Raw genomic sequence first — 121,896 nt, forward strand, 5'->3', positions numbered from 1 at the left:
TCTCAGATTTAGATGTGAGAACGTAGCATTTTAACAAAATCACTTTTTGATATGAAGTGCTTTTTTATTTCTGAGTGCTTCCATTTTAAATCAATTCTGAAATATAGGCACAAGTATTTCTTCAAATGTTATAATAAATGTGAAAAAGGCACAAGACTGTGTTTAGGAAAGGTAAGGTTTGTAAGGAGAAGAAACACCACCACTCCTGTCTGTGCATGAACTCCAATGGGAGGGTAAAGTGTGTGACTGTGAGAATGTTTAATGAGTCACATTTGCATACAAATAGTTACAGAGCACTCAAATGAGTCATGAAAATTCACATAGTTTCTAAAAATGAGTGGATATGTTAATGCAATGGTAAGGTTAAGATTTCAATTGAAGATAAACAAAAATATTTACTGTTCTGATTTCAAGAGGCTAACTTCTGCCCATTATTCCTACTTACTACAATAGCCTATGTAACATTCATTCAATTCAGATCTTGCCAATATTTATATAGAGAGAGCTTTGACTTTTTTTTTTTTTTTTTGAAGGAAGGATGGATTTTTTTGGTGCAATCCAATATTATTTTTCTTGCATTAATGGTGAAGTGCATTATATCTGTATCACTTTCTATTTTGTGACCACAATATCTGCTGACATTCTTATCCTCCCTTCCAGAGTCAACAGTTAAAAACAGCACTATGCAACATCTTGAAGGTTATCAGAAGAGCAGTGCTAACCCACTGACTACAGAAGGCACTGCAGAAACAAGGGCCTTCTCTTGAAGCTTTACTTCCTACCTGCAGCTGCAGGAACCACTGAGGTGATAAACCTCTCAATTGTAAGCACAGAGAATCATAGAATGGTTTGGGTTGGAAGGCACCTGAAAGATCATTTAGTCCCAACCCCCCTGCCATGGGCAGGGACACCTTCCACCAGCCCAGGTTGCTCAAAGCCCCGTCCAACCTGGCCTTGAACCCTTCCAGGGAGGGGGCAGCCACAGCTTCTCTGGGCACCCTGTGCCCAGTGCCTCACCATCCTCACAGTAAACAATTTCTTCCTTATATCTAATATAAATCTACCCTCTTTCAGTTTAAAACCATTATCCCTCATCCTATCCCCACACTCCCTGATAAAGAGTCCCTCCCCATCTTTCCTGTAGCCCCCTTTAAGCACTGGAAGGCTGCTGTAAGGTTTCCCCGGAGCCTTCTCTTCTTCAGGCTGAACAACCCCAACTCTCTCAGCCTGTCCTCATAGGGGAGGTGCTCCAGTCCCCTGAGCATCTCCATAGGCAGTCTGAAACTAGCATTCGGAGTGGGTAACAGTGTCAGATGAAGGAGTAGCTGGACAGGATTTCTGGAATTAAAAAATTGGATGAGCAAAGAGAAAGCTGGGGAAGTCTGGAGCCTGGAGTACACAGGATATATATTTATGAAGAACATCCAGCAAAGGGGTAATAGCAATACCTTATCAATGAGTCATAAATAAACTTAAATTCTGTGTCCTGGTAAAAACAGACACTTGGACTAGGATGGTGTAATGTGCTGTTCAGAAAAGTAAGGAAAATGTCAGAGAGCTGGGTTTTGTGCAAAGAGAAAGATGGGACAGGGAAACAGCTACAGTTTTTTGGAAGAAGGCTTGGGAGCTTACCTGCAGAGCAGTGTCAGACAGTATTAGAGGATGACTAAAAATGAGTTAGGATGAGTACAGTCTTTTGTTGCTATAAGGACAAAAATAAAAACCAAAGTAAAGAAACTTGAGTGTTGTTCATGTCCAGGACCCAAGAGACAAAGCAGCAAGCTTGCCACAGCTTGAAGAGCTCACTCTCCATTACAGTGGTTTATAAAAGCTAAGGTAATGTAACAAACAGCAGAAAGAACAAAGGATTTTTCTTTCTCCAGTACTAAGTGCACCAGCTAAACACCTCAGAAAGACAACTTTCATTGATAACTCTGCTCCCGTACCAGCTATCATAAGCACCTATCCATGCCATGAGTAACACTTTTATTGCTCTAGGAGAAGACATCACGTGAGGACTACAGGAACTAAGTACTGCCTGACTTTTGCATCTGTCATCCTCACAAGCTGCCTGATTTTAAAACATTAGCAAAAATGGCAAGGTAACAGCTTGTGTTTGTTCTGTCATCCCCCCACTTCAAGACCCCTGACGCATTGAGAGACAGACTGTGGGTCAGGTTCTGCTCTGCCCCGTTCTTTCTGTAGTTATTTACACCTGTACAAACTGAGTGGAAAACATGCAAAATGGTACCATTTTGTTTTGATAGTGTTTTACCCTCACTTCACAGGGGTGAGAATGAATAGACAGGGTGCAAGGCAGTGGAGAATCAGGGATTCTGTATATTAAAAAACAGTGCAGACAGCCGCAGAAAGTGTCAAACACCATACAAAAGGACTGTTCATGCATTCATGCTCAGCATCTGTGATCCGGACAGTATAAACAGCAGTCAGTATCTTCGTGCTATGTGGGGCTTATAGGGTTTTGTTTATATAATTTAAAAATCAGCAGACCTGCAAGGCTGAATGTTGCAGGGTGCTTTGCAAACAGCAATCTCACCCGTTCACAGCATTTCAGGAGCCTCCAGAGCATACACTGAGGAATTCCCTTATTGTTGGTAGATGGTGAAGGCTATTGTCAGATGACTGATACTGGCTCTCTGCCATATGATGCTGGAGCCTACAGTTTTAATTAAAAGCCCTAAAACAATTTGAAGAATTGCCTGTCTGAAGCTCTGATTAGCCGGGATGCCTGCCCCTTCCATATGCAGTTAGGCAAGCAACAGCAACTAGGAAGGAAGCCTTTCTGCCACTCTGAAGGGTTAAGATGAGTGGCTCCACATGCAAGAAAGCCAACCCTCCACAACAGACCTTTGCTGCTTGAAGCACAAACGTGTTAACATATTTTGAAAGGGTGGACTCTGCATCAGCCTCTCAGAGAGGCAAGGCAGCTAAATTCACAGATGTGCAAGAGCCATGGAGAATGAAAGAAGCATAGTGGCTGAAAGAAAACTGGTAGAGATGTGACTGAAGGAGAGTGAAGGCAACAACCAGCGGAGCCGAGAGCTGCTCTTATCTACGTCAGCTTCCAATGACAGCTGGTGATTACTAAAACAGCATTATGGACTTGTCCTCTGCAGCAGGAAAGGGGCTGATAGTAAAACCACAGTAGAAATAATGCGAGCACATTTTCATATAGGCTGCCCAGAAAACAATTTAACTTCCACTCTGCCTAGCTATTATCAGCAATGCCCCATAGGCATCAGGGTCGAAGTGCATCTTAAGGAGTGATTTGAAGGAGAATGGCTGGAGAGAATTTTCCAGACCTTTGTTCCACACATGGAGGATAGGATGCAGGAAAACATGCAGATATCCGGGTGTGAAAAAGACGAACGCATGGTAAAGGCCGGCACCGCTAGCAGAGCAAAGGTCATGTTCAGCAAAGTGCTAAGTTAATAGAGCTGGAAAGAATGAATAGAGTCCGAAAAAAGAGCAAGGTTCTTTTTCGCCTAGAGCACAGAGGATGTAATGTGAGGTTAGTGGCTGTGAGTGCAGGTTTTGCTCTTTAACTATCTAGTTTGTGAACTGCTGGCATTTTTTGTTGTCTGGAAGAAAATCTCATGCATCCTGGGATTTTGTTTTGGTCTCACTCATACTGTAAGCATGCTTTAGAGCTATTAAGTCGAACAGCCACCAGTTAAGCAGTTAAAGCTGGGCTCTGACAGGTTTCCCAAGCTGCTTCTGAATGTATTTGGCAAATAAATTCCTCCTCATCTGCTAATTTCAGACTTTTAAAATAATTTAGCTCTCAAGTACATAACATAAAGTGATTATCTTGTTCTTTACAGTCTGAGGGCAGAATCTATTTAGAACCTAAGCAGGCTGGCTATGTGCAAGTGGAAAGCTTTACATAAAATTCACTTGCCAACCCAGAGCAATGAAACAAATTCCCTCCCTGCTCTCATGGACAACTGATATACTAGCCAGATACCAGCCACATCCCTCATATACATTCACAAACACACCTGAAGCTGGATCCAAAGCTGTGAACTGACAGAGAGAGTCTTCCTGTGTTTCACTGGATTTGCACCGGGCCCCATGTGCATAAAGCATGAAGACTACTGAGTCTCCACCAAAGGAGTTTCCACAGCCTGTTTCATATCTTACCCACAGCCACCCCCATAACAGCTGATCCACGCAGACAGCCTGCTTATTCTATGAAGGAATGTACATTTGCAGCTTATACACATGCTCTTAACTCCACAAAACACTACCAAAATAGCAGAAAAGAGAGCAACTGGCACATTGCAGATTATTCCCTAAAACAATTCTGCAAGGTGTGTTGCTGCTCTCAGTAGAGAGCAGAGAGTATCATCTCCCCAAATGGCAATGCCTTCACCAGGTTTAAAAAAGGAACATCTGCATTACAGCAAAAAACACCCAGACAACCAAAAAAATTACCTAAAACTTTCCCATGACATTTGTTTTTCCTTGATAGAATCTATACAAACACTACCGAAAACAAAGCAGAAGATCACATAAAAAAAAAAAGACAAAACCATTGAAGCAGAACATGGCCACTCCATACTACATAATTTCTGCAAACAGAGTCAAGTACCCCCAAATATTCATCAGAATTTTGACATCAGATATGTCTTCAAAGTGATGCTGGCTCCTATGGAAAGGACCTTTTCCCAAAATGATACTAAATGGATACAGGAAGAAGGACTTTTCCCATCTTGTGAAACATTTCAGGATTTCAGCAGTCTTACTATTATGCTTCAGAAGAAAACCAAGAGTATTACCCTGAGTATTTGAGAATTTCCTGAGCAAATAAGTTGTCTGGTGTTTAAAAGGCCAGTTGAAAACGAAGACTTCATATCCCGTTCCTCCCAGTTCAGACTGCAACTCAGAATTTCCATTGCAACAGACGAATGTCCCAAATGACCACTTCCAGATTGTCTCTTATGTGAGGCTCATAAGGAACCTCACTGGATCAGTCTTGAACCTGTATCTCCCATCAACTAGGAAATTTATCTAGCTAGGGCTAAAATCACTGCAGTTTACTTCACAAGTTGTCCTAACAGGAGACAGAAATACAGGAAACTTCTTCAGAAGCATTCACTTTCTGGACAGTTTTGCTTATTTTAGCTTCTCATTTCAAATGAAAGAAACCTAAAGCAATGAATACAGATCTGAAACTTGAATTCTCCCTCTCCTCTGTTCCCTTTTAATCCTTAGACTTCCTTGTTCTGGCTCCAAGCCCTCATCCAGTTGTGACTGATACTTTCCCTGGTCCTCCAGCCCTATCCTGCTCAAGCCAACCAACCCATCATCATTTTTCTTTTCCTGCTCTCCGTCAGTGTCACCCAGTCCCCTGACGGTCACTTTACTGGCTCTGCACCACCTGGAGAGCAGGAGCTAGAAGCAATCTATGGGCCCTGAAAAGCTTACTGGAAAGAAGACTGGAACATCCCTTATTGCAATGAACTTCTGCCACTCCAAAATAACTTCCCACACTTACTAGAATATACTCTGTCCTACCCTCAAAAGGGATATTCCCTTTTCAAGGAAAAAAAAAAAAAAATTATAAGCTGTTAACTTTAAATCAATGGTCATTTGTGAAGCTGCTGAGCAGGAAATGTACTGGTTAATAACTCTAGTTCTGGCTGCCAAGCCTGTGATAGATGGGACCTGTTACTTCAGAGTGCTTGGCATTTTCATTACACTTTAGATATTTAAGAAAAACTCCCATTGACTTCCCATGTGGTAAACAGTCTCCTGACAAAAGTCTGCTTTAAATGACTTGTCCATCATCTCACAAAAAACTTTGTGGCAGAGGCATGGATTGAATTAAGTCCTCCACAGCAGAATTCAGCTGTTCTATGGAAGCATCTTGCCTCTTTCACAATGCCTCGCGTACCTTCTACAATAACGGAGGCAAGGCTCCCACAGAAAGCAACCTCCCTCCCCTATGTAAGTCAGATCTATGCCACAAACGACTAAGCAGTTCTGCAATCGAAGATTACCACAGCTAACAACAGGCCAAACTATGGTGCAGAAAAGCACAAAGCTTACAACTACGAGCATCTAGCCTAGAGATTACGCACTGTGGCCTGTAAATCCCCAGTACTCCACAAGACCACAGCCAGAACAACTTCTTGGTGAAAGTATATTAGTCACTGCTCATTTTCTTGCTGCTGTCAAATGTTTTAATTAAAATGTGTCAAGTCACACAAAAAAAAAAAAAAAAAAATTGGATAATTGAGAAAGTCTGAGAACCAACCCCGGCATAGAATATCAACATCAAGACCAGGGTGTCTAGTTAAACCATATGCTGGCTGGGCTAAGGACAGCTGGACTCTGAAGTCAAGGGGGTATCAGGGTAGAGTTAGAGTCTTTTAGACTTCCGTTAGGAAGAAATAACTCACCACAGAAGCAACGATTTTCTCAACTGTCTGTAAACTGAGTCTTGAAAGACAGGCTTAGATGTAGACATCAACCAGACGCATGCCTTAAGTCAAGTGAGGTAAATCCCATCTCCAGAGTCGAGAGACCTGTAGAGCTGTGAAAGAGAGTAAGGAGTACAAAACTATCACTACTGAAGTGAAAACAAAGCAGAGTGAGAAGGCAGGAAATTAAGAAGCTGCAAAAAGTACAAATTCTGACTTTTCAACAGAGAACAACTGAGATCCTCAGCTAGGTGTAAACCAGCTGTTTTGTTCTGGCCCAAAATATTCTAAGAAGTTTGCACATCCTCTCAATGTTTTCAGACCTCTTGTCTCTGCTGGAAACAATAGCTTGAGGCCTTAAGTAATTTAATTTTGAGTTCATTCCCAATTACTTTTACATTGCCAAATTTAAACATCTTGGGTGCACATATAGTTTCAGTATTTTGATAAAAGAAGTAGAAGGGTTTCTCAAGCATGTGTTTTGTAATAGTTGAAGGCATTCAGTCTTATGGAGAGATTGACATGAGCAATGTGGTGGAAACATCTCCAACTGTATTTGTAGCTAAAAACCCATCAGGAGAACATATGACTTTAATTTCTCCAATCTGGACACTTATTGTCCACCACTGTCTCTACAATCTAAATTCTGCAAAATGACTGGACATAACCCTTTAATGACCTTTGGCCAATATTAAATGATAAAAAAACATAGCTTGTCTTTCCCTGCAGTCATCCATTTGTAAAGAATATATGTGCACCAAACTCAGACAAGCACAAAAACCCATTTGCACTCCTGTAATCTGATAAGAAGTCTGGGTGACCTTTTGCTGATCTCTGCTGAAACTATGAGGTACATATTTGGGATTTATCCTGTAGTACACCTCCACGTTATACAAAATGAAAAACTATAGCTTTTTGAAACTGAAAATTACATGCTCATCTCTTCAGGGCTAGGATTAAAGGTAACATTTTTAAAGGCATCCAACCTCCAGTTTTAGAAGTTAGAGGTAGATTTTTCTGGGTATGAGAGTGCATAAAATGCAATATACACTTAGTGATATTTTCCATAGTACTTAACTTCTTTTGATTTAAATAAGGAGCCTTTCAGCTTTCTGAAAATCCCAGTTGTAGCCTCTTTATATCTTCAGACATTTGTTATGCATACTGTTAGTCATCTGGGTCTTCTCTTAAAAAGAGTATGTAGTGCCTGTAGTCACTTAGACCATCCAAAAAAGAAATTTGCACAATGACATTTAATAGTTCCACACTTAACTTTCAGACACCCAGCGCCAGGATTCACGAGCGCAAACTAGGGGCACACACGACCTTTAGGCTCTACAGACTCAGAGAAAGATACACATCACCCCAGGACATTTCACCCCAGCTACCTATCTTCAGCCTCCCTACAGAAGGAATGACCATTGTATGGAAACAGAAGTCAGATGACTAATTTTGATTACATACCCAATTTTTAAAGGCTAAAATCGGGTATGATGAATGAGAAAAATTAGTCATCTATAGTGGAATTCACCTCACTTGGCACCTATAAGTCAGGCTTCTGGTCAAAACTGGTTGTCTAGCTTCTGCAGAGAGCTAATGGGAAGCAACAGCCCCAGTGAGGAAATTCGTTCCATCCCAAGAGAGAGAGAGAGAGAGAGAGAGAGGTGTCGAACAGGCACTGAATGAATCACTCTCTGCAGGTGTCTCTTGTTCTCTCTTGCCACTGACACCAAACCTCTAAATAGCTAAAATAAGGTGAGATCAACCTCACCCTCAAGAATGGGTGAGTCTGCCAGGCCAGGCCCAGCATTCAGGCTTCTTGCCATCCAGGAGCTGCCTTTACCCCTGAGCTACAGTGTCAGGCTCCCTCTTGTTTATAATCCCTCTGGCCATTTGAAATTTGCATCTGTTTCTTTACCATGGCAAGCTTCAACAGGATGGGTGGGTGTCCTCCACCTTAGCCTTATCTCTACTCTGGTCGTTAGGGGTGCTTTGCAAGCAGGAGGGAGTTTATATCACCTCTGATGAGGAGAACATTGAATCTGAGCCTCTTGCTTCCAGGGCAAGTGCTCTCACGAGAAAAATTGCTTATAAAAAAGCAGCAGTTCTTTTCCTTCTCTCCCCTTGAACTTTCTGGCAGCTACAGCTGCTGCTCTTTGTGCTAAGCTCCATGCTGTCAGTGTGCATTTAAGCATGATCTGAGCATACCTCCTGGACCAGGCCTCTCAAGAGATTTAGACACATACCTATTTTGTGATTCCCAGGTGGGTTCATGCAGGAGACAGTCACAAAGACAGTCAGCTTAACCTAGATAACGCTCATTCTGGGCCTATAAAGAAGCAAAGTTTTAACAGCCTAGGAAACTTCACTGGAACTCACATGGTTCAACAGGACTCCTGAGGTTGCACTTGCATCTGGGATGTGGTGCACGTATTTTGCTAAATTGCACTTCCAGTATCCAAATCCTGAATGGAATTAGGTTCTCCCAACCACAGAAAATTTTGCTCTATACTTTAGTTAAAAAGAACTGAGAATGATGTGGGTCCTGTCCTAACATAACCAACAACAACAGCTTTGGTAAAGCACTAAATTAGCACTGCCTGTTGATACTACAAGGCTTTCCATCACGTAACTGAGGCATTCTGCCTGAAGTGGACAGGAAGGCAAGATTATAGATTCACCAACAATTAGATGACAGTTGCAGTACAGACTCCATTTCTCCTCTATGTTTATGAAACATTATTACTGATCAAGAACAAGCACACCGAGCATACTATACAAACACATCTATAGTTGAAATTATCATCATTTTACAATTTGAAGGGAGTATGTTTAAAACCATACCTGGAACAGATTTTCAAAATCTTCTCCCACCAATGCAATTCCCAATCGTTCATTTTTCCAGTGGAATTAAGTCAAGGATTTTGTGATCTTTTTCCGACAGGCCTGTAACTAAAAATCAAAGTTAGGCCAAAGTGGGAGGCCAAGGGGAGCTGGTCCAGCCAGCCAGATAATTAACAAAAAAAAAAGAATAAACCCATTTTTTATTCCTCAGTTTATTCCTTACTGCATACGAGGTACTGTCAGTAACCTCCTGCCTGGCCGCTCTCCCTTTGCTATTCTAAATGGATTTTCCAGAGAATTGTTGGGGAGTGCAAAATTTGCAACATTTTCAACCTATACTAATTTAAAGGTATCACTAGAAAAGCTATGGTAGATGAAAACCATCTGCTATGTGAGCCATGCGCTAAGAAGTGAACTTGTTTGATCCCAGATTTTAGCACAACCACGTTGAGTTAGAGAGCCACCTAACTGGTTTGCTATAAGCACTTCTAGAAGACATGCTATGTAACTTAATTAAAACATACGTACTGCACTAATAAAATATATAAAGATTTTAGGGAAGAAATGTATTTAAGTAAAAATGTAAGAGTTAATACATGGATTTAATACACCTCACACCAGTGACACTTACTATGCCAGAGAGATGCTGCTTTCAGAAAGATTTCATGGCAGCATTCTTCAAGTAGCATTAGGTAAGGAACAGCCCTTTGCAAGTGGCAGTTTACGTAGATATGCCTTCAGGGCACTGGTCCTACTTACGGAAATTATAAATCCTACAAAACAGAAAAAGACATTAGAATGGACGTGTCTGAATTTGGACTTGATAAAAATGTCCCAGCAATACCACACAATTCACGTAGAAACACCCCTCTCTGCAGGGTGGTGCTAGAAAATATAGTTTGAGCTAAAGGCACTCCTTCAGAACAATAGTTTGGGAGTGTGATCGTCAAATGATATGCTTGTCAAAACTGAATCAGAACAAAGGCCTGTCCATCCTATAGTCCAACACTTCTGGCCAAAAAGCAGAAGTCTAGGAAAAATGAGAAAGAGTGTATGTTTCAACACAGTACTTCCCAAGCCTCCAGCACCACGTAACTTTGGGAATATAGCAGCAGCAGATGAGGGGTGTTTAAAAGTGGGGATGAAGGAAATGATACTGTACAAAAGCAACATTATTCAAAAGTGGGGGGGGGGGGGGGGGAGGAAAAGAGATCTTACAGTTGGCAGACCTGTGGCATTTGCAAGTAAGGCCCAGAAAAGGATGGAGTTTGGAAATGCCACTCGGAGAAGGTGCATCCATACGTTCCTTGAAGAACAGAGAAGGGGATCAGAGTGGGGTGGGTGGAAGCGATGCACTGCGCATCCCCAGGGCCGAGTGGGGTAGCTGGAAGCGCGGGGGAGCAGTGATGCCGGCGGGGCGTGGAGCCGGGGTGGGAAGCCGGACTCGTGCTCCCAGCAGCAGGGTTGTTCACCAGCAGCCCCGGGAGCGGGGGAGACGTCACCCCGCTGCTGCTCCAGGGCTGCCCATGCAAGATGGGGAGCACCAGGGCCCCGCTCGCCAGCCGGTGGTGCACGGCAGAGGTGTCCCACGGGCAAATCCGCGCCAGCGGGGCCGAGGCCGGGGTGAGCCACCGCAGCGTTCGCACACGGCTGCACGCGACGGGCGCGTGGCCCGGGGCTTGTGGCTGCGGCCAGGGGGGAACATGGAGGGATGGAGGGCCTGCTGCTTGCATGGCACGGAGCTGAGCAGCGAAGCACAGGAAAGTCGAAATAAAATTTAAAAAAATAAAAATAAAAAAAATAAAAATAAAAAAAATCCCTTCCCCCAAGGCAGCTGCAGAGTGCGATGAAACCCCCCTGTAGGCACAATCTGGCCTGAGCATCTGGGCAAGGATGAGGTGGGTGCAAAGTGCATGGGGAGGAAATGTGTCAGCTGCAGCATCTGAGAGCAGCAGAGCAAACTCAGACGGGAAATGAGCTTGCAAAGTGCACCCAACAAGATGATCGCGGGGATAAGTTGCTTCTATGGAAACTGCAGCCCGATGAACCAAAAAACAGTTTGATGGCAAAGTTTTAGCAGGAGCCGGCTCATGCCTGGTTTCAGCTACATTCCCCACCCCCTAAAGACAAAAAAAAAAAAAAAAAAAAAAAAAAAAAAAGGAAAAAAAAGCTGCACAATGTGTTTCTTGTTATGGACCGAAAAAAAAAAAAAAAAAAAAAAAAAGGGGACACAGGTTTTTTCCTGTATGGGCTACATCATATTAAGCTGTAAGTTTAGTTCTGGACAAACAATCTCTTGTTGCATCTCTGGGATGGAGGTTAATGAATTCCCACAGATGATGTTGGCCAAACAGTGGTCGGCTTGTGACTTGATTTCCAGCATCATGATGTGAGGGGATCAGTATAGAAAAGCACTTTGAAGGGAAGAGGCTGCCTACAGCAGGATTGTTTCTACAAGCTAATTGTACTGAGTGCAGCTGCACAAAGCTGGATCAACAGTAATAGAAGGCGGCGCAGACTTCCTGACGCCAGCCCCGCAGAGCTCCCACCAACAGCCTGGCAATTCCAGATTGTTTTCCAGACCTTATCTCTCCCCCAAGTTTTTTTTTTTTCTTTCGCCTTTTTTTTTTTTTTTTTTTAATTTTGTGACCGGAACAAAAGTAACAGGAAAATCCTTTGTGAAAGTAGAAAATGCTGTTACAGATCGGTGCCTTTCGCAGAAGTTGTAACTAAATATTTTGCATGCATTACTCTCTCCCTCCCGCTCGAAAGAAAGAGAAAGAAAGAGAGAGAGAAAGAGAGAAAAGAAAGAGAGAGAAAAAAAAAAAAGAGAGAAAAGAGAGAAAAAGAAAGAAGAAAGAAAGAAAGAAAGAAAGAAAGAAAGAAAGAAAGAAAGAAAGAAAGAAAGAAAGAAAGAAAGAAAGAAAGAAAGAAAGAAAGAAAGAAAGAAAGAAAGAAAGAAAGAAAGAAAGAAAGAAAGAAAGAAAGAAAGAAAGAAAGAAAGAAAGAAAGAAAGAAAGAAAGAAAGAAAGAAAGAAAGACAGAAAGAAAGACAGAAAGAAAGAAAGAAAGAAAGAAAGAAAGAAAGAAGAAAGAAAGAAAGAAAGAAAGAAAGAAAGAAAGAAAGAAAGAAAGAAAGAAAGAAAGAAAGAAAGAAAGAAAGAAAGAAAGAAAGAAAGAAAGAAAGAAAGAAAGAAAGAAAGAAAAGAGAAAGAAAAGAGAAAGAAAGAAAAAGAAAAAGAAAGAAAAAGAAAGAAAAAAAAAAAGAAAAAGAAAGAAAAAAGCCAACGCCCCAAACTTCTAAAACTTCTTTCTTTGAATGAATTGGAAACGTGAGGCAAACAAAAGGGAGCGGGTAGCTAAAAGCAGCCGGGTTTAGCGAGATATTTCACCTGGTACGTTGAAAACTCCTGTATCAAAACATATTCGGACACCCCGCTTGGATAGGTTGGATGGTGTCAATGACTTGGAAACGGGCCAATTTTAACAGATTTTTTTTTTTTTTTCAGTCTGGTTTGATGGCTTAAATTCGTGGCAATTAAAACCATTTACATTATTACTAGATGTTTTAGCTGAATTTCATTAGAGGGCTGGGGCGGGGCGCGCGCGGGACCCCGCCGGCCCCTGAGGGCTTCGCCCGCCCCCCCGCGCCCGCGGTAGTTGCGCGCACCGGGAGCCGCGGCCCGAGGGGTCCCTGCCTGAGCGGGGGCTGCTCCGACGCGACCTCCAAGAGCGGGAGGACAGGCAACCTTTATAAAAACAGTGATTTTTCCTCACAGAAAGTATTTTGGGGCGGGGGGACGGGACGGGGACCGGACAGAAATTCCGCCCCCCCCCCCCCCGCACCGCAGCCGGGGCTGCCCGCCGCGTTCCTTTCCGCCCGCTCCGCGGTCCGTCCCCCCCCCCATTACATTCCACACCCCCCCCTCCGCGGCACGGCGGGGCGTCCGGCGGCGGCCCCCGCTGCAGGTGCGCCCGGGAGGGGGAAGCGGGGCCGGGCCGCCGCCTGCCGCCGCCGCGGGCGCAGCCCCGGTCGCCATGGCAGCCGCCTGAGCGGCGCCGCCGGGCCCGGGCGGCGCGGGCGGGGGGGGCGGCGGCGAGGGGCTGATGTCACGGGGCTGGCGCCGCGCAGTCCGGGCCGGCCCCGGGCGCGGGGCGGGGCGGGGCGCCCGGAGGTTTTGGAGGGGGGGGGGGGGGGGGGGGGCAGCACCCGCAGCCGCCACCGCGCACCCCGGCGCCGGGGGCCCCCCCACGGCGGGGCGGCCCGCACCCCCCACCCCCGGTGCGGGTTTGTGCCTCCCGGCGGCGGCAGCAGGACGGGGGGCGCGGAGGAGAAAGCGGCGCTTTGTGCGCGGCGGGTTCCTACCAGATGTTTGCAGCGGCGCTTTCGGGGGGGAGGCGGCGGGGGGGGGGGGGCTGTAAAAATCCCGGCTGAAAACAAGAAGCGGGCGCCGGTCCCCCCCCCTCCCCCCCCACCCTCCCAGCACCCGCCGCCGCACCGGGGGCCCGTCCCCGCCCTGAGGTGGTGGTGAAAAGCCCCCCCCCCCCCCCCCCCCCCCCCCCCCCCCCCCCCGAGGTCGCAGCAGCGGTGGTTTCGGTGAGTCCCGTCCCCTGTGCGTCCCCCCCCTCCCTGGGCAGCGTCCGGGCGACGTGTGCGAGAGGGCAGGGAGCCCCGGGAGCGGGCGGGCCGGTGCCCAGGCCGCCGGGGGGAGGGAGCGGCACCGGCGGCACGAAACGCTCCGGGAAAGTCGCTGCGGCCGCTCAGGCCGGGGACGCGGGGCTCGCCCCGCCGCCCCTGCGGAAAGCGCTCACGGCAGCCCTCGGATGACACAGACATTAACCGGGTTAGCTTCCCTCCGCACAGCTTCGCTCGCTGTATTTTTTTTTTTTAAAAAAAAAAAAAAAAATCAGCGTGCTGAGCCCTTACTACGGAAAACCGAAACCTTTTGCAGAGGGGTGCTCTGCAGAGCGCGGGCGGGCAGCACTGTGACAGTGCTGCGCCGTCCCAGAATGACAACGGTGGGAGAAGCATGAACATGCTTGTTTACGTTAGCTATTATCATACCAAAAAGAGTGTCAAAATTTCCTCCACCGGTGCGTTCATGAGGCGGAGGCATGAGCGCGTTGAAAGGCTCAAACCTATGGCCATAGATACGCTTGAAATTGAGATTTTAGTGATGTAAAGGATTGAAGATCCTCTAAGTGGTGATTTTAATCGAGTCGTTAATTGACAGGGTGTTTCTTTATTATTATTTACCCTCTTTAACGGCACTTGAACAATGTATTTGTCTTCCTATCAGACTGAACGTCGAGATTCACTTTCACCCTTCCAATTTCCCAACGCGTTGAATTGTGTTCCTGTCAGCCTCGGCACCGCCTCCAGTCCACCCCCAGAGAAAAGCCCCGGGGCCAACACCCTGCTGTGACAGTCACCAAAATGTCCTGCTAGGGAAAAGCCAACCGCCGCCTCAGGAACGCCACGTTAATTGGAAAAAATATTGATCCAGCTCTCCCCAGCTTCGTCTCCAAGTGTCCGTAACGTTCCTACCCCACAGCCCCAACTCCTTGAGTGTAACTATGCAACAACAGCGCAGATAAATCCAATATTTGTCTGCTTTTAATAGTTATGACTGACAGCACAACCTGCCCTGGTGTTAGGGACAGATGCCGTTACTACGTTTCTGTTTGGAATGAACACTAACGTACTTCAAGCATCCGGGTGGTTATTACAGAATTGCTGCGTTTTGTGTGGAATTTATTAATTGTTTATACATGTCCATGCTTCTGTAAGTTTAACTTTCCTCAGGTAGTGTGTGAAAAGATGGGTGGAAGCTATGTCGGTATGTTATACAGCCGCTAGTGTAAGCAAAACAGAGAAAATACAATGGACCAAACTTTAAAAAAAAAAAGTCTCCAACTAAACAAAAAAACCCAACTTCTTCCTCTGGAATGTTTCTGGAAGATGTTTCATTGGCTGCAACCAAAAGCTGCAAAAAGTACAGCGTGTAGTAAGTATTTGCATTTGTCACCAGAGACAATCTATGCATAATTAATGACAGCACTGTGTCACGAGCACGGATAGGGTGCAGATGAGCAGCCTTTCAAGGGCAATACATGTAAATGCACTTCCAATATGCACATTTGCTTAATGATCTCCAATTAATTGCACCGTCTAGAGCAGCCCCGTCCTCCCGAGGCGGGGAAGGAGCAGTGACGCCCCGCTCTGAGGGCTTTCGGCGCCCCGTTCCCACCGGGGCAGAAAGTTGCAGCCGGTTTTATCGGCTTTATTCATCTTTCCGCCTGACGCTGACACCCGCGCTCCGCCGCTGACCCCACCGTTTTAAATCGCTACGTGCACAACCCGCTCGGCGCTGTAAAGCCCCGGGCGCTTTTTTTTTTTGTGTGTGTGTGTGTGTGTGTGTGTGTGTGTGTGTAAGCCCAGTCGGGGAATCGGGGGGAGGGGGATGTGCACCCTGAGGGTGCCCGGGGGGAAAACTGGGGGACGGGCGGGCGCGCGCGGCCCCTCGCTATTTACTCCCTCAGCTGTGCGGCGCGGCCACGCCCCCTCGCGCGATTGGCTCAGCGGGCGGAAGGCCCGCGCGGCCCCCGCGCTGCCCGCCCCCCACCAGTGAGGGGGGCGCCCCGGGGTGATGGACGTGCCGGCGGCCGCCAATGGCAGCGAGCGCGGGCTGGGCTCGGCGGCGGCGGTATAAAAAGGGGCCGCGCAACCCCGCGCCTCAGTGCGAGCTGCGGCAGTGATCAGAGGGGGAGCGCAGCGCTAGCGCACCGCAGGCTGTCCGTCTGTCCCTCCGTCCGCGGGAACCGCGCTCTCCGCCCGCCTTCCAGCATGAAAGCCTTTAGCCCGGTGCGGTCCGTCAGGAAAAACGGCCTCTCGGAGCACAACCTGGGCATCTCCCGGAGCAAAACCCCCGTGGATGACCCCATGAGCCTGCTGTACAACATGAACGACTGCTACTCCAAGCTGAAGGAGCTGGTGCCCAGCATCCCGCAGAACAAGAAAGTGAGCAAGATGGAAATCTTGCAGCACGTTATCGATTACATCCTGGACCTGCAGATCGCCTTGGACTCGCACCCCAGCATCGTCAGCCTCCACCACCAGAGACCCGGGCAAAACCCTTCCTCCAGAACTCCTCTGACCACCCTCAACACAGACATCAGCATCCTCTCGCTACAGGTAAGTGCCTTCGCCCCGAGCCCCCCCCGGCTCTCCGCCGACGGAGGGAGGGGAGTTTAAGCCGTTATTGGGCAGAGGACTTGAAGGCGGTGGTCGCTGAGGGAGCAGCGGGAGGTGCCACGGCCGCCTCCCCCGCGGGCGGGTCCGCAGCCCGGCGCGCCGCGGGTGAAGCGCTCCGTGACCCGGGACAGCTTTCCCCGAGGGCTCCGGCGCCTCACCCTTACCCCCCTTGTGCTGTTCTCTCCTCGCAGGCGTCCGAGTTCCCCTCAGAGCTCATGTCAAGCGACAGCAAAGCACTTTGTGGCTGAATCAAACGGTGAGTGCAGCGGGTCTTACTCCTAAACATCAGATAAAAAGTGCCTCCCTGGGGAGCGGGCGGCGTGATGGCCATCTCTAAAAATCGGTTCTAAAAGTTGGCTAGGAGATGCCTTTGTAATCAGTAAGAAAGTAGACTAGCAACTGACTCCTGGAGTCCAAAGTATATTTTGTTGCTAAGGTTCATTAAGCAGTACAGGCTGCTCTGATACTCCTTGCTGCTTAATGCAAATTCTCTCGTTATCTGTTCTTGGAGTCTTAACTTCCTGGGCCAAAGTGACTGATAAAGTTGGGAATCTTGGCACAATTCCTTAAATTCTGTGATGTGGGATTGTCTTTGCTATCAGTTAAATAAATGACTGCTTTTAATCAAATAATTGCTGTAAGAGGCAGACTGGCGCCTCTGAGCATTGCGTTTACAGAGATCTAAATAGAGATTGGACTGAGAATCCTCTTTCTACCCCTTTCCCTTGAGTGTATGTTATTTTAATGTTCAATTTGCGCTCTTGAGAGCGAGTGTGTGAGCGTGTATGTGTTGCATCTGGACGCCAGGGTTTGCCCAATCTCTGAGTGTTTGGTTAAATGTTCAAACTGTGGCTTCCTCTCTGGCGCCAGTCTGTCCGGATCTCTGCCCTGTTAGCATTCTCCTAAATATGTCTCTTTTCAATCTCTTGCAGGTGTTCCACTGATGAAATTTTTTTTTTTTGCACAAGAAAATGTCTACAGGATTTTTTTTTTTTTGAGGTGCTGAACTTATTTTTCAGCTGTATCTGGAGGGGAAAATCCACATCTAACTGAAAGGACCTTTTAAAATTAATAAAGAAGAAAAAAAAAACCCAAGATTGATCTTTATCCCCACCCCGTTCTTCAACGTGGACTGAACCTAGTTATTTATGAAGAGACTCTTAAATAACCCTTTCCCTAGTTGGAAGGCTTCCTTTATATACTATTCCCAACGTGGGGAGCGAAACAAAAATCTCACAAGGAATTGCCCATTTTAAAGCAGACTTTGCCTTTTTTTTCCAAAGGTGGAGCGTGAGTACCAGAAGGATCCAGTGTTCAGTTTTTTAGGAAAGTCTGTGGTCAGAAATTACCTTTTTGACACAAACCTAGGACTGAATGCTGTGTATATATTTATATATAAATATATATATATGAGTGAAACCTTGTGAACTCTTTAATTAGAGTTTTCTTGTATAGTGGCAGAAATTTACGTTTCTGCAAAAAGTGTAATGATGTACTTAATCATGCTAAACTTTTTATAAAAGTTTAGTTGTAAACTTAACCCTTTTTATACAAAATAAATCAAGTGTGTTTATTGAACTGATTGCTTGCTTTGTTCTTTGGGGACCAACTGTTTGCTGGCTTTGTGTTGTGTTTCTGTTTTGTTTTGTGTTTTTTTTTTTTTTTTTTTTTTAATACTTATACATTCTGTTATGACTTTACCAAGTAAAAATTCAAATATGTAGAGAATATAAAGAATAAAATTACCTGAAGTGAATAATAATGCTTGTAACTCGGAAAATCTTATTTGAGTGTATATTCTAAACTTCAAGTGATCTGCCTGTAAACAGTGTGAAAGAAACTTGAAAAGGAATTTATTACAGAGGGGATGCTATTGGCAGTGTTTGGAAACCTACAGAAGCAGTTTAAGCCTCAGACATTCCCATGGAGTTTTGCACCTTTTTTTTTTCCTCCCATCCCTATGGATGAGTCAGTTCAGTAGTATTGGCCCAGTGGATCTGTTAATTTGTGTTTCAGAATAATCACTCGGAATTAAGGGTTGTGGGTGGGTGTGTGTTAGTGCCCCAACTACTACATTTCTCTAAAAAGACTTTGAATGTGAGAGTTGGTGATGCGTTAACATGGGATCTAGAATGATGAAGTGACTGTTGCCTTTCCACACTGGAATTTTTGTGCTTCCATGCAATATTTCAATGAAATGGGGTTTCTAATCAGTTGCAGCAGATTCTCTGTATGACTAAGATACTGAGAATTGAGCTAAATCGCTCTTGTGTTACTGATTAAACTTTGGCTGCTCCTAAAGGGACTCTTTCTCCATAAGAATTAAATTAAGTTTGAAATAGGAATCTAAATTCCTGAAAGCCAGTAACAGTTTGTTTCTTCTTTTGCTCTCAGAAGCTATGCACTATCCCTTATTTATTCAAGGGACACTTACTCTGCTCTCTGGATCCGCTGTAACTACCACGGCTCATTAGCTCTGTTCAGTTGTCATAAGACAGTGCATGTGGGAACTGTGTCTTGTCAGATGACGTTCCAATGTAAGCTCACTGATAAACTTGCCTGAAATGGCAAGTTCTGAGTCCTACATCTGAGCCGAAGAGAATCACTTGCCCTAGGAACGAAGGAAAACTTCCCTATGTGTAGGGTAAGTACAGCACCCTGGCTCTGGCCCTGAGGGAGCACCTTCAGGGTTTCTGGGGACTCTCGGAGCGAAAGGCTGGAGCCTCACCTGGGCCCACTAACACCCTCAGCCCCAAACAGGTCGGGGAGGGGGGGCTCTGGGAGGGGGGCAGAAGCTGCCTTGCCTTGCCCTTGACACCAAATCCACGCACGCAGGGCTCTGGTCTCTTAACACAGAAGCTGCCCCAGCAGAAGTGCCCTCAGAGGACCGGTGCCATCAGAGGGCAAGCAGGGTGAGCAAAAGCTGGGACGGGGCTGACCTGCGGCTTCTCCCCGTGCCCCCCAGCCCTCCGGAGAGGGGAGGGAAATCTCTCCAAGCAGCACATGCCGGCTGTGCCTCCCGTGGCCAAAGCTCGCTACTGTCTCAGCACCCAGAGCCCAGGGCTCCTTCTGACTTCGCGCAATCAACGTTTAACCCTGACAGCCCAGCAGTAAAATATTTCATCGTCGCAAATCAGCACGCCTCAGTCAATACTCCTCACCGTGTATATCTTACCTGACTCTCAACACTAGCAGATTCGGGGGGTTTAAGAACAATATTGAGATCTTCGTCATTCCAAACCAGTAACCATCGAGCATAATTGCCACCCCACTTCTACCTCAACACTAACTTTTCACCCCATTGTTCAGGTTAGGGTGAGACCACAGTAAGCGTCACTTTAAACCCATAGCTCGGTTTATGAAGTTAAAGAGCTGCACCGGTCAGCTATTGTAACTGTTTTAAAATCAATTCCTTCAGAAACTAAAGCATTGGCACTTTGGTATTTTTAAGCTGCAGGATGATTAACACACTTGTAGAATGAAACCAATTTCCTTATCGTGCATAGCCAAAAGAGAAATTCACAATTTACAAGGCGTGGGGAGCTGATCAGGAAAACAAACAAACATGTTTCAAAAAATGTAAATTAAGAGAGAAAAAATTCTTTCCTCTTTCAGGATTAACTAATTCATTGTCTCAACAATGCATTCCTATGGTCAGAACTAGGGGCTTAAGCTAGGTGCTCTACTTAAAGATTCACCCTTTGGTTTTGTTCTTAAGATTTTGACATTCAAGGAGAAGCAGCAAGGACAAAGCTGGGTGCCCAAAGCTTTAACATTAATTCTTAAAGTTTCCTTGCAGATGTGGGATTTCTTTATTCTATAGCACTGTCACTGTCTCTCCAGAATACATTAGAAAAATCTGTGAATTTTTCAGCATTTTCCCTGGCCCATTTACCCTGGTTCTGAACACAGTTGTCGGTAACTGACTTGCTGAACACAGTAGATCGAGGGGACCTGTATTCAACTACATGATAGCAAAAGAGTTTTGGCAGCAATCCTACTTAAACAGTGTAAAATCTTTTTGAGTAGGCCATGCATGAAAGTTGCAAATGCACCTACAGACCCTTCCCCATGGCGGGGGGAGGGGAAGGAGGGGGAAAATAAAAATAGAAAAGGATCCAACAAGAGGTTGAGGAGGACTCTCCCCTCTAGAAGAGAGGTTTCCAGACCTGGCTTTGCTTGCGTATCGCCCTTAACAACGGGCAGAGCAGCCCGAGCCACAAACGTGCACTGATATGTCTCATTTGGATTTTCAGGGAGCATCTTTGTATTACAAAGCACGTAACGTGCTGTTGGTGACAGGTATTACAGCCCTCCAGAAATCAGCCGTGTCACACACACGGGTGGCAGCAGTGAGTCTCTCCAGTCCGTCACTGCTAAGGGAACCGGCCGGCGTTTCTTTACTCTCCGCTGGGAAAACAGCGTTGTACCTATTGCACCCACAATATTCCTAAGCCATTCCAGAACCAGGGCCAGTATTCTGACCAAAGCAGGCCCGGGACCGGGCGGTGAGGGGCTGGCGTGTGCGCCGGCGGAGTCCCCGGGCGGTGCGTGGAGGCCCACTGCCACCCGCCGGCGTGGGCGCAGAAGGCAGCAGCGGCGCTCGCCTCGCCCCCGTCCCCGAGTGGCGCCGGGTCTGCCGCGGGTGGTTTCAAATCACATTTTAGAGCTGCACCTGGGAAATGGGGTTTTAGCTAGTTCAGCTCTGCTAGCCGGCAATTTCACTCCTAAGAGGTAAAGCGGTTGGTAAAAATCTGAACAAGAAGCTGCACCGAAGTAACAAAGCTGTTGCTTGTACTGTTACGGGGAAAATGCCACTTGGTTTGCACTAGTTTATATTTAACTCTGGAAAGGAAAACAAATTCTCTAAACAATCCTGTATGCATTAAGGTTTCTCCTACACAACAGTTTGCCGCCTGGATCAATGAATGCAATGTGGAAAAGATATAAACTGATCTACTAATGAGATTTATCATATTTGTGAGTAAGCATCTCTTCCTGTTTACCGCTGTCCTTGCTTACTTACACGCAGCAAGAAGTAATCTGCATCGCTTTTGGTGGAAGCTGTAAGGAAAAGAGATAACAGGACACAACTATCATGTGACAAAAGACTGAGTAAACTACATAAACACCGCTACTGAATTTTATTCAGAGAAAGATTTTCACAAATGTACTCTTTACAACTACTGTTTTGCAAAAGGATCAGTATTTTCTGATTCTACAAAGAAATGAAAATGTTTAATCTTTGAAATCCAATTTGGTTCACTCACATTACCATTTCCCTCTCCAGAACTGCCACCTAAGTTGTTGTAATTCTAAAGTGCAAGAGCCAAATGCAAACACTATTTCAATAAAACAAAGTTTATATTGCACAGCGATAGTCCTTGGTTGTGTGAGCCACTTGCGAAAGTAAATCAAAGGAGGCAACAAAAGAGGAAACAAACAAATGCAATTACTTTTGGAGTCAATCATAGTAACTGAGAGGAATTCATATTTCAGTTGGTTGCTTACCTTGAAAAAACATTAAAAATGAGAGGACATAGGGCAAAGACTGTAAATGGGACAAACTGAGAAAAATGAATTGCACAGAAAATGCTGCAGTGGACTTACTGCTGCCAGCTGCCCTAGAAGACAACCCTTTACTTGATGAATGAATAGCTAATACAACGTTATCTGAAGTTACAGGACCTATCCAGATTTGAAACAATTAAACTAACTACATTACGTGCCAAAAAGAATACGTCGTTATAATTTCCGGTAAATATCCCCACAAATTACACCATGTCTGTGGCGAACAGTTTTATGAATAGATCAGGTATTTCTACTTAAAACTAAGAGCTTGAGCCAGCTCTTAAGTTTTACTACTGATGGCAGAACTTCAAAAGCTCACACAAAGCTCTTTTTTTTATTATTAAAAAAAAAAAAAAAAACCCAACCCAAACTGGACTGTAAATCTGCTGAATGTCTCTTTCATTTGGAAGAGAACAAATTATTTTGCTACTTACCGTCTCGCATCTGAGCAGACACAGGCCCAGCAGCGCGGCCTCGCGGCAGCCCACCTCATGCAGCCCTCGCCGACAGCGCGGCGGCCGAGGCCTAGGGGAAAGCGTCAGGCCAGCGTCAGGTGGTGCCTCCTCCGTGTACTCCCGGCATCTCGTGTTCTCTGAGAACAGCCTCCCTGATTATTTTTGGCACGTAGATTCACTTTGTTGTACTGTTTGTCAATATAGAACTTGAATATCCTACCTGATCTATCCTGGCATTTTTTTCTCCCCCTGACATGTAGTGCTCTGAAGGGAGACAGAGGGCAAGGAGGGGAGGACAGAGATAATGTAAGACTAAGTATCTCTGGCATATTAGGACAAGATTAAAGCAGCGGGTCTTGCCTTAAAAAAGCAATGAGGTTGAAACTTGAGTTGTCAGTCTTGTACAAGTTTCTTTCACCTGGAGCAGAGAGCACAGCCTCCTGCCCAGACCGACCATCTCACTCAAGCAGAAAGTTTCTTATGCTCCACAGAACTGAGTTGGTTTTGCTACGTCTAACACCAGCACCTCAGGGAAATGCACTGCACTAGACAACCTCTGGAAGAGTCCGTCAGCCAGATTTTCTGTAACCCTCATTCACAGGCTCTATGTGATCTCTTAGAATTTTGTGCAGTACTTGAAGAGAAGGAATGTTGATTACAGCCTATTGGAAACCAATGCAGACAGCAGAGAATACAGGAGAGTTTGTGCTCACAACAGATGCTGGTGCTGAGGCTTCTCCCATGTTCAGACCAGTAGCTTCATACCCAGCTGTAACATATAATGCACTCTAAAAAAGACATAAATTTGTACAGCAGCAGCACAGCACAGAGACTTACCGCACTGAAAATGGGAGAAAATGTTATTCATGGACATTGTTATGCAGGAGATTAACTACAAAAGATGTGGAAGATGACAGAAGATACTTATCCTCGATTTGTTAAGGGTATGAGGAATCTGCTCCCAGAGCAAGAGCATGCAAAAAAAAGATCAAGAATATGAACAGGTAAATACTTTTTTAAGTTCAAATTCAGTGTCGACATGAGTTAATATAGAGGAATAAAGTGACGGGAAGGCTACTTCACAAAAACTGGTTAAGCTACATTTCACAACTTCTTGGAAAAGTATCTCACTTGAGCTTTCATATTTTTGCTCACAAGTATATGAAAAAACTGTGCCACTGCTAGGGTTTTGCTTTTTTTAGTTAAAAAGTTTGTGTAAAACACATTAAGTAAACCTTCCATTAGTACTTTTCAAAAGATGTAACAGTTAGAAGACTGAGTAAATTACATACCAGATCTGTAAATTCAGTTTAGCTCTCGTTACAAAGCTGTTTTACTGCACATGGATGTTTCCACCCAGCAGATAGGAAGTAAGGTGCTACACATGCGGACACATGTTTACTGTTTACTAATCCTTACTGATTCCTATTTTGCTCAGATTATCTCATTGTTGCTCTTACCACTCTTATAGAAAAAGCTGGAAGTGTTGGTTGGACCTCATCCTGTAAGTATTAAAACTTCACAGTACCTATAAAATAAAATTTCTAAATTCCACTGTAAATCTGCTTCTTCAGCCATTCAACAATTTAAGAGTTCCTTGGAGATTGAACTTTTTGACTGAACGAGTTCGATTTATATAAGGATTTTTATTCTTCCAATCTAAGTCCAATTTAGAAAAAAAGCCATGCCTAGAGGAAAAAAAGGTGTAACACTTCAGAAGTTTGGACCTTTGTAAATATATACATGAAAACTGTGTATGTTATGTACACACCACATCCAACATGCAAGCATGACGAAAATTCTCGTAATCTAAAAATCTGAAACAGATTGTCACTAATACTGAATGGTATGTTATTTTTTGGCAGCTTTAAGTACTTACTATTATTTTTATTACTATTTTAGGGGGCTCTGAGGTCAGCAATATTGTCCAAAAAGATAAAAGGAAGGTGGATGAACAAGACTTGCCAGGGGAAAGGAAGAACTTGTGGAGAGACATACAAATGCAGAAACATTTACCTGGACTGTGACAGACCTGGAAGAAAGCAGATTTGTGAGTTATGATCCTAAAAAAACCTGAGGTTTTCAAATGGAAAAAGAAACTCAGAAGCCAGGCATCAAAGTGCGAAAATGAAGCAGCAGGTACTTTAGGATTTATTGGAGTTCCGTTGGAAAATGTGAAGTGGCAACAACCTATCACAAAACAATGGAAATGTGGCTAAAATTGGAAGAACAAGACAAGAGGGATACACGGGACAGAGATATCATATCATCTTCCCTCTCCCCCCAAAGAAAACCATCATGATTCTGCCAGGGGAAGAGAAGAAAAGCAGGTTTTATGCAAAGAATCACAGGTAATGAAAAAGTGGAAAATACAGTGAATGAGACAAAGAAAAACTATCCAGGTAAGAAAGAGGCAGAACAGAAGAAAGCATTTTTACAATGTCAAAAGTGGGTGCAGTTGCAAATTCTACAAGAAAAAAATCAGACATATTAGAACAAAGGTACAGAAAACTTACTTGTCTTGTGAAATAAGGAAGATGATGGACAGGTTAATCCTCCAGCCTCACTGAAAAGTTCTACCAAAGAGCTAAAACATCTATTGTAATTCCACAGTATTTACAAATCTAAAACATTAGTTCCAGCTGGCCTTGCACCTCAATCAGAATGCATTTTTTTTATTTTCCATTTTGCAGATTATTCATACTGAATAACCTATGCAAGATAAACTGGGATTTTAGCCCTTGATTCTCATGCCTGCCATAACTAATAAAATTTAACTTTAAGGAAAAATAAGATAACAACCTGTAAAAGTATTTCTTAAAAACTTTCTTTTGCAAGTTCATTTGCTATGAAAATTATGAATGAATCATCTTCAGTAACTCAATTCCTGCCAAGCATACTGTGTCAACAAAATATTATCATAGGAAGCATGTCATTCACTTAAAACAGGGAGAGAAAAAATAGATCAACCTTGACAACTTTTTTTAGATTCCACACTCAGATTAATCGAATACTGTTATTTCTGATGAACTCCTACATATTTGTAATATCCACGATCTCACATACGATCTCAGGGGTTTGCCAACAGATGTGTAAATAAATAAGTAATCACAATTTTTTAAAAATACTGTTTACATGTGGAATAAAAAGTGGGTTTTGTTTGCTTCAGATCTATATGCAGCAAAGGATAAAAAGGACTACTATTGTATCAAAAATAATAAACACGATGAGGAGAGTACAGTAAATGGCGGAGAGGAAAGGAGGACTGACACCAAAACCAAGAGTTCAGTGATCTAAATTTCTCTATCAATCAGATTTGGCAACGGAACTCGTTCACTAAGAAATGATAACAGCAGATTCCGCTGAGATACAATTTTCAGGTTTGCAAAGGAAAAACAATTCTACAAATGCTCTTTCTGGGGGCATTAATTAATTAATGAAGCAACCCAAAGGTTAGGGAGGGAGTAGATGTGAAGATGCAGAGTTTTTCCAAACCTGAAAAAGGATACATCTGTAGTACAACTGGGAAGCATGACTGAGGTATGTGAAGATGAGCCTAAGCAAGCTTTCATTCTGTTAGGTTGGGTACCAACACCAGAAAAGTTTGTCCAGTACAGACTTCAGTGTAGGAAACAGCCTTGGAAAATATACAAGACTGTACTGACATCTAAATCTTCACAACCTGACTGCCCTCGATGCTTCCAACAGCTGGTTCAGTCATACTCATCATCGGCGTGAGCTGACCTAACACCATCAGACTACAGTAGAGACGCACCCAAAAGCAAATGCCGGAGGGCTTCAGTGGAAGTATACTTGGAACTATTACTTCACCAAATCAATTGCTGGATATATGTCCTTATCTTTAAGACACAGTCATATTGAAACAGGTAAATGAACCTTACAGGTAAATGTAAGGTAACCGTGTGGCAATTTAGTGTGAGTCATAACAGAAAAAGGTCTCAAAAAAGAACACTTGCAAAGAGACCTTCAGATAGAGACGCCTCTTTAAGTAACTGAGTATTTCACCGAGCAGGCATTTATAGACATTCTTCAGTTTCCTGGAGAGGAAAAAAAAAAGCTTTATAAATGTAATCAATTCCAAGTTTAAAAAGTATGAGTTTACTATCTCTTAGTCTCTGAACTATTGCTGAAATGTATTAAGTTTTTTGATCAACTGATGGCTTCCACACATTTCTTAAGCACTTAATTACAAGTCAGGAAAGAAAGTCCATTTCATTTGATGCCTATAAAGTTGGTGAATGATTTAAGGTGCCCATGAAAACACTTAAAAGCTACAAACACTTCTTACCTTTGCCTTCAAAGTTCTGGTGTTTAAGCAGCTCAAACAAGTAATTTATCAGCTGTTGAAGGTGATGAAACAGGGCTTCACTGATGTGGGGAAAATAACGATCTTGTGGTTAAGACTTTGAACTGGAAGTTATGAGACATAGCTCTTAGCCTCAGTTTCCCACAGACTTTGTATGTGACCTCTCCAAGTCACTTCATTCCATGTTTCTATGCATCTGTAAAAATGGAAAATTTCTCTCTCTCGGGAATTCTTATGGACCAGCATGTCTGAAATGGTTAGATGCTGGGCTACCTTCGTAATGCTGAACAACGGCAGCAACATTCTTAGGCATTAAAATTGGTTCCTGCCACATGCTCAAACAATTTCCAGTCATGACTCGGGAGTTACATAGCCTAGAAGCCCTCCCAGAGTAGCCACTGCTTTTAGTATTATGTTTTAAAGAGAGAATAACACTATCTATAGGAGAGATTCCATCTCAATAGGCCAAAGAATGGTCCTTATCCTGTTGGAAGTGTTAGTGTAGATTCACGCCCCAATTTTGCTTACGTTACTAAGTAAAAAAGAATCAGGGAGAAAGCATAAGCACTGGGCACCCACGCACCTTTGTGTAAGGAAAAAGCTGTTCTTTGGGCCTGAATGTAGATCAGGTAACATGATTTTATGTAGATTGCATTCTGCTTAAGCAAGAACATTAGATACACATTCCTTCTACTTTCTTACCATCCTGTAATAGTGTAAAGATGACTTAAGTTTAGCAGACCCTTAAGGAATTGAACAACAATGTAAACAGTGAAGAGAGAATTCAAACAAGAGTCTGAATGATACTGTGACAAAGGAGAGACCGAGCACTGAGGTGCAAAATTCCTTAAGAAGTTAAAAAGTAAACAGCAAACCATTTTACATGGATTCTTCCAAAATGCATACATTTAAATATTGACGTTAATAACATTGTAACATGAAAGCAAGAACGTACCATGAAGATAGGCTGGGTGGAGGGTCACTTTGCAAAATAGAGGAATCACACTTGTGACTGGAAGCCTGGCCCTCGAGAGCATGAATAAGAAGTTATTAATCCGATATGCAAAATATACTGGTTTGCTCCTCTGTTTGAGCCAGCAACCACTGTATCCCATACAATGGGAAGAGTCTGGGGTTCCCCCTGATATTGGTGCCACTGCCTCTTTGCCTCCAACCAGCTTTGTGTCCCCTGGCAGTTTCTATTTCACAGTATAGATTTAAAGTGTCACCTTTTTCATTTGAACTTCTATTTCTGCTCTTCTGAAGAAGAATTTTGAAAGTCTTGCTCTTTGATGGGTATTTACACCCAGGCCTACTCCATCAATGAACTTTCCAGAAAAACAAATGCTTTGGTACATGCTGGTTTTCCTTTGGGAGTCCCATCGGTGGTAAACACATTGTCAGCTGCTGCCTGAAACAAATTTCTGTGAATTTTGCTATGTGAAATGAAAAAGTACAAAACGGAGTGGTGGGAGATCATCATACAATTCTTCTCGTTCACTTAAATTACTCTCAAGCTCTCCCAGTAAATGAAATTGCACAACTTCCCTAGGTAACACTGATATTGCTTTATTAGAAAGCTTTTATTTTCAGAATATTGCTTTCCACCACGAATTAGAAGCTGATCACTTTGTGCTCCACTGTTGGAGCTTCTTATAATCCTTCTGTAACAACATTTTACATGTCAAGAAATCATGTCCATTCAGCCTTCCCCCTTTTAAACTCAAGAAATCCAACTCTCTCAATATTACATATTATTAAGTCATGTTTTCTTAAGTGTTTTTGCCATTCTCCTCCAGTTGTTTATTAAAGGTGCTCAGGACACAGTACACCTTCAGGCGTACCTCTCCTGGGTTGTGTGATAGTCCTGTTAATACACCCCTCAGAGATTTCCTTTTTTTTCCTCTACCTTCAACAATATCACTTGTCTTGTTAGCTTAGTACTGGTTTACCAGCCACAATAAAACCCCATTGTCTTCTGCAATATTTCCATGGGTTATACTCCATTTTATATGTGTGGATTTCATTTCAATTTCATAAGTGTAATACTTTATACTTGCCTGTACTAAATGACATCATGTTAATTTACAGTCCTCTATGTATCAATTCATTCTGTCCTTTGGGATATAGCAGGTTCAGACAAGAGTAAACTTTCAAATCCCACCAATAAGGTTGCTAATAAAAGTACTGAATAAAAATGGACCAGACCCCCATGTGACCCTACTCCGACACGCGATAATTGATAATCACTCCATGTCTACCTTTCCAAGCAGTCTGCTTTCACTTCATTGCATGATTTGCTTAAGCTTTGATGATGCAAGTCTTCCTGAAGTCAAACTTACAGCTGCTGTATCCATTTTCTGCAGGACAGTTACACAGGCAAAGGAAGAAATTAGAGCAATTTGATAAGAGTCATTCCTGAAAACTCTATATTGACTTTCATACTTGGAAGTTTAAACACCTGATGAATAATAAAAGCTTGGTGAGTAAAGTTCTTGCAGATATCAAAGTAAAGATGGCTTGCAATTCCCCAAGTGCTCCCCTTTTCCCTTAAATATGGTTCCAGGCAGTACTCTCCTATCTTCCAATAGCTATATCTCCATCATACAGCTGTCTCTTTTTCTCCAAGAAAACTGATCATGGCTTATAGATTGTTTTGACTGGATCCTTAGCTTCAACAGAAAGCAGAGGTAGGCCATACTGACTTGAGCCAGTCATTGAAGGAAAAACAAATACATTTACATTACTATCTGGTCAAAAAACTGTTGGTATGCTGGACAGTTATAAATGTTCAGAACTTCCTGTTTATGATCTCAGGGTTTTTTTTTTTTTAAATAGTTATTAATTTTTTAGGATTACACAATTCCCCTGCATAATTTAGCTTTATAAGATAATCGGAAAGAAAAAAAATACGAAGGTAATCCCCTGGCACTGTCCTTAAACAAAACAAACAGTTAAGTGGAGTCAACTTACCTTGAACTATTTATCTGTTTCTGCCTGGTTTTCTTCAGAGAGCATTAAAAAGAAAACTTACAATAGTTTTCTAATGCATTTTGATGATCTTGAAGAGTATTTTCAAATCCAAATAATTCTAAGATATCTGAATCAAATAAATTTCAGTGCCACATGCCATCAGTTTGGAAGATTTTAATGACCTTCAGTATTTTTTTTTTTCTGAAATCTCTTTCTTTAGCAGTGTTTTACTTTCTTAGAGGTGTTAATTTACGTATTTATACTGTAATTGCACATGTTCCTGGGCAGTTAAGAATTTTCAACCTTTGCACTATCCATGGCATGTGTTCACAACACATCTTCGGCTCATACCTGAGACACAGGTGCTGTGTCATCTGTCCTGGCTTCACTACAGAATTCCAGAATTCTCAGAAAGACTTACCTTTCAGGGTGACCTATGAATAATTTTTTTTCTCTATTTCAAAATGTGTATTTAAACATCTCCATGCACCACACTCCGTGACCTGGAAAGGGGTGTCCAAGTTCTCATAATAAGACAGATTACTCTTACAAGCTTAGTATTAACTCCTACGTACCTGTGTGATGGCATAATTTGTTGCATGTTGGCTCAGAGGCTGTCAGCTCTGCTCTAAGCAGAGAAGAGCTTGACAACTATCTATAGTGGAGACTCTCCTCAAGGGTTGCCAGACCTCTGATGAAGTGTGCCACTATGACTGAGTAGGTTTCACCATAGACATGTCATATACCATTATCCTGTTTAGCAGCTTTTTCAGATAGTTTTTCTCAGCAATTAACATGATCCTGACCTCATCCTGTGAAGACAAAAACAATCCTTCTTCATCCTGGTCATGGAATAATGGCCTAGGTATGGGAGACTACATGAAAATTACATTCCCTAGCTAAAACAGAATCACTTGGGAAGAGGGAAAGCTATAGGACTTCACAGACGCTTTATCCCAAAAAAGTGGAAGGGGCAGAGAGAGTCCTCAGTGTGGATTTCACCTGCTTTCCTGAACAATGTTACAACCTGAAAAGAAATGTGGTCATGAATGGCAATGATGTAAACTCCACTGAGGTTCTGTCCTGCAGTCCTAGTCCTGATCATTACCTGGTTTGTTCCCGTTGGTCTTCCACACTGCAAACAATTTAACTAAACCTAGAGAACCTTTGAGAACACTGAATGAACATGTGCAGCTGGTGCACTTTGCCAAGTGAACGTGGAGCAAACTATGGGATGGCTGAGCTTCTCTAGCTCCAGCAGAAAGTCCAAAGACTGGACCTTCAGCCAGAGAGAGAATAGACAGAAGTCTTTGCAGATAACTCTCTCACAGAGTCCTTTATGGTCTTGATGAGGATCTCTCCCATAGCATAGGAACATCAGTACTCTAACACTGACAGACATCCAGTATTCACTGAAGAAGGTTGAGTGGACTTAGAATAGGTAAAGTAAAGAATTTTTCATCAGATCAGTAGGACGCATTATTTTGAGAATTGTTACCAACAGAGAAAAAAATTCTGACAGTGTGATGTAAAAAATCCCAGAAATGTGCATACTGATTTTCTGGTAATAGACCTGGGAACATACTGAACACGTATTAAGGTTAAGAACACCTCAGGAACAGAAAGCTCTGCTTCTTACATTAAAGACAAAAAATACGTACTGAAATACATTAGGATATATACACACACACACACACTTAATCAGGACAGAGAAATTAGGATTCTGTTCCCAATCATGACTCAAGTCATCCACCACATATTTAAAGCACTCAGGAGAGGAATGGGCAGATGAATATGGTGCTTAACTTATCAAAACCAAGGACTTCTGGACTGTGAGGAGCAGACTTTGTGCCACACTATACACTGACATAATACATCACTTTGGTGTTGTCAGTTGTCACATGAACATGCCATCTCTGATCATGAAAGATAAATGCCCAGCACGTGTTTCAGACATAAGTTTTGAGATACTGATGAGCAGAATTACCTCCTCTTCAGTCTGAGCATGTCTCTGAGAAGTAATATGTTACGCTTTTGCAATGAAAATATGTAGAAAGGGACATCTTTTTCCATGAGGTGGCTGAGTTTCATTACCCTAGTCAGGGATTTCTCAACTTCTAGAAGTATGCCATGGGATTAGACAGTTCACAGCTAGACCTCAAAATAGGTACTGATAGATATTAAAACAAAACGCCCTAAGGTTGTTTTTCCAGGTACTACAAAAAGACTAGAAAGGAGCTCATCATAATAGGAGGATGAGTGCCCAACTACTTTTTCACAGCCTAAAATGAATCCTGAGGAGAAAAAACCCCAGAAGCTATTTAAATACAGGTGATTTTTTTGTTGTTGTTGTCTACTGACGCTTAAATTAAAAAAGAAAAAACTGAAGGATGATGAAGTACTTCATAGAACCTGAGCAAACTGGTCTTATGATTTTAGAAGCCAGTCATTCAGGCAAAGGAGTCCTGGTCCATCTGAGATGAGCTATCATCACTCTCAAGTCTTTGCTAGAAGACAACTAGTCCAAACACAAGTAATTTGCATTTTTTTCTGAAAGTCCAAATATTTTCAAGGATGAGGAAAAAAATAACAGTCCCATTCCTATACTGGAAAATATCATAAGTGGGACTACTCTCCCAAATTTTGATTTTAAGCATATATGTCTTCTCTTGCAAATCCAGGATGAATCACCATTGTACTTTCTGCTTGGGAGTAAAGTGTATGTGCACTGTAAATGCAGAAAAATTAGTTCTATGGGTCCCAGCATTGCAAAGAATCTATCAGCTGCTTAAAGAAATGACTGTACAGGGAAGCTTGAAAATTGATGTGAAGACTGTAGGACAAAAAAAGAAAAAAAAGAACATATAATTATTGAACACTGTAGCCATGGACTACAAAATTAAAGACTGGTTCATATTAGCATATAAGAAGATCTGATAAAGCTGAGATAGTCTGTCATCAGATGGAAGAGAGGCAGAAGGTAGCACAGATGGTAAAAACAGAGGAAATTATTCATGGTTCTTCATCACACCTTGAAAGTAGCTACTGAAAAGACGATGTTGAAAATTAAGACCAGAAGGCATCTAGGAACAACAAAACCTCTAAAGCCCCCTTTATATTCCAAAGGTGTAAATATGTCCTCAGGTTAAGTAGGCTTGTGGTTTGAGGATTTGTCTTTTATAGAAAATGAAAAAGAAATCAGTATTTCTTTTTATCTTTCAGAGTAAAAAATACCTGAACTCCAAAGGCTGGCTGTTGAGTCTTAAAGAAACGCAGAACATCATAAATCCTGGAATACCAGATCAACACTTATGAACATAAGTCTTCAAAGTTTGTCTGTCTTCAGATTACTTCAAAGAAAGAGCTAAAATGTCCTGTGCATTACATTATTTGCAGTGCCACTCAGACCTGCATCATCAAGCATAATTTAGAGGTCCATGAGGAAAATTAACCCTTCCTGAGTGCAGCCCTAAACTCTAGAATCTTAACAGACTACTTACAAAGCAGATGAGCCAACAACTGTGCTTATCTTATGAGCAAGCATTGCCTCGTTATTCATTAGGAATACTTGTAAGGAAACGAAGAAGCAGTTTTTCCCCCCACTAAATAAAGTTTGAAGGTTCTTTCCACTGGCAGATATAAACTAGTGCACTTTCATTAGATGTGTCCATTACTGTCCACAACAAAGATATCAGACAAATTGTATTTTAAAAACAGTTTTGTGGACTGTGGAAATGTATATCCTGTGAATTTTCCAGGACATGAGGAAGTGAATGGAGAAAAGAAAGGAAAAAAAATTATTGTAGAACCTATACCCTACTTAGGTTGTAAAACTTTCCTAAGGTAGAAAAACCCCATCAAACAAAAATCCCCCATCCAAGCATGATGGACATCTTTAATTAAAAAGTTATTTGGATGTTAATTAGCTAAAATAGTATTTTTAACATAGTTTGAAAGGTCTCCATGTGCCAATTAGTCTTTAAAAAATTCTAGCTCTGTTGAAAACATGGTGTGATACTATTTATGCTTTATATTATTACAAATTTTGAGCATCTATTTCCCTATTTTTTCTCATTTTTGTTGAAATTCAGAAACCTGTGAGTACATGTCAAATGCATGCAACTGTTCTGTATTGCCACGGAGAAAGATTCTAAGTAAAATTATTCCCACCCTGCCCTTATACTGACGAAATGGGCCTTAATAAAGATAACCAAAATCTATAAAATATAATGCACATGGCTAAGAGAAAACAGTGTGTAAGGGTAGCACAGTCTTTCCAGTCTTCTCTGATTAACTGCAATTTGAATTTTGCTGCAAGTTCTCTCCACTACAGCTATTATTTGGCACAGAAAAGACCCAAATCCTAACAGCAGGCTTTATCTTACACTAATTAGAATGCTGTATTTCTCACACGTGTCTGAAAATTCACTATTAGGTATTACCACTTCTATTTTACCACAACTGTGGCTTTTAGTTTAGTTAAAAGACTTCCAATACCCAAGTATTATTTTCTTTGGTGATTTCTTAGTAATGTATTTAGAAACTTAAATAAACCTGTTGCAGATGATAAAGCTATCAAGGATATGGGGTGCAACAGGCTGGACTATGGATAACAGGTACTATTGGGATCTTCTGCCTGTGTGTTTTGTGGCCAAAGAACTTCCCATATTCTTACCGTGAGGTCCAGAAAGCTGCCCACAGGAGTTGCAAAGGTAGAGAACAGGCTTCGAGGATTCTGTGGACAGAAGTGAACAGCTGAACCTCAGACCACAAGAGAAACCACCTATTTTCAGCATACCGTATAAAGCCATGTTAAATGTGTCCTTGAAAAGCTTCCTGAAGATTATATAAAGAAAAGAGAAGAAACAAGAAAATTAACAGTATTTGGAAAGAAAAATTCAGAAAGCTAAGGACTGAAAACTTATTAATAGCACATATATATATTCTGCTGCATGGGCAAAGTCATACAGGGTGATCAGATACCTCAGACTGACCAGGACAGGCACAAAATGGAAACCTTTTTTCCAGAATCTCCAAGAATTTTACTAGATCATTATTTTGTTGCAGGGTTTACACGCAGGATGTAAGAATTTCTCTCTTCCCCTTCCTCATAAACTGTAACCCTGGAAAAAGCTGGCAAATAGCCATATGAGTCTCACATAAATCCTGGAATGTTACTTGCATCCAATTTTTCCTTTCAAAACCGATTTATTTTCATCCTACCATACAAACATCCAGGCATCAGAACAAGAGGACAAGCCAAACTGTGCTCTTCAGCTTCAGTAAGGCAAAAAAGTAATGGTTTCAAGTTCCCGCAGTGTTCAGTCATCCAAAATTAGAGTGGATACATAAACTATCATTACAAGAGTTCTGGAAAGTGGTGAGTACCAGAAATAAGTTTGCAGTTGTCTTATTGTTTTATACTCTTCATTCATTTCCATTCTCCATGGAATTATTGGGATCCATGATTCCCACAAGTCACAGAGCTAACATTTAATATTTCAACACTGGAAATTGTTTATGGTTTCTTAACTCCAAGAATTGTGCAACAAACTAAGCAAGCTAGTAACCATAGCAACTGTGGTAGAGAAAAAACAAGTTTCAGCTATGAAACGGCAATGTATTTTTAATACTTGCAAATGCTATTCTTTCATACTCTGCATGTGAAAAAATTAAACATCTACAGTAACTAACATATATATTCATTATGTACTAAAAGGCACTTCTTACTTCTGTGCTGTATTAAGTACTCCATTTCTGCCTTCTCTCTTTTTCTCTCCCTTTATCAGAGTACTACACTTTCTTCTGTTTGCTTATGAACACCTGTATAAAAAAATTAAAAAGATGCTTCAATGAAGAAAAAAATGCACTCTGTCTAGCTATTTTTATGTAAGTAGATTCTAAGGTTCAGTTATATTTACTGTCCTATTAGCAAACAGCTTTTGTAGCATACTGTCCTTGAATTGGCTATGAAGCACTTGCGTTTTGCTGATTCTAGGAACTTTGCTAGGAAGGCATTAAATAACAAGCCTGTGAACACATCTGATTATATAAACTACAGAACACATTACCATGTAATGCATTTAAAGGAAGCAGGACTGAACCACTGTTTGAAACTGAAATGATTTTAGGTATCCATATCCCATGCAGGGCATGGACCTACATACTCAAAGAGAGCATTACATTAAGCCCCGTACAATCTTACACAGACAATTTGCCTTTAACTTTGTTTCTTAGTGATGGTAAGCAATTACACTGATATTAATGAATGCAAGATAGAAACAGTGGAAAGTTTTCCACTAACCTACCCAATTTTGGTACTTTATGAAGAACTCGAGGATAAAACTTTCAGGAAGAAAAAGATCTCAAAACCCTATGAAAATTTAAAATTCAACCATTTGGATTACTGGAGGACTTTAACAGACAAAATGATTCGAGATAATTGATGTCTTTCATCAATACTAGGAATATGTCTAAATGAAGAAGGCTACACTTCTTGTCCCCTCTTACAAAACAATGCTTGAAAGTATCTTTCTATAAAGCTTTTACAGTCCAAAAATTTCAGAGAGCAGTGATGTGCTTTTTTTTTTTTTTTAAATAGGAAAAACCTAAATCAAAAAACTGTTCCCAAAGATTCAGAAAAACATCATGAAACTACACATGCTTTGGGGGCTTATTTTGTTTTGGGAGGGTTTTTGGTTAAACTAATAACCTTTCTAATAGATAAAAATGTGCGCATACAGGTTTCCAGTACTTCTGTAACATTCTGATGAGTAAATTTTATTTCAGTCAAATAATGCACCAATTTAACAGAATCCAAAAACATACAGATCACGTCTGTAGTCCCGTAAATACAAGACATCGATGGATTGAAAAAACAAAGAGCCTAGAAAAAGCCAGTTTCTCTCTGTTGACTCTGGCACAGAAAAGCATCCTCTTGATTTGGAAAACAAAGGCCACGACCACATGGTCCCGCTGGAGGCATCTGGTTGGAGATGCACTAGGGCTGAAACAAAGCTGCGCAGAACCACCAGCACATGGTAACTGCTGCACACAGCAGGATTACTGCTTCGGACTAGCGGGAGGCAGCCACATCTCTGCAGCTCACAGCACTTCCTTTAGAAAGGTCTGCTTTGGCAATTCCATTTATCAAATGTATTTTTATACTTGATGCTTCTTTAGTACCGTATTAATAACAATGTTGCTTTAATGCATTCTTTTTAATTAAATCTGAAAAGTACTTTAACCAAAACAACATGAATGTAACATTTTTATCCAGTGAAGAAACAAAATACCACAATAAATAGAAATTTGGACACAAATCCAACATGCCAATTTATTTTTTTATTCTCTTTGTACTACCAGAGTCTAATTTGAACAGTTAATTCTTAAAAACATGCAGATTCACTGGACAGTACAAGTATTTGCTACAATAACATTCAGGTACATTACTTCGATGACATAAAAATCTTCAAACACTGTATTTCAGAAATAAAGAAGCTAGCATACAGCTCTGACAAGATTCCAAAAAGTATACATTTATTTTAAAATGGAAAACACTGCTTAGTTTTCTTTCCATAACCAAATGATAAACACTGTACCAAGGAAAATCACACACAGCAACAGATACTGTTAGTTCAGACATCACATTCATACCTTATCCTTACAATATTTTAATGTAGCTCAGGTAGTTACATCTATTTAGACCAGTGACTGTAAAATTATGTACCTATAATAAATAATGGCTCCACTAAACCACTGATAAGGTATTACCTTATAAATAACTGCCAATTCCAATGACACATCAAGACAATGTCCCTTACAAACCTTATCACCCTACCCAAAGTCCACAAAGTCAATAGCAATTACTGAACATACAGAGTAAAAGTGTACATATAGCCAAACAGGTATCTTAACAGTCAAATTTCAACATATGTAATATATGTTGCACACGTTAATCCACTAATTAACACAAAGTTTAATAAGGGTGTCACAGGTTGCGGTATTTAATCTTCTAGCATCTCTTAGGTCATATGGTAGAGATACAGAGTCTTAACTTTACTTGCAAGCACTCAAACTTAACTGGAATGTTTAGAAGGGATAAGTAATACATATCCCAACAGAAAAGTAAAATCACATCATAATTTCAATAATTAAACCATACTTTTGAAACATCTGTCCCTGACCAAACCTTTGCACAGTTATTTAAAAAAGAGCTAGTTTTCCATGCTGACATGTACTACTTTTATTAGTGGGGAAGGTCTGAAGTAATTTCCTTCTTGTAAAAATTATTTCTCTCCAAGTAATTGACTGAAAATAATCTAGACCTTCTATTACAATATTAAAAGCTTAAACTACAGAGCTTAATGTAACCACACACTGACAAAGAATTCCAAGCAAGCTACAGTTCATGGGCATACTCTGTTTTAACCTGGCTGCTTATTACAGGATACTCTCTCTTTCCTCTCCAAAACCAGCCCCTTCTGAGGCCGTAACAGTGTGGAGCTCTGATGAATCTTTTGAAAGCCTGGTATAACTTGAACGCTGGCTCCGCTTGTGAGCAGCACTCTTCAGGTTCTCATTCTGAACTGCAGTTGAATTGGAACCTGAGCCAGGGTGCAGGATAATTTGAGGTGAATCTCTGATACCCTGTATTTCTTCAAAATTTTGATTAGCGCGACTGTTTGGAGCACTGTTATTATTTAAGGTCACTGTACTAGGGGTTCTATTTAAATTATAGACCTTCGGGCAAGCTGGCCAGTTCTCTTCTGGGCTACTTGCTATCAAGCTGCTTTCAGAAGGGCTTTTTTTATCTTCTGAGCAAATAGACATGCGAACCACTGCTGGATCTTGAAGGCCACTAAGGCTGTGTGGAATTCCTCTCTTTCCACTGTGAGTATCATCTTCAAGCTCAATGAGATTTGCCTTTTCAAGCTGTGAGTCATCTGCTCCTTCATTATGGAGGGAATGATTTGGAGAACTTTCATTGGATCTTACACCAGAATCAGACGAATCTTTTTTATCCAAAAGGGCATCTGTCAAATATTCCTTTGCTTTGATGAAGGTTCTAATAGGTTCAGATCCATGTTCTGGAGATTTGGGCTGTTTGTCTATTTTGCCATCTGTTTTCTTATCTTTACCTTCTTTAAGAAGTGGCGTATTATCTGATTCCTCGGTTCCTGACTCATCTTCATCACTTGGAAGCTTCTGATACCGGAGAGTAACGCCCTTAAGCTTTAAATCTGCAGCCTGGAAAATACTTGTTCTTTCCGAAGACTTCTTTCCTGGGAGAAGCTTAGAACCAGATTGATCAGATTTTTCATCTTCTTCAGTAATGGGATCCAAAGGAGATGCATCATTAGTAGAAACACCTGAAGTACTGTAATCAACATCATTCCTCTTCAGCAAGAAGGATTTTCTTCCATCATCTTGTTTCTGTTCACCATCTTTTCCTTTTTCCTGTTCTGCACTGGAATGCAAGGAACCCCCTGATGTACTCTGCCCCATATAGAAAGCACTTGAGCTATGAGGGGAGGACCTACCACTTACTGTAGTAGAGTTGGCACCTCCTTCTAACTGTGACATTTGAGCAATATACTCTCTGTATGCATCTCTGTATTCTGCCTGTACCTTATCAGTAAGCTTTGATATTTCAATACTAGAATCTTGAGAGTTAAGACTTGAAAGACTTGGAGTTCTACGAGTTTGTGACTGCAAAAAAAAAAAAAAAAAAAGAAAAGAAAATGAAAAAGAGAGAGAACAGGTTAAATGAACTATTTATTTTGACTTTTACTAATCTTTAAAAATTAAATAACTCAAAGCATCAAGTATGTGTTTAAATGTATTTTTGTTGCAAATACATTATGCAAGAGAATCTGTCAATGCTATAATTAAAATATGCTTACTATAATCACATATATGCAATCACACACATTCACTAAACTCATTAAGTATTACTACTGTTGGTCCCCATAGCATAAGTTTTCCACAAAACAAGGATTTTATCCAGTGCATTGGAGGCTAACTCTTTTTGTGCATACAATTATAACAAATCTGTGTGTCGAGACAGGCTTTTCTAATACATTTTTGTACATTTACAAAACTAGCATTTTATATTAAAAAGACAGCAAGAGTTCACCTAAACGATAAACACCTTTCAAGAGCATTTTTAAAAGATCCCCATCTGACATACTTCAAATGTACCCTGGAAAAATTCCATTGCATATAGCCGATTTCAGAAAAATCAGTTCTCAGACAAACACATCCTTTTTTGCCCCCACCTCTGCTCTCTTTTAGTGTTCACATGGAGAACTCCATAGGCACAGAATAGTAAGCCATCTGACAAATGCTAGAAACAAGGTGCAGCACAGAGCTGAACAAGGCAAGGGATGGATTGTGGCTGAACATACAGCTTGGTGTCATGCATGTAGCAGGCTTCTCACTACCACCAAGCAAAAGATGCATGGGGCCCAGTGCATTGGAGCTCAGGTACTGACTTAACTTAAGCATTACATATTTCAGGAAACTTACTCAACTTTGCAGTTCACAAGAGATCAGATTTTGAAGACTGTTAAGGTATTGTGTTGTATTTGAGAAAACACTGAAAATGAACCATGTGTCAAAAAACTACCTTCTATTAGAAACACTACTAAAAAAACAAACTAAAAGGGCTTGGGTAATTTTAGCAAGCAGGAAAATCAATGTACGGATTCAAACACCATAAATGAATTTAAGATTTAGAACAGAATTGCTTAATCATATAGATATACCCTCTTGGTTCACCCTTCTCTTTTCCACCCTCTATCTTTTCTCCCTTCCCTCCACCTTTTTCCTGCTCTTATATGCATCCTTCTTATCTTTCTTGTTTCTGTCCATCACCTTTTCCTTTTTCTTGTTTTGCACTGGAATGCAATGAAAACTAGCAGGTTTCTTTCCTTCTCAGAAGATGCCCATAATCTCCCCAGCAAGCAACATACACAAGGTCTGCAGGTTACCATTCCGTTATTCCCTCTATGTTACTAAACAAGTATTACTGACAGCTTTTCATAAGATCAATAATGTTGTATATACACTAGAATATTGGGGAACGGTTAAACCAGATTAACTAAAGGAGTCGTCACTTAAACACCAACCTCACATGACACATAAACAATTCAATACCCAAAACAAAATCCAAGGATCTCCAAAATATTAACACTTGCTTATTTATGCATATTCACTACTATTTATCCATACTCACAGCAGCTATGATTACTTGCCAAAAAGAGAACTATTTGATTTCATCGTGCATTTCTACGAGAACTCCTCATTTTTACAGAGAAGCAGCAATATTCTTTTTTAATCAATATCAACTTTAAAAATTCCAACAGGCGAATTCTAATGTTTTCTTAAGGACAAACTACCTTTCTCATTCTTCTGATTTAACTTCAGATAACTATATGGGCGTCAAAAGCACTATTTATTTGAGCTTCTATTTTAAAGTGTGTTTTAAAATATTTTCTTGTATTTCTTTCTGTGCTTCTGACACAAAAACAACATAACAATTTTGAGTCATGCCACTTTGGTTTTGAAAAACATACACTGATACTCCGTTGCTGGACATAAGCAGTAAGGGTAACTGGTATCCTACAAACACACAGAAGTGTGCACACACAAACGCACACACAGAGGTATCTGGGACAGAAATCTATCTCTGAGATATGCAACCCAAGCCTCTTTTCAACAACAATTTTGAATATTAAAAAGATCAGCTATAGCTACTAATTAGGGGTGTCCTCCTATTTTGAGGCATCTTCAAGATTTCCTAATTTAGACTTCTAAATCCAGAGATGAAAAGGAAAATGACCATAACCTAAGGCAGAAACTGTAGTTAGAGAAGGAAGTCAGCTCTGGAGTCTCTGACTAGATTATGCATTGTCAGGACAAGGCTCTGATGTCATGGAGCACTGTAGTTGTCTGTTTAAAAGAAACCTAATAAATGTATCTGTAAATCCTTTGCATGGCATAACATCTGGCTAGCACATAGCTAAACTATTTCATACACAAAGTCTGAATAGTACGATAAACAGAAATCTTGCAGGATGTCACCCTAAGCAAGGTGAGAAAAGCATGATAGCTTTGATTTTCTTCTCCTGAAGAGCGATTACTTAAACAGATGAAAAGTTTTCAGATGGCAAAGACAAAGCCTTTGACTCAGAGAGTGTGGTTAGAGTTTACATCTCTGCAAAACTGGTCTTTGACAAGACTGAGAACTGAATGTACCTGAACTGTCACAGTAGACTTATTTTTTGACCTCTCTGTATCCAAGAATGGAAAAAACCCCTTTACTATAGAAGTAAGCAATCAGAATACATTTCTCTATTAAATACCTGCCAACTTAAGTTACTATGGCGTGGAGGAGCTTCATCAAGACCAATTGTGTTGAGTTCTTCAAAGCTGAAGTTAAGTGTGTAGGGAGCTTGACCAGAAAGACCTGTAAGCTCAGTGTGAGGCAACTCAGTGCTATGCCCAGGACGACGAGTAAGCTCACTATGAGGAATCGCAGTGGTAACATGCTCAGTCGTCCCACGAGGATCCTCCTGAACAGCCTGATTTTCTGAATTTCTCATTTCAAGTATCTTAACATACAAAAAGAGACAGTATAAGTGTAATTATATAAATAGAAAAAGTTCTCAAAATTGTTAAAGAATAATTCTATTAAAAATAGGAACAAGGAATTCACAGCTGTAAAAGTACACTTGCATATGTGCTTGTGATCATAGAAAAGTATGAATAAAAATCTGTTCACAGACCTAGTGCATTCATTGTCTCTACTGTAAATCACATTTTAATATTTAAGACGTTTTTTGTATTGACAAATTAATCTTATTATGGCTCAGACCCTTAAAAGAACTCATACGCCACAAAACATTTAAATTACTGTAAAACTAGGTAAGTGATAAATTGTAAATTTAAGATCAAAAACAACACTTCCATTTTATAGTTTAAGCAAATTGAATCTAACAATAAATCTCATATTGTAATTTTTGGTGTTTTCAAGACTGATTTCACAGTTCAGAGTCATACTGTAATTCTCAGAAAGAAAACTGGCAATATGCTAGAAATACTTGAAAGAAAACACAGTTCTCTGTGCTGCCTAACCCTCACTGTAAAACTGTCATTTACTCTCAAATCAGGAGGAAGGAAATGGGGGAAACCAAAAATCTGTATGTATGCTTCAATAATATTATTCAATGCAGCATTTTCACATTATACAAGTATGTGTCGATCAAATATTGTACATTTATCTCATTGGCTTGATTTTTAGCTTATGTTTCTTTAAAAATCACGCTTATGCAATTGTGTGCCACGCATCTCTAACAGCTTGGCTGTCCACTTCCTCACACTAATATACTTTGAACTCCCTAACTTTTAACAGTAGTACAGAGGCTTCAAAGAGAATTAAGTTCTGATAATTTAATTAAAATAGGCAAATTTAAAAAGGGAAGAGAAACCATACAGGAAAGACAGATCTTACAAAAAGAGAAGGCAAAATTTCAGAGTTCACAATCAATTAAGATGTAAATCCATAGTCAATCCGTTCTTCATTAAAGTGCTCAAGACAAAAAGACAAAGCAGCAAAATAATAAATGCATGCATGTTTTAAGACGGTATTTATCATCTTAAAGATGATGATAACAAGGGAGCAACAGGAAAGAAAAAAAGGTAAGGTTTATAATGAAAAAGACTAATTTATGATGACCTGACTACTGAAAAGAAAGTCTTACCATGCTCCTGAACAGGTGCCAGTCACCAAAATTCATACTCATTTCTTTTTTCAGTTCATCAATGTTGCACTGAGCCAAGACACGGCCATTTATATTTGCCTGAAACGATAAAACTAAATAATGTAAATCATCTATACAAGACTTATGGCATGGCAGTACTAGACTAAAAAGACAATTAAAATTGGATATGCTGATGGGGACTACTGGTAAAATTCTCCAATGTCACTCTTAAATCCAATCCAATATAATAAACACATGCTTTTGTAAAAGAATACTTATTGATGATTACTGATGGACAAGAAGAAACTATGTGTCATGAAAAAAATTAAAATACTAAACTCATCAAAAATGTGTACATGAAAGGCAATATGATTGTGTTCTATAAACAGACATAAGGAAACAACACATCAGTGGTAGAAAATTTCACAGACAATAAACCACATTCAGCTGCCTATATTTCTCAGACTCGAACACAAACAGACTGCAAACAGCCAAATATCTGAAGATAATCAAATGGTTAAGTCCCAGGCATCATCTGACCCCTAGTGTGAGACATTTAAGATCAAGTACTATCTCCATTAAGCTCCCTCCCTGCATAAATACAGGCTTACGTTCCTCCTACCATCAGAAATACCCTGGGATAGACGACTAGACTTCTAATTTTCATCCTCATTCAGAGATCAACACGGAAGTGCCTAAGCACCATCTATACTCCAGGAAGGTAATTCCTTACATTAGGCATGTTTATATAGTACTTAGCTTCCAATGGCACCAAGTTCAATACAGAACCAATTTCATTACATAAGAAGGAAAAGTATTTCTCTTTATACCATGTATCAGTGGATGGACAGAACATAAGAGAGGAACCATGTCTTAGGAGAGGAGCCACAGAATGGAAGACCCAAGCTGAAAGCTCTGCTCAGCCTGAGGAATCTCCATGGTTTGGTTCCCATATGCCAGCAGATAGTCTTAACCAAACCATAAAAATGACCAGGCTGAGCCATTGTCATTCTTCCTTTTCACATGATATCACTTCTAGTAAGAAATGCAAGAATATAAGAGGAATCTCATTAGAGATAACTGATGAGCACATTCTTTTAGCACTCTAGAACCACTGAAGGAACTGGAATTTTTTGCAGCTGCACTTAATGAGCTACCATCTGACATCCTACTTCTTGCTTTAAGCAACACTGGATTCCTGTGATAAACCTGTCTCTTAATCCCCAAATCAACATCCTCCCTGTATTTTTAAGATATGGTAGGTACTGGGACAAAGCAAGATCAGCAAAAACATTCAGTAATGACAGCCTTCATATTTTTCCCTTCTTTCTTTGTAGAAGGAGCATGCAGAAGGATGAAAAAAAGTAATAAAGACAAAAATGATTCTTTGCTAATGTCTGAGAGAAAAAAGAAGTAACAGAAAAATGTACAGTGGCCTTTTTCTGAAGCAAATAGATGTCGTATGTGGTAAGAGCGAAATGGAACCATCTTCACTGCTCACTTACAACAGATGTGCCACTTTCTCAGGGCAGGTAAAAAAAAAGGATGTTGCTACCTGGATATAGAACACATTTGCAACCCTATTATCTACATACGGCAATTTTAAAAACATTTTATTGTGGTTGATTTTTTTTTTTGCTTATTTTCTCAAAATAACTAGTCTCATCAGCATTTATATTTCCGAGTTTTTTTCCTTTCTGAGACAGAATTTTCTCTGAAAAATGTATGCTTGTATTAAAGTGTCCTCCAAACTTAGCACATAGAGAAGATAGGATGCTGTTTTGACTTTTGATGTGTTTCAATAAACACTTTCCAAAAAAGAGACATCCGAATATTTCCTTTTCCTTGCGTATCTCCATGTTCAGGTACTAAAAACATTAACAAAATTCAGCTGGTACCTTTCTTATAGTTGAAGAATACTGAGGTAGCATGTTCTGGTCCAGACCATCTATCTGCTTTAGCTTCTCACACACAGCTTCCACACTCATTGTGCTCAAAGACACATGTGATACTCCTGCGGTCGATCCTGTGCCTGCTCCTGCTCCCTGTAAGAAGTGAGAAAACGTGCACGTAAGATTTGTTCAAATACTTAGTACACCCGGAATTTCACAGTATGCACTAACACAAATCAAGCTGTGTTCAACTACATTTTAAAATTAAGAGATGAGAATAAGAATGCACAGGCATTTTTAATTACTATCAGAGTATCTATGTAATGGGAAATATTTATATGAGAAAAACCACAGCATCTTGAGTCCTGCCTATGTGAGAAAATAACTCTCTTAAATAATGTTATTTAAAAAAAGTAACATAAAAATCAGAAATACTAAGAAAGGGTTAATCAATTTAAAATTTAAAATTTTACTCAGAGTTTCCCCCTGATTTTAGCAGTTAGCTTGGGTTTGGGTTTTTTTGTTGTTTTGTTTTGCCTTTTGAATAATGCAGACACATCTTAGACTTTCCTGTCTTAAAACTCCTGGTTTAGTATCAGACAAAGCTGATCTAAAACATAACTCCTCAATTACTTGGAATCACTGGGTAATTTTAGCAACATCTGTCCATTTTCTGGAGGTTCCTTCAGCTCCATTTACACAAGATCAGCCAAGGCACTGTGTATCACAGCACCGAAACACAGAGCAGCACTGCCACTGCCCTTCAAGATACTATGAGGATGCTTCATGTATCTCAAATTTTGGCAAGATTTAGGTAGAAACTATTCACAACTCAGATCTGTAACACAGAAGTTGTCCAGTTAATATTGCCAGATTTTGGGAATTTCAAAGAAAGCGTGGAAACACAAAACAAATGCATCTGCAGACAGTCAGTATACTAAGACAGTATGTTCTCAGAAAAACTCACAGTCTCCCTGGATGGGGACCTATGCATTAAGTAGAAGCAAAGTGCAAAGCTCTCAACAGTTGTGCTAGTGATTCTAAATTTCTAAAAGCAAAATCATAACTAGTTCTATCACCTATGAAATAGTTGCATGCCATCCTTCTGGGGGGGAGGTTGCACCCTCCCCTTTTTCTGAATGTGTGGTTTTGATTTCAGCACTGTAGACCACAGAGTAAACGAAGCTCATCTCAGGAGAGTGCAAAAGAGCTTACAAAGCTTCAGAGCTCATCATCCCATGCATATAAACTCCGGCATGTAAAAGTGCATTTTGACTGTCCAGAGTTCAGTTAATCAAATTTGACTATATTCCTCAAATCACCGATGAAGACTGCTTTTATAGTTGCAATATATTTTTTTTTTCTAATTTTTATTTAATTACCTCAGGGTTACTTCATCTTTCAGAATTAATATAAATGAATAGATCCAAATATATTATGAAAGCCAAGGATTATCACACAGAATGGTATTAACCATATCTGAATTATCTAAACCAGGCTATTTAAGAAGAATTTATTCAACTATTAATTCCAAGGCAGCAAGCCAAACCCACATTATCTACTACCATTTAACCTCAGAGTTACTTTCAACTTATTGTTATCAGAGATACCCCGATCTGGGGAGATAGGCACGCTCCCCACCTAAAGTACTCAGAGTTTCAAAGTTCAGATGCTATTACCTGTAATTCCTCTGAAATTCTCTGCCAGATGTACTTGAAATGGCCTTAAAACTGGCAAACTATCAACTTCACTTAAGAACACTACAGGAGGCTGTGGGGAATCTAATCCTAGCAGGTTGCACACATGCCTGAAAACAGAGCTGGGGCACTAACCTTTCTTCCTTTGACCATTTATATTTTTTTAACGTGATGTCAACTGGACACGAAACAAACAAAAGATGTACCCCATTTTCTGGGTAGGTAGTCTACCTAAATTATTGCATAAAAATTAAGCATTATAATATCACTACAGTCCAGGCACATAATTTAGGGGTTTGGTATTCCTTTTGAGGACAAGGCATTTACTTTGCAGATTCTGCAATGTCTCCCTAATTAGGTGCCTACAATACCTAATTAGTTATCATATTATGCATCTAATGGAGGAAATTTAGGTCTTAATCTAGTCTGATTTTTAGCACAGCTAAAATCTTTATCGAGTTAAGGATATAAGCCAACCATCAAACTGATGAAGATGACAGGAAGAAGCTTCATCCATAAACTATTTAACATATACTTTTATGTGTATTTCTAATTTTCTACTTTATAAAAAGAGTTGTTCTTCAGAATACCAGTTTTGACTATTATTTCCTCATAAGAACACTATTTACTATTGGTAAGGGTTAGATAATACATCAATAAAGAAAAGGTATTAAATTAACTCAAGTCTTAATTATTTTTTGAAAGAAAGCTTATCAATTAAAATAAAAGAAATTGTTATAGCCCAAATTATATTGTGGCACTACTAAAATAAATGAACCCTAAGCAATATGTGTATGCAACTGCCTTTGCTCTCTGAATCTATTAGATACATTGTCTGTCATATATCTAAAAATAAATGAAAAAAAGTTTTAAACGCTTCTAATTTAACAGTTCTTCAGATCAAAATATTTTTTTAACAATCAAGAACAAGTCATTCTTTCTGCATGCATTAAGAGTTAGTTTAGAAACTCTTCTGTGTATAAAAAAAACACAGAAAAGCTCTAAAATATTTAGACTATGTTTGTTAAAGTGTGAACTGTTTGAAATAGATGCACATTAATCCAAATCATTCTTTATAAAAAGCACTCTCCAAAGAATAAGTAATGTAATAGCTTTAGGGATATTGTCATCATGTAAGTGAATTAAAACTGTACTTAAACTGACACATTTTTCAGCCTTAGTGGTTTTGTTAGAGATGCTTATAGAACATTACTCTGAAAAGTATTTGCCATGCAAAAGCTAAAAGCAGCTTGTCAAAACAAACCTCAAGGCTAGTAATGAGCATTAGTTTACAGACAGCCCAGCATGAAGCGCCAGTATGATAGCTTCTGAAATGACTCTGAAAGAAGTGAATGATAATTCACAGAAAGTGGCTGTACCTGTCTGTTTTTGTTTAACCCAGACTTACACTGCTTCAAGAAAACAACAGAACAGAATTAAAAGAAACAACAGCTTAAAGTGACATCAGAAAGGTTGAACATTCAGATGACATGCTTTGAAGTAAACAGAGGAAATCAGTGTTAGGACATAAGTAGGATATTTCCATAATGTGATGAAACTTTTAAGATAGATCTTCAGAATACACATTTAGTATATGCTATACAAATACTATTTTCCTATGAGCAGACTACTCAGTTTTGCACTTGTAAAAAAGTGACACTTGCTGTATTTTGTTTGCATAAAAGTTTTACATTATGTTTCTGATGGAAAACCCTGTTTTTAAACAAACATTCTCCTGCCATTTCAAGATCACATTATACCACCAATGTATCTCAAATAACTTTGGAAACTTCTATCTAAGCACACAGCCCCCCCAAAATGCAAACCACCACCCACAGAACTGAAAAGGTACTACTTTTAAGAACAAATATTCAAAGCACAAAAATGCTACATAAAAGCACGTGGAAAATCCATATAGGAAAACTCCCATGCCACACATTTTCATTCATGCTCAAACTTCTGAAGAGCATTTCCAGTTTCTCAAAGAGTATTGTATGTTTATCTACACCACATGCTCCAGGCCATGTTAGCTCTCACTCAAAGCACACATACTACATCTAAAGTTATTATATATTCAATGCAATGCAAAAAATGCATCTAAACAAAGTAATTACATTGCAACAAGCTGCATCCTAACAAGTCATAATTAACAATGCAAACTAAAAGCACACCATTAAGTTTCTGACAGATAACCACTGCTAATGCTAGTTTGATTTCTAACATAATAGGGGATAGATACTATGAACAGATATTGGCAACACTACAGTCCAATGATAAATTCAGAAGAGCACTTGAAGTTTTTGCCGTTCCACTCAGAAATAACCATTTGCATAGTAAAATCACCAGAAATTCATGTTTGCCTCCATCATAGATGTGCAAATGCTGAAATCCTAAGTCAAGACTATTTTCATTAGTGATTTAAGCTGATACCTAAAATTTGCAATGCACCTTCATGTTGATACTACAGAAATGGTATCTGTAAAGCATAGGTTTGAGACCTATGTTTTGGTCCATTCAGTAAAGAACAATAAACTACAGTCTGAGATAGACAAGTTTTATCATCAGCAACAGAATCCAAATATAGAAGGTGGCAGAAGTCAAATTCTTGATACAGGATGGCTGCTCTCAAAATATTTCTGATTTCTACTAATCCTAGACTTACACAGATTTTACAAGACTAATGATCAGGATCTGAAATTTCAGAACTCAGTCAACTCCAATGTCAGACTGACAACAACAGCAGGGCCTTAACCACATCATGCAACATCCTCAACACAGCTCCGTCAATTCATGCAATGAGTAGCAATGTTGATCAGTATAAACAAAAATTGATACTCCTGATGAAACTTTTTTTATGCCCTGTAAGACTTAAACATTCAAAATAATGTTTATTCTTTTACACAGAAGTGGAATTGCAACGTTTCTGGGTCCTTGCCAGTTTTGCATGAAAGACAATTTTGATTCTGCATGCTCCTCTTGTTTTCAATCACCGAGCCAATTACACGTCTTGGTGTTCAGTAACTATTTTGTTCAGTCTGTCAGTTTATTTCATGACTTTGCATGCACCAAGCCATTTAATAAGTAAAAGCTGTATCATGTATATAGTAACAATGACCCATCAATTAACAGCTACCTAAACAGCTGGATGAAATTATTGTACACATCACCTATGGATAATTGCAGTAACGATTATACTAAAACAAGTATGTTTCCTTTCACAGAAATTTCAATAAGGTCTACAAAAGAAGCGTTTTTAGAATAAATGAAACCCTGATGAGGCATCCTGTCAGGCACACAAAATACCATAGCCTGACTAACAACATTCTTGTCAGCTACACAAGAGATTTTCAAAAATTCAAACTTTTAGATTTACACTGTACATTAAATATTGCTAAGTCTTAGAAAAGCATATGATCTGATGTGCTGTACTACACAGATTCACAGTAGTATAAATTCAACTCAAAAATAGATCTAATAGAATCCTCCATTATTATTATTTCAAAGTTTCTTTTTAATGCTCTACCCTCCTGTATTTTCTTATCTACTGCCAACAGACTACATAACTTCCATGAGTCTTTTAAATTGCTGTTTGAAACTGCAGCCTATGTGTGCTTAAGATACACACTCAGAGCAGCAAGCAGGAGAGCAACTGAGTCCAGGTCTTCTGCTGGAGCTCATTCACTGCTTTGCCCCGAGACCAAATCCCACTTTTCCAGGTCTGTGGCCCTTCTCACACTGACAGATACACACACACTTCAGCCATCACTCCACTACTTTCTCAGAAGTCCTTACTTTTTCTCCTTGCACTGATAAGCTGCAAAGGACCGGGAAGACAATGGGATACTGAGATAGGGAATCGAACACAGGGAAGGCATCAGCATCTCCAAAAATATACTACAAGAAAAACTTACTCCAAAGTCATCCCTTCATACAAGGTAACTAATGACCTGTGGCAGAGAACTTTAGGGTACATTTTCCATTGCACTGCCGATACGTGGGTGCTCAGTGAAGGTTATGTGCAGTTAAATACAGTTCTGGAATTTGTGTGTGGTTTTTTTTCCATGGTACAAAGAAGATAAATACTTAGGATAAAACAAAAACAGGTCATGGCAAAGGTAGATGTTAGCATTCTGACTCAAGAACAAGCTTATGACTGGTGTTTTTTTTTGTTTTTTTGTTTTTGTTTTTTTTTTTAATTTCTATCGAAAGTTTCCTTATACCATGTTAACTGCAATAGCTTTATGTCACCAACTAAAGAAGTAGGGATCAGGTGAGAGTGCTGACTAAAGCAGAAAACCCACAATTACTTCATCCTAAAATTTAAGTGCTGAATGACCAGCTGTCATTCTTCACTTAGCTACCACAACATTTTCTTTACTGAAAACTCACCACACCTACTGAGAAAGGTAAGGGGAGAACTACAGGGAAAAATATAATACATCTTATAAGTGAAATATTAGCTCTTAGGTTCATTCACGAACTACATTAGTTTTCAACTACTCTATTTGCCCACCAAAGCCACTGATGCAGTGTTAGTGAACTGCAGTTATGATTAATGCAGACTCATTACTGCTGAAAAAGCAGAGATGCTAAAATTTCCACACCACATGACTACTCATTTACCATTGAGGGGTCTGTGGGTGAAGGAAGCCCCTCATCAGCATCCTCCTTGATAACATCCTAACAACAACAAAATATTATGGTTTGGGTAAAATGATCAAGGGCTCAACAGAAAAATATGACGTTAACAGTGAATGAGAATGATCTCGTAATAATACATAATTCAACAGAAAAACATTTGTTTTCTTTAAGCGATTAAAGATTTTACCACCTTTGAATAGCTTTGCTCATTGTATCAATATCCTAGAATTAAAGTGATTGACAAGTGAGGCTTTTACTTTTTTAGCTTTCCTTAGTTCTTAATTCCATTTGAACAGCCATCTGTCAGTAAATACTGTTAAACAGGAATTTTATTATTTTATAGGAAGCTAGAAAAGTCTGCTCATTCTTTCTTTCCAGTGGGTAAAGTTTAAGTATATGTACTTGCAAAACCAAGCTGCAACTGATGCACACTTAAAATAAAATGTATTTTGTTTTACTTAAATACTTAAAACATTCCTTTTAACTTCTTACTTTGGCCTTCCAATTTCTAGTACTCTTTACAACATTAAAGAATATCATTTTATCTTCTCCAGGTATGTCACAGAATTTATATTATTAAAAAAAATTAAACATGAATTTACAAGTAACGCTTTTTTTTACAATATTGCACTATATCAATTTCTTTACTATAGTACAGTTGGCATTTTCATGCCAGTATTACAGGTCATACTCCTCTAATCTTGATACCTGGATGTTAGAATTGGTTTTCCTCTGTAAGGAATTTCTAAAGTTAAAACAAAATACATTCTACATTACATGTTAATAACACTTTTGCTTAAAATATTTATAATATAGAGTTTGTACTTGTCTAATAGTGAATCATCATTAATAACCTCCATTTTCATTACTCACTATATTTACTGTCAAGGTTAGTATTTGAATTATCCTTCAAAATACTTACTAGGCCATTGTTCTGATCTCTGGACAAACTCGTTTTTAGTGGTGGACGTGAGATGAGATGAGAACTGCCAGGGTAATACCTTGGCATGTAAAGATATGGGGCAAAGAATGGCTATGGAAAAAAAAAATGTAACAAAAAAGGGACAAACAATTACACAAATCAAAATGTAATAATAAAATAAAAATTATTTCAACAAAACACATCCTCTAGTTGAGTTTAATAAAGTGAAAATAGCAATTACTAGTAGCTTGCTTTACTTTTTGCATTGAACAGAATTCAATCAAAAGCTCTGCAATGAGTTCTCCAAATCCCTCACCAACTGATCCCCTTCAACTCTCCTCAGAGCCAAGGGGTGCTCTGGCATAGTTTTCTGGAGGAACAGAGTTGGAGTGGTTTTGGTAGCTACACTCTAACGTCTGTTCTGAATACGGAAAAATAATAATTTAAGGATAATTGTGATAATTTCACTCTCTCTGGTCGACTAAGCTCAGTAAAACTTTGAATGATCTGTAATACTCAAGACAATTGTATCAAAAAAAAAAAAAATGTGATACATAACAGCATCACTAGAATTTCCCATATTTGTGGTAACCAATCTGAAGGCTTCCACAAATACTATACTTTATAAATCTCTGGATTTCTATAGCAGACAGTATTTGAGCTTTGTTTTGCTGGGAATATGTTAATGCATGTTGTTCAATACAAATACCATTTAAAGGATCTTAATTATTATAAGACAAAAATCAAAAACATTTTTAAAAACAGAAATGCATTTTCTTCCACAAATAAGTTAGCTCTAATCACGATTTTTATAACCAGGTTCATTTTTATCCCTTTTTACTAACAAATTTCAAGACAACAATCACTATCCAAATTTCCAAAAGTCTTATCAGCACATCTGTGTAAAGGGTCCAAATGAGAATTCAGGTTTTTAATAAAGTCACTCTTAGAAGATCTAGAGATCTCAATCACATACACTTCCATTTGAACAGATGACTCCACATGCTCCAATCTTTCAAGTGCTAAAATCAAGTGTATAAACACGTTTCCTAAAATTCACGTGCTACCCACTGGTAAGCAACAAAACGTGTGTGTGTGTGTGTACGCATGAGCATGCATTTGAGAATCATGAATCTTACAAGTGGTAATGCAGTTAAGAAGTACAAACTGTTTTTCCAATATTACGAAATTTTATTTTGACCTATTTGTGAATTAGGTTTTGAAACAAAGATTTTAATTTCCTTATCAATTATCTTTTAAGGCAATGTACAGGAAAGCAATAGAGTCTTCAGACTTTAGGAAAAGCAGAATTATAGCACTCATTGCTTTCAACTCATTACTCAGTTCTTAAAAAAAACAAAACTACAAATCTCCTAACAATGGCTGTATTAGAGATTTCTGATGTTTCTATACACAGCATTTTCAAAATTGTATTATCCAGCTACTTCACAAAACAGAACGTATTATATGGTTTGTGTTTCTGCACATGACAAGATTGTGATTAGTCTACTGCGCCAAATTCACTATAGAGTAAATAATTTTATGACTCAAGGGCCAATCTATGAGGGAGGAGTAAAATTTGTTGAAATATTACACTTTGGATTTGTCAATAGGACTAAAAAAAAAATAAATCTGCATTCAGAAGCAGCTGTAAATGAACTGAGAAATTCAAGTTTAATTCCTGCATACATCAATTACTTAGCTGGCATATGCTACAACTTTGAGGGATTTATGTAAAACACAAGTGGTTCTATACTCTTAGCTGCTAAAGGTAGTGTCTGCACACTCTTTCACACAATTACCACAAAAATTTGATATGCTCTTTCAACATATATTGTAACCATTAGTCTAATTGGGGAAGTTTGGTTTGCTTTGTTTTAAATAGGTAGGAGAACCAATACCTAGTCTTTGCCTTACATTCACTGATTAGTATAGGAAAATTAATTGATTGTAAATTATTTCACTGTCATAAGGCACAGATTCTAGGCATTTTCTGAAAATTAAACTCTGTTAAAAAAAAGTTCATGTTATTTCTAGAATAATTAAATGCTTCAGTTTTCCACTAACAGCTTAAACCACGTGGAAAATCCACAAGCATGAAATATTTAATGATCATACCACATTCAAGGGCCTAGCTCTCACTGCAAAGACTATCCTCTGAAATACGTACTGAGCACCTATTTGTTGGTAGCGAGTCATCAAATTACAAAGCAATTAAAAAAATTTGTCCAATAAGGCAATTATCTCACAATTCTTTCATAATTTCTAATTACACTTTGAGCCCACTTCAGCTGCTCCACTGCTTCCCAACCGTGGGATTAGTTCTCCATTATAGGCTTGAACTCTACACTCAATATTCATTTGAAGTATGTAATGCAGATACCATGAAAACATGAGAACAGTATAAATACATGTTGGGCATAAAGCAATGTAGAGCTGTTCTCAAAGTTTGCAGATAGCCTATAAAGCATAAGTGTGGTGTTCACTATTTTTCCAAGATATCAAAGAATTTGCTCCTCTTTTGCAAAAAAAAAAAAAAAAAAAGTCTTCATGTACCATAATTTCTAGTTCCCACCCAGGAAATCCCCATTAGTCTTGCCTACTGCTCTGACCTTCCCCATAAGAAACATGGTCTCCACAATGATCCATGATAGCAGCAATTTTGAGAAGCTGAACCTGAATCCAACTTATAGACAGGCCATTAGACAGTGGTAAAATGTACACATCCAGCATAGTCCTGTAGGAAAAAAGCCAAATTGAAGAGCTGCTGAATGGGACTATTATCTTTCCCTTATAGGGAGGGACAATGGGGCTTTAAATAAAAAATTAATAGATTGTGTCACTAGAAGTTCAAGTTCCACAACACAGGAGCACCTAAAGAACAAAGCAGAAACATACATAATAAAATAATTGTATTTCCTAAAAAACAAACCATTTTTTCCCCAACAGGCTCAAAGGCTTTTTTCTTAAGCAAAAATGATTGCTTAAAGACAACAGGACAGGAACCATTTACTGGTCAGAATAAGGCATCTATCCTCAGAACTTAGGACTTTTTGCATAAAATTCAGGTATTTCCACAGAAGTATTTGAATCCATTGTGTTGTGTCATACAGGTATCCAAGACGTCTCAAACTTCTACTGGGGAGAGCCTATTCTTCAGCTGCTGTTCTTTTTTTAAACACCATTCTTACAAAAGCCTGAGAAGTGAAACATGATTGAAAATGTTGAAGGAAACAGCCTTTCAGTCTAAACTTTCTACTATTATAAGGTTCTCATCACTTATCTTAATATGTGCTGTTCATGACAGCACCTTTATGAGTCCAAAGTAATGAATATAGCGCTTTGTCAATATTTGAAAGTGTGAAACACTAAAATCAATTATACCTTAGAAGGGCAGTAAAAAATTCTAGAGAGAAAAGCCAAAACAGAAGTATTTCAGTCTTCAGCAGGCAAAAAAGTATGCCTGTAAGTCTGTGTATACACTTAATACAAATGAACAAATAAACCGATTATAAGAACATCTTATGACTCACCAATAATTGCTTTTGTAAAGCTTAGTAGACCCAAAAACCCATACAAGTTTCCCCTGTATATCACCCCATACTTTAAACCTTGTCATGTACAGTAACACAGACACAAACCCAGGGTTTTCAATTAAGCATCTACTTGAACAAAGCTGAGCTAGTATCAGCACAAAGATTCATGTGACAAGCATGCTCAACTACTTCAAAGTATATGCCGTTTTAAGTTATTTTAAACAAAATAGTATATTGTCAATGTAATAATGGTACATAAGAATAAATTTAGAACAGATAACTTAAAAAGTTCTCTGCTACACGTACTCTTTTGTGCCTTGGTTAACAAACACTGATTTAGCAATAACTTAATTTTCTTTCCAGCTTATTAACTTAAACATTTACCTATGGTCAAATCTACTTAAAGTTGAGGCCATTTCCTGTATATAGAAGGAAGCTATGACGTACATCAGCTTTCTACTTTTTTTTTTCCTGATAGTACTGCAGAAAAAAAAAAGTAAAAATAAAGTTTAAAAATACTGAATACATCTCCCCAAAATAGAATGTTTAGACTTGATCTGACTATAAAGTATTTCATACAATTTTCAAGTGAGTCATGCTCAGGACTACATTTTCTGAGGCCCACGAATAGCTCAAAAATTTATGTTTTATGCAATTTAAACTAGTATTTTTTAGTGCAATTTAAACAGTTTAGGGAAAAGATCCCAGAATAACTTTTTAAAAAGAGACAAAAGGGAAGACAGACATACATTCTTGTGATGTAGCTCCCCCCTTGAGTTTCTGTATGCTTTAACCAAAGTCACCAGGAAAAAGCTGGGATCCCTTCCAATGTCTGTGAGCAAGTATATGAACGACTGAGCACAGTTCACCCCACAAAAATAAAAAAATCCCTGCAATATCCTATAATCGAGGAGTGTCTCAAAATTATTTGACATTTTTCTCCTGGTGTAATTTGTTTTTCTGATGTAATTTATCACATTTTTCCCCCAGACTACAGTGACTGAACATTACTGTGAAATTTGCCAACTTTTGGACTTTTCTCCATTCCTAAATAAAACTTGCATGGGTCTTCTAATATTTTATAGATGACATCTGCAATATTACCAGATTAAATCAGAAGAATGTTAATTGGTTCTCGATTATTTACCCGATTGTAAAATGGATGCTGAGGTCCTGTCATACCACTATAGTAACTGCTGTGAGGTTGTGGTGATAAAACTCCACTATTGAAAGGTCCGTTGAAAGAGGTTGTAGAAGAGCAAGCTGATGAAGGCTGACTGAACAGGGATGTTGCTCTAGCAGGTGCCTCATGTAAAGGCAACGTGGGATAAGGAAGTCCTCCAATATTCATTTGATCTCTCGCAGCACGAACATCTGAAAAGAAAAAGTTTAAAAAGAATGAGATTTTGCTTGAAATATTTGAAAAAGTTTTAATTTGTTTGACAATTCATTACACAGTACATTTTTGTGTATCATGTTCTCCAAGCAGAACTCAAGTGAAACATCAAATGTCACTTTCAGCTGCATTCAGTTGATTTCTCTTGAGGATCACATATACACAGGAGTCGTTAGGAAAGTTAGGACAATTTATTGCATAAATTTACACAGCATATTAAATGCCTCTAAACATTCTCTCTCAGAGAGAAAAAGTTACAAATCCCAACCCAAATGGGAAGAAATGCAGCAAAACATCACACGAGGTATGTCTGATGTGGTAGTCAGACCTGTACTCCTTCTGAAGAGATTAATGAGACAGAGCCTGTGAACAAAGTTAGGCCATCCCACTGCAGCCATCCAGTGCAGAGAAGGAAGTTGAAAAAAAAATAAGAACAAAAAGGATTCCAGTTAAGGACTGAAGAAAAACATCACAACAGAAAAGACAGGCAAAGAGAACTATTAATACCTGAATTCAGTTCCCACCTAGAATATTGAGCGTTATACTAAAGACTCATAAGGATCCTTTTCTAAATTTAAATTTCTGATTTTCTTCAAAGCTTTAGCACCTCTTAACAGTTTGAAATGTTAGGATGCCTTAGCCTTACTCCAGAGGCAATAGGAATCCCTGAGACTGGACAAGAAGTGCCATACCACGTGCCACAGCCAACCACAGCAACAATGAGAGGTCAGAACATAGAATGCTGAGCAGAGTGTTTTTGCAGAACAGAACATACCTGAACCTAACTGCATTTTTTGAGACTACAAGCAAGCAAAGGTAACTGCTTAACAACCACTGCACAATAAAAAATACTTGTACTATAAACAACACTTGGCCTAGGATGAATTGAAGTATCATACTATAGCAGACTAAAAAGTAACTCACAGGTACCCACCACACAGGTGTCTAGCTGGGTAGACATCAGATGGAGAAATTCCACTTTGTTTCACTGGCTTCAGTTCTACAGGATCTTACTGATGCTATTCAAAATTGTTAACAAAGATCTAGAATGCAACTTGCATCTCTACTACTAAAATTTTACTGTGTGTATTGGTTCCTTCAATCTGCTAAAGCAGTCTTCAAATCAAGAACAGTGCATTCTCCCCCCTCCAAAAGAGGAGCTTTAGTCTAGCATGATCTGGTCTTTACATCAAAGCTACTAAGAAAAACTGAAAGTCAAATCAGACAATCTGAGGGTCTGATTTGATGAACAAATCACAATTCTGCATAACATGCAAAGCACCTCTACCTAAAATTAAAATAATAATACAATTGTCATTTTCCATTTATACAAAAGCATACTCACCTGCAATGATTTCTCGTAGCTTGGGATCTAAGTTTACTGTACATGGCAAAAAGGTTCTTACATCACGTGCAACAAGAACAGGTGTTCGTGAAGATAAAAATACTTCAAAGTTCCGTATATCTCCATCAATTTCAAGTAGAGGTTCAACATCTTTAGTTGTAGGAATATTCTTTGAAATTCTGGAGGTGGGGGGAAAAAAATCAGATAAATCATAAACCATGTTCATTACAGTATGACTTCCACTTGCAATAGCAATATTCTAGGGAGAAATACCAGTACACTTGCATCCATTCTCCCTGTTCTCCAGAAAATGAAGAGAACCCGTAGGAGCTACACTGTCTGCAGAAAGAACAATTTAACACTTTCTAATATGCAAAAAAATCTCAAACTGTTAAGTAATATGATCTAGCTGTATGCTTCAGAGAAATCTCAAAAAATCCATACAGAAGGCTAAAATCAGATCAGGAATTTATAGATTAGCAACATCAAATCCAAAGTAAGCAAAAATAACGTTTATCAACATTAACCTCAAACACTCACTGAAATTCTGATACCCTAGTCACAAATTCCATGGTTAAAAAAAATCTCATTTTTAAACTAACATTCCTTGTAACAGGAACACTCAGGCATTTTAGACATCGTTCAAAACCCAACTGTATGTGATTTCATGATACAAAGTGGAAGAACAACTGCCTGCTTTCAAGTAATTCACCTTCTATGAAGCCATAAACAGAAGGTAACAAAAGAATGAGACATGATCAATATAAGGGATTATTGATGCATTATGACTACTGGCAAGAAATGGTGGGGTTTTTTTGTAAACACTAGTATAAAGGACAATTTTAGGAAGGAATGAGGAGAAGGATTAAATGCTACCCCTGTGGAAGTTTATGAAAAGCTCCTACCAAATGCAAGCAAGGGATGGAGGCTGACATGACGCATCAGATGGATCTATCTTATTTGACCTCTCATCTCATAGTATTAAGACTGGTATCTCATCTGATACCAAATGAGAAATTATAATCTCAATTAAAGACTACTGAAACTAAAAAAAATGCTTCTCACACCCAGTATAATAAAAATGAAAACAGTGAAAGAATGCACTGAGAACGGTCGATACGGTTATAGTAATGAGTATAAAGTGACTGACAGCACTCTGTATGGATACCAGTGAAATAACGGTGCTATATTTAAAGTAAGAATATTAAAAAGTTCTGAGGAAAAAACCACAACAAAACAAACAACACTTTATATAAATATAAAATGAATGATGCACCTCACTAGTTAATGGCTTTTCCCAAAGACATATTATGATCACAGTTCCATGAAAAGGGATGAAAGCATAGACACGATGACTGCTCTGTGAGCTGCTCTAACTTTCTAAAACGAAGAAGTTAGCATAGCACAAAGAAAGCCTAAGAGTTTTCTCTGATTATTGGACAATTAAAGCAGCTAAGGCAACCACCAGAGCTGTCACAGGGGAAAGGAGTGTCCTGATGCATGGATGGAAAGGAACAAATGAGCCTTCATGTACGCTCAGTAACCTACCAAACTGCAACCAAGAATATCTTACAATAAATAAATACACATTCATGTGCCTATGAAAAGAACGTAACAGTTTAAAAAAAAACCCAAGCAACTGTAATTGAATTGTATTTTTAATACAGCCAATGAACTAAATCTATCATTAGCTGAACGATCTTACCTTGTTTCACAATTTGTTAGCTTTTTTAAAGCAATGGTCTTTTATTTTTATTTTTAGATTCTCCATAACAAGTAGAATTTTTAATCCCATGGAACACTTCCAGAGACAACAGTGGCAGATTTACACAGAATATTTAGCATTTAAAATTAAGATAAATAGAAGAATTGAGGATCATTGACAGATATTTGAAGTAAGTGCAATTCTTTTACATTAAAAATGTATTTTAATCTTTCAGCCTGATCTTTCAGGACAGTCTTGTCCTATACTAAAAGTAGAATTAACAAATTCTGATAAATTTTACCAGAAAACATCTGAATGGACCATGTACCTAACAGATGGAGGATACTGCCATACCATGCTGTCATAAGCAGAATATAGGAATAACTTTATTCACAGTCAGTCGTTACTTCTACAGCACAGAAAAATGTAACAAATATAAAGCATAAAAGCAAGTGTAGCCAATTCTAACAAAGGTTCTGATCTTGTAAATCATTATGAGCAGTTGTCCAGATGGCAGTGGGATTATTCACTTTAGGGAAGTTCAATGCATGTAAGGCTTCACAGGCTCCAGCCTTAACAGAATAAAAGGTGGTACTTCTGTAAGAAGAGAAACTTCACACGCAGAAGTAGGTTACTGTTTCAAAGAATGGAAACGGTTCCTTCTCCAACAGCATTTCAAGAATTCTAACAGGAGCTAAAAGCTGTCCTCACCAAAACGAGTCAATGGTCAAAGGAAAACACCGGCAGTATCAAAGTAAAACTTGTATACGCAACAGAATCTGAGAAGTGGATATTATACACTAATATTTAGATACTGCCTTTGGTTCTTCTATTTTGCCTTGTATAAAATTATGACTAAGCTGACTATAAACATGTACGTTCTTATTCATACATCAGAAATGTAAAAAACCCCAAATCACTAATGCACACTTCAATATACATACATATATTTACTGTAGTATTCTAGACAAGTGTTCAACACTGGAGAAATGAAAATTAAGTCACTTTTTAAGTCAGGGACTGAAGAGTTAAAAAGTGGCCTACTTCAACACTTAAATCTACAAAATAAAAAGCCAAAAGAGAATGTGACATAGATTTAAATAAAACACACAGCTGATGAATCACATGAAAGAAATTAGCTGAATTTTAATGCCAGCTCTACTTAAGTCTGAATGCGAACAGTGTTCTGAATACGATGAACAAAGCTACTGTTCAGAAGCCAATAGCCCACTGCTGGTGTGCAGATTGAAGTCTCTATTCTAACCTCCTGAGCTCAATGTCTTAAACTACGCCTCTGAAAGAAATATTTATGTAAATGATAATCTTTTGGCAAAGAGCCACAAAAATCGCATGTGCCTGTACTTCTCAGATAAAAAAATAAAAGGTTAGCATGTAAAGCACTTTAGGAGTTACTTTTTCTAAAATACAAGCACACACATCTAAAAATAAAGCACTGTGAACACCCTATTCTTATTTTGGGGCTAGATTCTCCTGAGGCAGAAGAATTATTCTTTAAATCAGAAACATCAAAAACTGTCAGTGTTACAGAGTGTCTGTTTCCACAAGAAACTACTTGAATTTAAAAGGAATAAGCCCAAAACAGAACACTACATTGACAGAAAAGAACCGTAAACATTCATTACATTATTCTGCATGTGTCCTTTCCATGCACAGCTAAAATTAAAAACTGCTGTCAGTGTGGATTAAGTTATATTCCAACAATGATGGATTATTTCTATTTTTTTCCTCAAATAAAAATAATTTATTATAAGTACATACAGGTACCTCACCTTATCTTCCATTCAAGAGACTGAATTTCCTCCGAATTTTTTCTAGTTTATGTTCACCTTCCGCAACTGACTTGGAAAATAACCACCATGGTCCAACAGCGGGTCCTGCACTGAATGCTGCCAGCACAGCTTAGATGCCGGGCTGTTGGGCTATACATGACACAGCCCACCTATTTCACTACCTACTGCAGGAGGTGGTTGCCACCACAGGTCGTGCTCCTTCACCACCCAACTAAGTGGTGGTAAAATGACAGTAGCTTCAACTACCTTCACCCACGCTGAAGGCTGTGCTGTGCCCACGTTCCCTGTTTGGTTGGTTATGTCAGGTCCTGGAGGACGCCAACAGGCTCTATCATCTCTTCCCCTGGCCCCCAGCCAGGAGTTCCGCTGCCCATGCTCAAGGCCAGCTCTGATACAGTGCAACTGAGTAAAACCTGGGATGGGACTGCTGTGGAAAGAGCTGCTAGAAGCCTCACTGGAGGCCTCTCTTGCTTGATTCAAGAACTGCCTTCAAGCTCAGGCCTTTGCCCTTGGTCCTTGCCTGAGCTACATCTACATACCTTACTGGTCATGACCTTGACTCACTGACCTGACTTCCTGGCTTGACCTAAAACATGATTCATGGTTACAGGCCACTGAGCTGTTTGCTGTCCCTGCTTACTGTCACTGAACCTGCTCTGATCTTCCTCTTTGGCTACCATGGTACTGCAGCCCCTGCTCACGAGGACAACTCCCTGCCTGTCTTGCCGTCCTCCTCAGCTCCCATCTTGCCTTCTCTCATGGAGCAGCCTGCCCTGCTGCTCCCAGACAGGTGGAAGGGTGACTTCTCTGCAAGTCCTTGTACCCAGAAGGGCCACTCTCCCTGCTCTCTCCAAACCTCTCTCCCTGAAGATGAAAACAAAGAAGTTCTACAAGGTATTCCTTGCACACCTACATTTTTTTTCCTCATGTGTTTTACAGGAGCAAGTAACTATGGGGACAAGAGTCATTTAACTTTTGCATTCCATAAAAAGCAACAGACCTAACTAAATGTTATTAAATAATAAATAGAGCAAGAAAAGGCATGAGCATGAAGGCATGCCATGTTTTATCTTTCACGTGCCTTTTAAATTTTTCTCTCAATGCATTTTAAGACAAAATTGTTGCTTAAAACAATGTAACGACTTCTCACGAAAAATTACACAAAAATATTTTTTTATAAAGGTCTGATACCGTGAAACAGAAAACTAGAAAATCTGAGCCACTTTGGAATGCAATATGAATTTTTTATGCCTAACAGTCTGCTAATGAGACATCTGATCACTAATACCTAATAATCAAATACTAATAATACAATCCTTTGCTCTGATGTTATTCATCCTATTCTTCTCATGTGTGGTCAAGTATAGTGACAGTTTATCTTCTATGCCTAAAGGCGCATTTTTTCTGGATTAAAAGCTCTCACACAAAATGCTCCAGAAAAATCTGCAGTACTATCAAGATCTCAGGATTAGTGCAACAGGTTATTTGAACACTGAAAACCAGCATTTGCTTATAGATACACTTGTATTAAGGCAGGAATAAAAACTCATCACACACTCCGTACTAAAACATAAGGGAATCAGTGTTTTATCTTAATAAAGACCAAAAAAAACTAAAGCTATAGTTTGATATATCTATCTAGACAAAAATTATAAACCCCTCAGTGCATATTAAGCAGTACAAAGACTTCACTGAACAGATGCAATAGCTATTTAAAACTCCTATTACCGTAGGTATTCAGGAAAGCTTGCTTTGCAAAACTGACTAAATATCCAATTCAAGTAACAGTAGATAAAGCACCTCTTCTGAGTGTTCCTGCTTTTGATCATTTCAGAAAGAAAAACCATTTTGATCCTTAAAAGATTGATATTTATTAAACTAATCTCCCAGAGACAGTATCATGCACTGTCACTGAGTCATATTCAAAAGGTCTACTTTTAATACAACTTTTCAGAATACACCCTACACCAGCATTATTTATAATTAAAAAAAAAAAAAGTGTTAATACAGTTACAAATGCCTGGATTCATTCACAGCTTTGCAGTGCTATTTGAATTACAGACAGCAAAGGAATTTTTTAAAAATATATTTATTACACAGATGGAAAAGCAGCAAAACAGAGTAGCACAGAAAAACCTAAGACTGCTCAAAGCTGCTCTGCAAACAAAAAAGTAATCATGTCTCACTAACTGACAAGTCCAACACGCTCACTCACACAAGTAAAATACAAGTATACTGTATTAATCTGGTTTTGGTATTTTCATTACTGAATTTCAGTTACAAAGCTACTTTATGGTTTTATGCAGAGATTCTTTTATTCAATACCTCCACCTGTAGGACTTTAGAAATTCAGCAAGTATTTGCAGGTCCTCTAGCATTAGAAATGGCCATGGTGCATCCTACTCTCCAGCACAAGATTCTTTTCTGAGGCTACATTATAGCATACGCTTAAATCTCAGGACCAGGCAAAAGGACACTGCTCCTCTGAAAGTCCACGGCAAACACTCACAGAAGCATAAATTCCACTTCTCAGAGTAAGTCAAAGACTAATCCACCCATCGGTTGCAACTGCTACCTAGAAACAGAAGGCAAAAAGGTACAATTGCTATGCTACATTAATAGGTTAATAGTCAAAATTCAAGTCAGCCGGGACCAAAGGCATATTACTTCCTTTATACAGCATTTAGATTACCTGATCTGTTCCTTATCTTGCCTTTCTGAAGCAGCTTCTTATGACAGAGCTGATCTAATGAGGCAAATTTATTGTATGGGCATATGAGCAAGTTGTTGCAAGGAATACTAGAGCATCAGCTTCCACAGAACTTGATATTGCATGCTACTGCTCAGTGGTAGGCTTTTACAGCAACGTGAGACACAGGTCTTTTCTGAGTATGAAGCAAGTATTTTATCTCCCCTTTTTTCCTGAGAGATAGATTACATCACATTTATTGTGGGGTAAGAGCCAGGACATGGGCCACTAGCAGTATGTAGCTAAGAGGTGCATTTCCAGCTTATCATCTTACCTCACAATGTTTTCCCATGTTCTCAGGTTTTGAATAAATATTCTACTTTTGACAAAAATGTTCAGCAGACACAAAAAGACATAATCTCCATTTTTATTTCCCAACTTTATCAATTCCCGTAAAAGTACAGAAGTCTCATGAATTGACTTACACAGGTTAAAAGATTTCTTGCCTGAAATTGTTTTGTGTTGCTAAAACTAAGGCTTCTGTGTTCTACGCTAAACTAGTACTAATCAGTGGTGCCTGAAGGGATCTGAAATACACACAGGAGCATTTTTGAGAGATGTCATTAATGCACATTAACTATACTGTAAGCGTTTAAAATTGTCTGGGAAGTATTTTAGAAATATGACTTATTACTCTGTATTACAAAGGTAACCAAAAAAAAGCTAAAAATACTCCCCTGTCTTGTTCTGATTAGCTTTTGCTCCAATTCTTTTTCTCTCCCAATTACCTTTTCATCTAAACCTCCTTCTTACTTGTCATGTCCTCTGGTAGTCTCTTTACTTCTCTTTTATGCCTTGCCTCACGTAAGTCTATTTAGTAGACAGGCTGGGCAACAACCACCTACTACTCAACTGGTATGTTGCCTTTTAACATTGAGACCACATTATTAGCACAGTAAGAAACATAATAACTTTATGTGCCCTGCATTTTAAGCAGGAAGCAATAAAAGGAAACTGAAAAACCAAAAGCAGGTTAAATATTTAGAAGTAATGCCTCACTGTGAGGTCTACAAGAATATTAAATTGTCTACTTAAAGGAAGTGATTTATTTAAACCTGGCCTGGGCAAAAGATGATTGCAGAGAACATTATAACCAGAGTGATGAATGTGGCACCTTCCATAGCTTTTTAATTTTTAATTTCTATAATCACTAAAAAGCTACACTTCTTAAATTAATACATCAATAGATTTTATAAAACTCACAAATCCCTCAAAAGTTAATTTCACCCTTTCTATTAAAAAGTATTTAAACAGTGTCAAAACTGGAATTAACATAATAACCTTCCAGAAAAGTTACATTTCAAATGTTCTTGCTCAATTTTTAGCATTGCTAGAGATTTGCTGAAAACATGTAACACACTTTTCTAAAAAGCACAATTTGATACTTGTCTAGAGCACTGTAATGAAAAAGTAGACAGAAAACGCTTATCTTCAGTTTCTATTTTACTTTTCTTCTTACTTATGTATATTAACAAAAAACCCTCAAATGATTTAGACAAAAGCTTTTAGCTCAACACATAATTGCAACAAAATTACAATAATTGTACCAATTAAAATAATCCTGAATGAACAGTTTGTCATCTTAATGTTCCAATGGTTTATAGAAGGATCTACTTAATTAGCTGAAATTGCTTTCCAATGTTAGTATCAAATGTCATTTGTTAAAAGTTGAACGATTTCGAAAATAATTTAACAAAGCAATTTTACAAAACACCAAGAACCAACATTTTCTTTTCAGCTGAATAAAGCAAGCAGATGTGTCATCAAATTGCTATAAAAATAAATGAGCCTTTATATGGGGAAAAATAAATTTTACTACTAGTGCTACAGAATACTATTTTCTGATTTTTTATGAAATCAATTTCTTTAATAAAATAATTTCATATCATTTATATATTGGTGGTATTTTTAGTATGCTGTAAATACACTTTCTTAAATTGAAGCAGTAAACAATGAAGTAGAAATATTCAACTGTATGTGAAACAGAACGATGTTTTAACCTGCTGAAGTGACTTCCTAATTTGATTCACATGGGCATATCACACAAAACATCTGAAGTTATCAGTAAAACACAGCACCAATGAAATCACGCTACAGAACTCCAAATCTACAGTAATCAACTTCTCTTCCATTTATAACTAAATTAGTTTTTACCAGTTTAATAAAAAGGGAAAAAAAAAAAAAATAAGAGCAACAGAGGATGAGTCCTCTAGTAACCTGAAATTAAGTTTTTCTCTGGCTAACATTACTAGATATAGCTATTTCCGTAGTTGCTTCTAAAAAAGGGGTAACATCAGTAAAAAGACTGGAAAAAAAAGCAAGCAAAAATCATATACCAGTGCTGAAACTGGAAAGACAAGATCTAGAACTGAAGAAATTAAGAACCACCGATACTTTCCATTACCAATAAATCAGATAGAGCAGATGTCTTCCACAAATTATTCCTTAGAATGGTGTAAGAGTTGCAAAAGCATTCAAAAAAGTAATAAATAAACTATGGCTGGCTTAGATCCTTTAGTCACACACACATACCCCAAAAAATCCTGAATAAAAGAAAGCTATTATGTTTTTCTTCTAAATTTGGTGTGTTTTGCCTTGTCACATCATTTTGCCATCCAATTTGACATCCATCATAGGTAGGCATGCATACATATGTGCACAAATACTTTATTGCAGAGGTTAAATTAAGCCCAAGTGACAGATGAATTATATGTTGCTAAATTTTAAACAATGGTTATTTACAACTCTGAGGAAAGCACTACCATTTTCTAATCCTGGAAAATATATATATTTTTTCAAAAATCAAAGATTTAAGATTCTTGATTTCCATAGTTTCCTACAGCTTCCCAAAATGCATGTTTTCAAGGAGATTAAGTAAGGCTGGAGATCCTAATCTGAGCAGACGGCTCATGAAGAGTTTCTTCTATCCTGAGCCAAACTCTCATGTTCTAATACTCTGAATGTGTGAGAACAGTCATGTCACAGAAATTCAGGGACCAGCAACTATCTGCTGATACCCTCACAAAGAACTGGTAAGTCCTGTCTTCATACCCCAGTTTGAGCAAAGCCTGGTCAAAGAATGACAGGTAAAACTGTCCCTCATAATCAAGCATGACAAGCAGAGTAACGTCAAAACCAGCCACTAGGAAGCACATGATTAGAAGCTTGTGTGAATACTTGAATTCTGTACCATTAAACAAATTGTAAATTCAGTTCTGGTGACAAGCACTCTCCTCTCCCCAGTGAGTATCTTTAAGCACTGAGACAGCGAGTAAGTCATGGTCTCTCTTAGGACTATCTCCCTAGACACACCAGCCTTACATTTTTCACAGTTTTACCAGGTAATGGCTAGAATGATATTCAGAAAGCTATGGAATCTAGATCCTAATCCCATGGAAGAGAGAACTATACTTACCATGGCTCTACCAAATTCCTGGGTGAATGTTCTACCCTGATGGTATCCACACAAGACCATGAGGAAATCAACTTTATGCTGTGTTTTTTTTTTTCCTCATGGGGCCCTCTAGAACAGGTAGGTCACTAAATAGTCTTGGTAGTCTGCAGCGTGTTCCTTGCCGTTTTCATTTCAAAGGCCAACTGGAACTTTACTACAGTGCCCACGTCTGCCTGGACAACTCATGCTCACCAGGACCAGAAAGTTCTTGTAACTTGTCATACAGCCTGCCTCAGCAGAACTAATTTAAACACATCTGCAAACTAAAGTAGCCCTTCCTGCTGTGTTGTGTGTTAAACCTAATCTCCTGCTGCAAACAAGTGTTTACAAGTTTAGTCAGTCATTTTCTGAGCATTCTTGAATGCAAAGGTCATATATGTGCCTGAAGTTTCACTTTCAACTGTATAAACTTTAAACACATGAAACAGGCTTTGTCAGTGAAGACAGTCCAGCTACTAACAGCTTTAAGAAGTGCCAGGCTGGTAAATCTACAAGAGAACTGGTTAACTCATAGATACAGAAACTCTACCTAACACCTTCAGATTTCAGGAGGACAAAGGCCTGCAGGCAGGAGGGTTACAAAATTACTTTAGTGGCTCTAGGAACATCTTCCAAAAGACAAAGTACTGCAGACTTCGGTTTCTGCTGTGATAAGGATATAAACAGATAAAATGTGTTCAGCAAATTATCTCATTTAGTGAGTAAACTTAACGAGGAAAGGGACTGAGAAGACATTCCCTCCCATACAATCAGCTTTAATAGCATGATTTTTAATCAACAAGGTGGCAATATCAAATCACTGCCATCTACAGCCTTAAGCAGTAGAAAGTATCAAGAAATAAAGTAAGATGACTAAAACTCAGAGCCTCAAACTGAAATGAAAAACTGAGGCCTTGGGGGAAAAGAAATAAATGGCTCAAATATCTTAGACTGAGGAAGACTTGAGAATCCAAAAAAGAGAGGAGAAAGTATTCAAGTAAAACTGGCACTCCTCACTGCATGGGGAACCAGACAGTGAGGATATTCACAGCAAAATCTTAAATGAGACCAGGGCTCTCCTCATCCTCTTTAATATCTTCTCCACTTTGATACAACCTTTTTGAAATGTGATGACTAGAATCTCAGTGTTTAGAATTTAGATACATTACAGATTTGTATAATGCAAGACCTTCCTTCTACTGCTTTGCTGATAACTCCTAAAGACGCTGTTTCATTTTCTGACTGTTGCTGAGCACTGAAAATATTTTTTCAAAGAAATCAGCAATGATCTTTGAAGTTCTTTCCTCAACGCAGATTTACAGTCTGCTACTATGCTAGCAGGGTTACAGATGAGATTATTTTCTCCAGTATGATACCTGTATCCACCATGACTTTGATCTGCAATTTACTCATAGCTACTTCCACAACCCTCTGTGAAACAGCTGTCCTGGTTACATCCCCACACTGCATCTTCTCCCTCGGCCAGACCATTTACAGGTATGTCAAAGAGCACAAGCATTGGAAACTTTATCTCCATGTTTCTCAGGAGACTCTTATTCCCATTTTTCACTTCCTTCTTTTTTTTTTCTTAAGGCAATCTTGCCTGTTATTAACATAAATTTTAATACATTTACATGTTCTTAGATCAAGACCTTGCTTAAAAGTTCTTAAATTTCAAAATATTATGTTGCCTTCCTCACATGTTCATTGACTGTTGAGAATTCAGTTTCTTGAAAGATACCTTCTCTCTACAAAACCCATAGTGGCTTTTCCCAGTATATCATTTATTTAGATCTGGCACTGACATTTATTCTGGTATATGGATGTTTCATTTAGTCTTCACAAGACAGCACATTCCCATGACTGGCTAATTTACAAGTCTGAGAAGTATCAGTTGCAAACATTCAACAGAAACTTGCTTTAATCTGACAACTTAATTCTCTTATAACTTCGTTTACAGAAAGCCCACGTATTTTATTCCACTTCAGGGCTTTAAAAATTTGCTTTTTGCAACTTCTGCAAACCATTTTGGCATTACACAAAACTGACACTAGGAAGACTCTTTACAGCAACACAGAGAGCACAGCACAACATAAATCTAGAGGAATATTAACTGTATGTCACAATTATAAATAAAATGGTAAAAATAATTCAAGTAGACCAGGATGGAGAGGTAGGTAACAACAATAGCGGGCTTGACCACAGAACAACCTAAACATGAAAGGGCAAGGAGAAGGACAAGAAATCAGAATTAGGAGCTTAACCTGGGAAGGAGAGATGAAAATCCTGATGGTGAGAGATGACTTGAAAAGGCAACACAAACCCAAAGGAGTAAATACTGGTACTAATAAGTATACCAGTTGAAAGCTAAACCAAGAAAAGGTCCAGACCAGTAAAGAAAAAGGCTGGAAGTGAGAGAATATAAGTGAGATGATAGAGCAAGTCAGTTTACGGATGTAAAAAAAGAGCGAAGACATTTTTTTTCAGAATCTGGAACAAAAGCCAGCAATGCAGAGTCAGCATTTTAAATTTTTCAAAATTAGACATAATTACAAAGCATGGGCTTGTTCCCCTCTACAAAAGAATTACAATATAGTATCTCTACCTGTTACTAAGAGAGAAACCTAAGTGACTGCAACCCATAAAAACTCTTCACATAGGGATGCCTGTGCCATGAATTAAAGCCTAATTTCGGTGGGGGGTTTTTTTAAGGCTCTGAGAAAATGTTGCAAATGTAACATTCAGTAGGTTTTCCCATCTCTGCATAGTATGATACAGTAAAGATACACTTCTCCTGACAGAACTGGTTTCATGCTCATCAATAGTCTTCCACATCCATCATAGTATCTATAGAAAAGCTGGAATTTCACACTCCCCAACAATCCTTCACAATAAAATATACTAGTTAGCTTTTTTTTTTAACAACACATTGAAGCACAGAGATATAGGTATATTTATTTAGTAACCAAATTGAGATATCCAGGTTTTTTTCCACCTACTGAAAGCAGAGCTCCCACTAGCTTCAGATATAGCTTTGAACACTGAGCACTTACTAATATCAGCCTACATAACCATAAGCTGTATACCACCTCCCAACAGAGGCACAAACACCATCCAAGTGAAACGTATGACAGTCCAGCATCACACAAACTCTGATGAACAGTTCTAGAGCAGCTTTCAGTTGCCTTAGTTTAGTTTTGGTATTGTATTCTTTTCAACTACAACAGACAGCATTGAGATGTGACAGAAAATAGCTCTCCCCTTTACTACACAGTCAATGCATCTTGCAAAAATAAATTCTGGAAATTACAAAACAGGAGTCTTATGGAGGCAAAACAGCATATAATCAACTAAATCATATATCATAATGCATGCACAGAGAGGAATTAACTTCAGACTAATTTTATTCTTTCATTTCTTAATGCTTGACTACTTGATTCTTTCCATTTTACTATCCTTCTTATATGTTGTGGAAGCATCGCTCATTCTTGGAAATACCAAAAACCAAAGCATCTAGTGAAAAAGATCACTAACATTACAGATGAATACAGAGTATGCCCAGAGTAAGGAGCGAGCGGAGGCTGTGGGTGCTGTGCTGGCCAGCCAGCCATTCTGCGAGTGCCACCTGCCGGCACAGCACCACCCAGCATGGTATCGCGCCCGCGCCCAACCCCGCTTCCGACAGCATCAGCAGCATCGGGAGGAAAGAGCTGGATATAATCTGCCTCCAAAGATACAGCACTGAAACAACTTAGGTTTTATTACCACTCGTCATACCCTCAGTGCGCACACTAATTACCTACCGTAGCTCTTCGGTTGAAGGTCCCTGTAACAGATCGATTTGTTGGGTTAACCCTCCGCCCCGCACAGTCAGCAGTGAAGAGAAAGGCAATGGAGGGTTCTCACTAGTGATTCACAACCTTTTTAACACATGATATTTTAAAAGCTGGAAAAGTAACTATGATTTCAAAGCATTCTCCTTACATGGAGAATGAGATCACACTCCTATACTTAACAGAACCCACAAGATTCCTTTCATCCAAGGGACATTTCCAAGCAGACCCCTCTCCCCACACACTGAAGAGTTCAAAAATGCAACAAAACCAAAGAAGAACTTGCACTGTCACAGTAAAAAGTAGTTTGACACAAACTACTTAATACTAGGAAAATTATATTCTTGCTCCTGTTCTAAAGTACCAAAATATTTAAAAAAACAATCCTTGCAGAATAAAAGGCACGGAAGAAGTAACACAAACTCAGTACAGGAACAGAAGCTACAGTAGTATCAAAATCTGGCATCTATTAATGAAACTCCAAATAGGAAAGCTGCTTTATAAACTATAAAACCTTAGAAAACAGAAACTGCAGTTTTAGATGAGGAACTAAAGTACTCTACTTTGAACTGATACAGAAACAGATATTCAAGCCAAATGACTTCAAACAGTTGTAGATAAAAAGAATAACAATAACACAGAAAGGATTATTCTGGATAAAACAGAATTTTTAGAGCATTAGATAATACCAGAGAAGAGTTCACAGACCTTTTCATATTCAGCATATGGTAAAGATTATCACCCAAATCACCAGAAAGATAGAGATCTCAGCTTTGTTACTACATCAGTAGTTATATATTTAGTTCCTTACAGAAGTAGCTAAGAGAGACATCAACTCTCTGAGTGCGCAGCAGTTATTATTGTGAACTTTTTTTTTTTTTATGGTTAAGTAGTTAAAGAAACTCAGTCTTGTAGCTTTATCATTTTCACATCAAATAATCCTGTTCATATTTTTTGATAAAGAGAGAATCCTCAATGTTGTTCCTCTTTTTCTGTTCCTTGTTTTCCTGATATTGCAGGTAGAATACAAACAGCTTTACTTTAAAGATCACCTTTCCTTTTCCAATATATGGTACAGTGTTCTTTACCATTTCTTCATATTACAGGTCCTAGTTTTATACACTATAAATTTATTTATACTTTTGTAACTGTCAATTGTGAATTGGCACTCTACTCAAGTGGCTATATTACTTCCAAACACAACCTGCACAGTAAGAAGCAAACCGGCATTGTAGGACTCATGAATCTTCTCCACACCAGCCACACTCCAGTTGGCACTGAATAGGAATAGCTCAAGTGTCTGTACTAACAACAAATAATCCAGAACCCAAATAAGTCATTTGCATTCAATTGTGACTATCCTTTCCTTCTCCTCATGTTGGTTCACTACAGATTTAACATTGGTTTATAGTGGAATTACTAGTACCCATTTATGAGAACAATTCAGGTCTCTAATACCTCTGGTTTATCAGAGAACATGAATGTTGTTATGTCTTGAAGATAGCTTTGGACTCTGATAACTCCAGAGTGATTTATTACTGTTGATGATAATAATCAAGACTGTAATGAGTTTGTTGGATAAATACTGAAAACATAAAATTATGAAACATGTCATATGGCAAATCTAAATAAGGGTAAGTTAGAAGTATCTACAGCAAGAGTACTGGAAAACATGACAGGAGAGGGAATCCCTGATGATTCTGAATTATTCCACTTACCTGATCACATAAACATTTGTGACAATAACCATGTGAAACCACAGTGGAAAGGTGGGTTCCCATTACTTTATCCCTAATTTCACTGGTATCCTACACTCACAGAAGAAATGCAAAACCCAGAAACGATCCATTCTCCAGAAAAAAGTGGTTTTTAATCACACACTTCTCTACCTCTGAAGTTTGATATTTCAGCAACAACCCCCTAACTTGAAGCTACTTCAGTCTACTACTTACCCTCTTTGTCTCTCTTCAATCCTCAACCTCATCATGCCCAGTCCACCCTTGTCCCTCTAACTCCTGGGTTGTGTTCAGAACTTAACCCCACGTTGACTTCCCTTTCCTAGTACAACCCACTCCAGTAGTCTTTCCCAACCAATCCTAATTCCATTCTCAACACTTCAACCACTTCCAGTCCACCCCAGATCCTCATTCAGTTCATCTTCTATCATTCCTTGACTCTCAGTGCAGGGCACCATCCCAAAATTTTCTGTCCAAGTTCATTCTCCTCTCAATTCTTCCCCTGGACCCTGCAAAGTCTCTAGATTTTTTGGGAACTTCCTCAATCGGTCCGAGTCCTCCCTCTTCACCTCAGATGTTCTTTTAATCCGATGTCAGTTATTTCCTACACAAGTCAAACCCTTCTTTCACTGACTCATTCTCAGATTCTGCTTTTTTACTATAGGCCCAACTCTCAGTCACATTCTTTCTCTTCATTCCTCCCACTGCCATCAAGTCAGTTGTCACAATCCACAAGTCCTTTCTTACAAGCAGCCAGGTTCTGGAGAGGTATCTTCACTGGCAACATGGGGACCATTTGCTCTCAGTTACAATATCTAGACAGCTCTGTTGGACAACAACTTGTACCAGCAACAGAGAAAGTCACACTTCACTTTCGTATTCCTTAACTGCAGCACAAGGCACTGCCATAGCCTCAAGCACACTTGCTAAGCACCAAACATTCAGAGATCTTTACGATTAAAGGCAGTTTTTGCAGAGCTTAGTTCATATTTCTAACTGGGGGGGGGGGGGGGGGGAACAAACCAAACCAAACAATTTCTAGCTTGGCCAAGGTGGACATGAAAATTGTATTATGAGACAGAAGCACAGCTAGCTATCTGTGAAAGCATGCCAGTATAGTTCTCTTCATTTTTAATACAAAGCGCACATTCGTACATGGTGCATTAAATAGCAATAAAAGTAATTTAAAAGTTTCAAAAAGTTAACAAAAGAAAGTAAGATTGTGGGAATTTTAGATTGTAACTTGGTAGCTGTTTGAAACCCATTTTATTCTAATAATCATTAATAGTGATCACCACTGTAATCATTTAAAAGTGCATACCATTACCAGAATAACACCTACCTCTCATAGATGGTTTTTAAAGTCAGCTGATCCGGAACACCTTCAGTCTCTTCGAGATGCAGTATAAGCCAGGATGTTCTATATGGCCACTGCTCTGTGAGATTTATCCAACTAGCCAGTCTGTCCCAATTGAATGTGATCTGATTAGCTCTCAATAAGCGACCTAATATAACAGTGAAGAAGGGAAGAAACACAGGGGAATTTTTTCCCTTCTGAAGGATATCTTTTTTTTCCCCTCAAAGTAACAGCTATGTAAAGCCCTTTAACCTGATCTGTGAGCTTTCTGGTATTATATTTGTAGCTTAGTAAGTTCAAAATCATCTCAAGTCACATCTAAAAATATCGTTTGAGAAACTAATAAAAAAATTCTTGCCAATACTGGTCAGAACATGAGACTCTCCAAAACTGTCAACTTCAGCTCCAGGCTAAACACTAATTACAATCATCCTGTTACAGGTGAATCTTGAGTTACCTGAACAAAACTCAATAGAGAATTTCACACAGCATTAATTTCTCAATCTAAACACAAAAATCACGCTAATACTGTGGAAGATCATGTGTGCACTGGCATATGAAATATGGCTTAAGTAAGATAAGGGTACAACTGCCATCTTCAATAGCCAATGACGTAAAATTCAAAACTATAAACAAGATTATTTTACGTTAACTAGGCAAGGTATGAATTACAAGTAAAAGTAATCTTAAAAACCAGAAAAAGTTAATGCTACATTTTATGCATTTCAAGTTTTAGCAAATTTTCTAGAACTGTATTACTAGTATCCTCAATGACGTATAACTTACAGTCTGAAGGCTCTGCTCATGAAATCATCGTATATAATCACAGATATAGTACACTAGAAGTGTTCTTGCAGGGGTTTTTTTGCTTGTTTGTTTTTACAACTAACAGTTTGTGATTCTGTTATACTTCCATGTCTGTACTATAATTTGCCCAAACCAGACATTTCATGCTACAAATTGTAATGACAATGTTAAGAGACTGTTCATTTATTTAAAGGATTAGCTCAGAATTTTAGATGTGTTGTCACATATGCATGATCCCTAAAAAAAAAAGGGAAGAAGCAGGGGAAAATGGGGAAGATTACATATTAACACTTGTATATTGATTATACTAGCACTAAATAAACGGAATAGAAAATAAACCATGGGTTATTTTACTTAATTTTGAACAGCATTTACATTTAATTTTTCATAATCTTAGTGAGGGTAAATTAGGACAATCCAAACTGTGCAAGCACTGGGAATGGATCTGCAAAGACAGCCAACACCCCTGTGTTACCCAGGTTGGTTCCAGAGCTAGGCCTCCGCTCAGAGCCATACAACTGTCTCCTTGTATCATACTTCCTACTGAGATGATCACCTCAGCACTGTGCCAGATCTGAACCAGTTCCACCTACTTGTGACATGCTGGAAATAAGTTCTCCCAAATGCAATGTTAAGTTCGGCAGTGGATGCAGCACTGATGCTGCTGTAGCAGGTTTCTGAAACCAAATGGATCAGCAGGAATCAGTTCAGTTCTAGCCTGTATTATTATGCTGGGCATCTACTGGTAAAGCAAACACCTTAAGTGAGACCTGAGATGGTTGCAGCAGGTTTCTTAGCTCCAGCTACGTGCTGTGCAATAGACACAGGCTGTTTCTGAACTGCACCCAGTGTAGGCAATATGGCTACAATCACCTGACGCAGAACTTAATGCCACATTTGTTGAACCCATCCTTTATATGCCTGCAGGCAACTGGTATTTCTGTATCTGTGAAAGTTTTCCTCCTAAAATTGTCTCTCTCAAATGATTCAGCTCTCATTAGAAAATCGAGATTTTTTACTTAAGCATTAAATGTTATTGCAGATGGACATACGTCATATTTCTAAAAACTACAGAGTCATTAAACATAATCTTTTATTGCTAGTATTATTGGCAGAATTGTACTGCAGTCTTCCTAGCAATCAAATTTTATTAGACTTACTGAAACCAGAAATTTTAAAGATTTTATTTTCATTAACATAAGCCAGAGCTTGTGATAAATTGATTAATGTTGAAAAACCTAAAAGAACCCCAAGAGCATAACTCTTTTCCTTCAAAACACAGTAATGTTCACTTTGTTCTCCATTTCTACAGTGTAGTACCACTCTCCATTTACTAAGATCCTTTATCATAAAACCAGAAACCCAGATGAAAAAGAGTTAAGTGGTATAAACCCAAGTAATTCATTTAATTCAGGGGAAGAATTCTACAACACAGAAGCTGTAGAGAATATGATGTACCTAGGATCAATTTGTTAGGGAAGAGCTCAAAGGTATACCATTTCTTAGACACACCACTGATATCTAATGGGTCAATGGGAGAGCTACGGTTGCATGCAAGACTAGATATTAAGAAAAGAAACATAACAAAACCAGAAAGATCTGTATAGTAAATGCAACATTTTTTCAACTAGCTATTTCAAATTTTAAAAGCACTACTTATCCTTTCCATAGGTAGAGGAAAAACTGTTTACTGTCTCTTCAATCATTACACTACTCATTATTTTATGACCCAATAACTTTGTTTACCAGTGGCAAGTTCTCCTGAATTAACCTTCCTAATTTCATCCTCTTATCTAATGAAACTAACTTAATAAGCATGCTAAAGAGTACTAAATATTTTTAAGTATTAAAGACAATACATTTGACACATCTGTGAATCCCTTACATTTTCCAGTTAGTCCTAGAAACTGTTAATATTATTTATTTCATGGAATCACAGAATGGTTGAAGTTGGGAGGGACCTCTGGAGGTCGCCTGGTCCAACCCCCCTGCTCAAGCAGGGCCACCCAAAGCCAGCTGTCCAGGACCGCGTCCAGACAGCTTCTGAATATCTCCAAGGATGAAGACTCCATAACCTCCCTGGACAACCTCTTTCAGTGCTTAGTCACCCTCAGAGTAAAAAAGTGTTTCACTAGCACCTGGTGAATAATAGCAGCTTTCTAAAAGGGTCCACATCCTAATCATAAACATTCAGAATACAAAGCCTAAAACACAGAAACCACGAAATTCAATCCTTTTGAAAAGGCTGCTATTGACTTACACATAAATGAAAAAATGAGTTAAACATACTGAAATTAAGCTCAAGCTGTTACCAAGATATTTTTTTTCTGGTTAAAAATCAAGCCAATTCTGAGTAAAACTCCAAGTTGCCCAGAAGCCTCATACTGTACAATAGTAAATGCTTATGTAAAAGCTTCAGAACCAGGGAGAAAAATAATATTCTCTTTTTATTCCAGCTCCTGGCAACTTGTGGTTCATTGCTTGCTTTCTATTAGTATTTAATTTTACTTTTCAGATATTTAATTGTTTCTGAATCCATGTAAGCTTCCTACATCCATGATACTGTTGCGGAGTTATGCACTTAACTATATACGGTGTGAAAAGTAACTCCACTTGTTTGTTCTGAACCAGTTAGCTGTAAGGTTATTCAGTGCCCTTTAGTGTAATAGAAAAGAGACAGCAAATAATCATTCCCCATTCACTTACTACATGAAGCATGATCTTATTAGACTTCCATAAGTCCTCCAGTTGTTTCCAGCTTTTAAGCCTCAAAAGATACCAATGCCCTGATTGCGTTTCGTTGAAGGAAAACAGGTCATAAAATGCTTTCACCATTCCCAGACTGACCTTTAGGGAAAAAGGACTCCAAATATCCATAGCAAGAATGTAAAGGATATATACCTGGTTTAGACTCACAGTTTACTTTTTAAGGTACCAGCACTATGAGCTTTGTTCACATTAGAGTATTACAAACTTTAAAAGTGTATTTTATTATCACACTTCAAAATTAAAAAATATAAAACTTCCCAGAAGTATAGACTAGAATCATTTGCCTCTCAACAGAAGTCAATGAAACAACAAACTAATATTATTTCATTCTCTACGTAGAATAGTCTATAATCTTTGCTTGCACTCTGGGAATTCCTTCAAAGGGATTTTCAAAATCAATATATGGATTGACTTGTTAAATTTAGTTTACACACTAAAAAGTCTGAGTGTAACTACAAGCAACCAACACACAATACTGTTTACTGTACACAAACATGCCATACTTACCTGTCACTGAAACAATATTTAGCAATCTTCTCATGGTCTGAGGACTGATATCACTGAACCAGTCTTCTGTAACCAACAGCTTTGTCAAATCAAAAGACATTTGGCGAGTAATGGTACGTTGCATCTGGCGTCTTCGGTAAGTATCCTGATAATGATACAAAAAAGCAAGGAATACTGATTAGTAACAAAACCTTTTATGTATTTGAAATACTTAAGTTTTACTTGATTATAAAGTTAGAACCCTTGTGAATTATGTGTCTGTGAGGCTGACATTAAAATACTATAAAAATATTTACTAGAATTTAATTCTGATTTATCTGTGTAACAGTTGAACATTATTTCCCTACTAGGTAAGAACTGATAAGAGTTACACATTTTACTTCCATGCCAATTCCAAGAGGACAAAACAGAGTGACACAGTAACGTATTTTGTAAAAAGGTTACTGATTTCAGCATTGCCATCATCGTTTCCTACTGTCTCTACAGAAAGATCATGACATCCGTTTACTAATAACATTTTAAAATTAAAGCAAACATTGGGTTCCTCTGCTACAAAACTCCCCAAATCTCTACCTATGACAACTCCAATACCTCAGAATCCTCAGAGTCTGCATTGCTTTTCACTATTTCCTACATACTTTTTATTCAAACAGTTTTGGATTTTACATAAAGATGGCAAAACAGAAAAGAAAGTGTGGTGGACATGTTGCAGTAAAAGCCTAATACTATAATATTCTAAATTCCTTCATTTGTTCAATTACCATCCCTTGTTGCAACATCCTGGGATCAAGTGATAACAGGCCTATACACAAAAATCAAAAATATACAACCATACATAGATTATAGCTACTACCAGTATGCTGTATCATCTCAGCATTCACATGGAGCCAAATTTAAGTATTTGTGGAAAAGAACACTTCCGTGAGCAAGCAAACTTTTCCTTGTTTCATAGTGTCATTCTGCTGATTTAAAAATGTACTTTTGCTACGCGGCTCATTTATATTAATTTCATAAGAAATCTGACAAATCTTCCAGGTTGACATAATTGAAAATGTAAATGGAAAAAAACAAAGGAAAAGAAGGAAAAAAAAAAAAAAAAAAAAAAAAAATATCTTTCTCACCCGTCGATTGAGAGCAGTTTTGCTACCAAGCTTGGTCACATCGCCAAGACTGTTCTGAGAAACTCTCCTGTCAACCTCTTCATGCAACCCTATGGAAAGGAAAACCAAAGGCAGGCATTTTAACCAGTCATATGCATTCGATTCATGTATAAAATAATAAAAATGATCTGCCAAATCTTTAAATAGCTTGTTCCAAAACCCAGACTTTTGGAACATTGTTATTGTAACTTTCTAACATCCTCTTGTATAACCTTACCTGTATTATCTGTGTAAGGAATATCTCCATTGGTTGTCGAAGCCACCATCAGTTTTTTTGCATTACTAAGTCCTCGGCTATTCAGAAAAACAGGCAAATGGACTATGTTTCGCATGTAATCATGTCCATTTATGTTTGAATCACGTAGAACACTGTTGAGATTCTGGTTAATAGCCTTTATAATAATGTGTGGGTCACTTGCAAAAATAGCAATAAATGGGCCTTTTGAAAATAAGACTCGCACCTGTAAAAAAGTAGACAGTACACGGTAATTAATAGTAACTGTGGATCATTTGTAGGTCTGACTCAACATTTTATATTCATTCTATTTGAGTTATAAACTTGAGAGGACAAAAGATGTATAGAGATGTCAGTTACTTCAATATGAGATACCTAATGTTAGGAACTTATCCACAATAAGAAATCAGAATATTTGACAAATTAGCAGTAGTAGCTATGGTGGAAGTCATCACCAAGACAGTATCATGCAGTAATGTTCCCAAAATATTTAGCACTTAAGTATTTTTATCTACAGTACTTCAAAGTAAATACGAAAAAGTCTCCAAACATTCTCAGTTTGTTTCAACAGGATATTAATTTTCAATAATTTACACCTGTTTATTTCAAAACTTTTCACAAGTATTAACACGTACAGTTCTACCAGGATTTAATTTTCAACTTTTAAAAGCCATCACTCTTACTATTACACTTAGAGCAATGTACACAAATGTTAAAAGACCACAACAGACTCTATATACATGCCTTCTTCCTACAGAAAATACACAATAACTCTATGTATCTGAACTCATCTATGGAATGATCATCCAGATGATCCAGAGATCATCTTTATAACATGATCCAACTCACAGTATCAAGCATCTGTAAAACTTTGTCCTGTTCACAAGCATCCAATCCATCAATAATTACAACAAGCCTTGTCTGGTTCTGCGTGAAGCTGTCAATAGTCTTTGCCATTTTGGCCATCAGTTCCACTTCACATTTCAAAACCTATAAACATGAAAAACAAAGAAGTAAAATATTTAAAACTCACAAAAATGCATATAATTCCTTTTGCAGATTGCTACAAAAAATTTAGGACGTAAAGTCCTAAAATGTCACTTCCAAAATTTTGATTTCCTACTTGCACAAAAATGTACAGAAGAACTGCATATCCAACATTAATGTAACAAACTATCTTTACCTAAATTACATTACAATTTTATTTAAAAAGGTAATATTTATGCACTGTAAATCAGTATTTCAAGAGTAAACAAAAGAGTATTTGTAGTTTCATCTAATCATCAAAAACTGCCTTGCATAAAATGTACCCTAAAATTTTCTATCTGCCTTCCAATCGAGCAAATTATGCTGTTACTCTAATGCTCAGTCATTCCTTTTCAGAATACACAATCTGAAGATTTTTTAAGTTATTCAACATTAAGTTACACATTTAACAACTACCCCTAATATAGAAACAAAGGCGAAATTCACCTGCCCTAATTTCAGCAACTAACGGGTAGACATCAGAATCTGATCTAATCACCACTAGATTAATTTTGAATGTGCACATTAACGTGACATAAGTTATATGAATAACTCTGGAAATACCCATTTCTCTCCTCTGATTGCAAAGGGTGAACCTAACTCCAAAATGGCTGAAGATATTCCAGATAAATACCACTCAAAAAACAACTGTCAAGAAAGTAGCAAGACACAGATAAGGCCTTCTGTGCTACAAAAATATTTGCACAACATGTTGTTATCCAATGTATTATCTGTAATCTACGCAGGTAACCATCATGATGCTAAAGTTTATTTCCAAATAGGAGCATACAGGATATTTGATGATGGGTACCTTCAGCCTGATGGGTACATTTTTTTATCAGTTTAGATACAACCTGGCAAAACAGAAGTATTTTCTATCATTTTCATGAAGTACGTGGACTGTTTTGGAATGTTCTTTCAGTGCTGTCATTCCTTTATTAGTAGAGAGGTCTTGCAACAGTCAAAGTTAGGCTTGGTTTTCCACCCTTAGAATATTTTAAAACTTATGCTCTAAAGTAAGCTTTTACTAAAACCTGATCATTTAGAACAACTGTTTTGCTAGTACCTTCCTCGCAGCAAAAATAAAATTAGAAACTGAAAACTTAATCCAAATTTAACATTCCTCTCTGCTTATGCAGACAGTTCTCGTACACTAAGCATAATTACCAGTGAAACAGAAGTGTTCCCTTCACTAAAAACTCACCAAGTCTCTTTTTAATGTTGTGAGACTTGGCCTGATTACATAAATGGTGCCCCATCTTAAGAAGGCTACAGGTTCGGGGGTTTGTTTCAATTCTTTTAATGGCCAATTCATACAAATGCTTACCTTCATGAACCCCTCGCTTTTCAACTTGTGAAGCTTGGAGGCAGCATTGTGAAGACGCTTTCTTTGAGAATTCAAAACTGAATCCATCACTTGCCACCACGTGCGACAATTCAAGAAAAAGGCCAAGCCAACAACGCAGGTAACCGATATAAGAATAACATTCACTGTCATGTTGGCTGGTTCTACATTAAAAATCGCCAGCAGTGCAATTGCAGAAACAACACAAGACAATATGAACAAGAAAATCACAAAGGATGGGAGACAGCAAGTTTTCTTCCATTTCTTTTTACCTAGGAAACAAGTATTTGCTGTTATAATGAATGTAAAATGTAATAACAGGTGAGTACAAAATCTGGCATACTTCTCATAAAACACTAACTTGCACAAAAGGTTACTGCAGTGTTACCATCCAGTCACAAACCTGAATAAAACAGTCAAAATTTGCCAAGTCTTGGAAATTATGAAGTGCAAGTGTTCCTTTAATCTTCAGTTTACTTCCATTGTTTTAAGAAATCCTCACTGGATGGAAATCATCTTTATTAAACAGATTTCATATCAATGGTATTATCCCTTTTGTGGCATCTCTCAGTAAATTGTATTTACACAATTAAATGCCAGGAAAACAGTGTTGTAACTACTCAGTTTTAAACAGAAAAATTATACTTACATAATCTAACAGTAATGGCACCATTGGAGAACTACATCAAAATTGTAAGCTACAACCTGAGACTATCCTTTCTTGCATGCTAAAACAAACACAAACAAGGGAAGACTGCAGCATGTAAGGTCACAAGGGCCTCAGAAGAGAAGAGAGACCTCCTGACTTCAACTGGATTGATAAGGAAGAGGCAAAGAAATATTGCAGTTGGGACATTAGCACGGCTAAATCACTGATCAAAGAAATAGCTTTTTTCCACAGTAGCAGCCTCTGCCTTTAGGCTCTGTACATATCTAGTGGCGTACGCATCTGGAAGATTCAGACCTTCTGTACACATTTGTTGATAACAAAGAACAGATCATAGCAATGATCTGATGCAAAATGATGACACAGCTAAAAATCAGTATTTGAGCTAGAATGGAAAAACTAAATTTTTAATATGCAACGTGGAAAGAATATCCAAGGTTTATACATGGCCCATGTATGATATTCTAGATCAGGGTATAAGCTGCAAAGGTCTTTCAAATTACTGACATATGTGATAGGATTGTGATGCAGGACAGAGCAACAGAAATGCATAATGACAGGAGTGAAGGCAAGGAAGAGAAGAATGACAGCTCAGTTATAATTCCAGTCAGTTCTAGGCATTCTAAAGTAGGGACGTAAGCTTCCTCTAGCTAGAAAGAGACAGAACTGGATTAGGGAGAGACCTAGGAATCATCAACAATGAAATGGCAATTATGAGTTTAGAAATGTAACAAAAATTAAAGATACAGGAGACTGAAAAGAAACCTATATGGAATTTCTATGAACATCTAGAGACAAGGAGATAATGTGCAAGATCATCAAACAGATAAAATGTTGTAAAATAATCAATTATAATTAGGAAGAGCACAGGAAGGCAGAGCCAAGGAATACAAGAGAAATGCAAGATTACAAATGAAAGGGAAAATATGATTATTGCAATAATCACAAGAAGCCAGCACTACACTGCCATTCTCAAGTCCATTTCTGGAGAAATTACAGCATCATGAAAGTTGTTTCACTGATGTTAAGGAGAGAACTTCAGAATGTCTAATATGGAAATAAGGGTGAAAACCACCACATATCACTTTCATAAAGAATGCTCACAGTGCATTTGAGAAAGAACAATGAAGAGTCAGTTGTGTTCAGCACAGTATGGGTTTTTTCCACCCTCTAAGACAGGAGAGTCTAAACATTTTGCTTTGTGAGAGGAGACAGCATCTAACAGATTCCTCAATTTGTGGTCAAAGCCAAAATGGAATGAGAAGTAACTGACAAACTGAACTCGAAGTTGAAGTCAGTCCTCTATGAACTGAAAGTTACCCTCAAGTATTGCCCTTCTTCATAATATCATACTCTGTCCTGCTATCTTTTTCAGAAATCTACAGATGGGACAGAAGAAAAAAGTTTGTTTCATTTGGATCAAACGGGAATATTTCATCCCATCTTACCAGCACTGATCACGGCAATTTATGGCTTTGAACGAACATGTTCTTTATATTTATTATTTCCAAGCATAAGTAGTGGTCACTCATAAAAGCTCTGAATAATAATCTAATAAAATAAACAGAAACTTCTCTTAGCAACACTCAAAAGTATAATCTTCCCTTTATCTGACTCAGACACAGTAACTTAACAGCTATGGAAAAATACCATGCTGCATCTAATAGGATATAGCATCAATACAAATTTCCATTAATGCTTCTGAGAACTATACTTCACAGAAGATATTCCTTTGTGATATTAATCAAGATGATAAGATACAATCAAGGTGAGAAAAGAAACCAGGGCATTTTTCTCTCCAAAACAATACAAAGAGTTTCACCTTCTGTATGAGTTTCTGCATGGCTACAATGATTTCTAAAACCAACTTATGATGTGAAAACAGAACCCCTGATAACAGCACACTGAAATAGAATAACTGGAAATGTTATTCAGGTAATAAAAACCTTGTGTGTCTTCTGTCTTGAAAACTCGAAATAGTCTTGTTGCTAAGAAACCAAATTCTCTTTCACATGCATCAGAGAGGGTAGCAATCATCTCAGCCAGTGAAGTTTCTCCACCTACACTGGACAGTCTATTGTAGTCTGTAAACAAAAATCTGAAAGAGAAAAAACACGTATTTTGTATACTTCAGAAAGCTTTAAATATTTTTTGGCAACCACAACAAAAATCATGCTGCATTTCTGCAGCTGAAAGTTTTTTCAACTGGCACAAAATGCAAAATACATTTTCTTTTTTTAAAACTCTACATGGAATTTAAGTATTTATTTCTTTATTTGTTCAGAGGTTATCAACCTCTTCTTTGCCCCACTTCCTAGTCGAAAGCTTGATTTCTTAAAAAGATAAAACCAATCACATCACTAATGGCATCTCAGATAGCAGTAAAAACCTAAAAATATCTTTATGATGCCAAAACATAATATTGACAAGTATTTTAAAAACTGCATTCTGAGCTCTTTGCAAATATTTATGGAGGATTACAAAAATACAGAAGAACAAGATCATATAAAAGCACTACAAGGCTAAAATACAAGTCTCTAAAGAACAGAACTAAAAAAACCTGTGAAACACATGGCATAAATTTTCTTTCTTTCAGATAAACTAGAAGCTTTGAGCAGTCTGATGCTCTACTTATGGGGAGGAGGGGGTGAGAGTGTGGCAGGAGGAAAAGACATGGATGGGACAGGGGAACAGACAGGGGAAGCTGACAAAAAAAAGACAGACCTTAAGAGAATTAATCAGTGAAACAAGCACTAAACGTAATACACAGTAAGCTATACCAGAAAAGTAAATTCTTACTTTGTCTGTTACAAATTTTTATTAGTATGATAGTCAAAACCCCTAATACTAAAAAGCAGTAACTTTTACCAACTTTGGCACAGGGTTTTTCTTGAAAACACTATTTCTTCATACTGAAAAATTTAACTGCATGACCTTCTAGGGCTACGGTTTTCCAAACAGTAATCTCAACAGCTTTTCATAGGAAGATAAAAACATGCACATTAATATGCACAGCTTGAAACGTATCAGAGTGAACCTGAATTACTCATTCAAGAGTAAATAAATGATGTAACTAACCTGACAGGTAAAGCTTTAGTGGTTTGCTCTGGTAATTCTGGTGGGTTCACAAACATGAGTTTGAGAAGCAACTCTAAGTATCCAATATGTCTTGCCAACCTTGCACTTAATACCCAGGCCCAGTTCCAGCTCTCACCTTCTCTCCGGCCACCAAAGTAAATCACAGCTAAAAAAGTAAAAACGAAAATAGGTGTTACGGCTATATTTCAGTCAATGCTCACATCTGAAAGAACCATGATGTTTGAACAGATGAGGCCTGGAGTTGCATAAAATTATTTGAATGAGAATTTTTAACAGTTATGGCTAAAAATGAGAATGGCAAGAGTAACATAATAAAGTTAATATACAAAATTTTTCTTTGTTTTCAAGAATGCCCTCTCACAAATTACATGCAAAACACAAGGCAAGGGTCCGAAGGGGTCCTATTTTCTACAAAAGCATTTAGTATTTCTTCTGAATCACAAAACACATCTACAAAACAATACTTAATTCCAAAAATAGATAAAAAATCTTCACAAACTTAATATAAAGTAAGACTTACTAAAGAAAATGTAGAGAACTGCTAATAGGCTGAGTGACACCGCTATTCCAAGCTTTGCATCCACGGTGAAAGCAAGCAATAAACCCAAACCTCCGCACAGCAGAAGTGTGAGGAATACAATAAGCCAGGAGAATTGAAACAGAGGTTCAATCTGCTGTCCTGCAAAAGTCTTCATTTCATCTAAATCAAGAAGACAAAACCAGTCAACATGTTAAATCATTCTAGAACAGAAAGAAAAAAAAAATTATAATGAATCTCATCTTTGAAAATAAACTTTTTCACTAGACTGTATAACTTTTCCCTATTACTGATTCAAAAAAGACAATGATTCTTGAATTCTTCTTCAAACTTTACTGCAAAACCCCAAGTTTTCATCCATGCAATGAATGAAACCATTTAAATACATAACACTTGCACTGTCTACTGCAGACTTTCTACTTTTAAAGGCCTACTAAAAGCTATGACATTGCCTATCCTCCTTCAAAAGTTTAAAACATATTTTATGACACCAAGAAAAATAAATCTACCGTATCTGCCAAAAAAAATCCCAACACCCAAAACCTCCATCATTGAAATCTGGACCATGTTCCTCAAATAGTCAGATATAACAATACAATGTAAAGGCTTCAGTATTTATTTCTGTTTGTTGCTTATTTACTAAAATCAGAAGTGTTGAAGAAACTTATTTAGGATCTATAGAGTAAGAAACATTAAGTACACAATCCAGAATAAAAAGATGAATGAGGAACAGGAAGAAAACACTGAAAAATTATTTTAAAAACATAAGAGTTCATCAACAATAAATATCACAGTTAAAAATGCACACCCCTTTTTACCACTTTATGACATGGGGCATGAGGTGAACAAAATGAATCTAGAGATCCCTTTTTGACTAATATAGCTTTTAAAAACATAGAAATCACAGAAAGTAAGAAACAAAGATTGGTAAATGTATTTTGAATTACACTGAAGCATCTCAGAAAAACAATCTTTGTTAGAAAAAGCTATAACTGTAAATAAGCTGCCTATCTCCACTGCGAAAAATATTGACACTCTTCATGTACTGCACTTGCCTTCCTATGTCATTTCAGAAAGTTCACAAAGGCCAAAGTAAGTAAGGGGAAAAGGGAGGAAAACTAGGTGCAGAGAAAAAAATAAATAGCCTTAAATTTGTTCTTACACTTAAAGTTAAAATTAAGATGACACATAGGAGGCAGAATTATACTGCAGCAAAAGAGGGCTGAACCTGACTTGACACACAAACAACCCCAGCAAGGCGTATGTCAGCAGTCATATCTTCAGCTGTACCTAAAGAGTAGATTCACTGTTGCAGGAGACCCACAGGACAGCAACATTTAAAGATTGTCTTGACATTGTATAAATGAACAAAGCAACCTATGGATGAACTGACCAGGTTAAAGTTGAAATCCTTTCATTACAGAAACAGACATAGGATACACTGTATGGACCAACGGATGTTGCAGAAAGTAGTAATTCCTATGCAAGGCCTTTTATAGGTGGATTTGAGCCTACAAGAAAAGATTAAATCAAATTTTACCTTCCAGTTTCTTGAGCAGGAAGGATTTTCCACTTCCCCACTGTGCGTATAAGCCTACACAGATGGGTGGCTGCATGGTTGGTTCACTCAGAATATCAGCCAGAGCACTGCTGTACAGGTCGTAACCCAGCATGTCACCATCAGATTCCGTGGGAGACAAGTGTCCTGTAATATGAATACTGTGTTACAGAACTTTCCCCTATGAAATCTTTTCAACGTGACAATTTTCGTACATAAAATCATGACCGGTTCACCTGTATTTGTATACACATTCCTCCCATGTAACAGTTGTCACTACTGGTACATTTTTGTTCGAAGGTAAATCATCCACATAAATGTCAGGTAATTATTAAAACTATCAGAGCTTACACAGAAGACTCAAAATCCAAAATCACAGCAAGTCAGAGAAAATAATTCCTACATAAGCAAGATCTAAGTAAAAGCAAATGCTCAACACATGTTGCATAGCATCCAATGTCGAAGGGTAAGCATCAAAAATAAAATGTTTGACCTTTGCGAGCATTTTAGAATTATTAATTTTTTTGCCAACTTACATTGTTTTTTTTAAAGCTTTCCCGCTAGTCGCAACATTAAAAAAACCTACACAGTTAACACTTTTCACTACAGAATAGAATAAACTGGATTCTCAACACAAAAGTGATCAAAAAACAATATAGGAGATTTTTTTAATGAGATGAACGATTAATTGAATAAAGCTCAGTTATCATCAGTCTAAGTTTAGATCTGAGAAAAACATAATTATCTATACTTACTGGCTCCAAATATCTGTGTTAAAATACTCTTCTGGTGGCTACAGTCAATATTGTAAGGTGTTTCTCCTGTTTTGTTGGGTCTATAAAGCAATCTACCATCTTTTGGATTTCTTAAGAGTAATTCAGCAAGTTTACGGCTTCTTCCACGGATAGCAATATGAAGAGGAGTATCTCCTTTCTGCAAGTAAGTGAAAAAAACAGTAATATCTAATATGAATTCTGAAGATTATGAACAGACCATACGTTTCACATCACTTCAAATGCACCATTTACCTGAAATATATCTTAAGGTATACTCAACAGAATTAACGCCCTACAGCAAGTGGGTTTCTTCCCCCCAAAAAAAGCATTACAAAAGTTTCAGAAAAGACATGTGAAAAGACAGTTCTTATAATGTTAAATCTAAGGCACTATCTTTTTTCTTAAATGCTTACTCTCAGATTTCTGAAAACTGTAGTCTCTACTTAGAAACAACTGTCTACTAGAAAATTCAGGGACTTGTTTGGAACAAGAGATACTCCTTGTTAGAATTATTTCAGTGTCTGCTCAAACTTCTCCAAAAAGCTTTCTGGTAAGTTTCCTTATTAGGTCAATTTAACATTATTACTTATTTGCCCTAAATATGAGACTAAAAGTATCAAATAAATATTCCCATATTTAAAGGATTTACTATCAAAGTAGGTAATGCACAAGAGAACAGCAACAAATCATTGTGTTTGTCCGTTGCATCACTTAGTTTAATGGCTATTAATCAAAACCAAACTTCTGTGGCAAATAACAACCATTCTCTATATTCTTTTTCAAGTGTATTAACACTCAGTATTCTTATCTGTGAAATTCTTACTCCTGATATGGAATTTTTTCTTTTTGTATTACTGAAAGCACTCCAATACAAACACAAAATCAAAATATTAATGGTGGGAATTAGCTTGCATTTAAGTATTCTGATCTATTTAATTATTAAGCATGTAAAAATTTCTCTTTCTGCTTTAGCCTTGATAGCTCAATACAAAATTCTGCTGCAAAACTAAAATGATCAAATACACTAAAGAAAACAAAGACTCTTTACCTTGTCTACTGCAGAGACCTTAGCTCCTTTGTCCAGAAGCAGCTCTACTATTTCAATATTTCTCATCTTGGTTGCCTTTATAAGTGGTGTTTCTCCATCCTAAAAGGGAGAAGTAGACACAATAAAATAAGCTCTTCTCAGTATATTCAAAAACAAGCAAAAACTAGTGATAGCCTAACTAATTAAAAATCACAACTTTTAAGGGAGTTTTCATTTTTGTGCAAGTAACAATACTTCAGTGCACAGGTTCTTGAAAAAGTATCACAGATCCTTTAATTCTAGACTGATTAGAAACACAAAGCAAAATGCAAGTGCAAAATACATTCCTGTTAATAACAATGTCAAGCAGAGGAAGAGAAGATTCAGATACAACACAAGGTATTTGAAAAGAGAACCAGAAAAGAGGTAATTCACTGCTGTACATACTACTTCCTCTATCTTGTTTTTATTCCTGCATATGCAATAAATGGAGGTCTGAACTTTCAAGGTTTGCAGTATCAGAAGCCTCTTCCCTCACTTTCCAGTAGCATCTGCTCTCTACTCCTCATTGCTGGTTATGGCAATGTTGCTGAGGTGAAGTATACATGCATTCCCTGATACTAAGTTTTAGTACTAGGTGATGCTTATGCACAAAGGGGACATTACCATTTCTGAAAATAAATTCTGTATTTCAGAAAAAAATAAACCGATTTTTTTTTTTTAACAGCACGCAAGTTATCCACACTTCAGAAAGCTAAATTTGGTATTCTGATCTTAACATCACATACAGATCTTAAACTAAGCAAATTATGTCCTCGACTAAAATTCTAGTAGTTACCTTTGTACACGTTTCAGTATCAGGGTTGCATTGCAAGATATCCCTCACCATTGTAGCGTTTCCTTTCTCAACTGCCCAATATAAAGCAGTTTTATTATCCTGAAAAAAAGAGAGTATGAAATGTTAACAGTACTTTCATTCATCTGGACTAATTTCAAAAACTGTACATAAAATACGACCACTATATTGAAAACAGCACATAATACAGCAAATTTTAGCACTACTCAGGGCAAAGGGAAATGCTCCCAAATTTAATTTGTACATCAGTAGAGCTTGGGAGGGGTGGAAATATGGCTATAGAATACAAATCTATTTTAAAAACCTGTGCAAAATATATTAATAGCTGTAACAATCCAAGCTGATTTAACCTGTCTTGAAACAGTTTCCAAAACTATACAGGGGTATTCGGTTGTAACACAAATATATTTTTTTTCTAATGAAATAAAACAACTGTTGCCTTTTTTACCCCTATTATGTAGTAATTATGTTTCCCTGCTGCTTAAAAAAAATATATATATATTCTCTCCTATTAGAACATGGAAGTACTAACCACTTCCAGGCCTTTAAAAAAAAGTTCCATTTTCTTCTCAACTTTACAGCATAGCGTGATAAAAAAGTTGTACTAGGGAACTGCTTGGCTGCCCAAAAAGCAGGCCATACAAGCTGGAAAGTTGTAAAAGTAGATGGACATGAAAGTCAACACAAAGTACCAGAATGCAGATCAGCCATACATTGTATCACTGAACCAGAATGAACTGTGGATAGCTGCAAATCTGCTTGTGTCAGCTTTCATTTTTTCAAGCAATGTGTGCTACCGCAGGAAGTCTCCATGCCTGAAATCTTTTCCTAACCTAGTGACTGTACCACAACTCTTTCTGTTTGATGCTTACCTATGTAGGGACTTTTAAGAAAAGCCTCTGAACACAAACCTGCTTCTAAGCAGGAATGTCAAAGTCCCCCTTGCAACCTTCTCCCTTGCTTGCTTCTTTCATTTGCAGCTCTTTCTTTGTCCCTCCTGGGCTTCATAGCTAACTGAGTTTAAAGCCTTTCTTGACAGTTTAACCAGCCTGGTCACTAAGATTCCTTTCCTCTCTGGTCACCTGGTTTTCATGGCCTCGGTCCCTCAGGTGGCTTCCAACAAGACACCAGCCTGAGGAAGCTGACTCCTCACTAGCAACATCAGCTGTGCAGACAGGCACTGCTCTGCCAGATGCTCCCAGCTGGGCCCTTCCCCTTTACCAGAAGGGCTGAAGGAAAACACCACCTGAGCCTCTCTGACTGCCCCAACACTTGCTCTCAAAGTCCTACAGTCGCCTTTTATCTGCTCAAGGTCTCCCCTGACTAGTGGCCATATGATTGAATGAGCAGCAAGGAACACTGGAAGGCTGGACAAGACACACCAGTCTTTCTGGAACATCACAGATCTGGGCAGGCAGCAAATCTCCCCAGAACAGGCCTGAACAGCAGCAGAGTTGCTAAATACTAGTGCTCATCTCTGATTCTGATACTGGGGGTCCTAATGTGAAGCTCTGAATCGCACATTCAGAATCTTCCTCTGATGGTCTCGCTCCTCTTGTGTCAACAAGGCCACAAATGTATCCTCTAGATTAACCACTGCAAATGGCTATACAGACACCCTCACACTGTCAGAAGTCACAAGCTTCCCCGTTCCCAAGGAGGTTGGGTCCTCTTGCTGTTTCTGTATTACCTTAGTCATATCAAGATGTTAAAAAGCTCCAGATTTTCAGACTCACATCAGCAAGAAGCTGAGACACACAGTTCCAGGCTTCCAGTGGCAGGTTAGACAAAGAGATCCAAACACTACTTTTTCTCCAAACTAAAAGCTTCCTGGCTTCTCAGAGAGGCTCTGCACCAACAGCAGGCACTGAATCTTTGCAGCTCTCAGTGACTAGTTAGTTTTGTGTTCAAACTTAGCAGTACATACATGCCTGTAAGCAGCGCGATTTGAACAGCTTTGCGCAAAAGAAAGTTGAATATAACAATAAAAACAAGTACCATGCTGAGTAAGAGAGCTTTCGGTAAAAGAATAAAAACAATACCTTAATCAAAGGACAAAAATAGAAAGAAGGGGTAGGTAGAAAACATGAAAATCTCTGACAACACTGCTTAATGCAAGACAGGAAGTTTGTGAAGGAGACAAGGACCAACCAAAAGCATAGTGACAGAACTGCACTGACAAGAGATACAATCTAAAGTATATTGTATTTAAATATATTGCTATTAAATTTTAAATATTGAATATTAAAATAATATTAAGGTGTTTTTCAAAGTATTTCATTATTTTAAATCTGTTCAGTAGTGCAGATGAAATAAGTTCAATTTACATCTTTTATTTTTCAACCATCATACAAATTAACTGAAAAAAAAATGCTGCTTAACAAGTCATTACAATGACATGTCTTTAACTCAAAAACTGCACAGCAACATGATGTTTTAACATCTGATGGGAATCTGAGTTTCCTACAGAGTAAACTGAGCAAGTTTTTAAAGCCCTGTTTTTAGAAACACTGCATAATTGATAGTCAAATTCACATCCTCTTTAAGAACTACTCTAACATTTCCACTGCTGTACTTACCTGGCCTCTGATATCTATATCAGCGTATTTATGGAGCAGGGCCCTCACAATTTCAACATGACCTCCTCTAACAGCCCCAATCAGCACTGTATCTCCACTCTAGAAAAATTGTGAAAGAATATTGAAGATGAATTAATAATATTTAGTAAAAAGAAATGCAACATGGAATAAACTATAGCCTCAAAATACACATTATGCCTATTTACATTAAGAAATCTGCACTCATTTTAAAGAAAGATACAAAAAATAGTTTGATGTGTGAAAAATGGGTATATGTCCTGGGTTGAGTGAGTGATGGAGTTTTTTGGTGGCAGGGGAGGGGGCTATAGGGGCGGCCCCCTGCGAGAAGCTTCTCGAAGCTCCTCCAGCTCCAAGTCAGCTCCACTTCTGTTTGGGAAATTGAGCCAATAAGCTGCGCCTCTGCGATAACGTATTTAAGAAGGGACGTGGTGACGGGCAGTTGGACTTGTGAGGAGGAGTTGCTGCAGCTGCATGAACACCAAGGTCAGTGGAGGAACGGAGGAAGAAAGGAGGGGGGAGGTGTGCCAGAGCAGAGAGCCCCCTGTATCCTGTGGTGAGACGGCAGGGCGGCCCCCCCCGCCACCCATGAAGATCTACGGTGGAGCAGACATTGATTTACGGCCTGTTGTTCCTGCTCGGCTGATCAAGGTTCTGTGCCCGAAGAAGGCCGGGGTCTCATGGAAAAAGGCAGCCCTGCTGCTGTAATTCAGTGCTGGGAGGATTGCAGCATGCGGGGGAGTCCCACACCGGAGCAGCTCGGGAAGGGCTGCAGCCGTGGGAGGGAATCCAGTCGGAGGAAGTTAGTGACCCATGACGGAGCAGTGTGGGGAACGCTGCGGCCCATGGGAGGAATTCATGTCAGAGAAAGTTTGTGGAGGACTGTCTCCTGTGAGAGGGGGACCACGATGGAGCAGGAGGAACAAGTTTTGGACACTCCCCTCACCGAACATGAAGGAAGTGGCAGCACTGACTGCACCCCCCATTCCCTGCCCCTGTGCCACTGGGGGAGGAGGTAGAGATATCGGGAGCAGAGCTGAGCCCGGGAAGAAGGGAGGTATGGGGGGAAGGGAAGGTGTTCTCAAGATGTGGCAATGCTTCTCACTGTCTTACTCTGTTATGTGTTGTTAGTGTCTGTAATAAATGTATGTTCTTTTTTTCTTCCCCTAACGAGTCTGCCTTTTGCTCGTGATCATAAAAGGGGGATTTTTCCCCATCCCAGTCCTATCTTGAACCCCAAGCCTGGCTCTCTGTCCCTTCTCATTGCCGGAGGGGAAGGGAGAGAGAGCTGCTGCATTGTGGTTGGCTGCCATTCAGGCCTAAACCACGACAGTATATAGAAGAAAAAAACTATGGACTCCAATTTCTCATATTTTTTTTCAGAGATGAAATCTTATATATTTATGGCAAAACAAACACCCCCAAAATTAAGTCCGGCTTAAGCCACTATCCTGAAAAATAACAGCACAAATTAATAATCAATATGAAAAAATCCAGCTGTTCTCTGTGTTCATAGGAAGACCAACCACTCACAGTAACAACCTCTTTACAATCAGAGAAGAACGCTGGCTTTCTCCTTTAGATATTTCACAGTTGGCAAAAGATCTTCAAGAATTTTAAAGACTTTTATCCCTTTTTTTTTTTTGTGAAGATTTGACTGCTATCCTGTTTACATACAGTATGCTGTTATAAAGAAAATAAGTAAAAGGCTGCTTTTACCTCAAATTGATCAAAATAAAAAAATTTTGCTGTGGTAAACGGAGTTGTATATATGTAAAACAAAATTGCAATTCTGAGTGATTTATCTGGTTGCTTCTATCACTGCATAGGACTGTCTGCAGTGACCTCTTGATGGTCAGGTTTTGATGAAGTGTCGGAAGCAGGCCAAGCACTGCACCTTTGGGGCTCTTAGGTGGTTAGATACCTAAACTTAAGCACCTCTGTCAAGATCAGTGTTTTAGTTCAGAGAAGTAATATGGTTTTGAGGCTGAATTCCCAACCCCTAAACGGAATTGCTTGGGGTTGCAGAGAAGAGAGGAAAACCTCCTAATATTTGCCTCGTAATTTAGAAAGGATTTTTGGATGCATTTTCCTACATGTCAGGAATCAGCTTAGTGCACTTCTTAGATAGTTATGTACTGAGCTGCAGTGTTGCATGTGACAACGAATTTGATATCAACCACATATCAAAGCAAAACTTTGAATATTTAAGAAAATACATTGCAATCTCCCTTCCTACCTCTTCTGTCACAAAATTCTGCAACTGTCTGCATTCCTGTGCTTTTAGGAAGGACAAATTACAGCTTTCAGTACTGACTGTATTGCAAAAATACATCAAACAACGAGTAGTCTTAGTTTCAGATGCTAGAGTAGGTTCTGATAAGGAAAATTTCTTGGTTTTCAGCCAGGTACGTAATGAATGTGATTGATAAACGATCTACTACTACTGAGCTTTCTATTTAATTCCACACCTGTGATTTAGCTATACTTTTATTATTTATACTTTTAGCTACATTTATTTTTCCTGTTTCATCATAAAAGATTCACACTCTGGGCACTGCCCATACTGCATGTCTCGATTGAATAATGCAATCACAGCTCAGGTACACAGTGCACCTTTCAACAGTTACATTCATATGTCTTAACCCAGAGCTGGTCCTCATTTAATATGCATGTTTCCTAGTAAAAAGTTTCATTGTGAAAGATAAAGGTAGATGCTGAACAAACTATACTTTTTTTTTGTAATATCCATTGTTATATAATGTTAACAGCATTACCAAGTGTTTTAATACACAAAAACCTCACCCCAAACCTCGAAGTTAGTTCAGTATTAGTCTTATGTTACAGATATGACAAATACACAACCATAAATCATTTCCATGCCCCATGAAAACTCACAATTCAAGAATCTCAAAGAAAAAGAGTAGTTTCTGCAGTTTATCCTTTGCATTCACAAAGCAACATTTGCCACAACACACTTGTAAAATAGCAATACATAAAAATACCCCTAGGTGGCAGAAAAATTCAAGCCAAAAAAATCACCTACCCCAGATTTGCATACACTGGTTTTTAAATAAATATATATATATATATATATATATATATATATATATATATATATATATATATAATTATTATTACATATATCTAAAACCACAATTATGATGAAAATTTACTCACTCTATCAGGAATGTTCACATAAGTTCCAGCATCAAGAAGATCCTGCACAATTTCAGTATGTCCCTCCTTTGATGCAATCATCAAAGCCGTATTTCCATCTTTATCTGTTAAGTTTACATTTGGGTTCCTTTTCAGTATCTCTTTTACTGAATCAGTATAGCCACCCTTCACTGCTACAATAAGCGCAGTCATAGAATTCTTTAAACAAAAACAATAGATTTTATTGCACAGTGGATATAGAAAACTTCATTATATCAGCAGTTTAAGTAACAAAAGAACATTCACTGACATTACTTTCTTAACTATTCAAATGTTACTTCAGTTTTATGTTTTAAAGTGAACTTACTATGCTTTTTTAAAAAAGAAATAAACCAAGTACTATAGCAGAGAAGACTTCTGAGCTTTATTATTTGCATTTGATCAGTTTATTTTAACTCTTGAATGTCACACGATGGTAAAATAATTTCCTTGACATATGGGAACACAGCATTATCAGAGCACCCAGACCTGCCAATACCACTCAAAGTTTTTTCTGAAGAACTTCAGAAAAAAATCATACGAATACCAAAGCCGTCCTGATTTTCCACTTAATTTTTACTGATTCCTTTTTATTTTGATAAGCATTTTAAGTGTCCTATACAATAAAAAATTAAAATCTGTTTTATTTATAACCATTATGCAGCTGAAGACCACTAAAAAATTTCCAACTTCTGAAAAGGCACAACAGCCATTATTATTTTCAAAAGATGCTTTGTGTTTGATTTACTTTTCAAATAGTGCCAAGGAACAAGTTGTTTGACATATCAGGCTTGGGTAGAGAACAAATTGCGACAGTGTTAACCTTCAGAGAAGAATAACCCAAATTTACGTTCATTAAAATTTACACTTTACATAGCAGCATGTCAGCTGTCAATACAGGCACAAAGAAGTTTAAATAATCCTCACATGTAGTTTGCAAGTAGCTGAAAAGTACTATGTTCCAACATTAATATTTCATCTTGGTTTTATGTATTTCTTGGTATTTGTATTATAAAGTAAAGCAGAACACACAGATGTATGTACCCACATCCTATCACCAGAAAACGAACAGTTACTTACAGCTCCTTCTTGATCAACATCAGCTCCCATCTGCAGCAAGTATTTCACACACTCCAAATGACCTTTCCTTGCTGCCCAAACCAGTGGGGTGGTTCCATACTGAAAAAACATTTGTAACACTTTATCATATTGCTCTTTGGTTTTAGTATCCCCGGACAATATAGTATTCATCCTATACTTTACTGCTTTAGTTTTTACAAATACATAATTTGGTCTTGTGAATTTGACACAGCATTTGAAAAGCCATTTTAATTTTTCCTTTGCAGATGATAGCTGTAAAAATTATTTTTCTATGTAACCTAGGATAGCAGGTTTCCAATATCTTAGAAATATGCTCCACTGAAATAAATGTTCACAACCATCTTCAGCATATTATATAACCTCCTGCAAATATAAAGACCTACTCTAGCACACTAATTCTAATCTCATGGATGAAATAAAAAAGTGTTTTTCCAATAAAAAACTCATAGATTTGGGGTTTTTTTAAATAAAGCTTTCTTTTACAAAGAATGTATCAACCATTAAAGAAATTAAATATTATATAAATGTAACTTACCTTGTCAGAACAGTTCACTTTAGCTCCATGTTGCAATAAGAGATGTACTATATCTGAGTGGCCTCGTCCTGCGGCCCAAATAATTGGATAAACACTGTATTGCTTAGAATTAAAAAAAAAAAAACAAAACAAAACCAAAAACATAGTCTTAATTAGCTTTCATGAACAATATTGATCACAATGATCCAAAAGAAATAAACCCATAGAAAAAGGAATATACAGAAATAAATCTAACTACATATCAGTAACTGTTGCCTAGTACCATGTCTAGATATTTAGGAAGAGGTCTACTGTTTTGCATCAATTTTGTTTTATAACTCCTTGACCAGGGTTTGAAAATTCACATCTTCATCTTAATACAAACATTTGTAATGTAAGAGAAAAGCAACAGACAGCTACATAATATCCCCACGTAATCAGGACTGCAGCTCAGTCGTGTCATGCATGCAGAAGCTGCATATGCAAACCAGATGAATTGACACTGGGAAAGGTAAGTCATTAATGTTCTTCCCTGATGGTTCACTGTCGTGTCAAACACCAGAGAGCTGACAGTATAAACAAATTGTTCATTCAAGTTTCAACATGCTCACACTTCTATACAAAATGCTTATAAAATTAAATAAATCTCAAAAATTTTAGTTTCTTTTATTCTCTCACACATGTATGGTACATATTTATATAATTTAGCCCATTTGGTAGCTATTACGAAAAAAACCAAAACACATTATTGTTTCTAAATTGCACATATTAGTTATTCCATTAACTTCTACAGACCCAGAAAAATTAGTTGTTCTACAAGTAGCTTTAGATTCATTACTTACCTTTTCTGTTACTTCCTCTCCTGCTAATTTGAATATTAAGAGCTAAACACTCATACGCTTTAATGAAAACAATTTTAAATGAATCCAGAAACCAGTGGCTGTCATATAGATTATTAAAGCAATCTCTTTATAAATAAAGCATAGTGATTAATGTTATATTGCAAAAAATGCAAAATATTTAATCAAGATAGTAAGAAGAATGTACAGTTCAGGATTTCAAACATTTTGGGGGGTGGGTTAAGATTAAAACTTACCATTCCTGTGATGTTTGGATTTGCTCCTTTCTCAAGCAGCAGTTTAGCTACTTCAGTACGGCCTTTATATGATGCCCACATTAGAGCAGTCCATCCTCCCTGAGAGCAGAATTCAAAGAAAAGTAAAACCTGAAAAAATACTCTTTAGAAACATAATTAGTGACTTTTATTTCATGTTGTATTTGTTTTAAGGCTGTTTTGCAAGTCCAAAATACAGTAAGGATTGACTACACAGCTTTGTAATCCTACTTATGTAGGATAAATAATAAGCACACATATGAAAGTACTAACTTGCTGCTGTATGCAAAATGGGAGAATATATAGTGTACTAAATGTTGCTGAATTTGCTGTAAACACTCGGTTCAGACTTCAAGTGCATACAAAGCTGATCACTGGATAAACAAACCAAAAAGAGAGCACTATCTTAAAACAAAAATCTAGAATCCAAATAAACTAACATGAAGCATTTACTTTTGATTTGTGTAATAGACAGCTGGCCTTCATAGAGTAACTATGTAATAAAGTAACTATGTAAACTTTTTCATGAAGAAGCAAATCATATATCCTCTTAAGGGAGTAAGAAGAGCAATTAATTTCAAACTGCATTGGTGTGTTTATTCAAGTTTATAAACTAGGAGACAATAAGTTTTCACTGCCTAAGGCATTTGACAGGTCAGGTAATCAAAATCAATTTAAAAATAACAAGCCTCTGATAACTGTAATCAAAATTTTTGTTTATTTATTTACAATACACTTTTGGAGAGGTAAAAGATCCCTCTCAGACTGACACAGGCCTAGAAATCAAACACAGCCCATGTGGATGTGCTTAACATTACACTTATTAAAAACCTAGATTAACAGGACATGGTAAGATGCCTCAGCCTTCATAGTGGAACTTCAATTAAAGGAAGCACTTGAACACTCCCCTAGTGGTTTTCCATACTCTAACTTAAGCAGAACAAAATTAATCCTTGCAGGTACCCAGTTCCCTCTTCAGTCAACAGAGACAGGTCTATAGCTCTTCAGAGGCATCTAACCTTCTAATCATGTGAGCAGCTTCTGTGTTTCTTTAGGTGGACTGGACCATAGCACCCACTTTCCAACAGAAAAAATTTGGCAAGATGCCTGAAAACAAATTCCAAGATATCGAGAACAAGGACTGCTATATGAATAATCACAGTTGTCCAGAGAAAAAGGAAATATGGACAGGTATCTTTTGGAAAAAGTTAACATTTAAAATTTAAATTTCATATTAAAAAAAAAAGACACCAACAGCAAAAAACCCCCCAACAAACCAACCGTACTCCCCCAAAACCCTGCCCACACAAAACACACCCATAAATCAAAGTATTCTTCAGTTTAGCTTTTTTCCAAAGCAAATTATAAGAAAAAAAAAACAACCTATAAAACAAATTGTCTTTATTAACGTTAAAGCAACTACTTTACAGCTGTAAAAACAATATTTAAATATATGCTCTTTTCCATTTTAACAGTACTGAGTGCATAATTTAAGAATAAATGATCTTTCTTTTACAGATCTGAAAATCTCCAACTTCATAATTATTGTTCTTACTAAAAACTATTTTATTTTTACACTAGGACAATACATACCAAATCCCGATGCTCCAAACTGACATTATAATTGAGTAGCTCTGCTACAATAGCTGCATGTCCTTCTTTGGCTGCTGAAATAAGAGCTGTCCAGTTATCCTAGAAAAAAAAAAAAACAAACTAAAATTTTTAAGTGGTATTTGATATTTCAATTCAATTACCTTGTTTTTCAAGCATTTAAGCTACAACAGGAAATTCACAATCCCTTAAAAAAGCTGTCCTTTAAAAAGAAAAAAAGTAAACAGGTAATAAACTCACAGACTGTCAGTTATACACATATAAACATAAAAATATAGAACAACAACTACTCCAAATTGCCCCTCCAGTTATCTCCTTTCCTACCCAACATCCATCACTCTCCACTCCTCAGTTCACTGCACGTTAACTTCTTAAACATTTTATGGAGGAAGCAACACCTACAAAGGATTAGAGAATGAGGTTAAAACATTGAGAATTGATGGGTGGGGACAAGATGGCAACCAACACTACAGAAAATGGTGGTGATCTGTCTCCACACACAGTGGGTGACAGCACCCAAGGGTCTAATATGCAGAAGACTTTGGACCACAGCTTCTTAGACTTATGGTCTATTCAGAAGATACATTTCCTCTTGCCTTACACTTATCCTTCCATTCACTGCTCAAATCATGTCCTGGTATGGAGTACTGTTTTATGTGCTATTCATGTATCAACATAGCAACAGTTTATATGGTAACTGTTCTTCCTATAAGCATAGGAACAGTAACAATTACAGCAAATATAATAAAATGTCTCCAGAGAAAGGCACTTTTCTTTTTTTTTTATATGATAGGTTTCATAACAGACATTTCCTAGATGTCTACATTGCTACAATTAAACTAAATGCAGAAGACCCACAAGTAACAACCTTTTCCTGTTTATCACTCTTCATTGGAATATTACAGAATCACAGAATGGTTTGGGTTGGAAGGGACCTTAGAGATCATCTAATTCCAACCCCCCTGCCATGGGCAGGGACACCTTCCACCAGACCAGGTTGCTCAAAGCCCCGTCCAACCTGGCCTTGAACCCTTCCAGGGAGGGGGCAGCCACAGCTTCTCTGGGCAACCTGTGCCAGTGTCTCACCACCCTCACAGAGAAGAATTTATTCCTTGTATCTGACCTAAATCTAACCTCTTTCAGTTTAAAGCCATTATCCCTCATCCTATCCCTACACTCCCTGATTAAGAGTCCCTCCCCATCTTTCCTGTAGCCCCCTTTAAGTACTGGAAGGTCGCTATAATGCCTCCCTAGACACTTCTCCAGGCTGAACAACCCCAACTCTTTCAGACTCTTCTCACAGTGGAGGTGCTCCAGCCCCCTGATCATCTCTGTGACCCTCCTCTATACCCACTTGAGCAGGTCCATGTCCTTCTTGTGATGGGAGCCCCAGAGTTGAACAGAGTACTCTACATGGGGTCTCACAAGAGTTGAGTAGATGGACAAAACAGCCTCCCTTGACCTGCTGCCCATGCTTCTTTGGATGCAGCCCAGGATATGGTTGGCTTTCTTGGCTACAAGCACACATTGCTGGCTCATAGTCAGTTTTCCATCCACTAATACCCCCAGGTCCTTCTCTGCAGGGCAGTCCTCAATCCACTCATTGCACAGCCTGTATTTGTGTTTGGGATTGCCCTAACCTATTATCAGGACCTTGCACTTGGCCTTGTTGAACTCCAAGAGGTTTGCATGGGCCCACCTCTAATGCCTGTCCAGGTCCCTCTGGACAACATCCCTTCCCTCCAACATGTTGACCGCAGCACACAGCTCGGTGGTGTTGGCAAACTTGCTGAGGGTGCACTGAATCCCAATGTCCATGTCACCAACAAAGACGTTAAACAGCACCAGTCCCAATACCGACCCCTGAGAAATGCCACTTGTCACTGCTCTCCACCTGGACATGGAGCCGTTGACCACAACTCTTTGAGTGAGACCATCCAGCCAATTCCTTATCCACTGTGTGGTCCACCCACCAAATCCACGTATCTCCAATTTAGAGACAAGGATGTCATGAGGGACAGTGTCAAATGCTTTGCCTGAGTCCAGGTAGATGACATCGGTTGCTCTTCCCTTACCCACCAACGCTGTAACCCCATCGCAGAAGGTCACCAAATTTGCCAGGTACGATTTGCCCTTAGTGAAGCCATGTTGGCCGTCACCAATCCCCTCCTTATTTTCCATGTGCCCTAGCATAGCTCCTGGAGGATCTGCTCCATGATCTTGCTGGGCACAGAGATGAGACTGACTGACCCGTAGTTCCCTGGTTGTTCCTATTTTCCCCTTTTAAAAATGGGGCTTATGTTTCTCATTTTCCAGTCAGTGGGAACTTCACCGGACTGTCACAACTTCTCAAATATGATGGGTAGTGGCGTAGCAACTTCATCCACCAGTTCCCTCGGGACCCACAGATGCATCTCATCAGGTTCCACGGACTTGTGCACCTTCAGGTTCCTTAGGTCTTGAACCTGATCTTCTCCTACAGTGGGCGGTTCTTCATTCTCCCAGCCCCTGCCTTTGACTTCTGCAACCTGGGCGGTGTGGATGGAGCCCTTGCCAGTGAAGACTGAGGCAAAAAAGTCACTGAATACCTCAACCTTCTCCATATCCCAGGTAACCAGGTCTCCTATTTCCTTCCAGAGGGGTCCTACATTTTCACTACTCTTTCTTTTATCACCATTATAGAAGCTTTTCTTGCCTCCCTTGATGCCCCTGGGCAGATTTAATTCTATCAGGGCTTTGACTGTTCTAACCTGATCCCTGGCTGCTTGGACAATTTGTCTGTATTCCTCCCAGGCTACCTGTCCTTGCTTCCACCCTCTGTAGGCTTCCCTTCTGTGTTTGAGCTTGTCCAGGAGCAGTTTGTTCATTCACACAGTCCTCCTGGTGTTTCTGCCTGACTTCCTCTTTATCAGCATACATCACTTCTGAGCTTGGAGGAGGTTTTCCTTGAATATTAACCAGCTTTCTTGGGCCCCTCTTCCCTCCAGGGCTTTATCCCATGGTGCTCTATCAAGCAGATCCCTGAATAAACCAGAATCTGCTCTCCTGATGTCCAGGGTAGTGAGATTGCTGCATGCTCTCCTTGCTGCCCTAAGGATCTTGAACGCCACCACTTCATGGTCATTGCAGCCCAGGCTGCCCTTGAGCTTTACATTCCCCACCAGCCTCTCCCTGCTGGTGAGATCAAAGTTCAGCATAGCACCTCTCCTCCTTGTTTCCTCTATCACTAGGAGAAGGAAGTTAGCATCAATGCATTTCATGAATCTCCTGGATTGCTTATGCCTTGTTGTGTTGTCCCTCCAAGAGATATCGGGGTGGCTGAAGACTCCCATAAGGACCAGGGCTTGTGACTGTGAAGCTGCTCCTATCTGCCTATGGAGAGCTTCATCCACTCAGTCTTCCAGGTCAGGTGGCCTGTAGCAGACCCCCACTATACCATCACCTATCTCTGCCCTCCCTTTAATCCTGACCCATAAGCTCTCGGTCAGCTCCTCACCCATCCCCAGGCAGAGCTCCATGCACTCCAGCTGGTCACTGACACAGAAGGAGACACTCCATCCTCATCTCCCATGCCTGTCCTTCCTAAAGGGCCTGTATCCTTCCATTCCAACACTCCAGCCATAGGAGCCATCCTACCACATGTCCATGATGCCAATAAGATCGTAGGCCTGCAGGTATGTGCACATCTCTAGCTCCTCTTGTTTATTCCCCATGCTGGGTGTGTTTGCATAGAGGTGTTTTAAATGGAGCCCCTGATGAAGCTGAGTGGCTGGGATTCATTTGTGCTCTTCAGGTGTTCTTCTGCTGACCTGTGACCCCTCTCCAGGCTCTGGGCATCCACTGCTAACACTGTCATCAAACTGGCAGAAGTGGGATGGATTGAGATTTCCATCCCACAACAACGTACAGACCTTTCAAAACTTTTTAACATTACCTCTGTTCCACTCACCCTTTCTGGGCATCTTTCACCCAGAGTCAACCTCTCCTGCAAAGGCAGGAAGACAATTCACACATTTGAAACGCTCCTGTGCCACTCTTCTGGCTTTCATCTGAAATAATCCTTTAACCTATACTCTCCATCAGTATTTACTGAAAAACACCAAAACCAAGCAAAAAAAAAAAAATTAAAAAAATTTAAAAAATCTTCACATACCACAACATAACCAAGACAAGCAAAATTACTTGGACCTCATTTCTGATGCTGTATTTCTCTATTCTACCTAACTTTTTATGTCAACAACTGCCAATCCTATTACTACTGCTTCTTAGCACTAGCTTCCCAGAAGAAACAGCACCAGGATTCAGCAGAGACTCTCAGACATTTAAAACATGTTAAATATCCCTATTCTTTACGAGGTATTGAATCAGAGGAACACAGAGTCAAACAATTTCAGATAAAATTTCTCTTATATGTTATAATTTTCCACCTTCATTTTTTTGTCTCCTCCCCTCAACATTAACAAATTCCTTTTCTCTGACTGCCTCTTGAAATTTCTTCTGCCTCTATTGCTAGGTACCATCAAATAAAGCACTAATACTTACTGCATCTTCCAAATTGCAATTAGCTCCCTTCTTGAGAAGCTCCTGGACAATTTCTAAATTGCCTTGCTCAGCAGCCAACATGAGTGGAGTCTGGCCATTCTGAAATCAAAATGATAGGAAAAGTGATGCATTGGGAACTGATGAAAATGATGCACATATATCAACAATTAAAGGCAAAAAACTACAGGGGAACATGAAGTTGTTTCCAGTTTTTAATTGTCAGCAAGCAGCAGTAAGAAGGACTGGTTTTCAAACCATGCAGTAAACTTGCAATAAAAATGGAGAACATGATATTAAACCCTGTCCCATAAGAGATAAAAAACCCAAATGAAACAAAAAAATAAGTATCAGACAATAAAAATGGCTACCAAAAAAAAAAAAGTTACATTGTTAAACTTCTTTCTAAATAATTTGCCCACTGAAGACATTTCTAATACAGCCTGTTACATCTTTACATCTTGAAGTAACTCAGTCACATTGTTTAGAAATAAATAAATAAATCTAGCTTAGGAACCACAACAGCCATTAAAACATGCACACAGATTCAGAGTAGCAGTAAGATTTCTTGCTGAAGTCTTGGAAAAAAAAAAAAAAGTCAAGTTATATACCACACTTTCATCTGACAGTATACCAAATCCAGACAGCATTCTTGCCCCGTGCAATATAGGTTCTTAACAGACAGCCTCATCTCAGGGAAGATGAAAGATGGAAAAGCTGGTTTGTTTGCCTTCAAGGATGTTTTAGAAGTCAGTTACAATCTGTCACCTTTCTATCAGCCTATTTCTGTCAACAAACTTCTGAGATACAACTGCTCTGCATGATGAAAAGTATAACTTCCTAATTTGACAGTAAATTTGTTAATTTCAACAAGCTTAATAGATGAAGAGAATTTTTCCTGACCTCACTTCTTGTCTTTTGTCTGTACCATATAGAAAACTCAAATTATCTAGTCTCTAAGTAACGCAAATGCTACATGTTAGGGGTTATATACCAGAAATTTCCCTGAAAAGAATAAAAATCAATGCAGAATCAGAATATAGTAAGATCATTAATCTGCATTAGTAAAACAGTTAACAGTAATACTAATAAAGATATTTGATGAGTTCTTTCTGCTCTTTATGTATTAAAAAAAAGTAATAAATGAAAAAATACAAATCACAGAAATACACTTATTCTTTCAAAAAAAGCCTTCTAGTTCACCAACTAGTTCCTAACTAGTCTTCACAGAATCCTCTCATGACATTATGGATATCCAGCAGTATTACTCATGACAGGATACAACAGGGTATCTAACAGTGCAATTTTTAGCAGGGAGAAATTATGCACTCATATAGTTATAACAACATAAACTTAGACATTGTATGCATTCAAATTTATACCTTTGTTTTTAGATCATGAAGTATCTTTTGTATCAACATGCAGTAGTATTTAGGTCTGGTCATAAAAAAATCAAAAAAATCAAGAGGAAGGAAAATACTACTTTCTAGAAGAGAACAGCTCTCTTCAGAGGAGAGAGCAGCTGATGCTTTTGCTCTTTAAGACGAGTTCTTTTTATGCAAGCTAGTATTTTGGGAATGCACATGCCAAGAGATCTGGGAAATCATGCCTGACCAATATGACTGCCTTCTGCAATGACATCGTTGGCTCAGTGGATGAAGAGCTGAGACACTCTTTATCCCATCCCTAGCAAGGATTTAGACAGTCTCCTACAACATCCACACAGACAAAATGGACAGTGAGGTGGACTGAAACTGGCTGAACGGGGCTCAGATAGTTGTGATCAGCAGCACAGTGTCTAGCTGCAGATCAGTCACTACTGCAGAACCACAGGGGTCAATACTGATGTTCTCTTTAACCCCTTCATTAAGGACCTGGGCAACGGGTCAGAGTGCACCCTCAGCACCTTTGCAGCCAATAGAAAGTTGGGAAGAGAGACTGATGAACCAGATACCTGTGCTGCCATCCCAAAGGACCCTGACAGGCTGGAGAAATGGGCAGACAGAAACCTCACCATACTGCACGTAGGTGTCCAGGTTTTGGTATCAATGGAGCTATACGGGGTGTCCACGGAAAAGAGGCTGGGACTGCCCTGTGCTGGATTCCAGCTGACACCAACCAACCCACCTCACGACACAGGACTAGACAGTCTCTAGAGGTCCCTTCCAAGCAGTGATTTAGCAACACATACAAAAATCCCTATTTAAACATGAGATTTCTTCTCACCTCCTTCTGAACATTTACTATGGTTATCACTGTGATCGTCTTCCACAAGCAGGTAACACAAAAGGGTAACACAAACTGAACAAAAGTATCTCTGGGCAAGAGGAGGTTGTGGATGGGAAAATGATCCCCTCTTGTAACAAGTGTCATACAGTTGTAGGCTGGCTCTGGTATTCTTAGACAGATGTAAAACTTTTCTATTGGGGTACCGAAAACATTCTTCCCTTTTTGCTAGAAGATTCTCAAATACAGGTTCAACATTTCAGCAAATCATGAAGATTTCACCAACACAGAAACAAAAGATAATTACTACACCTGTGACATCCAGATTAATTCTCAAAAGTTGTCCAAGAGTTTAGACATTCCACAACAACTAAATGCTCATATTTCTTATGAGCACATCAAGTACTGTGGATCTGTACATCACAGCTAAATGAGTACTGGAATATCCAAATTAAAGGGGCACACTTGCATCTTTTTAGTGAAATCATTCAGTGGTGTTACTTTACAAATTGGCTCTCTCTAGTCTGTAAGACAACAGATGATTCACAATTCAAGATGCCGAAAGTACTTCAGTATCAAGAGCAGAAGAGCAGAAAGAAAAGCACGTCAAAGGAAACCGGAGGCTGTCAAGATCAAAGTGCATCACACAAGGGAAGCATCTATCACTAACTGCTAAGTAATCAATGTATCTGGTATGAGAGAGGAGAAAGTGCACAGGAGAAAGGACGCACAGGGAAAAGGCAGAGAGACTGACCCTTGCTCCACTTAACTGAAACTGCTGGTGTAAATCCAACAAAACCATCCATACATAAACGGACTGGAACATCCTAGTTTTTCTGGCAACTGATCACAGTCATGATATAAAGGGTTGGTAACAATGTGGGTGATCCTACCATTGGACAAGTCACTGCAACCTTTGAGGTCCTGGCACCAGCAAACCTTGGCTTGTCAGCAATCTTTTTATACCTACTCCACTGGTACTCCTGTTTTGGTATTTTTTACCCAAGAAGAAAAGATGTCTCGGCAGGTCCAAAACTAGAAACAGAATTGTACTCGATGCTACTGAATTCCAATTAAGAGCTAAGACTTAAATAAAACTCCTATCATTGGTATGCACAGACAGCCCTCCGCCATGGGTTTAACACTGATGCAAACCATGCTTGTCTCTAGAAACTACCTTCTCCAGTGCAATATATCAGAAGTCTGAAAAAAATCAGTATCAGAAACAATCTCTGCAAAAAAGGCAGTTACTGAAACCCAGGAGTGCACTTAGTCCCATCAAGAGGAGAAGAAAAATTCAGAAAAGAAAGTGAAGGCAGTGACACTGTCGATAAGGTCAACACAGACTATGTGTCTGATTTTGGCCATGCTGCTGAGAGGAATTACCAGCAGAGGGAAGTGACTATTCCTCTTCTCATATACACAGCCTGTCAGGTGGTGAGGTTCATGTGTATGCTCTGAAACTTAAAAATTCCCCCATCTCAAATACCTCAGCATATGCACACACACAGCACAAAATGAATGTGCTAACAATGAAAGAAAACTGTCTTAAATCAAAACCATATTTAATAACTACGGTAAGGCTAAATTCCATACATTGTTTTCACATTTTCATGATGCTTTTTGGTTTTGACATAATATACACCATTTAACTTCTTTCCAAAAACATTCTTTCCATCTTATGCAGGTTTAAAATAATAATGCAACAGAACATGCACTTCTCAAGACTGACTTAACAAAAAAAAAAAAAAAAAGGAAAATAAAAAATAAAATAAGAGAGATATGAATTCCAAAGCTAGTCTTCCATACACTACAAGATGAGTAAACAAACTGCCTGGGTAATGGTCAGCTTCTTCACAGTAACTGGTGCCCAGTTGGGAGGGTTTGATTTGGGGCTAACATTGTAGCATCTTCATCAACATCCAGAACCATTAAACAGAAAGCACTCCCAGGAAGTTTACAGACTGCCCCAATCTGTGGAGAGTAGCTGATGCTGGAGGGCAGGGATGCCATTTAGTGGAAATTCAACAGGCTGGAGAAATGGGCTGACAACCCCCCTGCAGTTCAAAAAAGGCAAATGCAGAGACTGGAACAGATGGACCCCATGCAACAGTACTGGCTAGGGACTGCCTCCCGGGGGAGTCACCCCAATCTGAGAAAAGAGGCAGATTCTTCTCAGAGACACAACAAGAAGCCAAGAAGCTACAGTCACAAGATGCAGCAAAGAATATCCCAATAAAACATAAGGAAAACGTTTTTAAACAGAGTGGTTTAGCACTGGAGAACTGCCCAGAGAGACTGCAGGTTCTCCATCCTTTTGAGGACTTTCAAATTTTGCTTGAGTCCCTGACCAACATGATGTGATAATGAACTCAGTCCTGCAATTAGGAGACTGAATCCAATGACTTCCAGAGGTCCCTTCTATCGTGAATTTTTCTATTATTCTAATCAATTAATACACTACATAAGTCGGCAAGGTTCCAGTTCCACGACTCTATTTAGAAAATCAGAACTAAAATAAGAATTGATGATACAAGCTGTACATCCAGATGAAAGAAAAGTCCAGATGCTTACAAACCAGAAAATATGACAGAAGATGAAATAAATTAGTCAAATCATCTAAACTTATTTGTAAAATATACAGAAGACTTAATAGTGCATCAAGATAACCTGACTTTTAAACATCGTGCAAAACAATGGTAACAGTCACTAGCAACAGACATTTGCATGAATCAAACCTCCCAGGAAACTCTCAGGAATCTTTAGTGCAGTATAACAAAACTGCAGCATGTTCACTTAAACTGCTGGTGGTGATATGCTCAAATCAGACTAAATCACATGACAAAGCAGAAGCTAACAATTATTGCAATATCCCAGGATTCCGAATAATCCACATTTAAACTACCGACTGTGCATCAAGACTTCATGTGTAATCCTGGCAAAGTCATTTAATCCTCCCGGTTACATCTAGACTTACTTTTTGGATACACCTTTTCATCCGGATGAGCATCCACTAGGAGTAAATTGCAAAATATGTTCCTATTTGGATCATATAACAAAATTTCTCTTGCCTGGAAACCAGGATGGGGGGGAAGACTTGTTACCATCCCAGTTTTCACCCCCAAATGGACAGGGCAAGAATGCATATGCAGCTGGATCTGTGAACTAAGAAACAATCCCTAGCTGCAGAAATACAGGTAGAATCTCCATTCACAAAGTAAATGGAGCTGCATTTTCCAGCTCAGAAGAACATTCTGAAAATAAATACAATGAAAAACGCTGAGGTCCTGACAGAGATTGAATACTGTGTGTTCAGTCTGTGCAAAGGTAAGCAATCACTTGAAAATAAAAGTGAAATTTGTGTATTAAATAACCACTGTGATATCACTAATTGTTCATTCTGTAACTAATAATCTGCAATATGAAACTGTCCTTTCAAAAAATCATCTTACCTCATTTCTCTCATCTACATCCCTGCATTTCTCAAGAAGTGCTTTCAGAGCAGGAACATTTCCTTCTTCTACGTAGGTCAACAGACTCTGACTCATCAGACTTGCCATCTTCATACAGTATTTAAAATCCGTCTATAACAAAGCTTATCTGTATTTCAGGAAAGGAAAAAAAAAAAGGCAAAGCATAAATAAAGGTTATGAGAGTTAATTGACATTAGAAAGCATGAATTGTATATGCCAATAAATTATTGGTTGGGTACAAATACCTGCCATTCTCCTCAACAAAATGCTGTGGAGACATGTGCACTGAAATGCAGTACATTTCAATGAAAAGTCAAATGCTTAATCTTTTTAGTTCTCAGAAACTTACAGACATTATTCTAATTTTTAGGTATTGTCTAAGTATATATTTTGAATAGAATACATAGTAGTCTTCTATCTGCATACATTTTTCTTCATATGTAACATTATAAGAATACCCATATACATTTACATACTTTACATATGCTAGTTATTTACAATATAACCCTCATCCTTTATATACATAAGCAGAACACGGAGACTATTCAATCTTATGAAATACAGTGATATCTAAATGGCAGCCATACAGAACTCTGAGAAACACCATTTCTTAAATCAGTTATCACCACCTTTATCCAGACGTGCCTGCATGTCACGGCACGTTGTTAACTCGCTACTCCAACTTAACATAACTTCTGTTGACTGATTATATGTGTTTAACCTCTAATATGTAAGACAGAAAAGGTGCTTCTTGGTTAAGGCAGGCCATTAAGAACCATTTCAGACTTCCTAAAAAGCTGTGGACTACTAAATTCAGAGAATCAGTAGTATCACTGCACCAAATTTATACGCATATGGCTCCAGAAGCTGAATTATTATTCATTGCACCTAAATTAAGTTTCACTGGATGCAGAACAAGTCATGGGCTAAACACAAGACTTCATCCGCCTCCAATCACCCTTCTCCTCACCAGCAGATGACATGATGGCATTCTCTGGCTTTTTCTTACATGACTGCTGTGTAACAGCAGAGGAAAAACTCCAGTTTAGCATTAGCTAAAGCCTACTGGTTAGGCTACTCTCTACCAGGCAGAAACCAAAGACCAGTGGCTTCCCCAGGCAAATGTTCTAACTTTTCTTCTCACATAGAAGCAGCCAGTGAAATTTTTCTGCACTCCCAACTAAGTGGAACATTAGCCAAAAAGAGACAAGAAGAAGCTGGCAGGAACTTCACTACACTTAGCACTGAGAAGTTAGTTTAGATTTAGAGATTTAAATCAAACAATCTAGCTCCACTTTAAATTGCTTACATAGACTGTAGAAGTATTGCATCATCCTTTCTCCTTTAGCAAGTAAGCATATATAGATAAACACACTGCTGTCAGGATATTTTAGACACAACCTGAGCCTACAGCACCACAACCATCAGATAACCAACATATACAAATGCCTTGTTCATAAAAACACTGGCAAAGAAGCCAAAACACCCAGTTCAGTTAAGATGACAGCAGCTCTGGGAATATGAAGAACTGCAGGCACACATGAATGTCTAGTGACAAAAGAAACCATAAACTATGTACATTTTAGATATGCAAGAAGAGGAACAAGAGAAAGAAAAGAGAGGAAAAGGAGGAAGGACTGTGACTCCCACTGTTAAATTTAGGGTTAAAATCCAGGTTGCAGTTTAAGGGACAATTCCAAAGAAGATTTAGGCATCCAAACTCCCCATATTCCAAATGTCCACAAACCATGTAAACATACACAACTGAAATTGCAACATTCGGATATTATTTAAAACCCAACCCTAAAATCAGTTAAAAAATAAATTTTAAATCTACATTTGACATACAAAGCCCAGCAACAATTTTACCAGGCACTGCACAAACAGGCTATCTCTCCCACAAAAAAGTTATAAATAAACTAAGAAAACAAAAGGTCTGTCACATTTACTGTACAGTTAAAGTATCATCATGCAAAGGGGGTGAGCAGTACAACAGTTCTGTCATATAATTATCTTTATTTTTTCAGTAGGAGGAAGAGCTAATCAAGAGGTTGCAGGCTTAAAAAAACCTAAACCACACCAAAAATTAAAGATTAAAAAGAAACAGTGATTGTAGTGACTCAGTGCCCACACACAGGCTTCTACTGCCATTTCAGACACAAAAATATCAGAAAAGTCAGCATCTAGCCTGACATCCAGCTCCCAGTTCAGAACAGTCCACCTCCCTTACAGCCTGCTCCAGTATCTTACGGCCCTAAACAGATGTCTCTGACATTCCCAGGCACCTAAAATGACTTTAGATATTCACATACAGGCACCTGAATTCCTCCCATCACTTTTTATATATTAACACAAGTTCCCAAAATGTGACTCACCATTAGCTCCACTGCTACCACTGACATTTTCTGATTTCCCTGTGCAGTGTCCCAGCTTCTCTCCTGCAGCTGTACCTTAAACCCCCTTGCTATTTTCCATATCAAATACTAAATTGAAAACGATAAAAAAATCATCAGCAAAACATGACTACAATGTCTCACCAAGTGAAATATACTCTGCAGTTGCTATCAAAATTTCACCAATTAATTCTTAGCTAGTATGACAAGGAAAAGAAGTATTCAGCCTTGCTTCCTCCTCAAAGTACGATTCTTCCCTTGATGTTCCCTACTGTCACATTTCAAACAGGCAATGGCAGCCCTGCTGCACTGTAGATAAGTATCCTGATGCAGAAGTCACTACTTGAACTCCCAATTATCAAGACGTCACAGCTTCTGACTTAATGCAGAGCTGAGAAGTCAGAGGCAACCTAAACCTTTGACTAACATCAAAATATCTGATGTTAGAGAACACATCTAGAGCTGCATTTACAAATCTCATGTTAATATTACTTTTTTTAAATGATGAAAGCTTTGTAAGGGTAAACCATCTCCAAGTATATTAATATTATTTGCCACCTACACTCCACTGTCACATAATATCCCCTTCTTAGAATTAATAATGGTCTATTTTATAAAAACAAAACCAACAAAAGCAAATATTGTAACTATGACTTTTATATCCTCATGCTTTCATTTGCCACTTTTCAGGCAAGCTTCTTAAAGCATCCAAAAGATTGAGATCACTGGAGGGCTTTATGAAAGCACTCTTTAGGGAGTCAGTAACAGAAACTCCCATTTAAAATGCCACCTGAATTCACCAGATTAATCTATGTGTTAGTATTCTTCTCATCTTTAAATAAACCCAGAAAAATAAAGCACAACCTCCCCCCCCCCACACACAAAATCTTACCAACCTGCCAACAAACTTACATAAAAAAAGTTGGTGTTAAGATTTTTGGAAATTTTACTTTATTTTTTTTCCACCCCAAGAATAATAAACATGCCTGAAATTAGGCTGAATTTTATTTATGATATTTTTACTCATGACAGCAATGCAGTATAAATTGAGCTCAACCAGAGCGCATCATTTTATTAAATAAAATTTATGTTGTTATATCAAGCAATGTGCTCAAAGTCTGTGTGGATGCTGGACACTAAGGTGTGATCTCTTCCAGTGCTTAAGACTTCTATAAAATTATCGTAAATGCTTTGAACCAAGACTCAGGTAAAATCTCTAGCTAAGTACCTCTATTCTGGCTCCTCCACTGGATAAAGCTCCTGAAATATATATATTCATATGCTTTTCAAAACAAACAACCCTAGAATAAAAAAAAAAAAAAAAAACAAACCTCAATAGCTCATCCTTTACCAAAACAAAGGATGATAACTTAATCCCTCCCAAATTCAATACATCTAGTGCAAAACCAGTACCATTCAAGAGCATCCAATACATATACAGTCCTTAATTGAGCAATTAACAGTATTTACTTTGTTCTTTGACACAGCAGAAGTATTTTCTCAATCTATAAGAAAACCAGGAGCCCATTTGGAAGTTGATCCCCTTTTCATTAAGGATTAATGCTGCTATTTTTTCTTCCACCAAAGCAAGCCAATTCCCCAGCCATGAACCAGCTCTTCATTCACAATCCAAACTTCCAAGCTTGGAAATCTCACAATGCCCTTGGGCAGCAAATCCTGGTATTTTATAACACTAACAATGCACCCAGAACTATGAAAAGATACATTAAGAGCACAAATGCTTAGGTGAAGGTAATGTTTGCACAAGGATGAACCTGGTTTTGCAAGGCTCTCACATCTTAGCTGAAACATATGTTACCACTATTTTGGAGAGACTGCAAAAATGTGCTGATTTACAAAAATTTAGTTTCAACCACACCAAAGCTGCCTGCTGAGGTCCCAATAACTTAAAGTTACAGATATTTAATGTACTCTCAGAATCTTGGACCGTTTCTAACTACATTAAAAAATATTATTACACACAACATTTTCTGAATATCATCTTTTTCATAGTTCTCCCCCATACTTTTTTCATTGTGTGAGCTGTGACGATCTGTAAATTTCAAAACTGGTCAAACACTGGTGTTCTTGAGAAGACTTTATTTTCTTGTTTTGTTTTCAATAGGTAAAGATCATGGTGACATATAAAATTCATAATTTTCATCATACAATGAAAAAAATTGTCACATTCTTTTTAACGTTTCCTTCTATTTCCAGACACAAAAGCAGCATGCAATACTGTGGCAGATCTTTCAGTAAACTGTAAAAGGAAACAATTACAGTGCTGTTGAAATCTGGGCATGTACAAATCAGATACAAAAACATTAAGTGTTGTGCCCTTAAGAACTGGAAATGCCAACCTTCCAAATTAGAATTTAAAGAAACGTGGAAGACAAAAGAATTGTACATACAAAATTTATTACAAAAGACTAACATAAGTCGGTTTCATATTCTCACACATTTTTATACTTTATGATGGCATGAGAAATAAAAGCGGTAAGTATTCTTAACTATTCTCTCTATAGGGATTGAGTCAGCCAGGATTCTGTTTAAAGATCAAATTTTCAAAACAGTTGAATTCAGTCTCTAAAATATTAATTTCTGGTATTCAGAGGTGGAAGGAAATAACAAATCTAAGTTTTCATAAATAGTCTACACCCACTCTTCTTCTCCAACGCCTGAAGTTCCAGTATGACTAATGACTTTACGCTCATTTTCAGCTTTTCCTTATTTATCTGGGTACATTTATTCTACTTCTCTTAGTCACACTCCTGTTATCCACATGAGAAAGATTTTAATAATTACCTTATTTTTGTTACTTTATATCAAAGAACAAATACTGTAACTAGAAAATATTAATAGACCTATTAAAAAACCTAAAGATAGAGACAGATATTTTGAAACCCTTAACAAATAGAACAAAAAAAAGTTTGCACAAAAGGGAATCCCTATGGTTGCAACCATTATTACAGTACACTGTAAGAAATACAGAAAATTGGAGATATGCAAGTCATTCTTTTCCACCTTCAGCCCTCAAGTCAATGGCCATTTCCCAACTATTACAGTGAGGAGTTTTTTTGGTGTGGGTTTTGTTTTTTTTTTAATGAAACAATAGAGACTAGAGATTACATTCAAAATACTAGAAAGCTGCAAACATATTTAAACAAAAAGTCACTAATGTCATCTGATAGCAACTATCAGGTATGTCTATGTTCTATTCTAGTTAAAAAAATCAGTTAAAAAAAAGGTTTTGTGAAGTATCTGGTAATGGGATTTAAACCCTATGAGAGAAACTAGTCTACCTTTAAGACTGAATTTAACTTTGATCAACGTACAACAAAGTATTGCTAAACACATCTGAATTTCATGAGAAAATTCAACTGCTGTACAAAATACAAAACACCTAGTCCTACAAAATACTATTTCAGGTTTCAAATACTTCAAATAAAAGAAAGTAAACAGAAACAGGTGTCAATATTAAGTTTGTTTGTTTGTTTGTTTGTTTTAAATGCTAACCAACATAAATCAATGTCAAAACCTGTACAAAACACACACAGGTTCAGCAAGGAAGTCTACAACATTGTCTTATACTGTCTCACAAGGGCAACGCATTTCTCTGTATCATAAGATCAAGGGTTTGTTAGTCACAGCACAAGGTCCATGACAAAAATCATTCATTTTGAGTATTTTTACTTAACAAAAAAGTCAGTCATATTTCAGAAGCTGTAGTCACCCAGGATTTCAAGTAGATTTTAATTTCTTGATAACCGAGTTACTTTAAATAACCACCACTGCAGAACAAAGAACAAACATCTATTCAATAGACAAATACATGGGTTTTCTTATGCATTCTGAACTTCTAAATAATTCCTTTTAATCTTTCAATTTATTATTTGACAGTGGGGTGATGTCAGATAATTACTCCCACAATTCAAACAGGTTTTCAGCAAAAATCACATTATTGTATTTCTCCAGCATCAATCCTCCATCAAAAGTAACAGATGGGAAAGCACTTTCCCCAAGGGATTTTTAACGGTAACATAAGAAGCAGCAAATCCCAGTCCTGAAGGGATTTTGCTATTCAAACCCGACTTCTTCAGTGATGTCCAGTGACAGGACCAGAGGCGACGGGCACAAACTGAAACACGGGAGGTACAGTCTGAACATCAGGAAATGCTCTGTTATTACCGTGTGAGGGTGACCCAGCTCTGGCACAGGGTGGATGTGGAGTCTCCATCCTTGGAGACACACAGAAGCCGCCTGGGCACGGTCCTGGGCAACCTAGCCTTGGTGGCCTCCCTTGAGCAGGGGGCGTTGGAGCAGGTGACCTGCGAAGGTCACCATTCTGTGATTCTTCACCTCAGAAATGAGATGCCAAACTTTCCTGACGGGTCGTGCTCGTGCCTATCCTTCCGAGTTAACAAAAGGAGAGAAAAACGGTACAAGAGGCTCCCCCACCCCGCGGGGCGGAGCCAACTGCGATACCCGGCCGTGCTGCAGCACCCCACGGGCCGTTTTATCTCCGGTAAGACGTCCCCGGCACCCACAAGAGAGCCCTGCCCGACCGCCGCATCGCCCGCGGCGCTGCCGAAGCTCCAGAGCCGAGGAAGAGGCCGGCGGGCCCTCGCAGCCCGGCCCGAGGGGGCCAGGCCCAGACGCACCCCGCACCCGTTAACCCCGCTCCCGCCGGGGGGCCCGCTGCGGCCCCGCCGCTGTGAGGGGCCGGCGGGAGGGGCGGCCCCGCGGCGGCCTTTGTTTGGCAGCTGGGAGCGCTCCCCGTCCCCCGTTGCCCTTCTCCTGCCCTTCCGCGCCCGACCCGCGCTGCCCCCGGCTCCCCCTCGCCTTCCTCTCGCCACTCACCCCGCAGCCGAGGAGACTCGGTCCCTGCGGGCGGCTCCCCGGGCCCAGCCGGAGACTGACAAGGCAGCAGCGGCGCCGAGCGCTCCTCACCGCCCCCCGAGAGCGGCGGCCATTTTACCTCCTTCTGCTCTCCTCCCCACCGCCGGCTGGTCACGTGGCCGGGAGGCGGCCCCGCCCACCGCCCTGAGCCGGGGTCGCCCGGGGGGGATGGCGGCGTCCAACCGCCCACGAGGCTAATAGCCGTGTGGTAAACCCGCTAATAACGGGGACAGAACAGGAAAAAAAAAAAAAAAAAAAAAAACAAAAAACAAAAAACAAAAAACCAAAAAAACCTGCCCGGAGGGGCTGGAGGCAATGAGTCACCGCGCTCAGCGGCGTCTCCGCGCCCGCAGCGGTGAGGGCGGGCGGAGGCGCGGGCCTGGAGCGCAGCGGCGGCCTGGGCAGTCAGCCCCGGCTCTTTTCTGAAAGGGGGAAAAAAAAAAACCAAAAAACAAAACCCACAGTTTTTGTTAACAATTGCCCTGTGATAAATAAGCCACCGAAAGGATGGTGTTCAAACTGAAGGTGAGGACTGCCGTTGGTAAACATGGGGGGAAAAAAGCAAAATTCTCGCCTTACTTAACCACACTACAAACCTTGAAATATAGCAGCTTTCCACAGCCCGGGTGCCTGAGCAGCTTCGTGGCTATTGTGAAAATTCACCTCATGGCCCAGGCCGGGGTGTACACGGCTGTGGCCTGACAGCAGTTCCAACGTACTTCACAATTCTTCAGTCTGTACTTGCTGTGGTAAAGTCCTTCGAGTGACTAAAAGGTCACTTCCATCTTCAGCACAGACCAATTACATGGCAACAGATGCATGTTTATTTAATTAATTTGGACAAAGTGGATGGGAGAAGCACTCTAATGACTACAGTAATAACATCTCCCCCAGAGATCACGGAACCTAGCTTAAACCCGGGATAGCAACAAGCCAGCAAGGGAAAGGAGTATATCCCCCATGCTATGTATTACAACACTGAGATCTTCCACCTCTCCGAAGAGCCATCACTGTTGGTTTCTTAAAGAAACAGCTGACAGTGCTTCCTGTATAACCTAAATACTTACAACCAGAAAGTGTGCTGCAAGGGCTTTGATCACTTTTGAGCATGATTTCTCCTATTACCTTAAGAAATTCTTCACACCCAGATAAAATAAACAACTTCCTTACATGCATAGCAATTGTTAATACAAGGCAAAAGAGCAAGCTATGAAAATCAAAAGCTAAATCCACTTAGATCTTACACCAAAACACTGATTCAGCTGAAGAACTGGGAGAAATTAAGGACATAAAGCACATTCTTCTTATTTACATGATGGAGGATGAATGAATCCCTGCAGTTACTGTTGGGCTGAAAAGTGTTTACTCTGTGCTACCTGAATATATGCACAAGAGCAAGCATCCTCATGTTTCAAGCATCCATATAACGTTATGTACATAAGAGAAACTACACTGACAATAATTGCTAAACATTTTCAAAATATTGCCTTTTTTTTTTTTCAGAGCTTATACTAAAATATATATTAATCTCTCACTTCATGACCTCCTCATCACCCAAATCTTTATTCCAGTATCCCAGTGTTTCCACCTATCACGTGTTAGCTATATTCTTACCCTGCAGGTACAAATCTATCAGGCAGAGTCAGTAGTTCCTTCCCCCCGTGTACAAAGGAACCATACACAAGCTGGGAATGTGGAGGCAGAGAAGGCACAGTTTTCTGTATGATTCTTCTCTTTCTTCCCCTTTTGCTACAAATCAATCCAGTTCCTCACATCCTTATGGTCTTCTACTTGTACCCTACACTTAAATTAGGAACAATGCTTTCCCACCAGTGATTAATTCACGTAGACAATGAAACATGGTCCTGCTGAAGGGTCAAAATTGGAATCTAATAGAGTTAGATTTCACACAAAGCAGTCCACTTCTCATAAAATACTTTGTAGCTGTTGTTAAGGCATATAAGTAATCTCTTAACAGTTGTTCCTAAAAACTTCTGTCACATCATTAAAATAGTTTAAGTGACACTTAACTCCAAGTAGAAATTTTCCAGAGTCTAAGAAGTACAGAAATACTTGATTTTTATGAATCTTTTAAAAAAAGTAATAAAAGTTGATGTTTGTAAGACACTACAGTGGAGCACATAATCTCACAAAATAAAAAATTTATT

At 38.7% G+C, this 121,896-nt stretch overlaps 2 protein-coding genes and 1 long non-coding RNA gene across 11 annotated transcripts; 2 read left to right on the top strand and 1 right to left on the bottom strand.

The window, feature by feature from the left end:
* Positions 1–13,561: 13,561 nt before the first annotated feature.
* Positions 13,562–15,431, top strand: LOC116965665. The gene is made up of 2 exons (XR_006166456.1): positions 13,562–13,890; positions 14,594–15,431. It is a non-coding gene; the product is annotated as an uncharacterized LOC116965665 (long non-coding RNA).
* A 585-nt stretch (positions 15,432–16,016) lies between these two features.
* Positions 16,017–18,310, top strand: ID2 (inhibitor of DNA binding 2). Its single transcript, XM_009972373.3, has 3 exons — positions 16,017–16,488; positions 16,740–16,804; positions 17,481–18,310. The coding sequence occupies exons 1-2, from the start codon at positions 16,141–16,143 to the stop codon at positions 16,794–16,796; spliced, it is 405 nt and encodes a 134-aa protein (XP_009970675.2). The 5' UTR covers positions 16,017–16,140; the 3' UTR covers positions 16,797–16,804; positions 17,481–18,310.
* Positions 18,311–37,184: 18,874 nt separating this feature from the next.
* KIDINS220 (kinase D interacting substrate 220) lies at positions 37,185–119,844 on the bottom strand. 9 transcript variants are annotated; one of them, XM_042802998.1, is made up of 31 exons: positions 119,690–119,844; positions 112,416–112,563; positions 106,741–106,839; positions 102,181–102,279; positions 100,570–100,668; positions 99,495–99,596; positions 98,939–99,037; positions 97,841–98,038; positions 94,643–94,741; positions 92,046–92,144; positions 91,229–91,327; positions 90,160–90,337; positions 89,387–89,551; positions 87,829–88,008; positions 87,288–87,453; positions 86,156–86,307; positions 83,525–83,814; positions 82,021–82,161; positions 81,154–81,397; positions 80,898–80,986; positions 79,777–79,921; positions 75,679–75,841; positions 59,070–59,248; positions 57,476–57,702; positions 52,793–52,903; positions 51,853–51,909; positions 48,609–48,641; positions 45,539–45,685; positions 43,641–43,739; positions 42,243–42,491; positions 37,185–39,585 (listed from the first exon to the last, which is right to left on the bottom strand). In XM_042802998.1, the coding sequence occupies exons 2-31, from the start codon at positions 112,527–112,529 to the stop codon at positions 38,317–38,319; spliced, it is 5,391 nt and encodes a 1,796-aa protein (XP_042658932.1). In that variant the 5' UTR covers positions 112,530–112,563; positions 119,690–119,844; the 3' UTR covers positions 37,185–38,316. The 9 variants fall into 9 exon arrangements, with proteins under 9 accessions (XP_042658932.1, XP_042658925.1, XP_042658927.1 ...); XM_042802991.1 differs by lacking the exon at positions 48,609–48,641 and adding an exon at positions 116,058–116,130; XM_042802993.1 differs by lacking the exon at positions 51,853–51,909 and having other exon boundaries at positions 48,609–48,638.
* Positions 119,845–121,896: the final 2,052 nt, after the last annotated feature.

Source organism: Tyto alba, unplaced genomic scaffold, assembly GCF_018691265.1.
Source record: "Tyto alba isolate M040663 unplaced genomic scaffold, T.alba_DEE_v4.0 Super-Scaffold_40, whole genome shotgun sequence".
In the NCBI taxonomy this organism is placed as follows: domain Eukaryota; kingdom Metazoa; phylum Chordata; class Aves; order Strigiformes; family Tytonidae; genus Tyto; species Tyto alba.

Bases quoted from the DNA above. Each gene is read 5' to 3' on its own strand.
- KIDINS220 (XM_042802998.1), bottom strand. From the start codon at position 112,529: ATGAAGATGGCAAGTCTGATGAGTCAGAGTCTGTTGACCTACGTAGAA. The intron at 59,249-75,678 runs GTAGGTGTTATT...CCCCACCTCCAG, and splicing joins TTAAAAACCATCTATGAGAG to AATTTCAAAGAATATTCCTA. The intron at 45,686-48,608 runs GTACAGCCACTT...CACTTCTTACAG, and splicing joins GGTTAAACAAAAACAGACAG to GGAGCAGGAGCAGGCACAGG.
- ID2 (XM_009972373.3), top strand. From the start codon at position 16,141: ATGAAAGCCTTTAGCCCGGTGCGGTCCGTCAGGAAAAACGGCCTCTCG. The intron at 16,489-16,739 runs GTAAGTGCCTTC...CTCTCCTCGCAG, and splicing joins TCAGCATCCTCTCGCTACAG to GCGTCCGAGTTCCCCTCAGA.